The sequence below is a fragment of the Gossypium raimondii genome, chromosome 3, assembly GCF_025698545.1.
Source record: "Gossypium raimondii isolate GPD5lz chromosome 3, ASM2569854v1, whole genome shotgun sequence".
NCBI lineage: Eukaryota > Viridiplantae > Streptophyta > Magnoliopsida > Malvales > Malvaceae > Gossypium > Gossypium raimondii.
The window spans coordinates 55,268,422-55,412,600 of NC_068567.1; the positions used below are offsets into that span (position 1 = coordinate 55,268,422).

General features: G+C 32.2%; 5 protein-coding genes and 1 long non-coding RNA gene across 11 annotated transcripts; all 6 read right to left on the minus strand.

Moving 5' to 3' along the window:
- Window positions 1-23,117: 23,117 nt before the first annotated feature.
- On the minus strand, window positions 23,118-60,995 carry LOC105794785 (protein DETOXIFICATION 12). Of its 3 annotated transcripts, XM_052628550.1 has the most exons (8): window positions 59,773-60,995; window positions 27,639-28,183; window positions 27,466-27,552; window positions 27,268-27,324; window positions 26,915-27,153; window positions 26,617-26,822; window positions 26,298-26,352; window positions 23,118-23,399 (listed from the first exon to the last, which is right to left on the minus strand). In XM_052628550.1, exons 1-7 carry the CDS (start codon window positions 60,043-60,045, stop codon window positions 26,311-26,313), a joined length of 1,449 nt encoding a protein of 482 aa, XP_052484510.1. In that variant the 5' UTR covers window positions 60,046-60,995; the 3' UTR covers window positions 23,118-23,399; window positions 26,298-26,310. The 3 variants fall into 3 exon arrangements, with proteins under 3 accessions (XP_052484510.1, XP_012479555.1, XP_012479559.1); XM_012624101.2 differs by lacking the exons at window positions 23,118-23,399; window positions 26,298-26,352; window positions 26,617-26,822; ... (2 more) ...; window positions 27,466-27,552; window positions 27,639-28,183 and adding exons at window positions 56,771-56,943; window positions 57,195-57,400; window positions 57,497-57,735; ... (1 more) ...; window positions 58,045-58,131; window positions 58,218-58,762 and having other exon boundaries at window positions 59,773-60,952; XM_012624105.2 differs by lacking the exons at window positions 23,118-23,399; window positions 26,298-26,352; window positions 26,617-26,822; ... (3 more) ...; window positions 27,639-28,183; window positions 59,773-60,995 and adding exons at window positions 56,771-56,943; window positions 57,195-57,400; window positions 57,497-57,735; ... (2 more) ...; window positions 58,218-58,762; window positions 59,183-59,612.
- Window positions 35,998-39,490, minus strand: LOC105794784 (protein DETOXIFICATION 12). The gene is made up of 7 exons (XM_012624098.2): window positions 38,886-39,490; window positions 37,348-37,892; window positions 37,175-37,261; window positions 36,981-37,037; window positions 36,628-36,866; window positions 36,326-36,531; window positions 35,998-36,168 (listed from the first exon to the last, which is right to left on the minus strand). Exons 1-7 carry the CDS (start codon window positions 39,156-39,158, stop codon window positions 36,106-36,108), a joined length of 1,470 nt encoding a protein of 489 aa, XP_012479552.1. The 5' UTR covers window positions 39,159-39,490; the 3' UTR covers window positions 35,998-36,105.
- A 2,936-nt stretch (window positions 60,996-63,931) lies between the features above and the next one.
- LOC105794788 (DExH-box ATP-dependent RNA helicase DExH5, mitochondrial) lies at window positions 63,932-82,576 on the minus strand. Of its 3 annotated transcripts, XR_001134124.2 has the most exons (20): window positions 82,104-82,576; window positions 78,575-78,729; window positions 78,402-78,489; window positions 76,424-76,669; window positions 75,395-75,490; window positions 74,848-75,036; window positions 74,573-74,732; window positions 74,369-74,499; window positions 73,379-73,546; window positions 72,342-72,614; window positions 72,025-72,219; window positions 69,401-69,604; window positions 69,132-69,201; window positions 68,881-69,029; window positions 66,331-66,636; window positions 66,022-66,081; window positions 65,749-65,901; window positions 65,501-65,611; window positions 64,396-65,289; window positions 63,932-64,234 (listed from the first exon to the last, which is right to left on the minus strand). XR_001134124.2 is itself a non-coding variant. In XM_012624108.2 (19 exons), the coding sequence occupies exons 1-19, from the start codon at window positions 82,542-82,544 to the stop codon at window positions 64,831-64,833; spliced, it is 3,654 nt and encodes a 1,217-aa protein (XP_012479562.1). In that variant the 5' UTR covers window positions 82,545-82,576; the 3' UTR covers window positions 64,268-64,830. The 3 variants fall into 3 exon arrangements, 2 of the variants coding, with proteins under 2 accessions (XP_012479562.1, XP_012479563.1); XM_012624108.2 differs by lacking the exon at window positions 63,932-64,234 and having other exon boundaries at window positions 64,268-65,289; XM_012624109.2 differs by lacking the exons at window positions 63,932-64,234; window positions 65,501-65,611 and having other exon boundaries at window positions 64,268-65,289.
- A 12,280-nt stretch (window positions 82,577-94,856) lies between these two features.
- LOC105794791 (uncharacterized) lies at window positions 94,857-102,311 on the minus strand. 2 transcript variants are annotated; one of them, XR_008194554.1, is made up of 6 exons: window positions 102,113-102,311; window positions 100,913-101,004; window positions 100,197-100,260; window positions 99,995-100,076; window positions 95,898-95,978; window positions 94,857-95,178 (listed from the first exon to the last, which is right to left on the minus strand). It is a non-coding gene; the product is annotated as an uncharacterized LOC105794791 (long non-coding RNA). The 2 variants fall into 2 exon arrangements; XR_008194555.1 differs by lacking the exon at window positions 95,898-95,978.
- A 5,523-nt stretch (window positions 102,312-107,834) lies between these two features.
- Window positions 107,835-109,288, minus strand: LOC105794789 (BAG family molecular chaperone regulator 6). The gene has a single exon (XM_012624111.2). It carries the CDS (start codon window positions 108,980-108,982, stop codon window positions 107,990-107,992), a length of 993 nt encoding a protein of 330 aa, XP_012479565.1. The 5' UTR covers window positions 108,983-109,288; the 3' UTR covers window positions 107,835-107,989.
- A 21,132-nt stretch (window positions 109,289-130,420) lies between these two features.
- LOC105794790 (BAG family molecular chaperone regulator 6) lies at window positions 130,421-131,905 on the minus strand. The gene has a single exon (XM_012624112.2). The coding sequence runs from the start codon at window positions 131,529-131,531 to the stop codon at window positions 130,566-130,568; it is 966 nt and encodes a 321-aa protein (XP_012479566.1). The 5' UTR covers window positions 131,532-131,905; the 3' UTR covers window positions 130,421-130,565.
- Between the last annotated feature and the right edge of the window lie 12,274 nt (window positions 131,906-144,179).

Sequence of the window (144,179 nt, forward strand, 5' to 3'; positions counted from 1 at the left end):
AAAACAACTTTCATTTTCGAATGTAACCCAAATGTGGTGCCCCAAACCTGACTAAGATGGTGTAACACCTCTAACCCGTCTCTATTGCCAGAATAGGATTATAGAGCATTATCGGAGTTTACAAATTAATTTATAGACATTTCATTTCATCAAGCATTCATATTTAAAATCAATCAAAATCAAAACATTAATGAGCTAACGTTGGCTAATTTAACTTATACATGCCATTCAATGCATTATTCCCCTAACATGCACAGACTCAACATTCAAGTCAGTTCAATAATTTTCATGTATCAATAATATATATACCATGATTGATGAGCTCATCAATACCATGATTTCCATTCCCTTGTTATTTTTCCATATTTATCCTGTTGAATTTCTTGGAATTTCGATGGATTTTCAGGGGTACACCTAAGTGTACAAATCCGGGTCCGTCAATTCATATTCATGTGCGCACATTTCCATTTCAGAGACTACACTCCATAAACCTCATCCTTACAGTGGATTACCAGTCGAGCTAAATCCTCATAATATAAACTCATAGAGTATTGTTGGGATTACCGGTCCAGGCTAAATCCTCGCAATGACAATTACTCTAATGAGTTTGGATCTGAATTACCATCGAGCTAAATTGAGACCCTAATTCGGATTACCCGTCCTGGCTAAATCCATTTTTCACATATTCTTCGGGAGGACTATATCAGGATAGGATCACCCGTCCGGCATAGATCCTTTTTACTGTCAATTTCTTTTCAAAGATCCATCGAATTTTCCTTCCATTCAACCGGGATTTTTCCCCTTTTTATTAAATATATCAACGTTTCATCAATTTTCATACAATGAGTATTTAAATCATATTCACAACAATAACATACATTTTAAACATTTAAGAATATAATTCAAGTTACACGAACTTATCAGGCTAAACTGCAAAAATACCAGAATTCAGGGACATTTTGATAATTTTTTATTTTCCTTGAATTTCCACCCAATCTTGATCTAAATTAATATTTCATTCAATTTATTAATTTAAATAATAAAAATTCATTTCATGCAATTTGGTCACTTTTGACATTTTACAAATTTACCCTTAAAATATTACTTTCATTCAATTTAGTCCCTGAACTTAAAACATGCAAATTAGCCATTTTTAATGAAAACCCATGCTAGTTGAATAATCATATATTTTCCTCCTCCTCCTCTCCATTCCACGTCCTTAATGTATATAACATGCTTATATGTAACATTATCTATAATTTCACTATTTATTTATTTGTTCATTCAAAGCTGTCCACTTGAGTCATTGTCACAAAATTATTTATATCTTAAGCTACATAACTCCAAATTGAGATCCGTTAATTTTCTCTGAAACTAAACTCACATATCTTATTACTATAAAATTTTCAGAATTTTTGGTTTAACCAATAAGTACAGTTTATTCTTTAAAGTTTCCCCTATTTCATTATTTGACAGTTCCAACCCCTCTTCACTAAAAAATAATTATCTCTTTGTACAGAATTCAGATGATGTCCTCGTTTGTTTCTATTGAAAATATGCTCATTAAGGATTTTAAAATATAAATTATAACTCATAATTATTATTTTTACAATTTTTAATGATTTTTCCAATTCAGAACAGAGGAACCTGAATTCATTTTGACACTGTCTCACAAAATTTATTATATCTCATGATTTACAGTTTCATTACTTACACCGTTTCTTCCATGAGAAACTAGACTAAATAATATTTAATTTGATATTTTATTCATACTCTAATTCAATTTTCACGATTTATGGTGATTTTTAAAGTTAACCTACTGCTTCTGTCCAAAACTGTTTTAGTACAAAATGTTGATTACTAACTTATTCGCTTTCTCTATAATATTTCGCATCACTTTCTCTTATTTTTCTTCACTAAATTATCAAAAACATAAGACCTTATATAAGAGAACTCTACTATAACATCATTTCCATACTTTTCAATAATATCACACTTAAAAATATGTTGAAATCTTGATATTCTTACTTTGTCATATTGTTTTCAACCTTTAACTTGATTTTCTCTCTTCTCCAACATCTATTACTTGAATCTAACTTGATATTCTAGCTCCCCATAGTCTTCTTGTTATCTTTCTCTCTTGATGGCTATGGAAATTATTTTGATTTCTAGGTGAAAATGGTAAATTTTTGGTGGAATGGCCAAATTGTAAAGAAAGCAAAACTTTCTTTCTTCTCTTCTCTTCTAACGTGAAATGCATGAGAAAGATGATGATTTCTCTTCATCTTTCCTCCCTTTTATATTAAACATTTAATAATAAAATGATACTAAAAATCTTAATAAAATATTAACTAAATAACATTTATCTAATTAATTAATTAAAAATATCACCAACATCATCATTACCTTCTAGAATTCTCTCTCTCTAATTGACCATTTTGCCATTTATAATCTTTTAAAATTCCATCTTTGAGTCATCACTTAGTTTGGTAAAATTGTAATTTAGTCCCTCAAAATTCTTCACACTTTCAATTTGGTCCTAATTCATCCATTTTCCTTAGTTTCTAGATTATTCCACCCTTAAAATATTTACACTATTGGTCCTTTAACTTTTTTATATTTACACTTTATCCCCTCAAATTTTAAGTATTTACTCTTGGGCAACAAAACTTTTCTCACTTTTGTGATTTAATCCTTTCTTAAATTAACATGTCATAATATACTTCCCAATGTTGACATAACTCAAAATTACCCTTTTTATCACTTTATTTCCTTATTTAACTATATTAGGAATATTATCTTACTTTCTTACTGTAGTAATTTTCGGGGTATTACAGATGGTCTGACCCGAATCTAAAACGCCACATTAGCCACTTACGTGACTCTCCACATCGACCATCAAAACACACCACAAAATCCACCATTCACACCATATAGATACATGTTTAATCATCAACCAACAATTGAAATTAAACAATCAAGCCCTAGAATCATGCTCTTCTAGCAAAATCATCAAAATAACATTTAAGGGTAAAAATGTCATTTTACATACGATACTCGAAACATTAAAAAAAACAAATCTAAACATGCATACATGCTATGACATACTATTTAAAACATTAATTGGAAGAAAATACTAAAACCGATAAGTAAAACTCATTTAATTTTAAAAATGAAGGTTAAGGACTAAATCGTAATTTTGGAAAAATATATTTTTATAAAATTGACAGTAAAATTATGAAATTAATCTTATAAAACTTGGCCATGCAAATTTTCAAAATATTTTATGATTTTTAAGGCTTCAATTACATAGTATAAAAGTCAGGACTAAGTCGTCATGACCACAAAACGTGCCAAATTTCCTTAATCTAACATATTGTATAACATACATATAACACACAAAACATGCTTACAATCATTAAAACATAAAACAACATGATTCAACACTTCATTCAATTATCTATACTAGCATGCATTTACAAGTCCACAATCGATTTACCTAGCATACCATCCATTAACATGCATACTCGTTCAAGCATTTTAAGCGAGATTCTAAAACAACCCAAAGTCCCAAAAACTAAATAAACAATCCATGATGTCCAATTACAATCCAAACAAAACAAAGTCTAATTCCCTCTATGGATGAGTCCCAAATTGCCTCTATTATTTGCAAAATCAAACCAAGTCACCTACTCAAAAGATTGCTTTGCCTTGGATCACCACTTGCACACATTCCCCTCCTTACACAAGGGAGTGTTAGCTTTGTCAAGCTCAGTGGGTGCACAAGGAATTGCCACAATTAAGCATAAAATCTGTAGTTGAAAGAAAACATACTAAATCATGCAACCATGGCATAACATCAAACATATCATAAGGCAAACACAATGATATATTGGTACAATGTGACATGGAAACATAAATATAATCAGCAATGCACTGGATAAGCGGATATTCAAACACTCCAAATGACTCAAAGAGTCCTGCGCTATCTCCGTATAAGTGTAGCACGAATGTTAACACTCTCCAAACACTCCAAGCTATCTTCAATGAATGGAGTTATGCTCTACATTCCTTTATTCCTCCATCGCTATCTTCGAGCCAAAACACCCCATCATAAACAATAAAGGTGAGTACTCACTATCCTATGGTATGCCAATGATATCCAATGGTTCCAAGCATTCACAATGCCAACATATCCACTCAAACACACATTTACATATTGTTTTATGCACATATTCACTTGTTAAAAACACTTTTACAACTCATTATATACACTTTCAAGTGCTGACACGCTTGTTTAAAAGAACCATAATCACTCTAAAACATGATAGTGCATAAATTTAGCAGTTCACTTAACAAACACTGTCATATTCACATATCACTCACTTAAACATTTCACATGATTTTTCACAACCTCACACACAAGCATCATATGTAATAAGATATAGTTATAATTACTTACTCTCGGACTTAGATTAGGTGTTTAGACCAACCTAAACCCTCATTCAACCTTAGGTCATGCTTAAGAGCTATAATTCCAACCACTCACCTAGCTGACGCCTTTCGTACAACGATTTCAAACAAGCTTTTCTTTCTCTTTTGCTTTGCTCGTAAAAGTTTTCATACACATTAAATAAAATGTAACATCATTACTAATAGCTTTAAAGTCAAACAAACATTAACAAAATCACCACTCTAAGCTCACTTTTCTCATACTGAAAATCAACTTATTTTGCCAAAAGATGAGGTTTCCACACTCGATTTTTGTCCCTAAACCTTAATTAAGTTTCTAAACATCCTATTTAACCTATTATTACAAATATAAACATTTAATTTTACCTAATCTCACGAATTTAAAATTTTCAAAAATTAAGCTTGTATGAACATAAAAATGGGGAAACTCAAAATTCATTAAAATTGGATAACGATCTATCAAATTGAGTTCAAATACCTTCTATTTAGTTCAAAATAGGTTGGAAATCAATAAAACAATAGAATTACTCATTATTTCAAATTTCAACATTGGAACCAAAATTTGATTAAAAGCTTTAAAGCTTAAAAGCTTTCAACATTCTCGATTAAATTTCAATTAGAAAAACAACAACCTTAATCTAACCATAATAAGTTAAGATATTATCTCAATTTGAAGAAAACAACAAGTTTTGAAGCTAATTCAAAGATGAACGTGACAAGGTATTTGACAAATTTGATAAAGAAATCATATTCTTTCTTTGAAATTGAAGTTTATTTTGGTGTTTAAGAGGTTAATAAATGTAGAAGGATGAGTTAATTTTGAGAGTATTTATCAGATTTGGGTTTGGGAAGTTTTTGAATGTGAAGTTAAAATGAGAGGGAAGGGGACGGTTGGGGGTTTAAATAGCCAACCATATTTTAAAAATTGGGCTATTGCCCCTTTGACCCCTTCCTATTTCTTCCCTTTTCCAAATCAACCTTAATTCAATTTAAAACCCATTATTTTCAAATTTGACCTCGTATTTAAATTTCATTTTAAATTAATTAATAACCAAACGTTAAATTTTAATTTCCATACTTAATATATATTTAAAAAATCCCCATCATTATTATTTTAATATTTTAATTAATTATTTACAACCCTAACTTCTCTATTTGATTCAAATTATCAGCTTGTTAACTTGATTCCCCTAACCTGATTTTTGGGATGTTATAATTCTCTCCCTCTATCATGTAATGTTAGTGAGAGGATATCATTTATCCATGTCTTGAGCCATGAATTCCAATATTTTGAATAGTGTTAGATATTGCAGAAGTCGTATACCCAACATACTAAATTTCGCTTCCTTATCTATTCGAATTAAGGCTTTTACTTACATCAAAGTATACAAGTCACACATATATAGTCCACCCTCCACTCTGGATAAAGGTATACGACACTATAAACGTCACAAGTGAATAAATTCATAAACAGATTCAGGATTTATTTTGCTTAGGTCTAGTCGATGTATTGTCAGTCCAATCAGTCACATCTATGTATTTATCTTCTGAGAGTCATTTGTTCCGATGCCCAAGACAAAACATCTCCCCAATTGGACTTCATAGATGGTATATTAATCTTTCGATCGATTTGTTCATTTCTGATTAGACTAAGGACATATTTAGGTTCGTCTACTAATATAAGTTGCCTTTTCATATTACGATTCGATAACGTAATACTACTTAGTATTAGCTAAACATTAGACAACTAGTGAGCTAATATTTGCTTCTAGTTTACTTTACATGCAAAACCCACATAATAACATTATACAAAGGATATTAATATAATTCATGAATACTTTTATTAACCAAATTGTTCGAAAAAATTATAAGTGTACAAATGAATATACTACACTTAGGACACGAGATCCAACAACTTTACCATACTAGAATTTGAGTAAAAATTTAATTATATTGTTCAATAAAACTACAAAATGAATAATTAATTTAATTTCTAATTCAAAATTCAATTATTTAATTACAATCAATTAAATAATAATCCAAAGAAATTAATTTTATCTTTAAGTCATCTATTGCTCATAACTAGAAAACGTATTCATTGCGAATAATGACACATGTGATCTATTTCCCTAATTCATTGCTTTCATGTATTTACTTCATCGATTCAAATGCAAAGCATCAAGGTTGTATTAAGCTAGCGGAGAAACTGATTAGACATATATAATTAGATTTCAAATAATTTTTAATTAAGATCCGACGTTTCGTCTATTAATTGCAACATTATTTAGTCATGCAATCATTTCAATAAAGTACCATAACTGAGCTCTCCCTATTATATACCATTAAGAAAGCTACTTATCAAGTGTTCGTCCAATGACATTATCATAAGTCTGTTACCCTCATAGGATATTATGAATCTTTCTGGGCTAAATCTGTTCACCCAACATGACCCTATTTTATCTCATGGAAACTATTACATCTTCCTTCATGAAAATGTCAATTACTAATACATAGTAATTAAATTATTCATCCCATGCAAATAGCTCGTGGCCACGTTACTTTTCCATCTATCATGTAATACCAAAGAGAGGATATCATTTACCTTTTATCGGGATATAAATTCCATTATTATAAGTGAAACTATGTCATGCAGAAGTTGTATACCCAACTTCCAACTTTATTACCAATTGAGCTCAGACTTTCAATACATCAAAGTATGCGAGTCATGCACATGTAGTCTTTCACTTAATCAAGATTAAGGTAAATCACACTATGAACGTCACAAGAGAATAAATCCGTAAACAGATCTAGGATTTATTCTACTTGGGTCATTTCTGATATATTATCAGTCCATACAATCAAATCTGTCTTTATCTTTTGGAAGTCATCTGCTCCGATACTCAAGATAAGGTATCTCCTTAATTAAACTTGATCAACGACGTACTAGTCCTTTAACCGATTTGCCCAATTCCAATTAAATTATGGACCATTTAAATTACCTACTAATATAAGTTATCTTCTTGCATTATGATCCGACCACATAATGCAACTTAATATTAGTTAAACATTAGGTAATTAGTGAGCCAATATTTTCTTGTTCATTTTGCTTTATGTGCAAAAATCGTTGAGGAAAAATGCAAACGATATTAATGTTTATGATGGAATTTTATTAAACCAAATTGTTTGAAAATTTACAACTATGTATGATAGAAAACTACACTAAAGGCACTAGATCCCAACGGCCTCCCATTTTTCTAGTGAAGTAGATGAGTCATATTTCGTATACCCATCCCCTCTACATGTTTCTAAAAACTCCTAGCCACCAAAGTTTTGGTAAACGAATCTGTAAGGTTGTCCTAAAACTAAATTCTTAAGAATAAAAGGTTGAATTCCAATTTTTTGAAGAGTATAATGACTTATAACATATTTTGACCTAATTTTAAAAACTAACTTGACAGAGTTTGTAATCCCTGTAAAAAATATTGGTTGAAATGATAAGTGAATGATTACGATGGGGAGTTACAAGGATGTTGTAACTTTCTTCTCACGTAAAGTTTACTATGATCAATTTAAGGAGCTTATCAAGAAAGTTATCAAAAATTAATTATTTTATATATGTCAACTCATACTTTTAACGGATTGATTGTTTAAAGATGTTTGAAAATTAACAACCCAAAATTATAACAATTCGATGCTAAGGAAAATCTAAATCAACATGTTTGCATAATTCATATGAACCTATAACATTGTTTGTACAAATTTGGATCCATGGTAAATTAGTTTTATTCGATCACTAAAAAGTATTACTTTGATTGGTAAGTCAATCTTGAGATTAAGGAAATTCACAATTGGGAACAACTTAAGAGCGGATTCTTCAATAGATTCTACAACATGTGTCGCATTGTGACACCCCATACATGATCCGATCTCCGAGTCCGATTATGAGACACCACATTCTTTGCCAGAGCAACTTGAACTAACTTCCAATTTAATTTCATTAAGAACAACCAAGCATTAACAATTCATATTAACACCTTCACATTGATTAAGAGAATTTTATGTCATTTAAAACAATTTAGAAACATTTTAAAAGGAGTTCTAAGTGTTCAGGGGTGGTAAGGACCAAATGGGTACTTAATGTCGATTGTACCAATGCATTTGGCTAGTATTGTTTATTTTTAGCTATTAACCTACTTGTATCGATATGTTTGACCCCTTATATTGAAAGAAGTTTGTCAAGACCCAATAACCCCTAAAGTTACCTAGTTTGGCTTGAAACATTACCTTTTCATTTCTAAACATCACCGGGCATTAAAAACATGTTCTAAACATCATTCAAGCATATTTAAACACATCCATATGTCACGGGGCTAGAACTTTAGTCTCGCAATCCGTGCGACCTTAGATGATTTCTTTGTTTCAAATCCACCTAAGTCAACCTAGCTCTTACAAAGTGAGAATTCTTGATAGAAATTCTCTAAGTCACCAAAAATAAAGCGGAAGCAACTCAAAGACAAAGAAGCAACGAGAGTGTAACAACCTAATTTTCAGTGGTGTCAGAAACAGTGATTCGAGATCACTAAATCTGACAAGTGAGTCTTAAAATTTAATAAATTAATAATTATGGGTCAAGTGTGAATTTAGAAGAATTTTGAATTAGTGAATTTTGTGATTTAAAAAGAATTTAATAGGTAAATTGGGTCTAAAATGCGGTGTCGAGACATCGGGTTCATTAATCGAGCCATAAATATTTTTATAAATATTTATGGAATGTCATTGAGTTAGTATAAAAGTTTCGTTAGAAAATTTTAACGTTTGGTTAGTCAATTAACTAAAAAGAACTAAATTGAGAATAGTGTAAAATTTGTTAAATTATGATTAAATAGCTTAAGTGACTAATGAGGAGGGATTTAAAAGGAAATTAGGCCCAAAATTTTATGGGCTGGACGGTTGGGCAAGAAAAATCAGCAGGAAAGTAAGGAGAAATAAGGGGAAAATTGGAAATTTTACAAATTAAATATATAAAACAAAGATAAAAGTGAAAAATCTAGAGATATCATCATTTTCTTCACCAAAACGTAATAGGAGAGAGTTTTCAAGTGGTTTTCATATTTTCATCATGTAAGTTCAATTCTTGCTTTTCTTTGTAATTTTATGTTTATGACTTTTACAACTAGGTCCAACTATTGAATTCATTAGTTTTTGAATTTATGAGTGATTTTGCAAGTTACCATGAATAAGTCCTGGAGTTTTATGATGAATTATTATAGATTTTAAGTCATAATTTCATTATATTATGATCTTATTAAAGTGATTTTAGTAGAAAATGATTTTTAGGGCCTAATTGTGAAAAAGTTAGGAATTGGGGTTTCCTACTGAAATCATGAATATCTGTAACAACCCAATTTTGACCCTAATCGGACAGAGTGGTTTCGGGACCACAAATCTGAGTCAAAAAAAATATTTGAATAGTATTTAGAGAGTTTATTATGTGTGAATTTGATTGTGTGAAATTTCCATGTTTAAATTTTATCGTTTGAATGACCGATTAAAGAAAATGACTTAATCGTGTAAAATTAAAAATTTAAGGGGTCAATTTTAAAAGCACCTAATTGTTGTTGTCTTTTAAAAATGGGGGGTTTAAATGACAATTGGGCCATTTAGATGATAGTGGGTGGCAATGGTCAACATTGCCCTTGTATTATATGTTTTATAATTAAATTAAATAAGGTTAAAATAGTAAACCAAAAATATATGTTATTATATGTTAAATAAAACAAAAGAAAATAAATTCATCATCATCTTCCTCTTGCGAATTTGAAACAAGAGGAAAAAAAATCTAGCTAGGTTCGGCCATTAATGAGCTCAAATTAAGGTTAGTTCTTTGTTCGGTTTTTGATAATTTTTACGTTTTTGAGATCGTTGCTTTGAATACTACCCGACCCATGCTTGAATTTCTGATTTTGATGAATATTTTAAGTTATGCCATTGATGAATATTTGTGTTTTGTGATGTTTGATGATGAATAATGAAGGATATGTTTTAGATTAACACGTTTTGTCTTGGAATTTTTGATGAATTTGAGTATTTAAGGCTAAATTGTGAAAATAAATTTTTGAGGGACTAAAATACGAAATAAATGAAATGCATGGACTTGTATGAGTATAATAAAGATTAGGCCTAAGCATGGTATAGTCAAATTTTGAATGTTTTGTGTAATTTGTGTTTTATCCAATAGGGATTAAATTGTAAAAAGTGTAAATGTTAGGGACAAAATGGTAATTTACCCATTTATGTGTTTTTGGATTAAATTGAATATAATTATATTTAAACTACCTTATTTTGAATATAATTAGATCAAGAACTGAAGAAATCGAGTTGGATTGGGGAAAACTAAAGTTGTCGAGTAATCGTTTGGTTTCGACTTTTCACCGTCATTTAGGTAAGTCTAATAGCAATTTAAATGTTATTAAATTGGAATTTATATAAATATATCTATCATACATTTAGTAAGCTGGAACTAAAAGTATATAAATTGAATAAAACTTGGTGATTTTTCTATGTGATAGCCGAACATAGAAATTGATTTTGGGAGGTTGATATTAATGGTATAAATTACATGTATATTAGCTAAAGTATGCTTTAAGTTCAATGATATGAAACTAATAGTAGAATTTATATGGATATGTAGTTCAATGTAAGATTTAATTTCTTGAGTTGAATTTAAAGTTATGAATTATATATATAAAGTTTGAATGTATGATACAAGTTCTTTGATTCTTTGAGTTGAACTTAATATTATGAATTATATATATATATGCACATATGGTTCGAATATATATATTTAAAGTTCTTGAGCTGTATTTAATGTATGAATTTTATATACATATGTGGTTCAAATATAGGTTACAAAGTTCTTGAGCTGTATTTAATGTATGAATTTTATATACATATGTGGTTTAAATATAGGTTACAAAGTTCTTGAGCTGAATTTAATGTATGAATTTTACTTACATATGTGGTCCGAATATAGGTTACAAATTCTTTGAGCTGAATTTTAATGTTGTAAATTATACATATGTGGTTCGAATGTTTGTTCGCTATGAAGAATTGAATATAATTCAATTTTTACGGAGATACTGGTTATTGAGTAAGACTTATGTAAACATAAAGAATTATACTGAAAGATCATCTTTGTATATGAGATTTTCGGGCTTAATGCCTAGCGTGCTTGATGCTTGGTGAATTATTTTAGACTTTATGTCTAGCGTGCTTGATGCTTGGTGAATTAATTCGACTTTATGTCTAGCGTGCTTTGTGCCGTGAAATGAATCGGGCTTTGTGCCTAGCAGGCTTTATGCCGGTGTTTTATACAAGGCTCTATGTTTTATAAATTTTATATGAGCAATAGTAAAAGCAAATAAATGTGTTAAGAAAGCTAGATTATTCAGGTATGTGTTAGCCATTTGCTTAATTGTTGATAAGGTAAGTTGATTATTTTAATTTGATAATAGTTTCAAATGAAATATAGAGTATGAGTTAACCATTTGAGTATAAGCATGTTTTAGCATAATGATTTATTGAATATTCGCTTTGCTAAATATTTATGTGTATTTGGCCATATGGTTTGTTTATATGAAAATACAATGTGATTTTTATTAAAGTGTTATATGGTACAAAATATTATGGTATTTGGTTTATTTTAACTTAATGATGGAATAAGTATTAATATATATATATATGAATTTTTGCTTATGACTTACTAAGCTTTAAATAGCTTACTGTGTGTATGTTGTTCTTCGTTTTATAGATTTTAGAAGTTGGTTACGAGCTCGGGGATCGTCAGAGAAGATTATCACACTATCGACTCCTCTCGGTATTTTGTAAATTTTGAATTTGATCTTATGGCATGTATAGCGTAGCTGAAATACTTGAATTTAGATTATGTAATATTAAGCCATGCAAAAATGGCTTAATTTTCTTGTTTGTGTTCGGTTTTGGGCTGAATTATGGTTTAAGCATACTTTAATCATGGATTAGTATTTTATGGTTAGTATTTATATGGTAATATATATATATATATATATATATATATATGTGCATGGTGATTTCATTCAAGTGTTTCGTAATTATGTGGTTGAAGTAAGTAAGTTTGTTATATTCATTAAGATAAATAATGTTAAGTTAAGTGTCTAGGTTATGTATTATATATGAAATATATATGATTTGGTTGGATTTAGTAGTTAAGTGAATATAGAAGATGATTTATAAATTGAAGTATGCTTGTAAATGTTGGTGATTAATTACGTTTGGCTTATTGATAGAGTAAACGAATGTATATATATTCAAATGTGTATTGATTAGGATTTATGGCTTAGTATATATATAATGGATTAATTTATTTATAAAAAATTGAGTCGGGTTTTGATCGGTAATGCCTCGTAACACTAATCCGGCGACGGACACGAGTTGGGGTGTTACAATATCAAAGGCTGTTTAGTAGTCTAAAATGGTTATATAAGGTGTTAATTGAGAAAAATTAGATCAATTGAAGGGTTAATTGAGTAGGGACCAAATTGTAAAAATTGTGAATTTTGAGGTAAAAGTGTAATTTCGAAAATTGAAAGGCATAAATTGTGAAGTAAATTAGTATTGAATTAGATGCTAATGAATGGAAAAATTTATATCATAGATCGGGAATCCGAAGATAAACGTGGAAAAGAGAAAGTATCAAGCTAGTTTTTGAACTTTTACAACTTCTACGAATTGGCCCAGGTAAGTTCATATGGCTGAATTTTTATGATTAATTGTTAATGTGGAAATGATATATTATATAAATTCGTATATTGTTACTGAATTATAATTATGGTAAAAATGGGAAGAAGATGAGATTGTTAGTTCAAATTAAGGGATACGCAGGATTGAGTACACATGTTTGGCAACCAACGATTTAATTGATTGGATAAGTCCATGGTGGATCCATGGCAAAGTGTGAAAAGTAGGTATGGTGTTTCGGTGAAGAAAACCATACTGAGTTATGAAAAGTAGGTATGGTGTTTCAGTGAAGAAAACCATATTGAGTTGTTAAAAGTAGGTATGGTATTTCCGTGAAGAAAGCCATACTGAGTTATAGCAATGTGAAATATCCAAGCAAATTGTGGCACCGGGCAAACGATGTACTCAATTCCGTAAGACTATCCTTAATTTGACAGGTATTTGTAAGTGCAATTGAAGCTAAATGTCGAAATAGAAGTTGACTTCTGATATTGAGCTTGATTGGATATATTTATTATTTGAGATTGTGGTTGGCAGGAAATGTTGAATTTTTATTTGTTTGTTAATGTTGTTAGTGAAATTCTGGTAAGATTTTATTATGAGCCTGTGAACTTACTAAGCTTTCTGTAAGCTTACTGGTGTGTGTTTACTGTTTCTTTTAGATTGACGTATATATATATTTCGGAGGATCGGATCTAGAACAACGATCACACTATCCAGATTTACTCCGGTAGATTTTGTTAAACAACTTTTGGATTTATATGGCATGTATAGGAATTGAAGTAAAAGTATTAGTATGAATGACTAAGTATGCAAAATAAATTTGAATGTTATGGTTGTGTTAGATATCGAAATATATACATGTTTTAGTTTGAAATGGTTGATTGGTTGAACTTCATTAGTATTTAAATGAAGTAGTTGAAATCTGGAATTGGTTGTGATTTAAATTTACAGGAAGGTTAGATAATTATAAAGAGGTTATATTGATTTTTTTAAAAATTTGCAATGGAACAGTTTTTTGATATATGCATTGAGGTAACTTTGAAAAATCATAAAAATGGTGGAAATTGAATTAGAATCTGAGTGAGATCCTAAATTAAAGATGAATGAGTCTTCTTTCACATGAAAGAAATAGAGTAAGAAAAGAGTTGTATATTTTATATATTTTAATTTTAGTGAGACATGGTCAGAATGATTTTGAGGTCCCCTATTCTGATTTTAGAAATTCATTAAAAATTTCACAGAAGGAATTATGAGTTATAATCTATATGTATAGATTCCTTGATGAGTTTATTTTCAGGAGAAATAAGTGGAAGCACCATATTAAGTCTTTACAAATAGATAATTGAATTTTAGTGACAAGAGGTCAGGATGGTCGGTCACTGAAATAGGGGAGACTTTAACTAATAAACTGTACTAATTGGCTAAACCAAAAATTCTGAAAAATTTATGGTGAAAATATATATGAGTTTAGTTTCAGGAAAAAATTACAGATCTAAATTTTGAGTTTTGTAACTCGAGTTATAATTAAATAAGTGTCTACTGCACAGGTGGATAGATTTGCTATAAATAGTGAAATAAATTTCCAAACTAAGTTTTTATGCTCCGAATTAGTAAGATAAGCTAAGTAATGCCTCGTGCTTGACTCCGAATACGGTCACGGGTAAGAGGTGTTACATTTTATTGGTATCAGAGCTTCGGTTTAGTCGATTCTCGGAATGAATGTAATGAGTAAAGTGTTGAGAAATACATGCCATATAAATTTGTGATAGTGTGATTTGTATGATCCGATCTGATTCTTGTTTTCTTTTATAGATTTTAAAGATGTCAGATAGTCCTGAACGTGATGAACAGGAAGAAGCTAATAGTAGAGTACAGACCTCTGAACAAGGAACAAGCAGTAATGTTCCAATCTTTCTGGCTCAAGAACAAGATCTTAAAAATATGATATATGGAGTGATGAATCAGTGGTTTACTGATCTAATGCAAGGAAGAACTCAAACTCAACAACCTCCTCCCCCTACTGCACCATCTGTGGCTCCCCCAGTTGCTCCTCCACCTCCTTCAACAACTGAATCTAGTAAACGTTCACCGATTGAAAAGCTTAGGAAGTTTGGAGCTGAAGAATTTCGTGGTAGATCAGATGATGACCTTGCAAAAGCTGAGTATTGGCTACAAAGTTTGGTAAGAGTTTTTAAACAGATGGCTTGTTCTCCGGATGATTATCTAAGATGTGCTGTCTCTTTACTAAAAGAAGAAGCATATAATTGGTGGGAAACTGTGGAAGCAGTAGTATCTGAAGAGAAGCTTACTCGGGAATTTTTCCAAGGTGAGTTCAAAAAGAAATATGTCGGTAAGAGATATCTGTATAAAAAGAAGAGGGAATTTCTTGATTTGCGACAAGGAAATCGAACGGTGGCTGAATATGAAAGAGAATTTGTATACCTCAGTAAATATGCTCGAGATATTGTGTCGACTGAAGAAGAAATGTGTATTAGATTTGAGGAAGGGTTAAATGATGAAATTAGAATGATGATTGGAGGCACAAAAATTTGAGAATTCGTTACTCTGTCAGATCGAGCCCAGAAGATGGAAGAAGTATATAACAGAAAGAAGCAAAGAGAGAGTCGGAACAAAGAATCTTTCAAGAGGGGTTATTCTAGATCAATATCGACAGTTCCAGCTAAAAAGTTCAGAGATGATTCAAGCCGACCTACTTCAACTTCGGAAAGATTGAATAAAAGTAAGACAATTCAGGGGAATGTTGGAGTAACTATTAAACCTGCAGCTAGTGTTAGCAGTGTAGAAAATTTTCCCAAGCCTAGATGTAAAAATTGTGGGAGGTTTCATATTGGTGAATGTTGGGGCAGAATAGGAGCTTGTTATAGGTGTGGGGGTACCGATCATTTTATTGAAACTGCCCCAAACTGTCGAAGGAAGAAGAAGAACAAAAAGAAAAACAAACAGTTACCTCTCAGAAAGGCAAACGTTCGGGTCAAAGTAGTGCAGAGGGAGCTAGTCACTCGGGAATAAGAGATTCTACTGTTCGATCAAAACCTCGAGCACCTGCACGTACATATGTCATTTGAGCAAGGGAAGAGGCTGCAGCTCCAGATGTGATAGCTGGTATTTCCTATCTTTTTGATGATTCTGTGTATGCATTAATTGATCCTGGATCTACACATTCTTATGTTTGCACTGCATTAGCATCAGAAAAGAAATTATCTGTTGAATCTACTGATTATAATGTGCAAGTTACAAATCCATTAGGACAAAGTGTACTAGTCAATTTAATATGCCGAAATTGTCCACTGAAAATACAAGGCTGTGAATTCCCTGCTGATTTGATGTTGTTACCTTTTCGGGAATTTGATATTATTTTGGGAATGGATTGGTTAACAAAACATGATGCTATAGTGAACTGTCGAGAGAAACAAATTGATTTGAAAAACCAGGCAGGAGATGTAATTTCAACCGAGTTTGGAAATATAAAATATGATACCAGAATTATTTCAGCCTTTTCAGCTCAGAAAATGATACGGAAAGGTAATGAAGCATATTTAACTTATATTCTTGATACCCGGGGTTCTGGATTAAAGCTAGAACAGTTGTCAGTTGTTAATGAATTCGCTGACGTGTTTCCTGAGGAATTGCCAGGTTTACCGCCAGATCGTGAAGTTGAGTTTGTGATTGATGTGGTCCCAGGAACAGCTCCGATATCCATAACACCGTATAGAATGGCACCAGCAGAATTAAAAGAGTCGAAAACTCAGTTGTAAGAGTTATTAGACAAAGGGTTCATTAGACCGAGTATGTCGCCCTGGGGTGCACCTGTCTTGTTTGTGAAAAAGAAAGACGGTTCTTTAAGACTGTGTATAGATTATAGGCAGTTGAACAAGGTAATGGTAAAGAATAAATATCCTTTGCCTAGTATTGATGATCTGTTTGATCAGTTGAAAGGTGCTGTAGTATTTTCCAAAATAGACCTTCGATCCGGGTATTATCAGTTGAAAGTTAAAGAGTGTGATGTGCCGAAAACTGCTTTCCGAACCTGATATGGTCACTATGAATTTTTGGTGATGCCATTTGGTTTAACCAATGCTCCGGCTGCCTTTATGGATTTGATGAATCGAATTTTTCAGTCATATTTGGATAGATTCGTGGTTGTGTTCATTGACGATATATTGATTTATTCAAAGACAGAACCCGAACTTGCACAACATCTGAGGATTGTATTACAGACTTTGCGGGAGAAACAGTTGTATGCAAAATTCAGCAAATGTGAATTTTGGCTTCATGAAGTTGCATTTTTGGGTCATATTGTATCAGCTAATGGAATCAGAGTGGATCCAAGTAAAGTAGCAGCAGTGGTAAATTGGAAAGTTCCGAAGAATGTTACTGAAGTGCGGAGTTTTCTAGGATTGGCAGGTTATTATCGCCGATTTGTCAAAGATTTTTCAATGATTGCCTTACCATTGACTCGATTATTACAAAAGAGTGTTGAATTTACATGGTCAGATGAATGTCAGTAGAGTTTCGATCAGTTGAAAAAAATGTTGACAGAGGCTTCAGTGTTGACTCAACCAGAGTCGGGTGTAGCGTTTGTAGAATATAGTGACGCGTCTCTGAATGGTTTGGGCTATGTACTTATGCAATCAGGCAAGGTGGTGGCATATGCTTCTCGACAACTGAAACCGCACGAGAAAAATTATCCTACACATGATTTGGAATTGGCGGCAATCATGTTTGCTTTGAAGATATGGAGACACTACTTATATGGTGAGAAATGTTACGTGTATACTGATCATAAAAGTTTGAAGTATTTAATGACTCAGAAAGAGTTAAATCTAAGATAGAGACGATGGTTGGAGTTGTTGAAAGATTATGATCTTGTCATTGACTATCACCCAGGGAAAGCAAATGTAGTGGCAGATGCACTCAGTAGAAAGTCGTCTTTGTTTGCACTTCGAGCTATGAATACTCATTTATCTATTAATGAAGATGGTTCTGTGTTAGCAGAGTTGAAAGTGAAACCTGTATTCTTTCAGCGGATTCAAGAGTTGCAAAAAGATGATCCAAAATTAGTACTGAAGAAACAGATGGTTCGGGACAAGTTGAGTTCAGATTTTAATATTGATGATGGAGGTATGTTTTCGCAATAGAATTTGTGTTCCGAATAATTCAGACTTGAAGAATGATATTCTTTCTGAAGCCCATAACAACATGTATTCTATTCACCCGGGCAGTACGAAAATGTATCGTGATTTGAGAGGAACTTATTGGTGGTCTGGTATGAAACGGGAAATATGTGAATTCGTTGCAAAGTGTTTAATTTGTCAGTAGGTAAAAGCAGAACACCAAGTGCCCACAGGTTTGTTACAACCCGTGATGATTCCTGAGTGGAAATGGGAGAATGTCACGATGGATTTTGTATCTGGATTACCTGTCACTCCGAAAAAGAAAGATTCAATTTGGGTGATTGTTGATAGGTTGACTAAGTCAGCACATTTCATTCCAGTCAAAACAGATTTTTCGCTTGAAAAGTTAGCAGATTTATATGTGTCAGAAATTGTGAAATTACATGGAGTGTCGACGTCCATTATTTCTAATCGAGATCCGAGATTTATCTCGAGATTTTGGAGTAAATTACAGGAAGCTTTAGGTACTAAGTTAAAATTTAGTACAGCTTTCCATCCTCAAACAGACGGGCAATCTGAGCGAGTGATTCAGATTTTAGAAGATATGTTGAGGTGTTGCATACTCGAGTTCGGTGGTAGCTGAGAAAGGTATTTACCTTTAGCTGATTTTGCTTATAATAATAGCTATCAAACTAGTATTAAAATGGCACCGTTTGAAGCTCTGTATGGAAGGAAATGTAGAACCCCATTGTATTGGACTGAATTAAGTGAATCAAAGTTAGTAGGAGTGGAATTGATTCGGGAAACTGAAGAAAAAGTCAAGATTATTCGAGATAGTTTGAAAGCTGCTTCCGATCGTCAGAAGTCGTACGCAGATTTGAAGAGAAGAGATATAGAATTCAATGTGGGTGATCGTGTGTTCTTGAAAGTTTCTCCATGGAAGAAAGTTTTACGGTTTGGTAAAAAGGGAAAACTTAGTCCACGATTTATTGGGTCGTATAAAGTCATAAAAAGAATTGGTCCAGTAGCTTATAGATTGACTTTGCCTCTTGAACTTGAGAAGATCCATAATGTGTTTCATGTATCTATGTTGAGACGGTATAGATCAGACCCTTCGCATGTGATTCCTCATACCGAAATAGAAATACAATCAGACATGACTTATTCGGAAGAACCAGTAAAGATTTTGGCTCGAGAAGTTAAAGAATTGCGGAACAAACGAGTACCATTGGTAAAAGTGCTATGGCATCGACATGGTATGGAGGAAGCAACCTAGGAAACAGAAGAATCAATGAAATCACAGTATCCGGACCTATTTTCAGGTAACAAATTTCGAGGACGAAATTTTCTAAGGGGGGAGAGTTGTAACAGCCTAATTTTCAGTGGTGTCAGAAACAGTGATTCGAGATCACTAAATCTGACAAGTGAGTCTTAAAATTTAATAAATTAATAATTATGGGTCAAGTGTGAATTTAGAAGAATTTTGAATTAGTGAATTTTGTGATTTAAAAAGAATTTAATAGGTAAATTGGGTCTAAAATACGGTGTCGAGACATCGGGTTCATAAAATGAGCCATAAATATTTTTATAAATATTTATGGAATGTCATTGAGTTATTATAAAAGTTTCGTTAGAAAATTTTAACGTTTGGTTAGTCAATTAACTAAAAAGGACTAAATTGAGAATAATGTAAAATTTGTTAAATTATGATTAAATAGCTTAAGTGACTAATGAGGAGGGATTTAAAAGGAAATTAGGCCCAAAATTTTATGGGCTGGACGGTTGGGCAAGAAAAATCAGCAGGAAAGTAAGGAGAAATAAGGGGAAAATTGGAAATTTTACAAATTAAATATATAAAACAAAGATAAAAGTGAAAAATCTAGAGATATCATCATTTTTCTTCAGCCAAAACGTAATAGGAGAGATTTTTCAAGCTGGTTTTTCATATTTTTCATCATGTAAGTTCAATTCTTGCTTTTTCTTTGTAATTTTTATGTTTTATGACTTTTACAACTAGGTCCAACTATTGAATTCATTAGTTTTTGAATTTATGAGTGATTTTGAAAGTTACCATGAATAAGTCCTGGAATTTTATGATGAATTATTATAGATTTTAAGTCTTAATTTCATTATATTATGATCTTATTAAAGTGATTTTAGTAGAAAATGATTTTAGGGCCTAATTGTGAAAAAGTTAGGAATTGGGGTTTCGTACTGAAATTATGAATATCAAAGGCTGTTTAGTAGTCTAAAATGGTTATATAAGGTGTTAATTGAGAAAAATTAGATCAATTGAAGGGTTAATTGAGTAGGGACCAAATTGTAAAAATTGTGAATTTTGAGGTAAAAGTGTAATTTTGAAAATTGAAAGGCATAAATTGTGAAGTAAATTAGTATTGAATTAGATGCTAATGAATGGAAAAATTTATATTATAGATCGGGAATCCGAAGATAAACGTGAAAAAGAGAAAGTATCGAGCTAGTTTCTGAACTTTTACAACTTCTACGAATTGGCCCAGGTAAGTTCATATGGCTGAATTTTTATGATTAATTGTTAATGTGGAAATGATATATTGTATAAATTCATATATTGTTACTGAATTATGATTATGGTAAAAATGGGAAGAAGATGAGATTGTTAGTTCAAATTAAGGGATACGCAGGATTGAGTACATATGTTTGGCAACCAACGATTTAATTGATTGGATAAGTCCATGGTGGATCCATGGCAAAGTGTGAAAAGTAGGTATGGTGTTTCGTGAAGAAAACCATCTTGAGTTATGAAAAGTAGGTATGGTGTTTCAGTGAAGAAAACCATACTGAGTTGTGAAAAGTAGGTATGGTATTTCCGTGAAGAAAGCCATACTGAGTTATAGCAATGTGAAATATTCAAGCAAATTGTGGTACCGGGCAAACGATGTACTCAATTCCGTAAGACTATCCTTAATTTGACAGGTATTTGTAAGTGCAATTGAAGCTAAATGTCGGAATAGAAGTTGACTTCTGATATTGAGCTCGATTGGATATATTTATTATTTGAGATTGTGGTTGGTAGGAAATGTTGAATTTTTATTTGTTTGTTAATGTTGTTAGTGAAATTTTGGTAAGATTTTATTATGAGCCTGTGAACTTACTAAGCTTTCTGTAAGCTTACTGGTGTGTGTTTACTGTTTCTTGTAGATTGACGTATATATATATTTCGGAGGATCGGATCTAGAACAACGATCACACTATCCAGATTTACTCCGGTAAATTTTGTTAAACAACTTTTTGGATTTATATGGCATGTATAGGGAATTGAAGTAAAAAGTATTAGTATGAATGACTAAGTATGCAAAATAAATTTGAATGTTATGGTTGTGTTAGATATCGAAATATATACATGTTTTTTGTTTGAAATGGTTGATTGGTTGAACTTCATTAGTATTTAAATGAAGTAGTTGAAATACTGGAATTGGTTGTGATTTAAATTTGCAGGGAAGGTTAGATAGTTATAAAGGGGTTATATTGAATTTTTTTTAAAAATTTGCAATGGAACAGTTTTTTTTGATATATGCATTGAGGTAGCTTTGAATAATCATGAAAAATGGTGGAAATTGAATTAGAAGCTGAGTGAGATACTAAATTAAATCTGAATGAGTCTACTTTCACATGAAAGAAATAGAGTAAGAGAAAAAGTTGTATATTTTTAGATATTTTAGTTTTAGTGAGTCAGGGTCAGAATGATTTTGAGGTCCCCTGTTCTGATTTTAGAAATTCATTAAAAATTTCACAGAAGGAATTATGAGTTATAATCTATATGTATAGATTCCTTGATGAGTCTATTTTCAGGAGAAATAAGTGGAAGCACCATATTAAGTCTGTACAAATAGATAATTGAATTTTAGTGACAAGAGGTCAGGATGGTCGGTCACTGAAACAGGGGAGACTTTAACTAATAAACTCTACTAATTGGCTAAACCAAAAATTCTGAAAAATTTATGATGAAAATATATATGACTGTAGTTTCATGAAAAATTTACGGATCTAAATTTCAAGTTTTGTAACTCGATTTATAATTAAATAAGTGACTACTATGCAGGTGGACAGATTTGCTGTAAATAGTGAAATAAATTTCCAAACTAAGTTTTTATGCTCCGAATTTGTAAGATAAGCTAAGTAATGCCTCGTGCTCGACTCCGGCTACGGTCTCGGGTAAGAGGTGTTACAGAGAGTACATAAAAAACCACAAGAAAATAATGCTCACAAGATGTTTGAGTAAATGCTTTCAATAGTATTCAATTACTATAGAATGAGGTGATTACAAATGAGGGGGAATGCCTCCATTTATAGTTGAGCTCCCTAAGATCCAACGGTACAATTTAATTTGCACCAACGGTCGAGATTGAAGCCAATTTACAATTGAGATTCTTAAGGGATTTACACAATTCTCTAAGAATACAAAATCAAATCTTCTAAGATTAGCTTCCATATTTACCAAAATAACCCTAATTTCTCTTAAGTGCTTCACTAGACCTTCAAGGCTTCAAGTAGATGGGCTTCTTCACATGTTCCTCAAATTGGGCCAATTCAAGTTGGTCGAATAAGCCTCATTTAATCAATGGACCTCCATGGGACATTCTGTGCGTATTCTTCACAGGCTTTGATTCCCGGCCCATGACATACACATGGTTATTAATATGATCACAATATTTCCAATTTCCAACATCAAGTTCACTAACTTGGCATGCAAGCATCACTTGAATCATAGAATAAACATTGCTTAAAGTTCATGCATACCAGCATATCCATAGAATAACATATTTACACACCAGTATACATATATAACCACACTTCAATTTCAAGTCTCTAGTAGCATAGTAGATACCAAAACATCAAAATTGACTCCCAAAACTAAGTTATGACACTAGGTACATGCCAACTTGCTAAAAAGTGCATATAAGCTATACAAACTCTATTGAGCCAAAAATTAAGTCTCAGATGTTGTTGACCATCTCAAAACCTAAACGTCACCTGCGCAAGAAAACAAATAAATTTGCACGCTGAGTAAAAGAGCTCAGTGGTGCTAACATAAATTGAAAGCAATGCAAAAAAAAAAACACATTAATTAGTCATCCAAATCATTTATAAAAATGCTCATATTATTTATTATATGTCTATTTATCATTTCATCATCCAATTTAGGTTCCAAATGCTAACTTATCAATGTGCCTTCAAGGATTTACATTTGGTATTTAGTATCTATACATGAAATCAAATCACAATATCAATGTTATCTTAATATCTTTTATAAACATATGACATTCTCATATCACTATCCATATCTTAATTTCACCAATCGAGTAGTTCAACTCATTTTTGAAGCATCATCTACCATCAGGGCTCGTATTACAAATTTCACATAATCTTTCAAATGCTATCTTTCAATATCGTATGCAATTACTCAAATCAACATGAAATATTCAATATCCAATATCGATTAACATATCTAATCATATACTACATAGTTTACAATCCTTTAAATCGAACACGGGCTCAAGACGAATACATAAATTTAAACCCTTAACACTCTATAATAATCACCAAAGTGCTTATCAGACCTATATAAACTAATTCCCCTAACACTATACATATCAATCGCACCGAAGTGTCAGTATCAATCATACCGAAGTGCCAATATGCTCCCATCAACAAACTACACGAATCATATAGCATGCTAACTATACCCAACTCTATCCGATATCGTTTAACAAGGTATTCATCATTTCAATGGATACAAGATTTACTTATCAATTACAATTTACATGTCATTTTCATATTATTTGTAATACATTAACAAGCCTTTGTATATCATTCATATATTATATCACACTTCCATTTAACATACTTTACATTTAACCAATTCTCAAATAAATTACATCAAACATTCTTTTCATACAATTATTCAATCATATTATCAAATAACATTTATTTGATTCATGTAATTATCATAGTTTTTTCATTATTACATAGCATGTACTCAGTCACATGCATGATCATAACAATTCATCAAGTCTCAATTTCATCAAATATTAAGTCATAGGTGAAACTTACCTTTTATGAGACAAAGCACCAACTATTACCTTACTCAATTTAATACTTACTTAAGCTATGAATTGAGGTCAAGTCATGAAAGCACAAAACAAAAAGAAGCTACTCGTCTACAACCTTCACCTTTCATTTATCCTTCGACGTCCTAACATCGTCGTTAACTATGTACGATGAATCCATTTATGCAAATGACATTAGTTTCACTTATAACACATAGAAACACAGTAATAAATCATGTAATGCAATTTATTCATTTTAGTCCTTCTAAGCCCAAATATCTGAAAACTCCGTATCTTTCAATATTCTCTATCGAACCAAAATTCAACTTCTTATTTATTCGCTAGAGACCTCAAGCTTTCAATTCATAGCATAATTTTACAAAAAAAAAACTTTTATTCTATTAAATTTTGTCCCTAATGTCATAAAATTAACTATAAGGCTTAACTTAAATTTAAGCTTAATTCATTATTTCTTACTATGTACTAACATGCTATTAACATAATCTAAAGTTAGCATTTCTAATTTATCACTTCCAAGCTTCAATTTCTTCAAATATCAATAATGACAACTAGAATTTAATACAACAATTTGAAAATTCTAAAACATAGGTTTGTCATTCTAAGCTTGAGAGATCATAAATCTATAAAAATCATCAAAGAAATCCTTATTACCTTGGTAGATTTAAGGACCACAATGGCTAAAAATTTACAAAGTTTTCTGTCTCTTTTTTCTCTGGCATGGATGACACACTTGAAGAAGAAGAAAGAAATTTCATTCTATTTCCACCCACTTAGTATATATACAAGTAATTACTATTTGATTAAGCTTAACTAAACTTAATTAACCTTTAACAAGATGACCATGATCTAATATTAATTGAATAATTGGAAGTGGATGGATGAGATCATTCTTTCCCACTAGTTCATGAACTAAATATGGCTAAATAGCTTTTTAGTCATTGGTCCAATTACATTATTGGGCCTCATGCATTTCTTTAATCAATTCTCACTTAAGTCAACACTTTGCAATTTAGCCCCTGTACTACAATTAACTACTTTTTTATTTAATTACTCGATAATTCAATATTATAATTTCATAATAAAAATGAAAATCCTTTAATTAATAAACCTACTGACTCAATTTACGAAATTCGACTTCGAAACTACATTTTTCAACATTGATAAAAAAATCGAGTTGTTACACCCATGGCCAGCATTATTTGAATACTCTGTCATTGACACGTGCATAGAATGCATAAATTATAGTTTATGTAACATTTGTCAAGGCATTATTCTAAAAACCTTTGAAGAATTAGCTACTCATTATCATGACTTGAAGTCTAATATGACAACCATTGGAAATCATAAACCTCATTGCAAGAACTAAAGAAAAAAAAAAGGAAACTTTTTTTTGCCTATAATGAAGAAATGAATCAATCCATGTTTTTGAATATTAAACTTCCTAAGATATTTTCAAAGCCGAAACAATCTCAAGAGGCGAGAAAAAAGCAATGATGGATCTTGGAATTAAGTTTTTTCTATCGGGTGGTAAAATTTTTAAAAATTTTAAGAGTTTAATGAGGATTTGTTTAAAGAAAAATTGGGGGTCTAATTAAATTTTTTGAGAGATTAATGAGAATTTTCAAAAATTTTAAGAGAGCTTAATTAATTTCTTTTAAATGTATAATGAGAATATTCAAAAATTTAAGGGGCCTAACTGAAATTTTCTAAAACTTCAAAGGAAAAAAATATTGAGGGAACTAATTAAATTTTTTTTAAATTCAAGGGAAAAATCAAATTTCTCGAAATTGTGTTTTCTTACATGTTTCTATACTCTATTGAAGTCCTTGGAATAGCCTTTCCCTTGCTTTACTTGCCTGCAGTTTTGGAACAATCCAGGGGAAAAAAATATAAGAGAGAAGAAGACTAAACCAAGCAAGTGAAATTGGAGAGTCTCTCAAGGTAGTTTAGTGTTAACAATTTATTAGAAGGTAAAATTACCATTATACAAATGAAGATTAGTTGAAATTTTTAAGATTAATCCAACCAATGTTGTTTTTCTTGTCAAACCTTTGGCAAGAGCATAAACAACCACAGCTAAGTTGCAATATTATACAAGATTTTGAGAATGGATGACAAACCTGTTTCTCCCAATTTATGCAACTTGTAACAATGGCGAGCAGAATTGTTTGGGTGAAAGCACCGAACTGTATACCAATCCATAAGCCAATCCCTCTCAAGTGTAACCAGAAGGCAAGGGTGGCTGCGACAGGGATTCCAACAAGATAAAACGCTGCCAAGTTGACATACGCTCCTATATGCTGCCATCCACACCCTCTTGCAATACCTATTTTATGCATCTAACCATTTGTAAGACTACTATAACATTCATCTCTTAGAAAAATATTAATTGCTCACCAAAAGGATAATGAGTTTAACCTGAAAGAACCCCCTGTAAGCTGTCAAGAATAACAGACACACAAACCAAGGGAGCCATGGTTGTCACATAATCCACCACTTCCTTCTCGTTGCTATAAACATAACCGAAAACATGTCGACTTGTGAATAGGGTTCCAGTAACTATAAGGGTCTCCAAAACTGCAAGAGCCATAGCAGCATACACCGCTACATGTGCTGCTTGGGGTTTCCCTGCCCCTAGTTCATTCGAAACTCTAGTACTATATATACAAATTGAAAATGGTTCTTAGCTAAATTAATCTGGTTTGAAAAAGTTGTAACTTCAATTAGTAAAAAATTACAAAATAAGTATATGCATGCATATCAGGGCAGACCTTGCTGCAGCACCAATTCCATGTGGTATGGCATAAAGTGTTGTAATGGTGTTGAGACTGATTGGGAAAGTTGAAAAACTTGTTAATACAATAATTACAATATGATGCACTTGGAAAAAAATCACAAAATTACAATATCCAATTAAGATTTTTATGATACAAGATGCATCGACCCAAAACAATAACAAATGAACATACCACACAGATAGGACGGATGTTTCTAGCTTTGGATTTGGTAAAAACCCAGACAGCATGATAAGTAGCTCAAATGACCACCATTCAAGGCTGTATTGTTTAAATAAAGAAGACATTAAGGATCTTCAACAGCTTAGATATATATATTCAGGTGGGGAGAAGAGGAGAAAACATACCAAACCATAACAGCAGAAGGGATAGCAAAATGAAAAAACTCTCCAAATCCTTGGAATAATTCCATTGTAATAGGGACACGAGTTTTTGTACAGGTGGGAGAGTACCACATGTAAAGTGAAAGGAATATAGCATTTAACCAGTTTGAGATACTAATTGCTAATGCTCCTCCTATACTTTCCAACCCAGACTTGAATACCAGAACCCAACATAGAGGTATATGTACTATAAGACTGGCACAAGAGCATATGAGCATGGGAGTGATCAAACTTTGTGTTTGAAAGTAGCGAATAAGTGGTTGAAATGTAGCATAACCAAAGAGTGCTGGGATAAGCCACGAAATGAAATTACCAGCTTCATGTGAAATTAAGGGATCTTGACCAATGAACACAAGTAGCCTCCCCATGTTTAACCATAGGACCGACAGAGGGATGCATACTAAGATCAAACAAAATATAGCAGTGTAGGTATGGATTCCAAATTTTCGGTATTGTTGAGCTCCATAAGCTTGTCCACATAGTGTTTCCAATGCACATGCCATTCCTAGCTGTAATCACATGCAAATTACAAAATTTAGGAAATTATCTAAGTTTATATAGTGGTGACATTTACTGTAACCCAAACACAGTTCATCAATTGATCTAGTCTCAGCAGCAAACCAAACTTTCAATTATCGGATTTCTTTCTTTTATTTGTTAAATTAATAGTGATTGAATAGCTATGTTATTGAACTACTTAAGAATCAACTAGTTTTTTGACGACATGTTGCTCATCTTGCTGGATGTTCTCCATATATTATACAAACTAGAAATTCATTAGCTTGTCCAAGTCTTGCTATTGTAGATTTAGTCGTATGTTCATTGCACAATGCTAAAAGTTCAATTGTGCCATGTTACTTTTTAAGTTAAAATGTATTTCCTTTTAGATCTATCCAAAGGTCGAGTAGCTCGCCCGATCCAGTAGACTCGAGCTAGACTGGACCGATCTTGAGTAAGAATTTTTATTACGGCCCAACCCAAATTCAATTTAAATTTAATTATAAAAATATATAAAATATCGACTAGAAATATATTTTTAATATTTTGTTAATTTTTAAATAGTGAAACAGGTTTTTTGAGCGGGTCTAAGCTTAAAATTATTTTTAAATTTGGACCTCAATCCAACCCAACTTATGAACACCTTTACTAAACAGTAAGCATCACTGCAAATTAAGTTTTCCATACCAGCATTATCGATAGCCTAACACACTAAATATAACTCAAAAGCACAAAGCAAGTTATTTCTGCCCAAGGAATTAACTGAACAATAAAGAATTCTCAAGTCAACACAAACAATTAACAAATAATAAGGCTGATTTGATCATATAGACGCTTGTTTTTGTTAGAAGCTGAACAATAAAAAAGGACTTCTTTAAAATAATTTCTTTTTCGTTCAATCCTCTTAACACTTTTGTTGTCCACTAGTTCCTTAACGAGCCCAAAAGATCCAAAAGCATTAAGTGAATGCTTATAAATATAAAAGAGATGGAGGGAGAGCAAGTGGTTGGGAGTCAAAAGATCCAACACAAAGATGTAATTTGATGGCAATTGTTATGAAATTAATTTCCAGGACTAAAATCATTGGTACAATTCACATAGAGCATGTTTAAGTCTATATGGCCGGATATAATCATCTGGGAACTTAATTTTTTAGTAAAATTCCTCTACTGTACTTTCTTAAACTTAATTTTTGCGTTGACCAGCCACCCAAAACAGTAGGAAATGTGGAAAATTTTGAACAACTTTAGTCGGTAGGTGATTAGAACTCTTGTTACACCAATTTGAAAATTGGTGCGCATGATTCTACTCAGGGAATTGTAGCAGTTTAGTTTAACAATCCAATTAGCATATATTTTATTCCGTGTACATGTCTCACTCATTGTGCCTAATGTTATTTAGCACACTTATGTTACCTTGTCAGATCATAAACCTCATTCATGTATAGTGTGCTTATGGAACATCTCTTATTAGCATCGTTAAGTCTCCTCTATGCATGAACAATTCATGAGAGTTCATCTGGTTCACTCAAGTCTAATTGATACATGGTCACTAAACCCATCAATCTAATTGCCATCTGGTTTATCGAGACATGACCCTTACAAACACGTGTTAATGCTTGAGGATATGTAGCTAGCGACCAACCATGCCTTATAAACGCCCTCCTCCACCATCGGAACCAAGACCCTTTTTGGATGCTAAAACTCTGTCCAATTGTCTCCTACAAGTTCGATTCTCTGCACAGCCACTTTCTCTCTATTGTGTGAAATATTATTATAAAATTATTGAGCAAAATAAACTATTCACAAACTTTAGAATTTATTTACTGAGAGTTAGGTATTTATATAAATGCAAAATATATATGTTTAAGTTTTAAAAAAAAAATTCATTCCCATGAAGAAAATTGCTTATGTAAAATGATGTGTCAAACAATTCGAGATTTATGTTTCCAGTATCGAAACAATCCACGTTGGATGTAATAGTAGTTTAGAAGCAATTCTAGAATAAGATAAGATACAATAAGAGACAACACCATGGCGTATATAATATTAATATTAGTGTTCTAATAAGTTTATTTAAGAAGAAGAAAAATGCAAATTGGCTTACAAGAAGACTGAAACCGGTGACTGTAGCGAGAGATATGGCAATGGCAGAGCTAGCGAGAGGAAGCACACCCAGATGACCCACCATCATCGTTGATATAACTTGCAATAGGTACTGTGATAAGGTGACAACAACCATAGGCCCCGCAAGGTAACCCACCCTTTTTGTTTCTTCAACGAAAGCGGCCCAAGTTAGCCACCGATTGTCTAATTTGGGTATCAAACTCTCTTCCATGCTGTTCTTGTGTGTGACTAGTTTTAATAGCTTCTCTCACTTACTGAAATGGGAGGCAAAATAGAAAGATGAAAGACTTTCGTATTTGTCTGGATTTATAAGTTAAAGACAAACATATTGGCGTACGAAAGCAAAACATGCAAGGGTGAATGCCACATACATTTATTATTGTAAACGATAGATCTAAGGACCCATACGACATGACAAACAAACTGGGCAGGTAGAGAGTCGTCGGACACGCCTAATTTTCTTTAAAGTAAACTAGTAACAAACCCCGCGGTTACGCCGGGCTCCATATTAACTTCACCACTGAAATAATAGAGAATTCAAAATTAGATTATACTAAACTTATCAAATCATGCATTGAGTTATATTCTTTTTCCAAAACCAAAATAAGTTATTTCTTTATTTTATATGTTAATTTTTCCAAAACCAAAATAATGCATGTCAGCTTTATTCTTACAATGAAAGGAAATTAAAATTTAAAATTGAGAATCAAAAGAAAATATTTTTTTTTGAAAGATTGAGAGTGAAGGAAAGGGAAGTGGGGGAGGAAAAGGGAAGAGAGATGAAAGATTATATTGAGTGTGGGAAAACTATTTATTTGGTTTTATTTTCTAATCTCGTAGTCTTTTAGTTGTAATCTGAAAAGGTATTTATATGTTTAAAAAATAACTTATGATATATGGTTCAATTAGTTGAATCGATCTAATTGTAAATTGGTGATCTGATCTATTTAATTATGGGTTTGGTCTTCAAAAAATTAATTGTAAGTTTTGAAAATATGACTAGAGAAGCATGGTTGTTCAGAGTTAGATGCAGTAGTGAAGTGACTTCCACACACTAGTTTGGTAGGTTTGATCCCTCTAAACTTCCTCTTTATTTGGTAATGGCAACAATCACTTCCTTTTTGCCTACTATTGTCCTGTCTTCTGCCATCAAGATGGTAGGTGTTTGGTGTTGCATTTGTGACTATGACTATTTCAGACTTAGATTTATTTCACTATGCATTTTAATTGCAATATTTAAAAATTTGAAAACAATAAGAAATGTCATTTATTGATGTACATCGTGTTAAAATACTTGATGAAGAATATCTTGTCTACTTTATGAAAAGAAGATTGGACATTGTTGAGTTCTTACAAAGATCAATAAGTGTAATAGTCCAATTTTCAGTAGTGTCGGAAACAGTGGTTCGAGACCACTAAATCCAACAAGTGAGCTCGTAAATTTTATTATATAGTATTTATGAGTTGATTGTGAATTGAGGAATGCTTATGAATTACTGAGTTATGCTTTAGAAATATTTGTTTGATTAATTGATTTTGAAAACGAGGTATCAAGACCTCGATTTTATAAACCGAGCTGCAAATATTTTTATAAATGTTTACGGAGTGTCATTAAGGTAGTATTAAAGTTTCGTTAGAAAATTTTAACGTTTCGATAGTTAATTTACTAAAAAGAACTAAATTGAAAATTGTGCAAAACTTGCTAATTAAAGAAATAGTGATTAAATGGCTTAATTAATGAACAAAGGAGGACTTAAGGAGGAATTATGCCTAAAATAAAGACATGAGGCGACATAAGCAGAAAAAAAAAACAAAAATCATGTGATTAGAGGGCAAAATTGTAAATTCTTTGAAATTAACTTAAATAAAATGAATTCTAAACTTTTCTAGGCTATTCTTCTTCAATTTATCAGCCAAAAACGCCATAGGAGAAGGTTTTAAGCTGGTTTTTATTTATTTTACTTCATGTAAGTTCAATTCTTGCTTTTTCCTTGAATTTTTTTGTTTTTAAGACTTTTACAATAAGGTCCAGCTACTTATTTCATTAGTTTTTGATTTCATGGATAATTTTGAAAGTTACCATTGATCAGTGCTGAATTTTTATGATGAATTCACATGGAATTGAAGCTCTAATTTTTTATATGATGATTTTATCAAGTAATTTCAATAGAAATTGATTTTAGGACTAAATTGTAAAAAGATTAAATCTTAGGGTTTTGTATTAAATTATATTTATAAAAGGTTGTGTAATAGCTTAGAATGTTTATTTAAAATGTTAATTGAGAAAATTTAGCTTATTTGATGGGCTAATTGGCGAGGGACTAAATTGCAAAAACTATAAAAGTTGGGGTAATTGTGCAATTTTGAAAATTGAGGGGTAGAAATTGTGAAGTGAATTAGGATTGAAATATATACTGATGAATGAATAATTTTATATTTTAGATCAAGAGCTCGTAGATCAACGAGAAAAAAAGAAATTAGCAGAGTAGTCATTAACTACTACAAACTTACAGTTTAGCCCAAGTAAGTTCGTATGGTTAAATTTTAATGTCATTTGTTAAATAATAAATGGTATTTTGTATTTATTTGTAACATTTTTTAAAAATAAAATTATTATTAAATTTATGAAATTGAATCAAATGTTCGAAGTGAATGGAACGCAGGATTGAGTGCAGCTATTCAGTGTAAAGAGGAATTGACGGTAAATTTCCCAAGTAAACTGGAGTTTAGCAATTGTTGCGAACTCTCGTGTTTGCTTTCTGTTTAGCTCTCATGAGCTTCAGTTAACTCATATGAGTTTCAGATTAACCCTTCTGGGTTTCAGTTCAGCTCTTTTGAGCTTCAGTTTAGCTCTTCTGAGCTTCATATTAACCCTTATGGGGTTTCCATTCAGCTCCTATGAGCTTCCGTTCAACCCTTATGGATTTTTGTTTAGCACGTATGTGCTTTTGTGCAGCCTTCGGGCTTCTGTTTACGATGTACTCAAATCCGTAAGACGTTATTTGGTTTGATAAGGATTGGTAAGTGCTACATGCAATAAATGTGGAAGAATTTAAGTTATTATTGATATTGAGCTCAAATAAATGAATTCATCAATTGAGTTGTGATTGGCAGGAAATGTTTATGAAATGAATTACCTAAATGAATTATTATAGTATGTTCGGTAATATTTATGTTAAAGCCAACTAACTTACTAAGCTTCATTAAGCTTACTTGTGCCGTTTAATGTTCTTTGTAGATTTTCAAGAAGTTCAGAGGATCGGATCAACACGTCGGGTCACACTATCCAGCTGCTCTGGTAGATTTTGTTATACGCTTTATGGTTTACATGGCATGTCTAGGGCTGGATTGGAAAAGAGCTAAATTTGAAGTATGGTTGTGAATTTTATATATATGTTTGTATGCATGTGTTTAGTATTAGGTTTTGGTAAATCAATTAATAGAGTTATTTTGGTAGATTTAGGTAATTGAGTTTTGTGTTGATATATTATTTAAAAGATGATTTTTGGTTTGTGTTGAATGTTTGATTGGGGGTATTTGATGTATTAAAATGTTGTGTATAGGTTGGTATCAAAAAGGGTGAGAAAAATGGCCTTAAAATGGCCTATTTTTGTCCACACGGGCATGTGCCTTAGCCATGTGTGACACACGGCCTGGCACATGGGCGTGTAGTCTGGCTGTGTGTCCCCTACACCTTACACACGACCTAGCACATGGGCATGTGGTTGGCCGTGTGATTCAAGTCAGAGAGTTACACGGGTATGGACATGGGCTGGGACACGGCCGTGTGCCCCACATCGAATGCCCACACAGCCTAAGACACGGGCGTGCCTCTTGGCCGTGTGAGCCACATGGCCGGCCACATGGGCATGTGCCCCCTACTCTTAGGAAAATTTTTAAAATTTTGGGAAAAATTCTCTGAGTTTTCGGTTTGGTCCAGATTTATTTCTAACACTTATTTTGGGCCTCGAATATAAGGGACAATATGAGTGTTTATGATTGGTTCTTGATATGTATGTTAAATGTCATGAAATGTTCGCGTTTAATCCATAAAGTCTGGTAATGCTTCGTAACCCTGCTCCGGCGACGAATAAGAGTTAAGGGTGTTACAATAAGAATACCTATAAGATTGAATTAGCCCCCTAATCCTCGTATTCATTCAACATTCAATGTCTACGAATTTCACGAGGATTTATTTAGTAGTAGTGTCTTTAATTATTGCTTATTATTATTTCTACATTTATCTATTGTTTTAGTTCTTGACTAATTTATTTTGCATTTGAAGGCAATTTAGATCAGTACTTAGTGATAATCCCTAACTGGTCTTTTTTACGGAGACAAAACTAGATGGTAGACGAATGGAAATAATGAGGAGGAGATGCAATTTCTCAAATGGGATAGAGATATCAACTAATGGATCACAAGGGGGCTTGTCTCTAGCCTAGAAGAAGGCTCTTACTATAATTTTGCTTAGTTTCTCCACAAACCATATTGATGTGTTGGTTAAAGGGAGTGTGGAGGAGAAGGATTGGAGGTTTACTGTTTTTTATGGAACCCCATTTGCGAGAAATAGAAGTGATTCGTGGAATGTTTTAAGGAATCTGGGGATTACTTAGGAATTCCCGTGGCTGGCTGGTGTTAATTATCAAGTTATTATTGCAACTGATTTTCAATCTAAGGAAAGATTAATTGTTTGAAGTTGTTTTTCAATTGCTATAATTGACTTGTCATTGAATAGAAAAAATATATAATTAATTATTAATCTCGATACTAAAATGACCTTGCTCTTGAAGCTAGAGTTTTATTATCTTGGTTCCTTTTATTTTGAATTTTTATTATTTTACATTCAATTTTCTCTTATTATATTTATTTCATTATATTTAGAAGCTCGCATATTTATATTTATATTCATATTTATTATTCTTAGAATAATTAAAACTCTCTTTATTTGTTTTTCTCTAACTTTTTAATTATCTGCATCACATATATAATAAGAATAATTATGTATTATTATTTATTATCATAATCATAAAAGTTAGTCCAAATTAAATTAAAAGTAATTTAATTTAGTTAAGACTTACTCTAATAACTAATTTCTAATTGATGATGGGTTGATTAGAAATTAAAGTTAATGTGAAAAGTTATATATTAATGTTATAATCTCCAAATTAGACATACCTTTTACTCTTTTTTTTTTGATATCCTATCTTCAAGAAAGAGAGACATATTTTCTAAATACTTGTATGTTAATTAAGAAATCGAAATCACAAGATTTAAAGATTTCAAGATGTCGATGGATTTAAATATTCTTACGTATATAATTTGATAATTTGACATGATAAATCTTGATATATCAAGTTTTATATAAAATCTAACATAGTAAATTTTAATTCTTTTTTTCATCTCATTTTTGTGGAATTCGACGCTAATACCTAAGTTTATTTTACTTTAAAAAGTGAGAAACTAAATTTTGTAGATTCGACATGTTGGACATGAGATTTTTGGAGTTGGAATTCCAAAATAGCGGGACTTAAACCATACGTTTGTTTTACACTTGCATGCAGCTCCATCCCTTTAATCATCAGTGAAACTTGCAGAATGGGTTAACGTTAGATAACTGGTATCCCAATCCTCTATTCTAATGACAAAATGAAGTCATGGTTCAGTTTCCATTCTTACTTTCAAGGAGAGCGTGAGGATGGTGGAAAACCAATTTTATTCAATCCCTATTTTCTATTACTGCATTAATACACACATTGTAATAAAATTTCTCTATTTCAAAACTATATCTCATTAGTTTTGTTTTCTTACATCGTTCCATACTCTATTGAAGAGCTTCCTTGGAATACCCTTTCTCTCGCTTTAATTGCCTGCAGTTGTGTCACAGCCCAAAAATAAACTAGAAGAGATGAAGAAGAATAAACCAAGCAAGCAAAATTGAAGTGTTCCAGTGTTGACAATCTATTAAAAGGTGCAACTACAACTAAGTTGTAGTATTATAGAAGATTTTGAGAATGGACGACAAACCTGTTTTTCCCAATTTATGCAACTTGTAACAATGGCGAGCAGAATTGTTTGTGTGAAAGCCCCAGACTGTATACCGATCCACAGGCCAACCCCTCTCAACTGTAACCAGAAGGCAAGGGTGGCAGCGACAGGGATTCCAACAAGATAAAAAGCTCCCAGGTTCACATAAGCTCCTATATGCTGCCATCCGCATCCCCTTGCAATACCTGATCCAAGCATGTAAACCATTTGTATGACTACTACTCCAACATTCATCTCATGGAAATATATTAATTATTCACCATAACGATAACGAGTTTAACCTGAAAGAACCCCCTGTAAGCTATCAAGAACAACAGACACACAAACCAAGGGAGCCATTGTTGTCACATAATCCACCACTTCCTTCTCATTGCTATAAATATAACCAAAAACACGTCGGCTTGCAAACAGGGCTCCAGTAACTATAAGGGTCTCTAAAACTGCAATAGCCATAGCAGCATACACCGCCACATGTGCTGCTTGGGGTTTCCCTGCGCCTAGTTCATTTGAAACTCTAGTACTATATTTACAAATCGAAAATGATTCTTAGTTAAATTCATATAGTTTGAAAAACTTGAAACATTAATCAGTAAAGAAATAAAAAATAAGTGTGTGCACGCATATCAGGGCAGACCTTGCTGCAGCACCAAGTCCATATGGTATGGCATAAAGTGTTGAAATGGTGTTGAGACTGCTTGGGAAAGTTGAAAAATTATTAGTAGAATAATTACAATATGATGTAATCGAAAAATCATAAATTTATAACATCCAATTAAGCTTTGGATGATACAAGATGCATTGATCCAAAACAATAGCAGATGAACATACCACACAGACAATACAGATGTTTCCAGCTCTGGATTTGGTAAAAGCCCAGACAGCAGGATGAGTAGCTCATATGACCACCATTCAAGGCTGCAATTGTTTGAATAAAGAAACACCAAGGATCTTTAACAGCTCACACATACATATTTGAGTGAGGAAAAGAGGAGATAACATACCAGATCATAACAGCAGAAGGAATAGCAAAGCGGAAAAACTCTCTAATTCCTTGGAATAATTCCATTGTAATGGGGGCACGAGTTTTTGTACAGGTGGGAGAGTACCGCATGTAAAGTGCAAGGAAAATCACATTTAACCAGTTTGAGATACTAATTGCTATTGCTCCTCCTATACTTTCTAATCCAGACTTGAATACCAGAGCCCAACATAGAGGTATATGTACCACAAGACTAGCACAAGAGCATATGAGCATGGGAGTGATCAAACTTTGTGTTTGAAAGTAGCGAACAAGTGGTTGAAAAGTAGCATAGGCAAAGAGTGATGGGATAAGCCACAGAATGAATTTACCGGCTTCTTGTGAAATTAAGGGATCTTGACCAATGAATACAAGTAGCCTTCCCATGTATAACCATAGGACCGACAGAGGGATGCATACTAAGATCAAACAAAATATAGCAGTGTAGGTATGGATTCCCAGTTTTCGGTATTGTTGAGCTCCATAGGCTTGTCCACACAGTGTTTCCAATGCACAAGCCATTCCTAGCTGATAATCGCATGCAAATTACAAATTTTAGGAAATTATATAAGTTGACATTTACTGTATCCCAAACACAGGTCATCAGCTGATCTAGACTCACTCAGCAGCAAACCAATCATTCAATTATTGGATTTCTTTTTCTTATTATTCGTTAAACTAATAGTGATTGAATAACTATGTTATTGAACTGCAAGAATTAACTATTTTTTGTCAACGTGTAGCTCACCTTGATGGATGTTTTCCAAATATTATACAAACCAGAAATTCATTAGCTTGTCCAACTCATCCTATGGCAGATTTAGTCATATGTTAATTGCACAAAGCTAAAAGTGTAACCGGGTCATGTTACTTTTAAGTTAAATGTTAGATGGTTTCCTTCCTAAACAGTAAGCCCAACTGCAAAGCTTTTCCATACCAACATTATCGATCACCTAGAACACACTAAATATAACACAAAAGCATAAAGCAAGTACTTGCTGCCCAAGTCAACTTAAGCAACAGATAGTAAAGCTCATCTTGATCACAGAGAGTTGCTCTGCAAGAAGCCTACAACAAAAAAACAAGAGTTTACTGTTTTTCTTAAATATTTCTTTTTGTTCATTCCTCGTAACATAATTTGCTGTCCACTAGTTAATTAATGTAAGCCCGAAAAGTCCAAAACCATTAAATAAAGGCTTATAAATATAAAAAGAGAAGACAGAAAGCATGTGGTTAGGAGTCAACAGATCCAATCACAAAGAGACAATCTGATTAGGTTAGCATCACTTTCCGATGACTAAACACTATTGGAAGTATTGGAATTTGTCAAGAAATTCAGTTGATGTTCAGACTCAGTTTCAGAATAAGAGAAGATACAAACAAAGAGACGTAAATTTTGAGAATAAGATTAGTTAGAACGTCACTATCAACAAAATAAGGGACAACATCGTGTTAATATAATATCAATATCATGGTTCCAATAAGTTTATTTAAGTAGAAGACAAATGAAAATTGACTTACAAGAAAACTGAAGCCGGTGACCCCTGCGAGAGATATGGCAATGGCAGAACTAGAGAGAGCGAGCTCACCCAGATGACCCACCATCATCGTTGATATAACTTGCAATAGGTACTGTGATAAGGTGACAGCTACCATAGGCCCCGCAAGGTAACCCGCCCTTTTTATTTCTTCAACAAAAGCAGCCCAACTTAGCCACCGAGTGCTTTTCTCCACGTTCTCTAACTTGGGAATCAAACTCTCTTCCATGATGTTCTTCTTCAGCGAGTCTACCATGATGCCCTTCTCTCCTTAACCTTGAACAGCGTCGTTCACTTACGAAAATGCGGGAGACAATAGAAAGATGAAAGAGTTGAGTGTGTGATTGTTTGGATTTATTATTGCAAACAAACAAATTAGGCACATAGACTCACTGCAAACTTCAACCCAGCGTTTCGCTACAACTGAGTTGGACGGCCCTAACTTGCTTTAAACTAAACTAGTAGTAATAATCCCGGCGGTCACGCCGAGGTTTGTAATCTTTTTTATGATTAAATCAAATTGAATTCTGAAGTTGATAACTTTCTGATATGAAGTAAGAAAATTTGGATCTAACCCCACTTGGCTGAATACCAAAAAAGTATTTTATCAAAATAGATAATGATTGTAATAATATGTTATTAACTCATCATTGTTCTTAAAAATACCCCAAAATGCTATTTTTAATTAATATTAGATAATCATTGATAATATACTTAGGCTAAGTGTACACCAAAAGTAAAATATCACCTTAGTTTGTAGTTCATTAACGATGGACAAAAGAGCAAACTTTATATGAGCACAACAGATAATTTTAAAAATCAAATAAATATTTTATATTTTTAATAAGTGTTGTAGTATTAATAATGATTAGTGTGCAAATGATTTTCTCATACATTTTAACTATTTTTTAGAATTTTATGCTTTTGTGATATTTTGCAAATTTTATTATTTTATTAATATTTTTTGTTATTTTAAATGTTTTTCATCATTTTTACAATTTTTATTCTTCATAATTTGTATATTTTAAATATTTTGTTATTTTAACATTTTTCAATTTTAAAATAATTTTATAATTTTAAATATAAAATATTAATTTTCATCAACTCAATTCAGAAAAAATTATAAAAACTTTTTTTTAGAAAAGTACATATGCTTTAAAAACTCTTTAATAATAATCGAATTTGACATAATTCTCATACATTATGTTTATTTGTGCATCTAATACGCGTTGCGAAATTCTAATGGTACGTTTGGTTCACTGTAATGGAATAGAGCTGTAAATGAATAGAGCTGTAATGGAATAAAGTTGTAATCAGTAATTCAATTGTTTGGTTGAATGGAATGGCATAGAACTATAATAGTATTATTGTGTTTGGTTGAATGGAATGATGTTGTAATAACATAAGAAAAAAAACTAAAATGACTAGAATACCTTTAGCAAAATTTCTTTTAGGTAGATGATTATTGTTATTATTATTGAATTTTAATAAGATTATTATTAAAAATAATTTAATAATATTTTAACATAATTATTTTTTATTTTTGTAAAATATTAAAAAACCAAAATATATCCTTTAATTTAGTGATCATTTTGTAATTTTTAAAAATTAAATGACCAAAATATAAACTTACTAATAATTTAATTACTTGAGTACAATTTACCCATAAAACCCACCAAATACCAAAGCCCACTCGCCAAAATCCCAAACTGCACCCGCCATCATCACTTTCTTCCCCCCATTATTTTTTCCCTTTCACCCAAATTTTCCATCAACAAGAACAAACTAAAGCCCAGCAACCCAATCCAAAAGAAAGATCTAGAAGCCACCGATGCTTCAACCAATGAAACAAAAGAAGTAAACTCTCCTATAAAGCAACAATCAGTAATTAATTTCTTTCGGTTACCTAAATAGTCCCCTTCTCAACCTTCTTCAACCTTTCATTTCCTGCAAAAAAGCCCTTTCCAGATCCTACATCCACCCAAGACTCCCCTCCCTTGAATCATAAAACATATGTTCAAAGCAGTAAACATATGCCCTTCTCTGGCAAAATCAGGAACTCCATCTCGCAGGCATTGATGTATCCATCGTTTTAATCCTTCAACAGCCAACAGATGGGCAACAACATTCCAACATTTTTATTTTATCTAAAATGATAAAATATTTATCCTTCCATTCTTATCTACTTATTATGCTTAAAAATTTTGGATCCCAAAATTAACAAAGTGCAACCAGTCGGGGCTTTCTTTTCTGCCTTAAAGACCAAACAGTAACAAAGATGAATTAACATGTAAGCTATTTACTTAAAAAATTTAAGTAGATTCGGTTCTTTTAGGTGTTCCTGTAGATGGGTTGTTGTTCTTTTCTTTGTAATTTGTTTGAGTGTTTGAGATTGAGATGATTGAGTCTCTTTTTTTAAAGATAAATGTTATAAAAAAAATTTTGCCATGGTTTACTTTACTGCAATGTTCAGATTTAAGTGTTGCTATTTTTTTATCGATTTTATTTGTTTAATTTTTTAGTATTAAATTATTTTCTGCATGGGTAAATTGGGTAAAACAAAAAGAAATATATTTCTGGAATCGCCGAATAACCCATTCAAAGGTAGGCGTGCATAATGGTGATTACGAGACTTTGCCGCTTAGTCCCGGAATGGCCATTTAGTTGAATGGTCATTCAGCTAACCAAACACCTGCTTCACTGTGGCAAGGTGAATACACCCAAAATGACTTAGCCATTCAGGTGAACCAGTTTTACGGTGTCATAACTTATTAAAAGGTTATGTAAGAAAAAAAAAGGGAACAAAGGAGAACACAACACACCACTGTTTATCTAACATGCAAAAGAGAACATAATTAACGATTATATAGCATTGTTTATCTAATTAATTTTTTTAATAATTTTATTATAAGCTTTAATCCTATCTGATTTTTTTAATACAATGTTTAGAACTACCTATAGTTCTTCTCCAACCCATAGATAGGAGGATAATATATTTCAACGCACTTAAACCTACGCCCTCCTATATTGACAATAATATTCATGTTAATCAATTAAAACTCAAACGGCATGTTTATTTAACATTTGAATGCATGTGATATAATATTAATGCTATGTTTATATGAGTATTATTTATTCATTATATTTTAGTATATGAGTCAAGAATAAATTAATTTTAATTGATAATTTTCTGTTATTTACATAATTTCTTTTTGGAAAAAGAAGGAAATTATTTTTGCTTATTTTAAAGAGATCTTATTTTTTCTAGAGTTTACTCATCTTTTTAGTTTTAAGTTTAAATTTGTATTATTATTCTTTATTTTTATCTAACTATTGTATTTCATATATAATAAATAAGTTTTTTCCTCATGTAATTACACTAGCAACCAAATGTGACATAATATATTTGTTTTTACTAGATTATGATGATGTTGGTGAAAAAGAAATTATGTGACAAATATATTTGTAAAAAGTTTATATAAATAATAAATGAAGTTTTAGTAGAATGGTAAAGTACAAATGTGAAAATTTTGTGAGGTATGACTTCAAATCCTAGTATATGTTTATATTTTCCTATTTATATAATAAATATAAAAAGGTAAAAACACCTCTAAAATAATAAAATTTACTTTGAAAAGTAAAAAAAATCATCTTTTTTCAACTGAATTAATACTCGGTTAACTTATGATATCAACTTACTCAATAATTTTATAATAATGTTAGATTTAAATTAATTAAAAGAGTCAAAAGTATAGCAAACTATAAGGACTAAACAATTGACTACAAGTGGCCAAAAAATGTATTTAAAGTTAATTGAGTTCCTATAAAGCATGAGCACGAACACGTAGTACAAATATAGCATTATACGAACACAACAACATATCCATTTTTGGCAATTTCATACTGTCTTGTGAATTACAGGATTTGGGGTTCATATGTTCATCCTTTACTTGGTAAAGATGTGGTACTTTTGAGAGACTGGACTGAACATTAGCTAATGATGAATGGATTTCAGCTTTCCCGCAGTGCTCAGTTTCTCATCCTCCCCGTATCAAGTCTGATCATAGACCTATTCTATTGAGAACGAAATCGGACCTCAATTTGGCAAGAGGAAGACTTTTTTGATTCCTTGCTAGATGGACAAGTGACCAAAAATTGTATTTAAAGTTAATTTAGTGCCTATAAAGCATGAGCACAAACACGTAGTACAGATATAACATTATACAGACACAACAACATATCCATTTAAAAAAAAATCAAAATATGGTATGTAATTAAATTTCACATTCTTTAATAATAAATAAATTTAATTAAAAAATGTATACTTATAATAACATTTGTTAATTGTTATTGTTCTGATGTGACCGTTAATTGTTGTTGAGTTAATTGTTATGATGTTAACATGGTAATCTGTATAAGGAATTGTTGATGATGTGGCAAAAATTATTAAATAATTAAGTCTAGAATGAACTTGAGAAAGAAACATCAAGTTCATTTGAATCTTGACATTGTAGGTGTGTGGGTATATAATAAACTTATGAGAAATTAATAATGACTTCAAAGTGTGTATCAATGTCACTTTCTTTGAGGTACTATATTATGGTGTGCAAAAGAGTTACTGCCAAATAAACCTTGAGGATATAATGTAGCCCAATGATTGTCTACGTTTTGCATTGATGGAAACAATTCACTGAGTATTGAGCGGAGCATAGTAAGGATATCAATTTCTATAAAGAATTTTTACAGTAATTCTTTATAAAACAATCTACGAATATAAAATATGGTGGGAGAATAGAAAGAAATTTTGTTTTTATGTTTTTTGGTTTGTCATACAAACGGAATTCCATTCCCACTTATAGGAGGTATTATGTCTTTTCATAGAAACATAACTATCAAAATGGATATTCATATATTTTGCAATAAACATAATTATTGTATAGATATATACTTAAATAATTATAGCCTCTTCCATGCCAGCACCGCCACGGTCATGTCGTCGCCCTCCACTTGCACCTGCTCTACCTGCAAAAGGAAAGGAAACACGCAAGTAGAAACAGGAAAGAAAAACAAAAATAAACTATGTAATATGGCTATAAAAGCCAGAATCAATTTGTAAAAATGGGGGGTTCTTTGGGAAAAAAAATCTATTCAAAAAAAGGAAGAACAAAGATTAAAAAGCAATAAAAGGTCACTCTTTTTTTTATTTTTGTTTCGTTTTTATTGTTTTTTTTTATTTTTTTATTTTGAAATACAAAATAAAAACAAAGGGAAGGTCTTTTCGTACCTTTTCGTCATTGTCGGAGTGCTCGGAGTCAGAGGGCTACGTCGGAGGGAAAAAAGGTAGACTTTTGGTCTCCTCGCCGCCGTGCACGGCGACACCAGCGCCGGCGACCGGCGGACGGCGCGACGGGAGATGACCAGGCCCTTGGCCGGATTTTTGGAAGGGGAGAGGCTTTTGAGAGAGTTTTTTGGTTTTTTTTCAGAGGAAAAGAGAAAATGAAAATTTTAAAAAAATATATTGGATTTTATAGCCAAACAAAACGATGCAGTTTTGGCCGGCGTCCTTAAGCCCCAAAACGACGTCGTTTTGACCCTGGATCGGGCCGACCCGACCCTCTCTGCCAAGGATCCGTGTGTTTTCTAAGAAAGGGATATTTCCGTGCGCGGTCCTTCCGCTTTTGCAACATTTTGCAATTTGGTCCTTTTTCTTTCTTTTCTTTTATTTTAATTTAGCCGTATAATTTTATTTTTGTTACATTTTAGTCCTGCGCAAAGTGATGAGTTTTGGAGGCGGGGTATTTACTGTTTTGGGTCCCTTCCCTTTTGGCTCGTGTTGCAATTTAATCTTTTTTATTTTGAATTCGCCCAGTATTTTCATTTTTATTTCGATTTAGTCCTTTTTTAGCAATTTTATTGTTTAGTTAATTATTTGAATGTTATTATCATTACATTTATTATTATTATTGTTATTATTATTACTATTATTACTATTTATTATTATTAGTTTTATTTTCCTCTTATATATTCGTTACTATTGCATTAATATATTTATTATTTTAGCTTTATTATTATATATACATATATATATATATATATACTTACATACTCTTGTATTTTATAAACTTAAAGTATATATACATACATACATATCTTTGATTCATATATATATACTTATTTTTATATATTATAATTTATATATATTCATATATTCATATCTATATACATATTTTCTAAATTTTTATAAGTATATATATATATATATATATATTTATATGTACATACTTATATGTATTTTTATATTTTCTAATTTGTATATACATATTTACATCCATATTATAATATATTTTAAACCTATTATAAATTATCATTATTTACTTGTACATATATTTTTTTTCAAATTTTGATGTATGCTTACATATATATTCTTTTTAAATAATTTTATTTATTTATTTATTTATTTATTTCATTTTCATCATTGATTTGAAGGAATGCTTTAATTTTATTTGCTTGTATACATTGCTATTTCAGTATGTTATTGATTTGTACTTTTTATTTATCTTATTTTCGTTGCTATTACTCGTATTATTTTTACATCATTGTATTCATCTTTGTTTAGTTATGCATATTAGCATCGTATCTTATTTCTACTATTTCGTGTTAAATTATTTCATTCAATGTATGAATCATGACTTCTGAATAAACAAAATTTCGTGTTTAGATCTGAGAAAGTCGTACCTTAACTTACCGGGTTTCGATTTTCACAATAAATCTAAATACGTGAATCTTTTCAAACTCAAATTTTCAACGATCTCGGGAATTAAAAAGAGATCGTGTCCTAACTTACTGGGCATGATTTTTTTTCCTCAAGTTTTAAATGATCTCGGGATTTATAAAAGATCGTGTCCTAACTTACTGGTCGTGATCCTTTTTTAAAATCCGAGATAGCTAAAAATCTTTTAAATAAGTAAATTTTTTACATTTATTCGTGTATCGGGAATTCGAGACATTGTGTCCTAACTTACTGGATATGATGCTTTTTTTCGATTAACATGAAATATGCTTCTTTTTCCAAAAATTTTCAACATTTTAATACAAGAATCGTATTTTTTAAAATTCTTCAAAGTTATCAATTTTCGACATTAAGACATTAACTAATCAACTAGGTACCAATTTTGGGCGTTATGAGGGTGCTAATCCTTCCTCATACGTAACCGACTCCCGAACCCGTTTTCTGAATTTCGTGGACCAAAATCGTTGTTTTAATAAAATCAAACCGTTTATTAAAAATAACCAGTTTTCTAGGTGATCCAATCACACCTCATTAAAAAGGATTGGTGGCGACTCCCGTTTTTTTCATTTTCGTCAAAACCCAAGTCGACCCCGTTTTCATCAAAACAAATGGTGTCAACAGTCACTATTTATAATGATGAATTATGTCTCTTAAATTCAAAAGTTATGTTACTTGATTATTAACAAATAGTCAGGACGGCGGTGGCAGAAGAAGGCGCACCTAGGGTTTGAAATTTTTTTGTTTTTTTTTTCTGTTACGGGTTTTGGGCTAGGGTTTTTTAGGTTTTGGGCTGATTGGGTTTGTTGGTTATTTGGGTTTGTAATGGGTTTGGGTATTTGTTTTTGGATATTGGGTATGTTTTGGGTCTAGGCCAGGTTTGATTTTGGTGCGGGCCCTTTGTAATTTTTTTTTGGTTTGCCTGGGCAAAATTGGGCTGTACAGTGACAACTTTTGATTAATAACCAAGTGACATGACTTTTTGTTATTTATAATTTTTTATTTGCAACTATTGGAATAATTTATATATTTTGAAAATATTTCAACATGTATCCACCTGTTCAAGTTTAGTTTATAATTATAAAAATTTAAAAGAGAGATAAATTGTGGACCTTACTTTTCTTGGTATCTTAGGGGAGGTAAAAAATTATTTTTCTTTAAGATTCTAAAGTTATTGTTGTTTGTTCTTTTTTTTTATCTAATTTGCTAATTGTGGTATTGGTGTCGAAACCATTTTTATTTTGAAAAACGGGGTCGACTTTTAAAACAAAAATAGAGTTACCACAAATCTTTTTTCGAGGTGTGATCGGGTCACCTTGAGATTAATAGAACATTTTGATTTATTAAAATAATGATTTTGGTCTACAAAATTTGAGAAAACGGGCTTGGGAGTCGGTTACGCACGAGAAAGGATTAGCACTCTCATAACGCCCAAAAATTGGTACCTAATTGATTAATTAACGTCCTAATGTCGAACATTTGAAAAGATTTTAAAATACGATCCTCTTTAAAAATCTGAATAAATCGAATTTGATGTTAAGACCTCCTTGTCCCGAAGTAATAAGATGTCACATCCAATAAGTTAGGATATTACATTTTAACCCTCGAAACTAAGCTTGTCTCATGCATTAAAGTTTAAAAAGGATATTCGGTTATTTGGATAAAAAAATCGAAACCCAGTAAGTTAGGGCACGATTTTTTCAAAACTCCAAAGTACCGAATATTGCCTTATTTTTAAAAGTTTTCTTTTTTTAAAATTGGGAAAAATTGAAGCAATATTAAAACGATGCGTAAAAACTTTGATAAAAAAATGGCAATATGAAAATACAAATAAACAATTTATAAAACATGAATTTGAAAATGAATTTAAAAAATATAAAATGTAAACAAAGAGTATAAAATAAAAAAAATATAAGGCAAAATAAAATGTAAACAAATTTAAAAATAATGAATTTGAAAATGAAAAATAAGGAAAATGAAATTTGAAATCAACAAAATACAAATCAATGAATAAATTATATATATAAAAAGTAGGTAATATATGTATAAGTTTGGAATAAATAATATATAAAAATGAAAATAGGTAATATATAAAGTAATAATATATAACGAGTTTAAAAATAAATATTGTGTAATAAGTAATTTAGAACAAGTTATACACAAAACATCTTAAAAATAAATGGTATATAAAATAAATAGTATAAAAAATTTGCAATTGATAATATATGGAAAAAATTTAAAGCAAATAATCAAACAATTTAAAATAAATGATTTATAACACGAGTTTTAAAAATAAACAACATGTGTGACATAATATTAAAAACAAATAAAGTATATAATTACTGGAAGAAAATAAAAGAATGATAAGAATGGTTAAATGAATGAACAATATGTAAATAATAAAGTTGATGGATAAATTAGCGAATAAAAGTAAAAGAATAATTAATGATTAAACAATTAAATGGATAAATAAAAAATGTTTAAAAAAAACGCTTAAGTCAGCCTAACTCGCACAATATGAAGATTTAACGAAATTCCTCCACCAAAATCTAACTCAAATGAAAGCAACTTAAAAAGAAACGAAGATGAACGAAGAACAATATAAGAATAAGCCACAGAAAATAAAAATGCAAGAGAGGGAGAAATTTGAGTGAATGCTCTTAAGAATTATTATTGCTCCAAACTCCAGTCTTTTACAATGAAGGGAGAGGCCTCTATTTATAGTTGAGTCTCCCCAAATTTAACGGTACATATCAATTACATCAACGGCTAAGATTAAACGGTATCTATAAATTAAATATCTAAGATTACAAAATCATATCTTCTAAGATTGCATATCATATCTAAGATTGCATATCCTTGAAAATTATATCTCCATATGCATTAAGCTTGTAGATGGACCTTCAACCTTTTCAAGTAATGGGTCATTCCGGTTGAGCCAAATAATATAATTTTGGACTGGACTTGGACTTTATTTTATTATTTTGGGTTTTTTTTATGAGCCCGGGCTAAATTGGCCTATTACAATTGGTGTTTCATATATTTTAAGGTTATTTTCTTGTTCAACCTTTAACTTCAATGCAATATGAAATGTTGAAAATACACTTACTATTATGTTTAAACATGTGCATGAAATAAATAAAAACAAGATTTGTAATAATAAATTTGTTTAGCAAATTTGTTTAGCATAGATGTCATGATAGAGTCTTCAACCTTTGTTATCGCATTCTAAATTTTATTAGCTTTTATGAAAATCCAATTTATTTCGGTTTGCAACCGCACAATCTAAGAACCATCATTATTTCTTCTTTCTTTTATATATATATTTTTTATTTTTTAATTTTTTTTTGTAATTCAAAAATTGCATCCAAAATTAACCTTAACAAATGGGTTTTAAAATTTAGATGAATTAGGACGATGGTTTGTCCAAGATCATTATAGACTTGAATTTTAACATTTTTATAGTTTTTATTTTTATTTTTTTGTTGATATGACATTACCACGTTAGCATCGGGATAGCTAATATAGCAGCCATTAACACTCATATCAATATAGTAATTGTCAAGAATGAAAATCTTTAGTCAATAAATTTAATTGATATATTTTAAAATTTAAATATTTAATTGAATGGGTTAAACAATAAAAAATTTGAAGGTTTTTAACCCTTAAAAACTTTTTTTTTCAACGCTTAATGTTTCCAATAGCAATTGTCAATGTCTCGCGTTTCTTGATAACCATTTCCACATTTCCTTATTTCACATACTCATTTCCCTACATCTTTCCTTCTTTTTTCCCCATCATCTTTACTTCTTTTTCCCATTCTAATTTTTCAGCCTTTTCGTTTTTGAAGAGTAATTTCAGGTAAAAAAATCATTTTTCTTATGTTCAACCATGTCTTTTTTGTGACGCACTTATTTTAACCGTGTCCAGACTATGTCTGGTTCGAAAGAAAGAAAAAATTAATGTATTGAGATATGTGCATTGCATATCCAACAATGTCAATAGTGTGTCCCTGTCAAACACCAATATGACACAGGTAAGAGGAAATTTTTCCGTGTCGGTGCTTCATGATCGGAGGTGCTATAAGAACTAACATGGAATAGACACCATATCATGCTTACCACGTCTCCAAAACTTTTTGGTGTGAGGACAGAAATACACAATTAAAGCTATTCACTTGAAGGTTTCGTAGAAATCACATTGACTCTAGCATATTGGGTGGTCAAGATGTATGGCTAGGAATCTTATTGGTCGGGCACTATGTTAAGTTAAATTTAGTTTCAATTAAGGAATAGCTAAGAAATGAAATGGACTTGATGAAATCTATTACAATGATGCCTAAAAATGAAAAAGAAGATATGCTTATCTAGACAAGACAATGTTTGACTAGGAGGACATGTTAGACATGACAATGCTTAATTAGGACATGTTTTAAGGTAAAGATTGTCTTGACATAAAATGCAATAAAGAATAGTTTTATGTCACAGATCGCCTGTACGTGCTGAAAGTGGTCTTTTGGGTGTGCAATAGTGAGGGCAACTTGGCAGGCAAGCCACTAGAGGGATTTTCAAGAGAACACGGGTTCGAGCCTCCTAGAGATCGAGGAAGACTCTATAAGTACGGAGGAATGGTGAAGGTTGGCATCTTTTGAAAAAAAAAAAGTTACCATTTCACTTAAATTTGTTAGATAACTGGTATCCCAATTTCACTTACAACGCGTTTGGTTGGGGGGATTGCATGCGTATTCCCCCCCTATGCAGCGGGCCCATAGGTAAACAGGCGTTTGGTTCGCTGTTACCCCAATCCGTGTGTAATCGGTTACCCCCCTAAAGCCTTTATTGCGCGTATTAGGTAATACGGCCCCTCATCCCCGATTGCCTAATTGGTGCTTTCCCATTTTCCTATTCCATTTTTTGCCCTCGTCCTCAACCTTCTGATTCTCCGACGCCTCCTTGCACAGGTAATATTTTTTGCCCTTCCCAGCAGTCCGTCATTGATTTAAGTTTAGGGTTTCTTTGATTTTCTTCATTTTATCAAGAAGGAGGAACCGATTTACTGTTTTATTTTCACTGTTCACTAACCCAAATCGATTTCCCTTTTCTCGCTTCGACACCTTCTTCATCGCACTCTTCCCGATTTGTCATCACCGTAAGTTTTCCAGAGGTTTGCATTCACTCTTTTCACTCTTCACCGATTTGCATTCACCCGATTTCCCTTTTCTCATTACAGGTTGTTGTTCATCGTTTTGAGTTCCCCGATTTCCCTGGTTACAGGTTAGTTTTCCTTTTTTTTCAAATTCTTTGTTTTTTGTTGCGTCTTGGTCTGTTTGGAACTCAAAACTATATTTACGCCCCCCATTACTACTTCTAATCCCCAAACAATTGAAGATATCCTCCCCAAGTAAAACTCCTCTACGATTTGTGAGGAGAAACTTGAGGGGACGAATCTGCTCTCCCTTGCTATTCCTTCTTAACTGCTTTCGATCTTTTGTTTTTGTTCTTTGGCATGCTAATGAGCTTTATGATTGTTTAGTTGTTGTTTGGCAATCTTAATCTGCTCAAATTCCAAACAAATATTATTTGCGTAATTTTAGTTGTTCTTGTGTCTTGGTCTGTTTGGTCTGTTTATATTTTGTTGTTAGTAATGCTCTGGTGTTTTGGCTAGATTTGGTTCCAGTTTGCTTAGCTTAGGTGGAATGGTGTTGGGTTTGATATATATTTTACATCTGATACATGAAAGAGATGTTGTTTCTTTTCCTTTTTTATGTAATCCAAATAGTTTTAAGGCATGCAAGTATGTTATATTAATTATTAAAGCTATGTTTATTATTTCATAGGTAGTAGTACAGAACCATTAGGTTCATTTTGGTTGCAATCAAAGTTAATAAGCTTAACTGCAGACTTGAGGCAGTGAGGAATTACGGCTTTGTTTTCTAAGTTAGCTTAATGATTGATCCAGACTTGTAAATTGCCATTTAAATTCAGACAGTTTTGTGATACTCTGCTGTTGTTTGAAAGAGTTGTGATATGTTCTGGTTCCTGCTTGTTTTGGGGATAATTAATTGCAAGTATGGTAGGATATAGCTCTGTTATTTAGATTTTGAAATGAAATGCTGTAAATGGGTTACTTGATGTAGAGGTAGATATTCGATTAAGGGTTAATTATGTATAAACAATCAAGTTTCAATTTCGATTTCGATGGTTATATAATGTCCAAATTTAAAATGAAATGAAATGTCAGAATGTCAGAAATTATGTATAAACAATCAAGTTTCAATTTTGATGGTTATAATTTGTCCAAAGTTAAGATTAAATCTTCATATGTTAATTTCTAATAAGATTTGGTACATCAATATTTGTATTGTTACTTTAACCGATTAAAATGCTAACGCAAATTTTTATACTTGATAATAATATTCAAATTTCTTATTTAATTGAATTGATTATAATATGGTTTTCAAAGAAATTATCAAATTATAAAATGACACTAAAATAGACATAATTATTCATAAAGAGTTTATTCCTTTTCAAATGCATATAATGTTAATTACTCATGTTTTTGTTGCATCAACGGAGAAAATGTTCTTAAAATTAAAATTGATAAAATCTTCTTGAACATTAACAATATCTCAACAAAATTGAAAGAATTAGCTATTTTATTAATTGAAAAGATATCTTATACGAGATTTATTTTAATAATTTTGCATCTCTAAAGTTTAAAAATAAATTTTAAAGTGTTATTTATAATGTTTATTTAATAGTTAGTTAACTAATTTGAAGGTCTAATTTTACGCTTTCTCTTTTAAGTTTTTAGAAATGTTGAGAGACATTAGGTAAATATATTAACAATTTAATTACCCTAGGAGCAATTTTCCTTAAATTTGATAAAAAATTTTATCTATAATTATTAAGCCTAGTATAGTATTACTTCTTAAATTTATATTATAATTTTTGAACTCAAAAGCAAAAGCTACAAATTTGAACATGCTTTATAATTTATTAAATCATAATGAGTTTAGTTATAATCTAACAAATACCAACAACTTATTTTAGTTCAATTATACATATACCTACAAATTTTAATTCAAGACGAAAAATTTATGCAAATTGCTATAGCCGAAAAAATTTTATAATTTATAAATATATCGATAAAGATTCTACTTTTTGATAATGTGTAATTGCAACTTGGGGATTGATACTTGAGTTTCAATTTTAATATGTTGCGCTTATGGCTCGTCGCCTTTAATTGCACAAAGTGTGAGGCGAAAAGAATTGGTATTGCTGTGACAATATGGTTGGAAATCTGTAGAATTGCGATTTGGTTCTTATTTAGAATGGGTGCCAGCCTTAGCCTACATACTTATAGACCAATGATTATGTCCTATACCTTAGATTTTTATGCAAAACGAGATTATGTGAAAAGGCTTGTATATGCTAGTGACGAGACCTGTATTGAACAAGTTAGGATGAATAGATCTGCCTTTTTCAAACTATGTGAGATGTTAGAATCGATAGGGGGATTGAAGTCGTCAAGAAACATGCTTGTTGATGAGCAAGTAGCAATGTTTTTACATATCATCACCCATCACCTGAAAAATCGAGTTATCAAGCATCACTTTAGAAGGTCCGGGGAAACTGTAAGCAAAGCATTTCATAGTGTTTTAAATGCCATCATACGCTTACAAGATGTCTTATTTAAAAAGCCGGAGCCAATTACAGCCGATTCTTCTGACACAAGGTGGAAATGGTTTAAGGTATTAGACTAAGTTTTATATATAACTTGTACAACATTTAGTTGACTTAGATTTAAATTAGTATTCTAACTCAAGGTTTTATATCATGTGATATAGAATTGCTTAGGTGCTCTTGATGGAACCCACATCAAGATTAGGGTGCCAACAGTTGATAAACCTAGATATCGAACCCGAAAAGGTGACATAGAAACAAATATGCTAGGTGTTTGTACACCTGAGATGCAATTTGTTTATGTTCTTCCTGGTTGGGAAGGTTCAGTTGCCGATGGACGGGTGCTTCGAGATGCCATTAGTAGAAGACATGGACTAAAAGTTCCTCATGGTACAGTGTATAGTTAGAGGAATTTGAATTATTCATTAAGATCAAACTTTGTTTGCTGAATTAATCATTTTTAAAAAAATTTATTTTATAGGTTGTTATTATCTAGTTGATGCTGGATAACAAATTGCGAGGGATTTCTTGCACCATTTAGAGGACAGCGATATCATCTAAACGAGTGGCGTCAGGGTTATCAGCCAAGTTCTCCGCAAGAGTTTTTTAATATGAAACATGCCTTAGCACGTAATGTCATTGAAAGATGCTTTGGCTTATTAAAACTTAGATGGGGAATACTTAGGAGTCCATCGTTTTATCCTGTAAGGGTGCACAATAGAATTATTATTGCATGTTGTTTGCTCCATAATTTTATTCGAACCCATATGAGTATTGATCCCATTGAAGCGGAGGTGGGAGACGGATTACCTACTAATGTGGTGGATGCCGATGAACCGAATATCACAAATATTCATCCATCGGATGCTTGGGCTACTTGGAGGGTGGACCTAGCCAACCAAATGTTCGATGATTGGCAAGCATCTAGAAATTAGTTAGGTTTAGGGACAAATTTAGTTTGAATTGATTTGTTGATGTTATTTTATGTATCTAGTTTATTAAACTTTGGTGGTCTTTGATTAAAATTCTGTATTGTACTAAACTTTGTTGAATTATAATTTAATTATCTTTTCATTCAAAGATGTGTTATAAATTTAAATTTAGTTTTGAACTACCGATATAATATTATAAATTGTTCACCTTTTGATTCATGATATTCAAAATAGTAAATAATGTTAATTTGTTTTTTTTTCTTAAGAACAATATGTCAGGTGTTCCACCAACGGGTGCTTCTTCTCAAGCTTCTCGAGGAAGCAAAAGAAAATGGGTTCCAGAAGAGGATGCAGCCTTGGTTTCTTGCATGGTGGATTTGCACAATGTAGGAGCATTTAATGCTGATACCGGGTTCAAAGCCGGTTATTTGAACGAGCTAGAGAAAATGCTAGAAAAGGCTTTACCAAGGGCAATGTTGAAGGCGAGACCAAATATCGAATCTCGGATTAGGTGCCTAAAAAGGGAATGGTCAGTCGTCTACGACATGCTTAATGGTCAAAACAACAATGTTTTGGTTGGGACGAGCATAAGCGACTCGTTGTTCTTTGAATATGCGCTTTAGAATCCTATGTTAAGGTAAAATGTATTTCAAGTATTTATTTGTTTTTTACAAAACTTATAACTAATATGATTTCCTCGTTTTTTAGAGTCACAAAGAAGCCTCTCGATTCAGACATCGTTCTTTCCCTTACTACAACCAAACTTCTTCGCCATATACGCAAGAGATCGGAGATCGGAAAGACGCTCAAACAATTCTGATGTTCTTGAAGAAATAAATGCTTGAGGATGAACGTACTACGATATGAATGAAGAGAGAAACACATTCTATGATCAAGTCGACGTCTCTTTAGACGACATGGATGTTTCGCACGGATCCGCGAGGAGATAGAGACCAAGGGGTTCCTCATCTTCAAACAAGAGAAAGAAGAAATCGATGCTCGTGATAATGTGTATTCTTCATTTGATGAGGCGCCACTTTGTTGGGGAAAAATCCAGGCCGTTGGCGATCAAATCAGTAGGAGTATTGCCTCCGAGGTGGTTGTTCAGTAGAAGTCAGAAGAACATCAAAAGATGGAAGAGAAAGCTTCCCATTTATATTCAGCCTTATGGTCAATTGAAAGTTTAACCGACGATCAGCGGTATGATGCTTTGAGTAAAATTCCCGATCATCCAAATCAAATGATCGCTTTCTATAGTTTACCTTCATTTGCGATTGGAATGGGTCAAAAGATTTCTTTCTCACCATTAAATATCAATGTTCAAACTTTTGATGTTGTAAAACTATATAAAATATGGATTATGATGTACAATTTCATTTTCATCTAACCTTTTCTTAATATAAGTTAATTATGTTTATGCGAATATAATTCTCAAGTTATATATTGATTTTAGTAAATTCATATAAAACATTTTATTATTAAGAATTTTATGAAATTATATATCACTATTAAATTATATTTAATATTAATTATTTTAAATTGTATAAATTCATATAAGAAAATTTATTATCAAGAATTTTATGAAATTTAATATTAATTATTAAATTATATGTAATAATAATTATTTTAAATTATACAAATTCATAAAATATAATTTATTAGTTATAATTATTTTAAATTATTTTAAATCATATATTTTAATTAAAATATATTTAATATTAATTATTTCAAATTTTCATTTACAAGATATCATATATTATGATTTGAGTAAATTCATATAAGAATATTAATTATTAAGAATTTTATTAAATTATATATTTTAATTATAATATATTTAATAATAATTATGTTAATTTATATTTTACAAGATATCATATATTATGATTTGAGTAAATTCATATAAGAATATTAATTATTAAGAATTTTATTAATATATTTTAATTATAATATATTTAATAATAATTATGTTTAAATATGATTAAATTATTTATTATTGATATTAATAATCTTATTAAAATTTAAATAACAATATCAATAATAATTTACCACAACAAATTTCGCTAATTATAAGAATTTTATTAAATTATATATTTTAATTAAAATATATTTAATAATAATTATGTTTAAATATGATTAAAAAATTATTACTGATAATAATAATCTTATTAAAATTTAAATAATAATAATAATAATCATTTACCAAAACAAATTTCTGCTAAGGGTATTCTAGTCATTTTAGTTTTTTCCATTATGCTATTACACCTCTATTCCATTCAACCAAACACAAAATTACTATTACGCCTCTATTCCATTACATTCAACCAAACAGTTGATTTGCTATTACACCTCTAATCCAATACACCTCTAATCCAATACAGCGAACCAAACGCACTCTTAAAGTTTACTAATAATAAAATGAATCATGGTTCAGTTTGCCTTCAAGCATTTCAGGAGAGCACGAGTATGATCAAAACCCAATTTTATTCAATCAGCATTCCCTATTACTGCAGTAATACACATTTAGTAATAAAATTTATCTGTTTCAAAACTCTCTCATTAATTTTGCTTGCTTGCTTACATAGTCCCGTACTCTATTGAAGAGCTTCCTTGGAATAGCCTTTCCCTTGCTTTAATTGCCTGCAGTTGTCGTAAAAAATTAGAGATTGAGACTAAACCAAGCAAAGTCAATTCAGTGTTAACAATCTATTAGAAGGCACAGTTACTAGTGTAAAAATGCTGAACAAATAATAGTAGTTGAACTTCTTAATATTAGTCCAATCAAAATTTGTTTTTCCAGTCTAACCTTTGGCATGAAAATAAATAATCAAGCTATAAAAGATTTTGTTTTCGGTTATGTTTACAAAAGATTTTGAGAATGGATGACAAACCTGATTTTCCCAATTTATGCAACTTGTAACAATAGCAAGCAGAATTGTTTGGGTGAAAGCCCCAGATTGTACACCGATCCACAAGCCAACCCCTTTCAACTGTAACCAGAAGGCAAGGATGGCAGCGACTGGGATTCCAACAAGATAAAATGCTCCCAGGTTGACATAAGCTCCTATATGCTGCCATCCACATCCCCTTGCAATACCTGATCCAAGCATGTAACCATTTGTATGACTACTACTATAATTCTTCATCTCATGGAAATATACCAATTGTTCACCATAAGGATAAGGAGTTTAACCTGAAAGAACCCCCTGCAAGCTGTCAAGAATAACAGACACACAAACCAAGGGAGCCATGGTTGTCACATAATCCACCACTTCCTTCTCGTTGCTATAAACATAACCAAAGACACGTCGGCTTGCAAATAGGCTTCCACTAACTATAAGGGTCTCTAAAACTGTAATCGTTAGAGCAGCATACACAGCTACACGTGCTGCTTGGGGTTTCCCTGCACCTAGTTCATTCGAAACTCTAGTACTGTATACACAAATTGAAAATTATTCTTAGTTAAATTATTTTGGTTTGAGAAAGTTGTAATTGTAATCAGTAAACAATTACAAAATAGGTCTGTGCAAGCATATCAGGGCAGACCTTGCTGCAGCACCAAGTCCATATGGTATGGCATAAAGTGTTGCAATGGTGTTGAGACTGCTTGGGAAAGTTGAAAAACTTATTAGTAGAATAATTATAAGTCAATGGAATTGAAAATTCATAAAATTACAATATCCAATTAAGCTTCGGCTGGTACAAGATGCATCAATCCAAAACAATAGCAACTGAACATACCAGACAGACAAGACGGATGTTTCCAGCTCTGGATTTGGTAAAAGCCCAGATAGCAGGATAAGTAGCTCAAATGACCACCATTCAAGGCTGCAATTGTTCAAATAAGAAGACATTAAGGATCTTCAACAGCTTAGGCATATATATTCAGGTGACGAAAAGAGGAGATAACAGACCAGATCATAACAGCTGAAGGGATAGCAAATCGGAAAAACTCTCTAATTCCTTGGAATAATTCCATTGTTACGGGGGCACGAGTTTTTGTACAGGTGGGAGAGTACCACATGTAAAGTGCAAGGAAAATCGCATTTAACCAATTTGAGATACTAATTGCTAATGCTCCTCCTATATTTTCTAATCCAGACTTGAATACCAGAGCCCAACATAGAGGTATATGTACTACAAGACTAGCACAAGAGCATATGAGCATGGGAGTTATCAAACTTTGTGTTTGAAAGTAGCGAACAAGCGGTTGAAAAGTAGCATAGGCAAAGAGTGCTGGGATAAGCCACATAATGAATTTACCGGCTTCTTGTGAAATTAAGGGATCTTGACCAAGGAATACAAGTAGCCTTCCCATGTATAACCATAGGACCGACAGAGGGATGCATACTAAGATCAAACAAAATATAGCAGTGTAGGTATGGATTCCCAGTTTTCGGTATTGTTGTGCTCCATAAGCTTGTCCACACAGCGTTTCCAATGCACATGCCATTCCTAGCTGATAATCACATTCAATTACAAATTTTAGGAAATTATATAAGTTCAGGTAGTGGTGATATTTACTGTATCAACTGATCTAGACTCAGCAGCAAACCAATCATTCAATTATTGGATTTCTTTCTTTTATTTGTTAAACTAATTGAGTAACTACGTGATTGAACTGCAAGAATCAACTATTTTCTGTGAACATGTTATACAAGCCAGAAGTTCATTAGATTGTCCGACTCATGCTATGGCAGATTTAGTCATATGTTCATTGCACAAAGCTAAAAGTTTAATACGGTCATGTTACTTTTTAAGCTAAAATGTTAGATGGTTTCTTTCCTAAACAGTAAGCACAACTGCAAAGCTTTTCCATACCAATATTATCAATCACCTATAACACACTAAATATTACTGAAAAGCATAAAGCAAGTACTTGTTGCCCAAGGGATTAACTGAACAATAAAGAATTCTCAAGTCAACATATGCAATCAACAAATAATAAAGCTTATTCGATCATATGGAGAGCCACTTCGAATAAGCCGAACAGCAAAAAACAAGAGATGACTCTTTTGCTTAAATAATTTGTTTTGGAAACCATGTATGACTGCATCCATTCCTCGGCAGTTTTACTGTCCACTAGTTAATTAATGTAATCCCGAAAGGTCCAGAACCATTAAATAAAGGCTTATAAATATAAAAATATGGACGGAAAGCATGTGGTTGGGAGTCAACAGATCCAACAACTCTATATGAACCATGGTTAGGTTGACAGAATCCTACTTTGAATTGGATACAACCATCTTAAACGAGGAAATATCTAATTGTGGTGTTGAACAGCCACCCAAAACAGTAGGAAGTATTGAAAATTGTGAAGAAATTCGGTGGATGTTCAGAACCAATTAGAATAAGAGAAGATAAAAACAAAGACACGTATAATTTGAGAATAAGATTATTTAAAACGTCACTATCAATACGACAATATTAAGTTTATTTAAGTAGAAAGAAAAATGCAAATTGACTTACAAGAAGACTAAAACCGGTGACTCCGGCGAGAGATATGGCAATGGCAGAGCTAGAGAGAGCAAGCTCACCCAGATGACCCACCATCATCGTTGATATAACTTGCAATAGGTACTGTGATAAAGTCACGGCTACCATAGGCCCTGCAAGGTAACCCACCCTTTTTATTTCTTCAACGAGAGCAGCCCAACTTAGCCGCCGATTACTTTTCTCCTCGTTCTCCAATTTGGGAATCAAATTCTCTTCCATGCTGTTCTTCTTCAGCGACTCTACCATGATGCCCTTCTCTCTTTAAGCTTGAACAGCGTCGCTCACTTACGAAAATGCGGGAGACAATAGAAAGATGAAAGAGGTTGGCTTTTGTTGGGAAAAGTTATATATGCCAACGAAAGCAAAACTTGAGAGGACGCATCCCCTCACGTGAGTACGACATGCATTTGCTATTGCAAACAAACAAACAAACAACAAATTGGAACAGTGTGCACGTAGACTGACTGCAAACTACAACCCTGACTTCTGCTACTGCCTTAACTTGCTTTAGACTAAATTAGTAATAATCCCTGCGGGGTTTATAAATTTTCTTTATATTATCTACATTCTCTTTAGTATCTACATGATATCAACTTAATTAAAAAAAATCAGAATTTCATTACAATAAACTGATCAAAAAATGCAGGTAATAAATAGATTTGTTTATGAATGTGTTTAAACTTTCTTCTTTTTCATCCGAATATGAAGTTGAAATTTTTTTTTAGACTAACCTAACCCCAGTCGGCTGAATTAACTCATTGGTTTTTATTTTTAAAAAAACTCAAAGCTGTTCTTTAAAGCCCAAAAAGCTGAACCTTTTTTTATTTTTAATTGATATAGATAATGATTGAAAATACAATTGGCCTAAAAAGTGAAAAACAAGATTTGGGGGAGAAATAATAATAGAGCAACACAATGAATTTCAGTTCAGGAGGAGTCAAATGGGAAGCGGAGTTGAATCAATACAGACCAGAGACTGAAGCTTCAAAAATTAGATGAGAGAAACTTCACTTTAGAATGGAGGATGAAGGTGGGGGGATAGGGATGACGATTCGTTACCTTTGGAGTTTGGAGGACTCACTTGCTTGCAGAGATGCGTGGGATTGATTTGAAAATTGGAATAGAAATTAGATTCTACTCTAAATTTGGGTTTTGGTGTCGGTAACATCTTCAAATTTTATAAATATTAGTTTTAAACTCAGAAGAATGTTTTCCTTTGAATTTAGTGTATATATTTTTATTTTTAAGAATTTAATTTTTTTATTGAGTTTTAATATTAAATTTTTAGTTACATAGGGTATTTTTATTTTAAAATATTACACCAATTAATTTTGAAATTAAAAATAAAAACACTAGTTTTTTGAAATACAAGACCCTATTTTAACTTATTTGAAATATATGATTTAGGAAGATATAGGTTCGAGAATCTTTGAATCAGTATTGTCTTTCTATTTATAGGTTGAAAAGAGACTATGAATAGTTTTAAGCATTATAATGTAATTTTAATAAGAATTAAGAATAATTTCCTTTAAGTGTTTTTTTTTTTTCAATTGTGCTACTTAATCTTATTTCATTATCTTTTGCTTGGTTAAAAGTTGGTTGGAATCAATTAATTAAGCATGATATTGACTCATATATAAAAAATTTTAAAATTATTTAATTAAATAAATTAAAAATAAAACCTTTAAATCAATTAAAACTCCTGACATTTTTAATTCTTCTTCTTCCTCTTCTCTCCTTGTCTCCATGATTCAATCTTCTTTTAATGAAAAAAGATTAGATGATATATATATTTTTAATTTAGTGATTGTGAATGTATTTTATATAGGTAAATTTGAATTGCTTGGGTAAATTACATTATAGGTCATTGAACCTAACATCAGTTTTATATAAGTCAAAAACTTTTAATTTCATTAAATTATATCATCGATTTTCTATTATTAACAAAATCAGTTATAACAATATAATTTTATAAAAATTGTGACTTATGTGATCAAATTTAAGATTTCATGTCACGTATGTTTTCTAGCTAATTATTTTATGAAATTACTTGATTTATTTTGTTAATAAAAAATTGGATGATGTAATTTGATTAAAATTAAATATTAATTATTTATAAGAAAATTGATGCTAAATTAAGTGACACGAAATGTAATTACATTTCATTAAGTGAAATGTTTACTTCTTGTAGTTTAAACTAAACCATCTAAGCTTGTTTCCTTCTTTGCTCTAAAACCTTACTTTAATATAGGAATAATGTCTGTATTTCATTAAATGTTTAATGTGGCACATATATTTTGAAAATATTTGATGTAATACTTGTACTTTCATAAAATGTCTAATGTGGTATCAGTACATTGAAATGTCCAATGTGTTACCAAAACTATCAATATGTGTTTTATTATAGTACTTGGTGTTAATATTGTTTAAGCCATTCTCTATTTAAGTAAATGGCTTTATTCTCCAAAGAAATTTCCATTAAAAATAATAAGACACATTGGACATTTTCAAGGTATAGACATTACATTGGATTTTTTTAAAGTACAGGTATCAAATATGAAATTATCCCTTTAATATATATGATTGGAGGTTAAATGAAAAGAAAATGAAAACCATTGATTTAGACTATGTTTAAATGGACAATAAAATAAATAAGTTTTATAACTTAATATATTTTTATACAAAATTTCAAATTTCAAATAATTAATATTTTTATATAATTCAATAAATTAGGGTAAAAAGTTGTTGTTTTTTGTTGAATTAAAAAATGGATACCAACAATGATAAATGAAATTTGCAAAAACATTAAACTCAATTGTGAAATTATTAGAAATATATTATTTTTACAAAATAAATAAATATTATTTTGACGGTATTTTCCTATTTTATATAAAAATTTTAAAAATATGCATTCGATAGGATATGAACTCAAAACACTATAACAGCTTACTCCTTTTATTTTTATGTTATTTTTTTTATAAATGTGTTATATAATTATTTTCACACACATAATGTGTTATAACTTTTTTCGTTGTCAAAATTATTCCAACCTTGATATTCCAACCTTGATTAGGATGAAACTTACATGTAATATCACAAACATGTGTTTTTATGATAGGTTAATATATAACCATAAAGAACCAAGTGCCAAGGGATATTGCATTCCCTGTGAGAGAATTCAGGCTTAAACTTTAGAAATGATATCATTAAGAAGGACAACCGCAAACCTTGAAAAAATCAGTTCTATGGGTTGTAAAATAGACATGAAGGATACCCTTGAATTTTTATCCAAACCCTATTTTGAATCTCATATTTCTGTTCAAATCCTCTTATATTTCAAGCAAACTTTTAAACCTAGGCAAATAACCTAACGCTTACAAGGATTTAGTGATAAGTGAATTAAATTATTTTTCAAAACCATAAGGTTTTAAAAAATCATTTAATCCCAATAAAAAGTTTTTCAAGAAATTTAGAGGTGTTTTGATAAATTAAAATTTTAAGTGTTGATAAATTAAGTATTAAATTTTTACCATTAAATTTTATAATTGCTAAATTTATATTAAAAAATATTTGGTGAATTAATAGATATAATTACTAAATATAACTATGTTGTTTTATAAAAGTAAATTTTAATTTTAATTTTTTAATTTTAATCTTATTGATATAATATTTTATATTATTTTGGATTGATTTGAATAAAAAATACATATAGTAATTTGAATCTCTTTTTTTTTAAAAAAGATAATTTATTTTAATATTTAATAAAATATAATCAGTTTAATATTTTCTACATTAAGTATACTACATTTATATTTTAAAAAACATATGTAGTATTTATATTTCAAAATAAAATGGTAAAACCATTTTCTTTTACACTTTCACCCAAGTCAAGGTTTAGTTTTGTGCAATGTTTTTATTATGTTTCCCAACATTCGTTTTAATTCTAAAATTAAAAGAAAATTGAAAACAAGAAATAACAATCATCTATCCATGCTCATCTTTGATGGAGAGGATCTAGCGTAGTTTTATCCGAAGAAAGAGCATTTCAATGTTGACTCCTAAACTCTGAAAAGAAGATTGGACATTGCCTAGTTCTCACAAAGATGAGTGAGAATGATGCAACCACCAAACATTAACATAAGTCAAGCAGCTTGCCTTCAAATAGAATTAACTCCATCTTGAAATAACTCATCCGTTAATTATCAAAGAAAAAAAAACACCCTGAGCAAAGTTATTTCTGGTGTTTCCTTGTTGGTAGCCATTTTATTCAATATGTATTCTTTTTAGATTCATCTAAGTTCAAAACATATATTATATAATATTTACGTGCATATATAAAAACTTTATCCAGGTTTTGTTGCTCAATGGGACAATGTTCAAACCTGAGAGAGGGTAAATGACCGCCCCAGGGCGAACAATCTGAAGAGGCACCAATCTAGCACAAAAAGGAAAAAAATAAATATAAGTATGGATCTCAAAAATGAAATGAATTGATAACGTATTTCTCACGGGTAAATACCTAGCAACGGCATTTTATCAAATTATATACAGATAAGAATTGTAACTCAAAAATAGATGAACTCTAGCATAAAGTACCGTAGAACAATCAGCCAACTTTCCTACTTGTTTATGTACATTTTCTGACCCCGAGTAGTATTTGAATTTAGTGTTGCCCCACAAATAAACTAATGGAATTGATTGCTCCAATCTAAGATCAGCACCATGAAGCATGCAATATAGGTCAATCCTAATCCACTCAGCCTTGGTCAGTAACTGGCTACAGGTCGCAATCAAAGATTAAAGCTCCACCATGGGCCTGCTTTTGTTAGTAAATGCATCAGTATGATGGCAGCCGGAAATTTCAAATTTGTGGTTAAAGTCTTGGCTTTCCATGCCGCAATGCAATTACTTTGTTTTCCACAGAAAAAAGGGGCAATATAACCATGCCAAAAGAACAAATAAGGTTTGAACACATCTGCTGGGATCACTGTTCCACACAAAACCCTCAATGGGAGATCGAGCCATTGTAGATCAGTTATCCCTCTTGCTTTTCTTCAGAAACATCGACATATAATTGATATACTCATGGCCTGTCCGGGTACCACTCATCAGCCACTGCAAAGCCTCAGCTGCAGCATCCTTTTCTGCACTCTTCTTGTTGTTGCAAGGCTGCCCTATGATTTGCATACCATTGAACTCAACAGTAGCTTGGAACTGATTGTTTTCCAATTGACTTGTCTTGTAGATTGGTGCAGCATATCCTGCCCTGGTGACCAGTGTTTGGAGCTGACTTTTAGAATTATCACCCCCGGGACCACTCTCTGTCCTTGAAATCAAAGAACGTTGTGGTGGAACAACAGGCATATTTGATGGTTTAAGATCTGGACGGCCAAATACAAATCTTCCATCACACTGATCCTCAGAAACCAGCAACCGTATTGCAGAAATGAGCTCATGATGAAGATGTAGGACTATTTGGGGATTCAGTAACTGCCCAAATTCACCAAGGTTGATTAGTAGGAATGAATTTATTAAAATTTAAGATCTAAAAATTAACTAGAACGGAAGATGTTTATCAAGCAGGAGCTTAAAGATTTTTTCCACATGGGAAAGTTATAGGAAATAAAGGAAACGGCAGAAACAAAATAGGCAGAATAGAACCAGCTAAGGGAAATTTGGTTTGTCTGAGCTCTCAACTTACTTTATTTTGAATCAGCTCATCAAATTCTCTCCTTAAACTTAGATATTTTTCAGCTATAGCAGGTTGCATGAAAAATTCTAAATACCCTCCCAACATCTTCAAGTGTCCATCCTATTAGAGCAAGAATAGAATTTCACTAAACCACCAGTTATCGAAAATAATTGCAGAAAATTACAAACAAAAAAAGACATGTTACTTGAAGAAACAAAACATCTAGTAATAATTTTAGACAGAAGAGAAAATCTTACAACATCTCCTCTTGAGATGCTACCACCAAACAGGAGAAGCACTGAATCAGAGACAGCTGTTGAATCCCGCAGGAAAACAGAGTTCACTTTTATCTTCTCATTGAAAACCAGCCAAGGATACGGAATTCTAGATTCCCGAGCATTAACAGAGTTCTATAAAATATGAATGTACATTATCACATGAATGCTAATACGGAAGAGAACTAAGTATATCAACTAACTTAGTGATACAGTAATTAGCAGCAAAGAGTCAACAACTAGAAGCAGACTTACCGAGTAAAGAAGTACAGGTCCATCCTCCATAGTTTTCAGTGAAAATGATTTCTCGTTATGCTGCACATTAGTCCATGTGAACACTCAAGGAAATTATTAGAGGGAAAAACATACAAACTGCAAATTAGAGGAAACAGGTCACAATTTAGCCTCTTAAGTTCAAAGCAGAGGACTCTCCTTATAATGTTGTATGTGCACGGTAAGTAGCCATAATATTTAATCAGCAAGCCAAGTATACTTTTAATATAAGGTCCCCAGTTTGATGAGGTTTGGTATACAAAAGTAGAAATAAAGAAACTAAAACCTCACCACGACAGAGCAAATTCCAGGATAAAGCCCATAACAAATAATTGCTCGGATGAGATGCTGATCATAGCTCCAGCCATTACAGCTAGTTGCATAGCCGTCAATAAGACCGGTATCCTTGAGCAATGAAAGAAACTCCTCCCTAAGAGAATCAATTGCCTTCATTGATTGTGCAGAAAGAAAATTTTTCCAGCAATAATCATATCCAGCAAGGTCTTTCTCGGCTTCTTTCCAGCCCTCGTAAGCCCGGACAAGTGCAAGGTGGTCACTATGATCATGGGAAAATTGCAACTTTGCAGCCTCTGCAAGCTGCAAGGAGGACAAAAGATCTGTCATATGTGATATAATATTTGGACCTTTATAGGCAAGTTCCTTTCACAAGAAGTCAATGTGATTCAGTCTCCAGCTCTTTTGGTTATTTTAATTTGTAGATGATATTTGAAAATTATGATTTTACTAATTTAAAATTGTCCCTAATTGTCTTGCGGAATGACTTGCAACCATGCCAGTGGATTAAGCCCGGGAACAAGTGGCAAGGTTTTGGTTAATTCTGCACCAAGGCATGTCATAGAGACTTTGCCCAGGTGGCTCAGACATGGAGTTTGTAAAGGTATCCCTCAACCATCCTCTGGAGTATAAGAGTACCTCTAGTGTGCTATTCCATAGATGGTTTTCCTCCCTGTTCATTAACTGTTGCGAAAGAATCAGTTCTTAACCATCAATTTAGAATTCATTATTCATCACTTTAATGAAAATGACCTGGCATATTTCTATAGGCTGTACTAGTTACACCTCAAGTCTACATTATCAGGCTTTCGAGGCTCATTTTAGAAGCAAGCAAGTTCCATACAATCTCCATTTACTCACTAGTACTTGGTTACCCTTCACAAGCAACACTCGAACCACCCCAACGTTCTATTTCCTAATTCCCACAAGTCACTCTAGGTAATTGTTTCCGTGCTATTCCAAGTTCTCACTTTAAGCTTCCTATCTTTCTGCCAGCCACGACACTCCATGATCTAGAGTCTGCACCAGTCCTCTTTGCAAATCCTACACCACCCTATTTTATTTGTTTTGGCACAAACTCACTGCAAACCAAAAGGACCCCATACAAATTTTAAACTCATTTAATCATTATGCTTCTAAGGATTCTATTATTAATACTTAATACACCGTTCCCAATAAACTTCTAATAAAAATATTAAAGACCAAAGAACAGTCAAAAGCCAAGCCATACAGTCTGATGGTCAATCCACACAAGATATGCAAGTTCTTAGGATGTATTTAACACCTTTAAATAACTAACGACCCAGTATCAACCTAGCAATTGTTATGCGTGTTTAAGAAGATTAAGGTATAAGGTTAGAATCTCATATCAGACTTCATCACATGTACCAAAGACAAAAAGGGATTAATCAAGAGCAAGGTAGCCTAGTGAATATGTAACTTTGAATGCATAGCCATCATAAGATACCTTAAAAATACCTCTTTGTTATTCAAAATTTGAAGCTTAAACAGTTCCAAATGATTAAAAGTAGGTTCTTAGCATATAAGTAAAGTAAGGATTAAAAAATCCATACTAGTCTGATTTTGACAGAACATTTGCAGTTCAAATATTAATAATCACTATAATTACTGCACTTTAAGAGAACAAAATCTCTTAGATACAACAGATAAATTGAGCTTCCGACCATTCTACATGATATGAAGTACAAGTGGTCCGCATAAGATTCTCCTTAACTTTCATTTCAAGGGAAATAAGGCAGCGCCTTGAGAATAATAAGGTTACAATCTTATTATAGCATGTGTTTCTCTAGTTAGTCTCATGGTATTATTTTTGTTTCTCAAGGTAAAGTCTGTTTTTTTGTGTGTGTTTTCCTAGGGTCTATTTGGTTCACTAACGTGTCGTTAATTAGAGTAGCTTTTGGTTGGAAGATAAACAGTTATTTGTTCAGGCTGCTCTTATAACATAGCACCACAAGCTAAGACCTTTAGAAGTGAAATTTCCAGCTTTTATCAGTTGATCAATTAAGTAATGATGACATAAATACCAAAAAGAGAAGGCAATGAAGCTGGCAGTACAGTGACAGAGTTTAATCATTCTTTGTTATGTAATTTTAACAATTCATAATATTTGACCAAAACCATACAACCTTGAAGTAATCATTCTTTTTACTTTTTATTTTCCATTTGCACCCAGAAAATAGTTTCTTGTTTTCATGCACCTTAACTGCCATTAGGAACTCTATTGGATCAAGCACTCTTATGGCTATAAAAGGAAAACTGTTTATGCCACTAAGCATTAAACTTCAGTTTCAGAAAGTTAAGCCAACAACAAGCCTTTAATGAAAGATACAATACAAAAACCCAATCCAGAACTACTACACCATTGTTCAAACAACAAATAACCAACATCTCCAAAATTTACCAGCAGATATGCAATCAATCGAAATAAATAGACTCAACCAAAAAGAAAGAGTAAAGAATAGAAGGCTCATGCTCAGGCTACAATCCCACAAAAAGATGCAAATGATAAAAGCAAAGCTGACTTACATCTTTCTTGTCTAATGGTGTCAAAAAAGGATCTCTAACACTAAGACCAGCAACAATAGTCAACACAGGATCCAGGCAATTAAGAATAGCACCAAGGATGAGTATCTTCCCAAGTTTTGGCTCCACTGGAAGCATAGTCAAATAACGCCCTGTCAGTCATGTAAGTTGAACTAAATGAGGGTACAGTTACAAATAAATTACCAAAACTAAAGACCATTAATATGGAAAAGCAAAAATATGTGTTCACAAACCCAGCACAGTCAGATTTTCATTCTCATCCAAGGCCCCGATGACTTTTAAATATTCAATGGCATTTTGAACCTACGGTCAAAGTTTAATAAATAAAAACATTATTGGGAGGAACATAAGAGTACAGAACAGTCTACATTCATGCAAAGGTGGCAAATAAGACCTTCAATACTGACATAATCTGAAATTTATAAGGTGCAAAATGAAAGATTTTTGGTAAGGCATTGATATTACAATAAAAGTAAATCCAAGATATCAAATCGAGTACTACCGCCAGTAACTTTGGTGACTGCAATGCCCTTGATAGGAATTCAGATATACTTCCGAGTTTCAAACTTTTGATTTGCAGACAAAGAGACTGCAAAGGTGTTCTCAAAATTTCAGGTAATTGATATTCAGTGAAGGCATCATATACACATCGAGGATAGAGATGATAACACTCTCCAGGCTGCACTCGGCCAGCTCTTCCTCTTCTCTATATAGACATGCATGTACAAAACAATACATTAATCAACATAAAGGTAAATAATTGGCAAGCAGCAAGAGTGGCTTGTTTCATTTACGAGTTTCTTTCCAGTGAACATATAAAAAAAGGAGAGAAGAAGGAGAAATCAATGGAAACTGGCTGTCAAATGCATAAACCAAACCAACAAGCCTTGTCCCACATATTTGAGGCTGGTTACAAAAGGACGAGACATAGAAATATTTATATTGGTACACAAAACCGCCTTCAATCATTTACATTAACCATCATCCTCTCTTCAAGTCCTAATAGTTTCATATCATTATTTATCACATCGAACGATGTCCATTTTAGTGTCCCTCCAACCTTTTACCCTATGCAGTGTCGATTTGCTCTAAACTTCTAATAGGTGCATCCCTCAATCTTCATCTAATGACCAAACTATCACAAATGATTTTCTCAACGTATCCTCAATAAAAGCTATCCCAACTTGAAGACAAATATCATCATTTTCAACTTCATTCTTTCTATTCTTACAACACATCCATCTTAGTATCAGCATCTTAGCTACACTCATCTTTTATATATGTTCATATTAATCCAACATTTTGTAGAATATAGCTAAGCCGAAGAACTTCCACTTCAAACTCAAAAGAATATTGCAATCAAGCAAAACTCCAATCTCACTTCTTCAAATAAGCTACCCAAGCTTTATTCTACGGTAAACATCTCCACCAATCTGCTTGTCTTTTTGAATTATCACCTCTTTGTACCTAAAGCACACTGCTAATGGTATCACTTGATCATCGAGCGTGATCACCCTCTTGATCATTATTCCTCCTTTTACTAAATGTTCACTCCACATACTCAATCTAAGTCCCTAAGTTTCTCATGTTTGTTCCACAACTCTAACATGGTATTAACCTCTTTTTTAGTCTTATTAACCAATACAATGTCACCAATAAATAAAACAGACCAAGGCGTTTCATCTTGAATGCCTCAGGTTATCTCATCCCTCCATATCTAATCTTTTCCTCACTCATCCAAACAACCCTACAGATATCTTTCTCTCCATCTTTTAACTCCAACCTATCAAAAAATACTTTTATACTCTCGCTCTAGCCTAACTTACAACTTTCTCAGCATATTTTTCTAGCTTGCATTACTCAATATTCTTTGTATCTCTACTTTTCAGTAAATTCTTATAGCAAACTCACTTGTTTTTAACAACTGCCAAATGCATGAGCAATAGAAATTATACAATTAGATCATCTATCTAATGAGCAGTTCTTCTGTAAGCAAAAGGTATAGAAATACCGTATATTCATACATATCTTAGTCTCATGTTACCAATAAAACTTGCATTAGATGCTTAGCATTCAAATTCAACACAGATAAGAAACAAAAGACTAAAACCCACAACGACAAGTCATTTCAAGAGTCAAGAAAGATGAACATGTTTGGCTAGAGGCAAACAACTCATTTTCTAGAAGATTCTTGAAACGATCATACAATCAAAGAGGAATCTTGTTAAGGTGATGAAAATGAAAAAATAAAATAGCTGAACTTGAATCAATAGCAACAAACACTAAAGAAAAAGTTCGCTATGGGCAAAAAGGCAATCAATGTTATTAATGCGAGCACCTAGGTGCTGCCTAGGCACTATGTCTTAGTGCTAGACAAAACAAGCACCTCAATGCCTTTCGGGTGAGGCATACTACGCCTATGCACACTTTTGTAAGGTGACGAGTGCAAAAAATAAAACTAACAGAAGCTCTCTTTAGTTTCTTGTAGCTTTTATTTTTTTCATTAATCACACCTTTAATAGTGAAAAAGGGACAATAACAAACTCCTTGGTTTCTCAATGTTTGAATATTCAACAACAAATACGGGAACATAAGAACATCATGCGTATTGAACAACAAATGAAAAAAAAAAATGCATCTTTTGTTGGATAAACTGGACCACACTAAACCCTGCCTCTTGAAGATTGAAGATTCGTGAGAGTTTAGAAGTCATACAAAAGACACATACAAGCCAACCAGAAACTCAATATTTAACTATTTCTCTCGTTCCACATGTTTCACATTTGACACAAAGATGCAGTATACAAAGCCAATCTTGTGCAACCTATTCGCATTCATGTCCTCTAAGAAATTGATTTATTTGACAAAATTTATTTCAATTACTCCTAGAAGAAAAAGATTCATCCCCTAAAAAGCACCTAGTGCAAATTATTAATAGCCCAGTAAAAGCATTCTCAACAAAAATTAAGAAACAAACCTTCATATTAAAGGTCATAAAATGAACATTCAACAAGAATTAAATTATATTAGACAACTTTTATGAAAGAGGGAAGACAAATTATTAACAGTCAGTTTTAACCTCAACAAAGATTAGAGATCATACATGCAATCAGATGGTAGCCTTACTTGTTGAGTAGAAACCTTGGAAACCCATGATGGTAGCAAACAAGGAGTGTTATTCAATGCGTCGTACGATGTCTCCTTGGCCTTTCCACAATCAAGAACAAAAACAACATCATTAATTGTTATGCTTGTCTCAGCAATATTAGTAGTTAATACTATTTTCCTCACTCCATCTTCAGGCTCTTCAAAAATTAACTTCTGCAAGAATCCAGAAAAAAAACTTATTTAGAAATAAATTATGGATGGGAAGGAAGAATGGCAAAAAATGCTAGCCAGACACACCGTCTTAGAATATATGCTAAACAAAGAATGAAGATTACCTGCTCAGAACTCGCCATAGAACCATGGCAAGTAAGTAGCAAAACTCGACTAGGATCTCCAAGGACTGGATGAGCTTGCAGCTTATCCTTCAGAGAACTTATGTCATCCCACCCAGTCATAAAGACTAGAACTGCACCGGGCCTCTCATTCTCACAGATATAGGATAAAAGATATTCTATGAGATTAAAACCAATACAATCAGGATTCCAACATGACAAAGACTCCTGAATCTGAGGGCTGAAATCCTTAAAATCAGCTGCCCGGAGCGCATCCTATTATATATTTTCAAAATAAAGAAAAAAAGAAAGGAATCATAGAGTGCAGTATTCCAAAAGCAGCAAAACGCAATGAATAAAAAACCAAACTGGATGTATCGGTGAGACCTACAGGTCACATGTCGAACCATTAAATATATGATTTTAAGTAATTAATATATATGGCCTTAATATGGCATTTAATACATACTAGATTTTGTCACACCCACATCATGGGTGAAAGAAAAACTTAAATATTAAATTATATTTATAAAAGATTTATTCAACAATTAAATCATAGATAAAGTGGTAAGATACTTGTAAATAAATTCTTTTAAGCTCAAGTTCGATCTTTTGATATTTTATTTTAGATGTTTTATTTAAACATTTAATATAAATTACTAAAAGACAAAAACACCATCATATTAATATTTATTACTTCTATTTAATTGTTTTTAAGTAATTTTGCTGACTGAGTTTGTTTCGAATTGACTCGTAACACCAATTCAGACAGACACATTATATATAAGCACATTATATAAAATCAATAAAACAACCAGTTTTTAGTCCCAAAGAAAATAATGAATCAGGTTTCTACCAGTTTAATCGAGTCCTTTACCAGTTAAACTGGTTTTTTATGGGTTGAACCAGTTTTCTATCAGTTCTCAACTCTTGGGTATTTTTATATGCACCAAATCGAACAGACCACCAGTTCCCAATTGAACCAATCAGACGAACCGGTACAGTTCGGTTTTTACAACATTAAAAAGAAGTTTGCATACCTCAACAGAAGAGACAATTTGGCTCTTCCTCTTTCTCGGGGCTTGCTTACTCATTTTCCACATTCTTTCTTGTCCATAATCATCAATTTGATTAGATGGAGTCAACCTATAACCTGTCATTTCCAAAATATTCTCCAAAAAATGTGTTCGAACTGGGTACGTAAAACCCTAAATAGAACAAGAAAAAAAAAATCAGCAATACATTTCAAATTCTGGATAACTCCACCAGAAAGCAAGTCAAATCTTGAAGAACTTAAGCAAGTGACATATATTCTGAATGCATGCTTTGAAAATTGACAAAAAAGAATATCAAAAGTCTAATTTAAACACGACAGAAAACTATGGAAAGCAAAAATCTCTCTTATCAGAAGAAACTAAAGGCCAAAAGAAAGATCAATTAGGAAAAGGCCGAAAAAGAAAAACATGACAACAACCTGCAAAATGGAGATGTGGGAGACAGGTGAAACATAGAAGATTTATGCCATCACTGTGAAAGTTTAGAATCAGAATATAAGGGAGAATTAAGGCCTTAATATACATTAAATTAGTTTAAACATAACAAGGAACTAATCAAAAGCAGACAAAACATAAAAATGGCATAAGGCCCAGCAGCTAATCAAACTAGCTAAAGATATCACGAGTAATTACCCATCTGTAGCAAAGGACGAAAGACAATAACCAATTATCTGAGTCAAAAGTGTTCCATTAATATCTTAAAGCACAAATGTAATGAAATTAAAAATTTATAGATACTTACAAAGAAAGTTCTTCCACATTTCGATAAAAGTAGGAAGGTTAAAAAAGAAGAAAAAAATATATGACAACAATCTTATGTATACAAATTTCAACGTCGTTTAAATATCTTTCGTCATATCTCAACTAGCTCATTCATAAAAGCACTTCAATAAAAAGCCAGTAGACGGGCAAATGGATCCAAATAAATCTGCCGCTCGAAATGAAACTATAGGTGGAACTGAGTTTGCAACTTACTGGAATGTGGATTAAAGGTGCCCCATCAAAATACGAGGAGAAAAGCTCAGCATCCAAAGTTGCACTCATCAAAATCAGCTTTAATTCTGGGCGGCGAGGAAGGAGATCTTTAAGGACAATGAGTAGGAAATCTGACATTTTAAATATTATATTAGAAACATTTTTCACTGACTATAAAACTAAGACACCAATTTCACATATTACCTTCATTCATCCCTCGTTCATGAATCTCATCCACAATGACATGAGTTACACCTTTTAAATTTCTATCAACTAGTAGCCTTCTCAACAAAATGCCTGTTGTGCAAAAGAGAAGACGGGTATCCCTCCCTTTAATACCCTCAAGCCGTACTTTATATCCAACCTTCAAATAAAGCCAATAATGAGAAACATTACCCAATTTTCTTTAAAAAAATGTTTTAACAAAGAATGTAACAGATTAGGCAAATGTCCTAGGCAGCTATTTCTTAGAAACTAACAGATTCACCCAATTTCTCTCCTCTTTCTGAAGCAACTCTTTCTGAAACAGATATAGCAGATATTCGCCTGGGTTGCGTACATATAATGCTACAAAAAGCTCCGCGCGCAGAATCTATCTCAGATTCTAAAATAAATTGGGGAATTTGTGTGGTCTTGCCACATCCTGTTTCACCTGAGATAATAACAACCTGCAAAACACATTTCTTTTTGTTACTACAAAACATATAAGAAAAATAGAACATGTCTACATAACTGAAGTGGTGTTTCTTAACAAGTTGAGCCTGTATGAGTAGTGTTTCTTAATGAGTTGAGCCTGTATGAGTGACCCAGCTCATTTAACTAACAAAAGATAATATAGCCTCAAGGTCAATTCATTAGTTAAATAACAATCCAAGTAGTGTTTCTTAACGAGTTGAGCATGCATGAGTAGCCCAGCTCATTTCTGCTCCAATGGAACCCAATATGTTCATGAATACAACAATCTTTTACCACTAATTCCTGCAGAAGCAAGCAACTAAACTCAAAGAACTTCTAAAATTAACACACCTGATTCTGTAAAATGGCAGTCAATATGGTATCTTTCTCTTTATAAGCAGGAAGACTTTGACGGAATTCTAGCATTTCTCTTCCTTCAAGAGACTCCTACAAACATGAATGAAGTGGAAAACACAATCAAAATAGTTCAAACCAGCCAAGGCTATTCTAACCTTAGAAGGCCAAATCCAGCCAATTTCTTGTTAAGGCCTTAAATACCTTGTACAATTGTGGCAGATGACAATGAGGTATTGTTGACATAAAGAATAGAAAGAAATTCAGACGACAAAAGAGAAAAGATAAGGAAACAGAGGAGAGAAACAAGTAAAAAGATATTAGTGGACATTCGAATGTTACCTAGTTAGCTAAATTGCACCCATCATCAAAATTGAGGTTTTCACTGTACTGAAATAGAATAGTATATCAAGGAAAGATGGGGAACTTATTCCAATTTTGGGTAAACTTAATGAGTATATTTAGGTATTATGCCCAAAGAAGTACTTAATCAAAAAGGTGGTAATTGATTAAATCTATCACTCCAACTCTCCTTTTATCATATGATTATTTGAGCCCCTTAACTATTATTTACACCCAATCAAGCCTTCTTAGAATGAGAAACTGCCACATGACCCACATGACCATAAAGAAACAATTATAAAGCAGATACCCGTCCTTGAATAAAAAATTAAATAGTAAAGAAACAATTTCCTCCCAACCAGTATATTGCAATTATTTTTTCTCCACCTCATCTGGCATGTGGCAGATTATATCACATAGTGGATTCATGTAACATAGCAGTTTTATATTTCAAGCAAGCTTAATTGGACATAAATAACAGATAAGGACTTAAATTGATTACAAAGGATAACGTCTCATGTGATAGATTCAATTTAAGTTCAAGTCTTTTTTATGTTTTAGCCAATAATAAAATAGCAGTGCAGCAGAACAATCATCAATATTCTAATATAATGGGCAGATATGAGATGCTATATCTAGGCAATAGCAAATATCTATATGCACAATCATCAAGGTAAAATGAACCTGCCACGCTTGTTGCTGATCACGCAGCAGCGAACTTCTCCGCAGAAGAATTTTCTCCATAACAGCTGTGCCAGATGCTAATGGCTCTGGCTGCTCGAAAAGTCCTTCTTCAGTAACTATACTGCTATTACTGCTTGATCTTGAAAAACAATTATCCGAAAAGCTTTCCTTATTCCTAGACTTTTTAGAAAGGTACTCTCCAAGATAGGCATTGACTCTCTTCAACAAACCAAAATTTAAGCTCACCTGTCATCAAATACAAAAGGCCTCAATATTATACATATAAGAGAACTGCGCTATCAAAGTCAACAAAAGGTACCCTAACAAGCACCACCAGAGAACATAATGGGTAGAAGGTATCGAAATACAAACACAACAATATGGTAACTTCCAAAAGCTAGGACAGCCTAAAGCTGGGATAAGTAACAAACCCAAAGATATACATACATAGCTAGGGTTTAAAATTGTGATCACAAATGTGAACGCATTTTCAGTCACGTCACATTTATCATGATTGCATACATAAAAAATGCTATCACAACCATTTTAGCAATAGCGATAGTGAATTTTTTCCACTATGCACAACTTACTGTATAACATAATAATTATAATTATAATCATATACTTTTCTTTTGAATGTTTTTAAAGTGATTTATGATACTCTGAGATTTTATTTAAATAATTATTCATAATTCTTTCTATTATAGTAAAATATTCATATTGAGAAAAGGAAATTCTTATTTTATTTTAATTCAAAAAATTCTTATATGTATGAATTTCTAGGAATATTAATTCAGCAAACCAAACATGTTGATTGTCAAGTGTTCATGTTTAATAATATTTCAAACATAATATTATGATGTCCATTAAGAATAGTATCTCCAAAACTATAAAAGTACATCTAAGTAACATTTCAGCATGGCGCACCATTTCTAGTTTTATGAGAAATATGCTCATTGAAGAATGTAATTCCCCTTCTACAACTTCGCTATGAAGTTCGAATGAAATATTTCCCAATTTGTCAGAACAAATATTGCGGCACTGCAGCTGCAGCTCCCTTGAGCAGCACCACAGCAGCCATGTGATAAAGAACCCACAGATTTCTTATGTTGGCCTCACAAGGAAAGGTCACGCTGTGAAGCCTTCGGACCTTTACTTCAGGACATTTTAGGGTATTTTTGGAGACTACAAGATTTCAATGAGATTTAAAGTGAAGGCATGATCCTGTGTTCTTTATTTCATAAGAAACTCAAAACCTTGTTACAGTTTGATTTAGTATTAGTTTGCTAACTTTGTTATGTGCCAATTGCAAGGTATGGGACTTGGAACTCACTAGGGGAGTATGGGATTTCCTGCTGAGGTTTATATCAAGCTAGGCTCTCCAACCTCAATATCTAGCTTTTGGGGTGTGGTTCTACAAAGGTCCGTATCAAAATTAGTTTCAGATTTTAGAATTAATTGATTTTTTGAATAAAAACTTAATTATGAATTTCAGTACTTAGTAAGATTTAGGTACTAATCCTCGTGGGTCAATACTTGTCACCTTATTACTAGTTAACAGTATATGTGCTAGTGTGGTAAATCCAACAAAACTACATGTTTAAAATCCATGAAAAATAACACTATTAAAAGAAGAATAACATGTGGTCTCAGTATAATTTTAAGATTTCTCTATTAATTGGTTCCCTTAAATTTGTTGATTAACAACTATTTGCTAAATTACAACTTTAGAGATATAAATATTAAACAGGACAAGAGTTGTGTTCATTTTCTGCATGTATCAGTCAACATATAGTCCCACTTAAAGCATAAGAATGGAACAAAAACAACTTTTTATGTTTTAGGTAATGAGTACATTATGGGTATATATCCAATACGTTGAAGGCCTGATAAGGATACAAAACCAGTATTAGAAGATAGCATCATAGTATTGGTGTTTCATAAAGGAGAGCATAGATGAAAGAAATTGCAGGAGTACCTCCCTCTGTGGACGCTTATCATCCAGGTCAAATCTGTAGTTAGGCAGGGGCAACTTACTGAAGACAGCAACTTTGGAATAAAGATGGCTGTCAAACATAATTTACGATGAGAATCCCCACATAACTAAGAGCATTTATGTGCAAAAACATCTATTTTGGTCAACAGAGATACCTATACAAACCCATTCTGCTTGCCAAAGCTGCTATTTGCTCAAAGTCTCGCCTGTCCTTCTTCTCCCTTGATACGAACTCCTGTTTCCCATCATCATGTAGAAGCATGGCTAGCTTTCGCTTCCACTCTTCAATGTTAGCTTCATCAAAGGTACCCTGGAAAACGAAGCATGCAGAAATGAAATTATAACAGCCTTCATGCAACAAAGCCCAAGTTAACAACAAAATTTGAACAGAAAAGTTAAGATACAAATTAATAACTTAAAAAAAAAAAAACCACTATAGGAACATTCTCCCAATGATCTCATCTCACCCTTGATAAACACATCTTAATGCATCTTCTATTTTTTCCTTAATTTTTTTTTTTCTTTTATGAAGGTTTAAGGGAATTACTAATCATTAGTACTGATGAATGAGCTCATTTATTAGCCAAATCCTAGAAGTATCAGGGACATATATATCTTAACACATAATCTGAAGCTTTACATACAATAATGAAGAAATTAGTCAATGCTCTTTGCTTCAGCTAAAGTGGGCTTATTTAATCGTGCAATGCAGAAGTAGAAACGATAAACAATGCAGTAGCCAAAAAAAATAGTACAATAATAAAACATAAACAGAACAAAGGCAAAAAATTGAAGTTGGAACAAGAACAAAAGGGTTTGTTGAGGCATTAATAAATAATATCCCACTACAGTTGCCTAGTGTTTGTAGAAGACTATCTATGGTCTATTTGGTCTTGCTGCTATTTCTGTAAGAAGTGTTGTTTGAGTCAAGCAACTCCAAAAGTTCTGTAAAAAGAAGTTAAAAATGCATTTAGCAACATTAATGCAGAAGTGCTATACAAAATTAAATATTAAGATCTAATTTTCTTTTTATATATTTTTAACAGGTAAAAAGTAAAATATTCAACTTATTCTAATAAATTACACGTTTTTAGATGAAGAAAAAATAAAGAAAGAGATAATTGTCACTTTAAACAAAAAATAAAAGTAAATTCAATAGAAAAAACGAGATCAAATAACAACAATGAATGTCAAATAATATGATGTCTCTATAATTTTATGAAAAAAATATAGAAATATAAGAAAGAGTGTAAGAAGATTTCTTTAAATATTTGCCATTAAACAATTTAGCACTTTTTGGAGAAGCCCTGATTTATAGCTTCCTCTAGAAGACCAAATGGGTGCTCAGCATAAGCTAGAAATCTCAAATTTTGAGAACCAGAGACCTGGCTTTTACTTTTGCAGTAGAAAAGCTATTCCATAAGTAGGACAAACACCAACTTATGCTACGTTCACAGCAGCTTTTACTGCTAGCCCTTGGATACACAAAAACTGATCCAATCAAACTCATTAAAACCTAAGATACTAGTCACATGACCGCTTACTGTGAAAAGGAAAAGACATAACTACAAACTGTAAATTGAAGACAGGAAATATAAAGAAATCATATCATGATAACCAATTTAACTAAGTTCTAGAATGCTGCAGCATCATTCAATCAGCATCAGGAGTTTGTTCTGTTGTTACAATAAAATGACACCCCATTACCAGCAAGGTTCAACTTCATCTATTTTAAATGTATATGAAAATTTTTGTGCAGTCCATACATTGCAACTAAACATTGTTTATAGAGAAAAGAGGACAGACATAAAAATAGAAAGAATCTTAGCAATCAATTGACTGTGGGTTAGGGAATCTCCTATTGTCACAAATTCCAAAACCAACAAAAGTGGTCAAGCTACAATCTTCACTCTTCATTGAATTGGGAATTAAAACAAAAGCACAAAAGTTTTAAAGAGAAAAACCCATTATTTTATCATTAATGATAAAATTTTAAAATGTTGTTAAAGCCAAACAGCAAAGAGATGTACACATACTTGTATTTATCATCAAATTATATGTATGCATATATTACGTAGTTAGTTCTCACAACACAATATATACTTAACCTCAAAGGATTAATAGAGTAAAAGCCTCCATAATGAATCCTAAAATTTAAATCCCATGAAGAAAAATATTACTAATCTACACCCTTATTTTGCAAGTAGCTAACTGCAACAACATCATATATAGGCAACAACATGGGCATCCCTAACACTATTTGGATATAAGTCAGTAAAGGAAAGGAAAAGAAAGCAAATGAAATTATACATGCTTCCCTTGTTGGTACAACTAAAATGAGTGAGGGGAGGGGATGTTCACATCCATTGTTCTGTTAAATAGTGGAAAGAAAAGAGTGCATTATACAAGTTTTACGCCAAATTAGAGAAAAGAAGAAAGATTACAAGTCAAATGAGAATAAAAGAATTACCATGATTTAAATTTTCACATGGTAACTTTTCTTAATGGAGAAACAAGTAGTCTACGAGAAAAGAGTTGGTCACATTCATATATATGACTACTTCCATAAAAGAAAAATGAAAAATGAGTACTAAGAATTGGTTAATAAGTTTTAGATGCGTTCTATACTTCACATGTGACATTGCCACTTTGTTTGGATTGCCAAACAACTAGATGAAGAAACTTCAACACAAGGAAATATGATTACATACAGCTGTGCAGGAATTCAGAGAGTTTAGGATGAATATAGAAAGGGTAATATGCACGTACCAAACTTTAAAATGTCTTTTGGCTTTCCTTTCCCTCTTTTCCGACCAATTTGGGGAATTGAAACATCACATTTGTTAGGGAAAAGGATGATATAGGTAATTCCTGGCTTAAGCTTACTGCCTTACTCTACTCTAAAAGTTATCCAAACAAGAGGGAAACAAAGAGTCCCCTTTTTCCCCACTTCCCTTTCATGCCTATCTTCTCAATCCAAACATAATATTAATGTGACCAAACCACACACGATGGGCTTTAGCATTGTATTAGTCTTGAGTTTATTAGGAGTGATATTTAGAGTGAAATTCACTTGGTTACAATCTTAAATTTTATCCTCATGCATGGTTGCGCATAGGTCAAAGCCATAATCTGAGGACATTTCAGTCCAAAAAGGTATCCAGATAAGCTATTCAGAACAAGCAAATTAGTAATCCTCAGCAACAATATTTTCAATTAATCATATAAAACTCCAAACTGAAAGTGCTCGCCACTCATTTTACTTTTTTTAGCTCCATCAAATGTTCACCATTTGAAATATTAAGAGGACGGCTTAAATGGTTACCTTTTCTTCTTGATCCAAATCAAAGGCCCAGAAGCAATGCAATGCCTCAAGAACTTTCAGAAAGGCATGCAGTTCTGACCCACGGAAATCATATCCCAATTCCACTTACTTTACTTCTAAAGCCGGAAAATATTTTCAACTTGTTTTCTCATTACCAGAAATCGGAAACCTTCATTGCTATGAATATGAGAAACGAACCAAATAAAGTGTGATATCTTTTAAAACAAAGAATTAAATTAGCCTAACCCGACGCCAATCAACAAGAATTTAATTTCCGCCAATAAACAATCAAACACAAGAACTTCATTTTACAGGAAAAATTGCCGAATGGAAATATGTTAAGTATGAAGTGAACTGACCGATTGCAAAGACAAATCCAGCTGGCGATCAGAGACATTCTCGGAAATCCCCAGACAGTAAGCCGAATTATACTGTGCATTTTGATTATTACTGTTTTTACTACCGTTATTGTTATTATAAGTCCCTTGCTGTTGCTGTCGCTGCTGCTGTTGCTGTTGCAAGTGTGGCAAAGAAGGAGGAGAAGCAGTGCCCTTAGCGTTCAAAATGGGTGTGTTTTGGTGGTCGCGAAGCTTGGAGTGAATCGCGGGGGCGGAGGAGTTCTTGGTAGCATCTTGGTTGTTGGGAGAGGAGATGAGACGGTGGTGGGGAGGGACGTAGACGGCGCCGTACGAGGACGGAGGCCGATCCTTCATCGTCGGAGAAAAGAGTGAGGGTTTTATGGTGTGGGTGAGAAATTGTGAAGAGAAAGGAAGGAAATGCGGAGAGTAAGAGGGGGGCATTCACGGTAAGCTCCAAAGATTTTAGATTCTTTCCTTGGTTGGTATAATTGCGTTTGCTTTTTGTTTTATACTAGAATTAACTCTATGCTGACTCACGCTCGGGCTTCTTAGATTTCTTTCAGATCAAAATATACTGTTAGTTTCTTACTCAAAATATAGGTTAAATTCTGTGCACATTTAGTTTTGGATTTAATTTTTATATTTTAATTTAGTTATTTTAATTTTTATATTTTTAAATTTAAAATTTTCACTAATAAACTCATTAAGTTATATTTTATTATTTTAAAATTGATGATAAACAGGGTAAAATAAAAATATCTTTTAGGGGCTAAAATTAAATTGTAATTTTACGATAGTAAAAATTTAATTTCACAATTTTAATAGCCTATATTTTTATAATTTTAAAGAATTAAATCAAATTTGTATCATTTTTAGAGAAGTCAAAATGTAATTTTACATTTACTATTTTAAAATTTTAAAAATTTTAAATGGCCTAAATGGAAAATTTTCCATTTCAGGAGGGTGAGGGGCCCTATTAGCCTCCCTAGTTACACCATTGGCGACAAACATATTACAATATGTATAATCTCATGTCAGCTAATTATTTTCACATATTATTCAATAAAATCCAATTAATAGATTAACAGTTGTCATTTTCATAAAAACTGAAATTTCAAATTTTGAAAAGTATAGGGACTTAGAATGATCCAATTGGAGAATATGGACCAAATCTACAGTTGTAAGCATACTACAAAATTAGTAATTTAATTTAACCAAACGAATTTTGATGTTATTGTTTGAGTCAGATTAAAAATCAAAATTCAAAAAGTATAGGAATTATTGATAAGGGGTTGCTAAGTGCAGATTGTCCGAGGGGTTGCTAAGTGCTGATTCCCCAAATTATTGATTCTAAAGGTGGTTGCTAAGTGCTGATTCCACCGTATCCTTAATTGTGAAAGGGGTTGCTATGTGCTGATTCCCCGTATCATTGAATATAAGTTGGTTGCTAAGTGTTGATTCCACCGAGTAACGATTAATATTCTGAAGTGTTCATCGGGGAAATTGGACAAGTGAAAGTACATGTAAAATGAATAAGATTACGTGATGAATATTGGGTTCGATATTTCATCGACCCTTGAGTAAGATGATATGAAGTAATGAAACTATTAAAGAGTAAATTTAGAAATAAAACAGTTTTGAACAACAGCAGTTGTGTGACTTTGAAAAATCACCAAAAATGGTGGAAATTGAATTAGAGGGTGAATAATATATGAAATTAAAGCTTAATAAGTCTATTTTCACATAAAATAGACAGAGCAAGCAAAAGAGTTTTATATTATGAGATATTTGAATTTTAGTGAAACAAAGGAAACTGTAAAGAATAAGCTGTACTTATTGGCTAAGCCAAAAATTCTGAAAATTTCATGGTAAAAAGATATATGAGTCTAGTTTTGGGGAAAATTAACGGATCTTAATTTGAAGCTCTGTAGCTCGAGATATAAATAAATTAGTGACTCAAACTCAGACAGACAGCTTGAATTTACATACAAGAAAATAGTGAAAGTATGGATAATGCGTTTAAGTGTGTTATATACATTAAGGATGTGGAATGTAGAGGAGGAAGAGAAAATTGGAAAATATATGAATTATTTGTGTATAATTAGTCATATGTTTGATTATAATTGATAAACGATGAAATAGAAATGATGCTTATATTTGTGCATTATTGGTCATGGTTTAAGCTCATGTGGGAAAATAAAGTTTCATAGTATGTGTGTATGGTATATTGGGTATATGATTTGGCATGAAGTAATGTCATGAATGGTTTATGAATTAACTCATGTTGGTAAGTTTGATACATTAACAAATGTTGTGCTCATCCATGCTTATAATGCTTATGCTATATGTTTATTTGGCTAACATATTTGGTGTCTATGTTTAGGCTTTGGCCAAGTTGTGGTTGGATTATGCCATGTTAAACTTATAAGTTATGCATTGAAATGGTTAGTGCCTAAATGGAAATATGTGTGTGATCAAGAAAGGGGTGATAAGATTTAAATTATGTAATCTCTAGTGAAATGGTTTATCATATGGTTAGTTTCAAAAAGAATTATGTTTAAATGCACTAGCTTGCGACTATGGTTGAATGATATGTTTATATCTTGTGTGATATGAATAGGAAACGGGTATAGAAAGGTAATGAAATAGTAAGTTCATACTTGAAATGTAAAATGACGAAAAAAGGGGATAATGAGTTGAATTGATGTTGTTATTTAAGCTAAAGTGATATTTTCATTGCAAAATTGAGAATTTCATAGATGTGTTAATAAATGGTATAATCGATAAACACTGAGTTAAATGGTAAATACATATTAGTATTGATCTTAATGATATTGAATTGTAAGCTAATTAAAAGGAAATTGCTAGTGATATGAATTGAATTGTAAGCATGAGAAATTGTGAAATGAATGAAAATGAAATGAAGGATTGAATTGCATGAGTATGTATCGGGTCTAGTAGGCCCTATTTATTATGAATATAATATTTTGAGGATATATATTGAAGAATTATAAAAGTATTTTAATAATTTAAAATTTTTAATTTAGCTGAAATTTTATAACTCGGTTCAATACGTTTACAAGTGTATGTGTTCTGGTAATGCCTCGTACCCTATTCCGGTGTCGAATACGGGTAAGGGGTGTTACAATGGTATTTCAATACCATTGACAGACTCAAAATAGAAAAGATTTGGGTCCAAGCTATAGGGGTATCATGAGATCCTCTTAGGGTATCGCGATACCCACCTTGTGACAACTCCCCCTGTGTATTCTAAGTAGGGTATCGCAATATCCTTACTTGGGTATCGCGATATCCCTGTCGTGTAGGGACAAAAAATGACATCAGAGGCAGAGTTTGTCCACCCGAAGCACCAATCAAAAGCCAACGTTTAAGGGCACTTTAGGTAATATTTTTGGGTCAAAAATCAACTATTAAAAGCCACTCTTGGCTGAGGAGAAAAGGAGGATGTGGTTTTAGGTTAGAAAGCTCTTTAGTTTTAAGGTTTCTTTCATGTTTTAGTTTTAAGGTTCCTTTCATCTTTTAGTTAGGAGTAGGGTAGTTTTTTCTCTATAATTTTAGGGTTTTAGTTTATGTTTCTTTCTAGTTTTACTTATTTTGATAGTCGTTAGTTTAGTTAGTTTTTGTTATAGATTAGTTCTATGTACATGTTAAAGACTTGAAACTTAGTTATAATCCCTCTTTAATCTTTGCGTTAATGTTATTTAAGTTTTCTTTCTTTTCATCTGTTAAAGCTTTAATCTTTAGTGTTCTTGTTTCTTTATTTTTGTGTTAGTTGCTTCTCATTTAAGTTTACTCAGTTAAAAATCAAAGCTTTCATCTTTTTGCTCAAGTTTATATTAATGGCTTTCATAGTTGTTTCTTTCATGTTTGTTAGCTTTAATATTGTAATGGATGATGGAAATGTTTTCGGGGTTAATTTTTTAGTTCAGGGACTAAATTGCAAAACTGGACTAAATCAGATAAACCTAAAAATTTAAGATTGACGGCCCTAATGGAATATCAAGATAAGTGAGACTAAGAGAAGATATTATTGGGCACCAATTCATTAGTCCCGAGTTGGCCGGTGAGATCGAGAGATAAACCAAACTAATTTGTATAAGTCAGTAAAGATAAGACCAAGAGGTAAAATGGAGTCAATTTGGAAGTGTGTGTGATTTAGATCTCTAATTCGAGGGTTAATTAACAACATTGAAATCAACCAATCCCTATCTGTTATTGTATTTAGTAGTTTTGTAATTTGTGTTATTTACAATTTAGTTTTTTTTTGTCTTAGATAAGTAATTATTTTTAATGAACTTCATTATTGGTTTGTCGTATTATAGCAATTAGTAAGTAGCTAGTTAGACTCCTTTCTTGCATGCATTTTTTAATAGAAATCGCTAAATTGTTAACTTCTTTGGGTTTGATCATTGGAATACTCCGATGTTTCATTGTAACACTATAAATATTACAACTAACATGTAGCTTGCAGTAAAATCACACTTTAAATTTGCTTTATAAAATCGTTTGTTTTATGCACACGCAGTCACTTGTTGTGACTTCAAACATCCAACGTTGCGACCTCTATCTTGCAACCTCAAAACCTACACATTTTTACTCCTTAACACCTAAAACTACTTCATACATAACCAAAATTTAAAGTTCACAATGAAGATCAATATCCAGCAATTTCATCCTTTAGATAATATATATAACATTCTCAATGAAACTCTATGTACATGCCAAATCTAATGCCCAAAATTTAAATTCATACTTCCACCAAGGCTTGAGATGTGATGAGACGAGTTCGAGATGATCTTCACCTTTTAGCTTCAAAACTGTCTTTACCTATGTGTTTGAAAAGAAACGCATTAAGCTCACGAGAGCTTAGTAAACATATCAAGAATTATAATATGCAATTGAAATTAACTTTTTACACAACACATATATATAAATATAAATATGTATACTACTATCATTACTTTCAACCTCCCTACACTAATTTTGTTCCCATGATAGTTATATTAAAATACCAATTCGACAAGTTACAAATTACTTATCTATGTCACATTACATTCACTTACCTTATAATTATATTTCCCAAATGGAGACTTAATAAAACACAATAGGATATATGGAATTTTCGATAAGATGCACCAAAGTGTCGCTATTCTTTGCACGGATGTGCGAATATCGCTTTGCACCGAAGTGCCATTACACTTACATCATAGTGCCGCTTTCACTTGCACTGTAGTGCCACTATCACTTGCGCGCTTAATCACTTTCCTAATGACATGCCATTTATATCCTACTAGTTCTCCTTTTGTCTACTTAGGCACTTAAATTATACAATTTATTTACATTTCTTCATTAAAAAAATCAATTCAAATTTCATTATTTTTACAATTTAGTCCTTATCCAAATAGAATCAATCAATCATCAATTTCACTTGACATCTATTATGCCAACTTTCAACATTTTCACTAAATTATTCCATGTCAATATCTAATTCATCTATCCAATTTTTACACATTTTGCAATTTAGTCATTTTCTCAATTTCACTACACATACACTTTACGTTAATTATCTTAATACCATCTTACTTTCAAATAATTTCCAAAATACACTTCATCATTTTCAACTACAAACATATTTCATGAATATTACTAGACCAATTTATCATACTCTTATTTAGGGTTTAAAGTAGGTAAAATAAAATTCTTGATATACTTACAACAAAACTTACTTGAAATAATCCCTTTTCCTTCCTTCACTCTTTTGTTATCTTTTACTTTTATCACCAATTGGATGTTCACTCATCTTCTCATTCTCTTCATTACACAACACATATACAATGTTCAATATCAAAATAAAAAATCATATGCTATTTCCATGTATTATGATGAAATAAACATGATATCCTTTCAAAGAAACTTATCATTCTTACCTAAACTTTTCCAAAATCCCTAAATTTTCTTCATTTTTTCTTTCTCCTCCAAAAATAGATATTAGCTAGGTTTGCAAGATGATATGCTCACTATGAATTTGTCCTCTTAATTTTGCTAACATTATATGAAGAATTTTTTGAGTTTAAGTTTGGTGAAAAGGTTAAAAATGGAAAAAAGGACTAAAATGAAATAAAAACAAAATTTGGCAAGGTTAGCGAGAAAGAGACGTGGAAGAGAAGCTTGTGAGAAGAAAATGATGATGACAAAGTGTTGACTTTGTCTTTTTTTCTTTTTTAATATTAAATTAATAAATTTCCAATCATCTCCATGCCACATGTATAATGCCCATCTACTTCCAATATCATACACTCCTTTTGTATTTTAATGGACAAATCACATTCCAAGTCCTTGCTCTTTTTTCGTATTCATTTAATCTAGTTTTTTCCCTATTTCCTAACTTTACACTCTGACCCAACACTTCTCACTCTTTTACAGTCTAATCCATTCTTTAAATTAATCCCCTAAATTCAAAAGTCTTTTTTAATTACTTATAATATCCAATTACCTTCCCCACTAATATTAATAATTCTATTCTATCCACTCTAAAAGTTTTGAACACGTGTCAACCCAAATTGACATTGTTCACTTCTTGGGGAATGTTAGGGATGTTACATTATCCCCCTTAAAATAAAATTTCGTCCTCGAAATTTACCCGACACCAAATAATTGCAGATATTGTTGCCTTATTATCTCCTCAATTTCACATGTTTCCTTCTCAATGCTGTGATGTTTCTATAGCACTTTTATTAAAGGAACTCGTTTATTTTTAAGCTCTTTAACTTCTCCAACAAGAATCTTAATCGATTCCTCTTCACATGTCAAATCCAGCTGAAACTTCAATATTTTCTGGTGTAACCACATGTGAAGGATCGAATTGATATCATCGCAACATTGACACACGAAAAACATTATGAATCCTATCCAATTCAGATGGTAAGGCCAACCGGTAAGCTACTGGACCAATACGCTCCAAAATTTCATATGGTCCTATAAATCTCGGGCTCAACTTTTATTTCCTCCAAAATCGATGAACTTTCTTCCATGAGGAGACTTTCAAAAATACTTTTTCTCCCACATTATATTCAATATCCATTCTCTTTAAATCGTCATACAATTTCTGTCTATCGAAGCTGCCTTTAGCCGATCTCTAATCAACTTCACTTTCTCTTAGGTTGCCCTAATCAAGTTCGACCTGACTACTTATTCTCGCTCAACTCAGTCCAACAAATAGGAGTTCTACACTTTCGTCCATATAATGCTTCGTATGGTAACTATTATTATAACTGAACTTCACTAATGGCAAATATCTCTCCCAACTTCCTTCAAATTCAATAATGCAACTTTTCAACATACTTGTAACACCCTAAAATTTTTATTTTTAAAAGCAATTATAAATCGAGATAGTGTACAATTAATTTCTCGATAAAATAAAATAAGAAAATGAAAGTGATAAAAGAGAATGTTGATGAGTATCAAAGAAAGTTAAATTGAAAAGTATGTTGCGATAAACTAAATTAAAGTAAGGATTAAATCGTAAATATGTAAAGGGTTTTGAGGTTCAAGATCAATTATTCAAAATTGAAGGGTTAAGGTATAAAAATAAAAAGTTGAAGGACTAAAATTGAAAATAACCTAATTTCTTATGACATGAAATTGCTATGCATGAACCAAATTGAATAAATGAAAAAATATGAGGGACTAAATTTCAATTTTACCAAAAGAGAGTAGTGAATCAAGGATGAAATTTTAAAGAAATATGAAGGGTAAAATGTCATTTCTTAAATTAGATAATTATCAGAAAATATCATGATTTTTGGCAAAATATGGACCATAGGATCAAATTGAAAATTGAGAAGAAATTTTGGCCATTAGATTGAAATTATGACATGAAACGGGATTTTCATTACAATACAATTTGGTCTTTTAGCATGAAATCCCACTTTTTCTCCCAAATGCTTTGAAAATTTCCAAAGTCATCCAAAGGAGAAGTGAAGTAAAGACACTAGAAAGTTAGAATATCATCTTGGAAGAAAGAAATTGGAAGTGAAAATGGAGAAAGTGGTGGAAAAGTGAGGAAATTAAATAGACAAGATAAGTACTTCAAGATTTTTTTTATTTAATTTTAATCAAGTATAGAGTATGCTAAATTAGTTGAATTAATTGTGAATGTGCAAATATTATGTATGGAAATTAAATTGGTATATTGAAGTAGTAGAAAAATGGACTAAATTATAAATTAAAAAATAGGTTATGTGAAATTGAATGTTGAAAAGAGAATACAAATGAAGTGCAATGAAATTGTGGTGATATAAAAAGTGAATGTGTGGGAAAATTTCAAGTTACTTTAATATTTTTATAATAAGGACTAAATTGTAAAGTGTAGAAAAGTTTATGTATGAAATAAAGTGTTGTGTTAGGAAGGTTAAATGGAATGTTGAGTGTTAGTGAATTGATTATAAATTGATGTTAAGGTAGATAATGAATTTTTATGATGTTAGGGATTAAATTGCAAACTTGTAAAATTTATAATTGAAATAAGAAAAATTATGATAAAACTATATGCTAATGATAAGTGAGTTTTAATGATTAAATTGGACAATAATTAAAAGTATAATGATTATGTATGTCTAAATAAAAGTTAATACAAAGAACCATGAAAGAGTAAAATTAGCATTAAAACAATTTACGAACGACAACGGTGGTCCAAATTTGAAATTTCACCAAAATTGTGAATATCTATTTAGAGGTTCAATAAAACATAAAATTAAATTTTATTGACTCTAGTTTTCATAGAAAAATAGTGTAAGAAATAGAATTTTAGATTATGAGATATACTATATTTTATGGGAAAAGGTCGAATGATTTGGTTCCTTGTTCTAACTTTGAAAAATCATTATAAATTTTAAAAATGTTTAGGAGATGAAATTTATATGCCTAAAATATTAATGAGTCTATTTTAAAGGAAACAAACGAAACATAATATGATATTTGTCTTGAAAGATATTTATTTTTAGTAAAGAATGGTTAGAGTGTCTAGCGACAAAATAGAGGAAGATTTGAAGAAAAACTATATTAATTGACTTAAGTAAAAATTCTTAAATTTTTATGGTATAAATCTCATTGAGTCTAGTTTCAAACGCAACAAGTGGATCTTTATTTCAAATTTTATAGACCGAGATATAAAAAAATTAGTGTCTGTCACTTAAATGTATAACCTTGATAAGAGTATGTGTGTAACTAGAGAAACATTAATTAATGTTACATATAAGCATGATATGTTAAGAGCCAAAGATTCATACACACACACACACATATAAACATTTAGGAAGTGGAATGGAGAGGAGGAGGGAAAAATGATAGAAGAGTGATATTGCTAAGAAGTTGTTGCAAATAATGGATTTGCTAATACATAAGAGAAGGTCAAATATATTGTTAAGGTACTAAATGAGTGATGATTAAAAAATTAATTAAGGTAGTCCTAATTAATAAATTGATTGGTATATGGTGGCAATAGTTATGGTATGTAGAAAGAGTAAATTGTATTTGCAAGTGTAAGTCTTCTAATGGACTTATTTGTAAAACTTTGATAATTGTGTTAATTTTTATAGCTTTGTTGTCTTTGATTGAGTATCATGGTTATTATGCGGACTTGATATTAAAAATGGGTAAATGTGAATGATATGTGAAATGAGTTGAATTGATTGAAATTTGATCTTTGAAAAAGGACTTGGATGTTAAAAATTTGAAATATGGTAAAACATGGGAAATAGGATTCTCATTGCGATGACGAAGGAACTACATCACGACAACGTAAGTTAGTTTGTGACGTTGTGACGAGGAACCCCGATGTCGCGACGTCACTTCTAAATTTTGAGAACCTTCACTTTAGTCCCTATTCCTCTTAATTTATACTATTTTAAAGGCTATAATAAAATCGTATAAGACTCAGAAATAATACTAAGGCATATCAAAAGCTTAAATTGATCAAATTGATTAAATAAGTATTCATAACCAAAAGAATTTGACTGTCGTTGCTTCGGAAAAAAATATAGAATCCCAATATCTTGACCTGGCAATATGGTTTGGTATAGGGGTGTTACAATATCCTCCAAAATCTGGATTACCTGCTCGGACAATACTAAAATTCAATTGGGTACCCAACGCTTCATGTAATTTCTCCTAAAATCTTAAAGTAAATTGTGGATCCTTATCAGAGATGATAGATGACGACACTCCATGAAGTATCACTATTTCATTAATATACAATTTGACATATTTATCCATCGAATAAATTGTCTAGACTAGTAGAAAATGAGTTGATTTTGTCAATCTATCAACAATCTAATTCAAGTGGAGAAATATCACAAATAAATTGACAAATTACGCACTTATCAAATTCTCCCACACTTGAACCATGCTTGTCCTCATAAATAAATGTAACCTAAATAAATACTTAACTTTAACCGACAATTGAAATATCGTATATACCAATGGAACAAGTAAACATGTTTTCATGGATACAATCGAAATTTTATATGCTAAACAAAACATAGTAATAACAACAATTTATACAATTAGGAAGAATTAGAAATAATAGATCTTTGTGCTCATGTGTGGTTGTCTTTCCTAACAATATGCAATGTATAAAAGATGTTAAAAAATCAAGAGGATGTTTTCAAACTTCATCACGCTTCCAAAAGTCACTAGGTCTCCAAAATCCAAAATTTCAATTGAGCATGAAGTATTGAACTTCTTTTCTTTCAATTTCACCATAAAATTTTATTAAAAAACATGAGATTGAAACACGATTCGAGTAATAATGCAATTAAGCTTACTTTTCTCTTATATTAATAAGCATGAGATCGAAATACAATTAAAGTAATAGTACAATTAATTCGAAGTATATATATAATTTTTTTTCTTTTTGAATTTAGGAGGATTACCTTTCAACGCGAGTGTAGATCACAACCCAAGCACCTACCCCAAATTACTCGGTTAATCAAACCTAAATAGTCTTTGACTTTACTTACATGTACATCAATGGCTAGGAAACACTAAACCTTTTAACACGAAGATAATGACAACTAAGCACCTTTCCTCTGTTACTTAGTTGGGTCACTAGTTTTTTTCAAAGCTCATGAAGTAGATAGCGAGTAATCGATTATCATGTTTATTATCAAGACTATTCAATTAAGCACATCCATAAATATATAGTTAAATACTCAAGCTCGAAAGAATTCAAAATTTCACCTTAATCATTCTTTATAGGCATGCTTCAAGCAAAATTATTCTCTCGAAAATTCTAAAACTCATTATAAAGGGCATATCAATAGAGAAGAGTGGTGAATTAATATCATATGGAGCATCTATAGTTCTAGCAAACATCCTAACAACATAAATTTCTGTTACAAATTTTATATAAAGTCAACATACAAGTTTCAAAAACATTCATCACAACATATTAACACTTCTCAAAGACATATAAAAATATTTCAACATCTCATCGAGTTAAGATTTCATGCAAACTACATGCCTCATACAAATATTGTAAAATAAAAAAAATAAAAAAAACATGAAAAAAATTAAAAATTCATGCTGTAACACCCTTAACCCGTATCCATCTCTGGGTTAGGGTTACAAGGCATTACCGGACATAACACAGTTCCGCACAGTCATTTATCATATTATTATTATTATTTGGACATATGAAAAACATGACCGAATATAATTATTCATACTTAATTACCTATAATTCATGAACAACTGTGCTTTACAATTCAATCACATCAATATCCTTGTCTCATCCAAATATTTTGAACCAATTTGCATAAATCAAAGCTATGTTCGCACGCTATATAATTTCAATATTCGAAAACATAATCAAGCATATATCATTCAATTCATATAACGAATATATATATCAAGTGAATATCTAATATATCATTTCCTAGCTTTTGTACTAATGCATAATTAAAACATTCGAACATATTATACTAATTAATAAGCAATCACATGCGCAACCTTAATAATAATACTACATGATCGAACCTAATATTTTATGAACTTTATACATGCTCCTGACACGGTAAAACAAAACCATTTATGAATACCATTACCAACATATGACTAAGCAAATTCATTAACAAATTTGCATGTTATCAACTTGCGGAAATTAGCTCAATTTATTCGTTTTCATACAGCATAATAGACAAAATTTTAAACACAAACAAGTATTACCAAAAGACCAAATTTCATTAATAATCAATCTAATCGCTTCTCATTTGATAAAAAAAATAGTCATATCACAAATAGAAATGCCGAATCAAGACATGCCAATTTCACAAAATATACCACATACCAAAAAAATGTCACACACACAAGACCAATTTGTTTCTTATCAATTCGGGTAGCAAAATTAACCACAAGAATCATACTAATTTCATATGCTTTGTATTATGCCAAAACGTCACTTATAAAGTCAATTTGTTTTCATCCATTTAGCAAACAAAACCTACTAATTAAAAGATCATTATTTACCAATTGAAACCATACCTAACTAATCAATTCACATTCAATACAGACTCATCATTTCACTTCAAACCAAGCCAAGTTATAAAAATCATATTTAGCGTTTCTCATTGCCGAAACATATGATCAAACACCACAAACATATATGCTATGTATTAAGCTTATCAACTTGAACTAATTTATAAGACATTCATATCATTACTCAACTAAGTCATATAACCAAAACACCATTCTTACTAACATATCCATAATTACACCTCATTTATGTCAAAATACCATTTATCAAATTCACCGCAAAATGAACATAACACATAATGCTTCCATAGCAAACCAAACATTTCCAACTCAAGCCATATCTCATAGCCTGATCAAACCCAAAATTCATACCACATTCACTAACATAAGTGACCATATAATTCAACTTATAAACTAGCTTATACATGCCATATTTACATAAGTTCCAAAAGTACCCAATATCGTCTGGATAGTGTGATAGCAAGTCTCCGACCTCGTCCGAAATCGAGCTAGCTTCTGAAATCTATAAGACATATGAAAAATGAACGGAATAAGCATTAAACTTAGTAAGCCCGTATAATATAACATTAAACTTACCAATTTAACATTTAAGCATTAAAGCAATTAAAACCAACTCATTTGTCCACAAAGCCTATTCACATCACCATTCACAAATTAGTCATTTTACATCTATATATTTATCCTTTCATAAGAATGAAACCAAACATATAACATTCTTTTGACATCCAAATTCATTCCTCAATTCATATAAATCATATAACTCTTATATTATATAATCTTTACAAAACATATCGGTATAACACCCGTTGAACCTACGAAAATATCAAGGGATACTCGGGTGATACACACTAAGTGTATAGATCAGAAATCCATCAATTCATCATCACTTACGCTCTTTCGAGCCATGATCGGTATGCTTTTCCTAAGCTGGTAAACGGTAAGCTCTATCGAGCTGAACGGTAAGCTCTGTAGAGCTGAAACGGTAAGCTCATACAAGCTGTGGTGAGTCCGCAACAAATGCCGGAGCTCGACCAAATGATAACCCTAGTGACATGTCACTTGTATCCTACGACTTTCTACTATTCAAACGGGACTCGGTACTTATTCGGAGTAATTAACTAATAGGAAATTCAATTTAATATTTCAATACACATTCATACAAATATTCAATTCAACCATTTAAAATATATAACAAGTTCGATTCTAATTATACGAACTTACCTCGTATTTGCTCGGATACTTTTGTCTACCCGTCTAACTTTTGTTTCCCCCGATCAAGTTTCGGTATTTGTTTATCTTGATCTATATAAATTCAAATTTAACCCATTTATTCACCAAATCATTCAATTCAATCCATATACATATATTTTGGCCTTTTTACAAAATAACCCTCATATTTTCACATTTTGACACTTTAGTCCCTAATTCACAAAATCACAAAATATACAAAATTTCTTTATACTTATACTTAGTTCAATACTCATGTATTCCATACAAACCCATATCTTTCATTTATTCACTTTTTTAACCACAAAATTTCTATCTTTTGCAATTTAATCCTTAATGCTCATTTTTGTCAAAATTCTCTTTATAAAACTTGTATATCTATTAACAACCATCAATAATCTAGCAAGAAACTTCAAAATACACATGTATTCAACAATAGAATATTTCAAAATCATCAATAATTTCAGAAATTAAGGCACGAGCTAGCTAGATTAAGCTGTAACGAGCTCAAAAACGTAGAAATCATTAAAAACGGGACGAAAACCGTGCCTTAATTGATAATCTATGCTTGAATGAATGCAAAAGCCCTAAAATTACTTCTTTCTCTTGTTAAAAACAGCATGAATAAGATGAATGAACCATTATGCCATTTTTGTTTTAATTAATTTTAACTTAAATACCATTTTACAAAATTAACCTTATAAAGTCAACATGGAAATCACATTTTATAGCCCATAACCTTCCATCCATATCACTCATGGTATATTTACCATGCAAGGACTCCTACTATTAATTCTATAGTCATTTAAATCATTTAACTAATAGAACTCATATTTTACGCGTTATGCGATTTAGTCCTTTTTACCGAATTAACCATTTAATCGGTAAAATTTCTTTACGAAATTTTCACACAGTAATTCTTTCATGCTGTAAAACTTATTAAAATAATAAAATAAATATTTTGACTCGGTTAAGTGGTCCCAAAACCATTGTTCCGATCAGACTCAAAAACGGGATATTACAACTCTCCACCCTATAGGGATTTTCGTCCCCAAAATTCTTACCGGTAAACAGATTAGGGTACTATTTTCGCATAGCTTCCTCGGGTTCCCACGTAGCTTCCTTTATCCCGTGTTTATGCCAAAGAACCTTCACAAGTGCTATACATTTATTTCTCAATTCTTTGATTTCTCGGTCCAAAATTTTGACCAGTTCTTCGTTATACGATAAAGCTGACTGTATTTCCACATCAACGGGAGAGATCATTTGTAATGGATCAGATCGATATCGATGTAGCATCGAAACATGAAAAATATTATGTATCTTTTCAAGTTCAGACGGTAATGATAGTCGATATGCTACAGACCCTATTCTTACAACAATTTCTTACGGCCCGATGAATTGCGGACTTAACTTTCTTTTACGGCCGAAACGGAAAATTTTCTTCCACAATGACACTTTCAAGAATACTCGATCTCTGATCTAAAACTCTACTTCTTTACGTTTCAAATCTGCGTATGATTTCTGTCTATCCGAAGCTGCTTTGAACTGTCTCGAATCACTTTCACTTTTTCTTCGGTTTCTCTGACCAATTCAGCCCCGTGAATCTTTTTCTCACTCAATTCTATCCAGTATAATGGTGTCTGACATTTAAGACCATATAAAGCTTCGTATAGAGCCATTTTCAAACTCGTTTGGAAGCTATTGTTATATGCAAATTCAATCAGAGGCAAGTGTTTCTCCCAGTTACCTTCAAATTCAAGTATGCAACAACGCAACATATCCTCAAGTATCTGTATAACTCTTTCGGGCTGACCGTCAGTCTGAGGATGAAAAGCTATACTGAAATTCAACTTCGTTCCCAGAACTTCTTGTAATTTCTTCCAGAATTTTGATGTGAATCTCGGATCTTTATCAGAGATAATAGACAACGGTACACCGTGTAATCGTACAATCTCAGATAAGTACAATTCAGTAATCTATCCAGAGAGTAATCTGTACATACCGGTATGAAACTGACTCGACTCCCTTACAGTTAAATCGAACATCGCCTTCAATGTTCCAAAATTAAATGAAGAATTACGAAACTTCCCTATTTAAGTGTGGAAAAAAATGTACATTGAAGTTGACCCATTCTTTGCTCTTTTTGAAGCATCAACAACTCGTTCTATTAAAGTGTGGTACTTACGACACAAAAAAGAAGAAAAATAAAAGCAAAAAAAAAAACAAGGAAAAATTTAACTAAGTATAGTCCAAGAATTAATTTTGCAGTCACATCTATCCCTCTTGTCCTTATGTTTTTACAAATAAGTCCAAGAACAACAAGAATTCAATGAGAAAAAAAATTCAAATAACAAATTAAAATGATCTCACCAAATTTCCTTGAGTGCCTATGAAAATTGTTGACAATGTGGTCATGCTTTTTCTTAGTTCTTGTAAGGGATAATATAATTTTGGCCATTGAATTTGACAACTAAGTCCACTTTGATACGTATACTTTTTTTTTTGTTCACTTGTTCACTTTGGTAACTAAACTTGGCAACTAGATCCATTTTGATTCCTGAACTTAGATTCTGTCAAGATTTGATGATGCGACCAGTGTTCTTGGAACATGACTGAATTGGTTGGTAGGACTGATAAAATCAAGAACCGATCGATATACTATCCAAACAAAGTGGTTGAACAGACTAACTCGAAAATTGCTCGAAATCGATAAAAACAAAAAACTGGGACAAAAATAATAATTAAACATGTTGAACCAATTTAATAGATTTTTTAAAAAAATTTAATTAATTATTTAGTTATTATCAATCTAGCAGTTGAACAATCAAAACGATTGCATCGAAAACCAATGGGCTGATCGATTTAACTGTTGGTTTGGTTATTTGAGTATTGTATGTAACACTATAAGATTATACCATGTCATCACTTGAAATTATATATATTTTTTAATTTTTAAGTGATGATGTGATACAATATTAGGGCTCCTTTGGATGCCAACGCAGTATAGTGCGTTGAATTTTTTCCCCTTTATTATCAATCTCACTACACTGGACTGGACTTTGGACAGCCTTTGGATGTGTTGCCTTGCAGCACAGTGAGGAGTTCTCACGCACTAGACAACCTTAAAGTCGACCGGTGGTAAAAGCTCGATTAGGTGTAGTCAAGCGAGACATTTTAGAAGACAATAATACACTTACTTTAATTTATTAATTTACCATTTTATCCTTAGATGTTAAACTAATTTCTTTCCCAATCTTATTTATTTTCAGATTTGGGAACAAAACAACAGTTTCTCCCTTTTTCTTACTGGTTTGTCCCTCATTTTTGCTGGTTTCTCCCCTCTTTTTTGCTTTGTTCTCATTTGTGGGAGCTTAGGATTTTTTTTTCTTCAATCAAACTAACAAGTTAGAGATATCTTGTGTTTTTTCCCTCTATTTTCTCATGCTCAACATTTACCCTTTTTCTCAATTAACAGGGGAAGTCTACATTAATTAGTGCAATCACGGATAGTAATCAGATAGTGATGCAAGGTATATTTATTCTTTAAAACAGTTTTTCCTCGAAGCTAAATTCTTTATTAAAAGTAAAAGGATGGATGTTTTTACCTAATTGGAGGCAATGGCTTTGTGCAGATTGTTTGCAACATTGGATGGTTGGTTAAAAAGTGTTGTTCTTCCTTCAGGGTGAGATGGTTTGCTGTCACTCACTGTTATTATTGTTGTTATTGTTATTGTTTTTCTTTTGAGTAGTCTGGTTCTAAATGATATACTGACCTTATCCCATAGGCAGCAACATTTTATCTTTTGATCTTTGGACCTATAATTTAGCATGCTTTACACACTATTTAGTAATATTCTTACTAACTATAATTTTAAGTCATACACAATGAAATTACCTAAACATCTAAACTCAAAAACATTATAACTTAAAGCTTGTAGGGCACAAACCAAATTTTCAAGGCTTTTAACACTTGCTTAAGCAAAGAAAAAACACAAACAAATACATGTAATTATTCCCGATAACGATCAAATTATACAATAGATTCAAAGTTAGAATAGAAAAAAGTGAAAGGAACTCGAAAATAGTACCTCAAAGGAACTAGGATAGGAGTCAAATGGAGTCTCCCCTACTTCAATAGCATCAGTCTCCATTCAATATATATATCCTTGACTATATATAAACAAAGAACACTAGTCAAGTAATTAAACAGATCAAAAACTGCAAACAAGCTATAAATGATAAAAATTGCAAACCAATTAATCTAGGAAGAAGGAGATTTAATTCATTGACCTGAAATCCAACTGTCTTCTCAAAGGTAGTAATCTTATGCACAAATCCAAAAGCTGAAAAATACCTGCATTATTAAGTCCTTTAGAAAGATGAATGGAAAATAAATCAAGTAAAAGAACTACAAAAAGTCATTACAACCTATAATTTCCACTAACAAATCTGCCAGAAAATAAGGAATGGAGATAACTTCAACATACCAGGTCTTAAGCAACGAGACAGAAATAATAGAACATATTAACAGAATACACCTTAACAATTGCAGTGATGCATTTCAGTTTTTCTAATGATGTTAACAAAAATTATAGAACATGTAAAATCTATGAGTTTGCCGAAGTACTTGAATGAAGTAAAGCATAAAAAGAAAAAGGATGAAAAAATTGACCTATATGTGCTGAGAATCCTCAAATCTTAAAAAAAAAAACAAAAGCTAACAAAGGTATAAAAGATTTTACCCGAGCATAGAAGTAAACCACCATGGCACAAGTAATTCTAAAAAATTCAAGAAATAAATTATACCATACCAAGTAGCAAAATGAGCCAACATAGCATCTTAATCCATGAAATTTTTAATATGACATAAGAAAAGAAATGTTGAAGAAACAAAGTGGCTGACAAATGATACTAAGGAACATAAAGTCATGGTAAAATAGTATGAGAAAAGAATTGAGGAAATTATTTTAAAAGAAAGAGGGAAAAAAACAAGAAAAAAACCGAACCTTGGTATGAGGCCAAAGTTGATCAGGAGACACATGCATTGTGCAACCTTCTTTACCCGATTCCCACTCCACAACAAAGCGAGCTAAGACACCTGATCCAAAGCAAAACCACAAACTCAACAATCCTACTGCCTCGATTCCGAAAGACCTCATCATATGTTCTGATAACTTATCGACAATTTTGATCAAACTATTTGCTGTAATACCTCATATTGCTCCATGTTAAAAATGTGTTTGACTTCCAAGTAATAAAGTCAGGGAAATCAATATTCATGAATCATTCTCAAAAGGTAGAGATGCAAAAGAATATACAGTAATGTCTAACAAACGGAAAATGTACTATCTGTCTAGATGTTAAAATTCTGAGCAAAGAATCTCGGTAAATTATAAGACAAAAGCATCATTGAAAGAACCAAACTTCACCGTACCACAATTTATGATTAAAATGTAAATCAAAATTGAACATATTATAACACTGAAAAAGTTGGAGTGCCCTTTGCACAAGAATACAGGTAGAAAAGAGAGCTAATCTAAAATATGATAGGAGCAATTGTAAGACAACAACGTTGAAAAAAGCTTAAAATACATAAATTTCATGTTAGCATCTTGTATAAAAGCCTTGTTTTAGGCACCATCAAGCTAAATTATTTACTCCAATCCTGAATAGCAGCTCAGCACAGAAGCCATTTTCATTTGCATTAAGGTTAATTGGCTGATGTGAGCTTTCTAAGAAAACATCAAAAGCAGTTGAACAGGAAAAAAAGATGAAGAGAACAGTGGGAAAAAAAGAAAGAAAGGAAGTATTTGAGTGAAGTAGAAGTGATAATTTATGCACCACAAAGTTATCAGCTTAAAATCAAGATTTTATTCACATAGAAAAAACAAAACAAAATAAAAATAAAAACTGCAATAATAGCCTAAGAAAGAACCAAAAATCAGTAACCAAGTCAGAGATAATGCACATTATAAGTAATCTTCCTCCCAACTTAACAGCACCCAGGAAAAATAAAATAAAGGAATAAAAATTGCAATCCCTCATCAAGAAGCCAACTTTCTTGATAAAAAAAATCAAGAAAGCACAGAGCTTGGAAAAGGGAAAATGCAACTTTTATGCATGAAGGGGGAAAAACCCAATGAACAGTAAAGAAAGAAGAAAGGAAATCTACAGATTCAGGGAAAAAAGAGGACTGTTCAATGTACCTGAGTGTAGTAGTGATAAAGGGTGTGGAAGTTGTTGATCCAAAGAGATCACAAGGTGAATCTAGATTTACACATTTGAGCAAAAGCTAAAAAAAAAAATGGTTTGGGACTTTGATCGGTGGAAGAGGGGAAATGGGAGGAGGGCACGGTGGAAGAGGGGAATCGATGGAAGAAGGGAGATGGGAATGGAGAAATTGCATTGTATTTGTGTATTTTAAAAATAAAAATATATATGTAGTGTATTTTAAAAATAAAAAATATATGTAGTGTATTTTTAAAATAAAAAATATATGTAGTGTATTTTAAAAATAAAAAAAATATATGTAGTTTATTTTAAAAATAAAAATATATGTAGTGTATTTTAAAATAAAAATATATGTATTGTATTTTAAAAATAAAAAATATATGTAGTGTATTTTAAAAATAATAAAAAATATATGTAGTGTATTTTAAAAATAAAAAATATATGTAGTGTATTTTAAAAAAATATGTAGTTTATTTTAAAATAAAAAATATATATGTAGTGTATTTTAAAATAAAAAATATATGTAGTGTATTTTAAAATAAAAATATATATGTATTGTATTTTAAAATAAAAAAATATATGTAGTGTATTTTAAAATAAAAAATATATGTAGTGTATTTTAAAAATAAAAATATATGTAGTGTATTTTAAAAATAAAAATATATATATGTAGTGTATTTTAAAAATAAAAATATATGTAGTGTATTTTAAAATAAAAAATATATGTAGTGTATTTTAAAATAAAAATATATATATGTAGTGTATTTTAAAAATAAAAATATATGTAGTGTATTTTAAAAATAAAAAATATATGTAGTGTATTTTAAAAATAAAAAAATATATGTAGTGTATTTTAAAATAAAAAATATATGTAGTGTATTTTAAAATAAAAATATATATAGTGTATTTTAAAAATAAAATATATGTAGTGTATTTTAAAAATAAAAATATATGTAGTGTATTTTAAAAATAAAAAATATATGTAGTGTATTCGGTTTATTCGAATTACTTGAAGCATGAAGATCCAATATTTTTCTTGAAAGATACTAATTTTGAACTTAAATCATGATAATAAAAAATTATGGGATTTGTTAAACAAATTAGGGAATTACCTTTCTTGTGAAGATATAGAACAACCCCAAATGTGCAGAGAACTTGAACCAGTTGAATCAAAGACTCTATTTTTAAGCAAAAAATAAAAAATAAACACAACCAAATTTAAACGAAAAAAATTATAAAGAAGAGAATTTCAAGCCAAAAAAAGTAAAATTCATGCAGCTCTACCATAGATGACTAAAGTGAAAAGAAAAAAATAGTTCAAGTAAAGCTTTAAAGATGAATAAAGAAAACAATAGTTCAAGTAAAGCTTTAAAGATGAACAAATCGATTGCATAATCTTCTTGCTTACAAAAAAAAAATAGCTTTTCATATCCTCATTATTGTTTACCATAGATCTTTGAGAATTTTTTCTTTAGTGTTCATCTTATGGCTTTCATCCATTCGCGACGTATTGTTCTTATTTTTTATGAAAGTATATTATTATATCTAATTATATATTTATGGTTTTATGTCGGTTGACATTTAAAATCAAAATAATAATAGATGGTAAAGACACGAAATTTTTTGGAGGGAGATAGTACCTTAGCAACAAAAGTTGTTTGGGGTGATGAGCTGACGTTGATATTTTGTGAGCTTTGTGTGAATGAAGTCAATGCTGGTAATAGACCGACAACTCATCTAAACTCAAAAGGATGGGAAAATGTCATTGCTCTTTTTCAAGCAAAAACACAAAAAAATTATGGAAAACCTCAATTGAAAAATAAGTGGGATACATTAAAAAAGGAATGGAGGTTATGGAGGGAGTTGCTTAAGGAATCTACAGGTATTGGATGGTGTCCATCTAAAAAGACGGTCGATGCTACGGAAGAATGGTGGGCTACAAAAATACAGGTTAGTGTTAACTTTATCATTATTTTAATACATAAAGTTTATTGAAATTAATAATTTACAATTATAAAAATCTTAGTATAACATTTAACATTTAACACGTTACGTAGGAAAATCCTGATTTTAAAAGATTTAAGAAGAAAGGAATTGAACCACGATTGAATGAGTTAATGTGGCAAATGTTTGCTGGTATTGTAGCCACTGGAGAGAACGCATGGGCACCTTCATCTGGTGTTCTTCCAAGTGGGGTTCCTATGGGAGATAATGCACCTAATGAGGGTTTTGGTGATTCAGATGAACATAGTAACGAGAATAAAGGTATTCCTCCTGATGAGGTACCATCAAACCCTTCTCATGAAATTCCTAATCGAAGAAAGCAAACATTTGGGGATGTACACGGTAAAGGAAAAAAAATCAAGTTCAAGTAGAAAATCATCAAGAAATACATTAACTACTCAGATTGAGAAATTGTGTGAGAGTATGGCTAGTCCAAGGAAGTCAGTGAATGAAATTATTTTTCCTCACTCTCAATATACTATTTCAAATGCAATGGATGCTTTGCGTGCTTTGGGAGATGAAATTCCAAAAAAAGATGAATTGTACTATTTTGCCACCAAAATGTTCCAAATACCGGTGAATCGAGAAGTGTTTTTGAACTTAGATCCAGATGATAGGGTTTGGCGGCTTCGATGTGAGTATGCTGAACAAAATCCAATTGCATCATTTTCGTCCTTGGTAGCAACATCCTCATTTCCCTTCCAACCATACCATCAACCACCTCCTCCATAAGCTCCTTAGAATTATTATTGTAATATAACTATACTACTTTTTTTATATGTAAAACTAATGTATGATACTTTTTTTATTTGATATTTTTATGCTATGCTTTTAATCAAGTTTCTGTGTTGTATAGAATGTCAAGAAATATTAATTTATTTTCATTTGATTACTTTTTCAGGTTATGGATGAATTTAACAATATGTATAATAGTTTTGATATGAATTATAATACCTCTGAATTAAGTAAAGAAGCTCAACGAAGAATAGCCACAATTGTTACCCAAGTTGAGCACAACAATTATCACGAAGAGGAAGAATATGTGTTAAGCAGTGTATTGGTACACCATGAAACTTATTTCACTATGCAACTGCGTATGGATTCAAATTATACAGGTCAAATGTGGGTGGACGAAGTATTAAATGGGCACGATGATCGTTGCATAATTAGTTTTAGGATGCCAAAAAATATATTTCACAGCTTGTTGCATGATTTGCAAACAAATTATGGCTTAAAGAATGGGAAAGTATCGGCGATGGAGAAGTTAGCATTATCATTGTACATTCTTGGAAATAGAGAATCAAATTCAAATGCAACAGAGCGATTTCAACGATCTGGGGAAACTGTTAGTAGAATTTTTACTGATATGTTGCATATATTTGCTCGAATGGGAATAGACACGATTAAACCCATTGAAGGTCAATTCGAGGAAGTACCGAACCATATTCGACATGATACAAGATATTGGCCTCACTTTAAGGTAAAATTTACACAATCTTTATATTTTTAAAGCATAAATTATTTCTAACTTTTATCTCATTACTTGTATTTATTTTAAAGGATTGTATTGGGGCCATAGATGGAACACACATAAAAGCATGCATTTCGCCTTCTTGTCAAATACCTTATATCGAACGGAAAGGTGAACCAACTCAAAATATTATGGCAATTTGTGACTTCAACATGTGCTTTATTTTTACAGTTCCTGGTTGGGAAGGAACAGCACATGATAGTAGAATTTTTTTGCAAGCACTTAGAAAGCAAGAGTTAAAGTTTCCACACCTCCACCAAAGTTGAACTTTAATTTTTAATTACTTTTACATAAAAATATTAAAATTTTAATTTATTTTTAAACTTGATATTATGTTTTACTTTTTGTAGGAAAATATTATCTTGTGGATTCAGGATATCCACAAATGACAGGTTTTCTAGGTCCATATAGGGGGAACGATATCATTTACCTGATTTTCGTCGAGGTAATCATCAAGTATCTGTAAAAAAAGAAATCTTTAATCATGCCTATTCTTCGTTACGCTCTGTGATTGAACGAACATTTGGAGTGTGGAAAAAAAATGGACAATATTAAGAGACATTCTAAGTTATTCATTCGACAAGCAAATTTTAATAGTTCTTACATCAATGGTTTTGCATAATTACATTCGAAGACATGCTTGGTCAAATGATGAGGATTTTCAAGAATTTGAGAATATACCCGACATGTCAGTCTCTTCAAGCCAGTTTGACAGAGGTGAATCGAGTTCTTCTAACAGAGAAAGTGACCTTGAAATCACGATGTTAAGGGAAACCATTGCAACTAGTTTAATGAATCCATATTTGTAAAAACATTTTGTATCATAACCTAATTTCTAGTAATAATGAAACTTGTTATGTCTTATGTTACTATATTTTTTTAATTAAAAATCATCCGTTTAGATACTTCAAAATTTGATCCAAGTATAATGTTACTATTTGTGAAAATAATATTTATCATTGTTATAAAAATATTTAACTATAAAAATTAAAATAATTATCATTTTATCTAATAAATAATTTAAATTAATTATATAATTCATTAAAATATTGGAAGATACATTTTAATATTTTATTAAATGAATTTATAAATTCACATATTTTAATAATTTTTAAAAAGTAAAATAATTTTAAAAACTTCTATTATATATCAATTCTAATCTGATGTCCTTAATAGTCATTTTTGATTCTCACCTCACCGCTACAGCTACGTTTGAATCCAAACACACACTCCACCATTGTTTCTAATCTCACCGCTACAGTATCCAATCTCACCGCTACAGTAACTAATCTCACCGCCATTACTGTTTTTAACGTCACCGGAGGTAAACACACCGCTCATCCAAACTAGCTCTTAGAGTGCCACATCATTAAATTTTTATATTTTTTATGTTCAGAGACCAAAATGAATTTAGTTGCTAAATTTAGATGCAAAGTGAATTAAAATGTACAATTATTAAAATATATTTAATTGTCAAGTTTAGGGATAAAAAGTATTCTCCTTTTTATAAAGTTGGATTTAATTTACCCCAAAAAGGATATTCTGCTTGAGATGTTCATGAGTTAAACGGTTTGCTAAAGTCGATCGACTGATTTAATTAGGCCAAATTTAGATTTAGATTTTTAATCTTGATTTGCTTTGACCTATTTTACTAATTAAAATAATAAATAATAAATAATATTTATATTTATAAATAAATTTAAATAAAAATATTTTATTATTATTTTTTAAGTAACTTTTTTATAAAACCAAAACTTGATCCGACAAAACTTGATCCGACTTGTAAACATATCTATGAATGGATGGTGAGAAAAAACCTTATATGAGACTTGACTCGAGGATTGGGTGTGATGCCCTCCGACGAAGTTACCCACTCTTCTCTAACTTGCTCGCTCTTTATGAATGCTAGTAGAATGTTGGAAAATCTTTCATATGAATTTTTACTTTGTTTTTCATTGCGTTAAAGAACTGAAATATTTTTCTCAAAGATGTAAATTTTATCATCATAATTCCTTAGCCATCCCTGATTTCATATCAATTACGATTTTCTGTACGTTGTTTAAATTGCTGCCGAAAAGATTAAGGAGGTTCATAGGTAGCAAAGACAATTAGAAGAGCTTACCCAAAAAGATACGAGATTGTAAGTAATAGGTATTTCTGAATTGCTGCAACGTGAAGAAGCAAAACTCGATTTGCATCTTGTTACTCCATTAAAGAAAATATTTTCTTATCATTTTTAAGATGAAGACATGGAATGAAAGCCTGCATTATATTGAATGATTGCTTACAGGACAGAACCAATTCCTAGGAAAGTTATCTATCTCTTCCCTCCACATTTTTTGATATCCTGTGATTTCTCATCATTTCTCCTTTTCTTTCTCCTCAAGTTGTCACACAAGAATGCTTTCTCTAGCTGCTCCACCCTTTGAGTCAACGCACTCAACATCCGAGTTTGCATTTCGTTCCTCTCAGACAATGTCTCCATCATCCTCACCATCTTCTCATTCTCCTCCGTTATCCTCTCTAACATCTCCTTTCTCCTTTCCTCCACGCCTTCCTTCCCGTTATCAGGCTGCCACGTTCCATTTTCGCCTTCTACCTCGTGATTGGCAAACGAATCACTTTGACTCTCATTGCTACTCTCCTCCTCATTCCCTTGGACCGCAACAGCAACAGTTCCTTCCGCTTCACTCAAATTAAGCACACATTCTACATCTTCTGTTGCTTCCTCATGATTTTCTGACTCTAAAGTTTGATTGCAGTTATCAGAAAAATGGATAATACCTTGATTTTGGTCAATTACTTCCGCATTATTGCCGGAATCCAAGGACTGGTCACCAGAAATAATGGCGTCAACCATCTCTTGTAACGCAATCGCCTTTTTAATAACGGATTTCCTGAAATCCCTAACACACGAATCCACTCCTTCAACAGAATCCAATTTGAAAAGCAAGCTCATTAGATTCTCGTTCACTTTCAATCTCTGCTTTGGATCATTCCGAATCAAATCCGCTGTCTCTGTCTTGGAAACACTACGCTCGATGTCATTCACTTGCTCCCTTATTGCCATGATCTTCTTCACGTTTTTTCTTACCAGAAATCCCCGAAACACCTTCTGGATCTTGATTGCTGAGTCGGACCTGCCCCGCTCCGAACCAACGAAGTGGACGGGGATGGATACCATCTTGGGCTTAAGAGACTGAGGCTGCGACGCCTCGGGCATGACCTTAACCGGGATCCCTCTAAAGCTTCTCCCATAGTGAGGGCGAAACGACGAATCCCATGGATTTTGGGCAAAAGGGAAGTCCATTAGTCGGCTTTTGATGGAATTGACAGAATTTTCTTGTTGCTTGTTTAACACCTGGTGATTAAACGTAAAATTGGGAGAAACTTTTTGAGATGTGTTGATAAGACAATGAGGAGGCAAAGAAATATATAGGAGAACATGGGATATTTAATTCCAGGGATCCAGAAGGAAAAAGGTCGGATCTGGAAGTTGCTGGAACATTCTGGTCAGAGTTTTTCATTGTTCCTTCTATGATAAGCGGGTGAGATTTTTTCTTTTTGGTGGAGGAGCAGCTGAGGTTTTGGGTCCTTCTCGATTCTTCTATTTGACCGCTCCCACATCGGCAGTTGCGCCTGTTTGTTTGAATGAGTTAAATTTTCCATTTTATTTATCCATTTTAAGTTAATATTACTTTAGGTTATTTATTTAAAAATTAAAAAAAATATAAAAAATCTTATCACTCGTGTAAAAATAATATACCGTAAATAATAAAAAATATGATTTCGAACTAATTAATAGTAATACATCAAATATGTATGATATTAAAATTAAATTAAATTAAATTAAATTTTGAGTAAAACGAAATTTAAACATAAAATACATCATATTAAGAATATTAAATTAATATAATTATTTATCATTATTTTGTTTTCAATTCTTAGTTGGTGTTTGAAAGAAACTAGGTAAAAATAGAGAAGATTGTAGAACAAATCTATTTTCAATTTAATTCTTTCTTTACTTAATCCAATCACAAGCCAAATGAATATATTTATAGGAAGAAAATAACCTCCTTGCTTAACTACTTAGCTTTTTTTTTTTTTAGAGCAAATCTATTTTCAATTTAATTCTTTCTGTTTACTTAATCCAATCACAAGCCAAATGAATATATTTATAGGAAGAAAATAACTTCCTTGCTTAATTATAACAGGCAGTTAAGGTCAGCTGAGTTGTTAGCTAAGTAGTTAAGCAAGGAAGTTATTTTCTTCCTATAAATATATTCATTTGGCTTGTGATTGGATTAAGTAAACAAAAAGAATTAAATTGAAAATAGATTTGTTCTACAATCTTCTCTATTTTTACCTAGTTTCTTTCATGGTATCAGTCGCTAGGCGTTCTTAATCATGGCCACGACAAATTCTGTTGCCTCAGACTCTGTTGAATTGAATGGCTCGGTCTTTGCTGCTGATCGAGTGGTGAACTCATTCCCTCGGCATGAGGTTGTGAAACTTGAAGAAGGGATGTTTCTTCAGTGGAAGCAACAGGTTCGATTTATTGTTAACGGATATGATTTGTTTGGTTTTCTTGATGGATCTATATCTGCGCCGTCGAGATTTGTGCAAGCATCGGACGGTGCTCTTGTACTCAATCCGGCGGCATCTGTGTTTCAACAACAGGACAACCTCCTCACTTCGTGGCTTCTCTCCACCATAAGCTCACCTATTTTGTCATCTTTTATGGATGTGCAATCGGCATCTGAGGTATGGACCACGACTTTGGCGATGTTCACAGCCGATACGATCTTCGACAGTCAAGGTTGCGTCATGAACTTCACTCCCTCAAGAAAGGGAGTCTGTCGATCTGTAACAGCCCGATTCTGGGCCTAGTCCGAATAGTGGTTTCGGGACCACAAATCCGACGAGGGAAAATATGGTTATTCTTATATTTTTATGGTCTATAATTTCACGGAAAATTTTCGTAAAAATTTCGTTCGAAAATTTCAATGTTTGGGCACTCAATTTAGTCAAAAGGACTAAATTGTAAAAAGTGCAAAAGTTGAGTTCTACAGGTTAGAAGTGTCTAATTGTTATGAAATTATAAGTTGGGGGTCCTTATGTGGTAATTAGACCATTAGTGGTTGATGGACAAAAATAGACATAAGAAATGGGTGAAATAGATTTTTTTTAAGTGGGGGCATTTTAGTCATTTGGTAATAAAAAGAATAAAATGGGAAAAAGATGACAAAAATCATCATCTTCTTCATTAGGACGAAATCAGCAAGGGGGGAAGCCATAGTTAGGGTTTTCAAGCTTCCAAGCTCGATAGTAAGTGATTCCAAGCCCCGTTTTTAATGTTCTTTACGTTTTTGAGATATCGGTAGCTTAATTTAGCTTATTCTAGCAATAATTCGTGTTAGAGTTTATATTTGGAAAAATACCCATAGGTGAAAAGTGTTTATTTTGCTGTTTTATGGTGGAATATGAAGCTAGAAATTATGTTAAACAACTTTAGCTAAGCGATTTTAAACGAAAACGGGTAAATTGACATAATCGGTAAAAATACCTAATGTTCATAAGTACATGTTAGAGTGAGAATTTGATGTTGCCATAGAAGGGAAAAGTGTTCAGCATGTCATAAAACATAAGAATATGAGATGAAGTTTGATTTCCGAGCCTTGGGGAAAAAATGTAAATATGCAAAAGTTTGGGGGCAAAATTGTAATTTTTCAAAAATTTGGGTGGAGGATTATTTTAATAAATGTGAACATTAAATGAGTTAATTTTGCTATTATAGATCAAGAAAGACGAGAAGATTACCTCAAACGAGGAAAAGAAAAGATAGTGGAGTAAAGTGCAAAATTACGATATTTTGCACCGAGGTAAGTAAACATGTGATTTAATGCATTATTTGGATATCGTTCAATATAAGTTGAGATTTAATTGAACATAGAATAAATGTTTGGCAAAATTCTAAAAATGTTGTTAAATTGGGAAAGGTGGTAAGGTGTGGTAAAACACGGTTTTGGTTGAACACTTAATAGGCGGAGCATATTGCATATAAAGGGTTGTTGTGTGCTGATTCCCGATTCATTGGTGGTTGCTAAGTGCTGATCCCACCGTATTTTAAATGTGAAAGGGGTTGCTAAGTCTGATTCCCAGGGGTTGCTAAGTGCTGATTCCCCTAATTATTGGTGGTTGCTAAGTGCTGATTCCACCGTATTTTAAATGTGAGAGGGGGTTGCTAAGTGCTGATTCCCCCGAGGGGTTGCTAAGTGCTGATTCCCCTATTCATTGGTGGTTGCTAAGTGCTGATTCCCCCAAGGGGTTGCTGTGTGCTGATTCCCCGATTCATTGGTGGTTGCTAAGTGCTGAATCCACCGATAACGGTTAACATTTCGAGTGTTCAACGAGTAAATTGGGAAGGTGAACATATGTATATGGTGGACGAGTTTATGGGAGGAATGTTGGGTTTGATATTTAATCAACCCATGTATGTGATAGGAGGAAATATCAAAAGTACAAAAGAAACAATGTAAACACAAAACTGTTTTGAACAACAGCAGTTGGGCAACTTTGAAAAATCACCATAAATGGTGGAAAATTAATTAGAGGCTGAATGATATATGAAATTGAATCTGAATGTGTCTAATTTTATATGAAAGAAACATAGTAATCAAAAGAGTTGTATATTTGGGGATATTTGAATTTTATTGAAACAGGGCTGGATTGATTTCGAAATCCCCTGTTCCAACTTTGGAAAATCACCAAAAATTTTACAAAAGTAGTTATGGCTTGAAATTTATATGCTTGGATTCCTTATTGAGTCTATTTTTAATAGAAACAAACGAGAACATTGTTTGAAATTTTTACAGAGAGTTATGTGAATTTTAGTAAGGGGAGGTCAGGACTGTCGGGTAGTGAAACAGGGGAAGATTCAATGAATAAACTGTAATAATTGGCCAGACCAAAAATTCTGAAAATTTTATGGTGCAAAGGTATATGAATCTAGTTTTGGGGAAAATTTACGGAATTCAATTTCGATCCCTGTAGCTCCAGATAAAAATAAATTGGTAACCATGATGCAGAAAAACAGTTTGCTGGAAATTGAACAAACAATAGATTTAATTTGTGACTAAAATTGTTTTATGGTGGAATCATGTGAGAAATTTATTTATTTGTCATATGTTTACTTAATAAGCTATATGCTTACTCGTTTTCATTTTCCCCTTGATTATAGTGATATCCATCAACCCGGAACTTGGACGGAGTCAGACAATCATCCACACTATCATCAACGTTTGGGTATTTTGCAACTAGTATTCCGGAAATATGGCATGTATAGACGACTTTATGTAATATGGAGTAACTATGTATATATATATGTTATGATTCGGTTTAAATTGTGGTGTTTATTAATGTTTAAATTGTGTATGATTATACAACTGAATTTGCTTGGGAATATTGAAATTGTGTTTGAGATATTGCAGGAGGTTTTATGTAAAAATAAGCAGAAATGCTGCCGAATTTTTTTTTAAAAAAAATCTAGTAATACCTCATACTCTGTTCCGTTAAGGAATACGGGTAAGGGGTGTTACACGATCCACGATTACGTTGCCAAGTTAAAGAGTATTTGTGCTCACCTAGAAGCGTCTGGATCTTCCATTTCAGTGGCGGAACGGACGGCGGTGATGCTTGCAGGTCTTCCGTCTGAGTTCGAAGGTGTGGTCTTCTCTGCGTCGTTGTCCACGAATCCTCTTCCATTTCAGCGGCTGGTGGATGCTTTGATTGAGTGTGAAAATCGTCATGTTCCGTCGGATCAGGAAGCCGTGTATAGTGCGAATCTGGTGGAAGATTCATCGGTAACGGTCACGGATGGCGTGACGCGCGGGGGCCATTCGGGTGTGCGCGGACGTGGAAGGAACTTCCGACCACGTCTCCAATGTCAGATCTGCTCTAGGTTCGGTCACGTTGCTCAGCGCTGCTACTATCGGTACCACCGTGACGAGGCGTCTCTGATGCAGTTTTCGATGCCGCCCTCTCGTGAATCCGGGGATCGTGGCTGGTCTTCAACACTAAATACACGGCCTAGGTTTTCGAATCTTGGTCAACCTGACTATGGCCCTAGTCAATATAATGCTGAGTCTGGTCAAAATCATTATGGCTATGGTCAAAATAGCTTTCCACTTGGTCAAAATTATTGTGCTGATGGTTTTAATAACTTTTGTGGTCAGTATGCAGGGCCGATTGGTGGTGGGCCTAGGTCAGGAGTTGAGAACCATGCGTATAGGCCACACACGTTTGGGCCGAATGGTGGAGGGGTCAGGCCGAATTTTGAGAATCATGTGTATAGGCCACAAACAAGTGGGCCGAATGGTGGAGGGCCTAATGGTGGAATTACTAGCAAGTTTGGGCCAATTGATGGCTTTGGGCCGAATGATGGTGTTGGGCTTCCTGCTACTAACCCTGTTTCGAATAATGTGCAGCTTAATTCGACTACGCCATATGATGGTTATGAAGTTCCGTGGCGGACCAAGCCGCGAGCTCGTGTTTTCTCCGCGTTAAATCCGTGCTTTGGACTTCCTAGGCTAGGAGATTTACATGCCTCTGACTATTCGGATCCGTCAGTCTCGGGTTCGCATATCAACTCTGCGCAGTGTGGGGTTAGTGGGGATGGATCTGACTCCCCGGCTCCTGGGCCAGCTGGTTCGACATCCTGGTATCCTAATTCGGGTGCCAGTAATCATGTGTGTCAAGATGATTCGGCACTTCGTGATGTTGTTCCATATTCAGGTACGTCGTCTCTGTTAATGGGTGATGGTACACCTGCTATGATATCGTCTGTTGGTCAAGGTGTTTTGTCTACACAATCTAGAGTACTTCGGTTGTCTAATTTTTTGTTTGTTCCGGCTATTAGGAAGAATTTATTGTCCGTATCACAGTTTGCAACTGATAATGATGTTTTCTTTGAGTTTCACCCCACTTATTGTGTGATAAAGGACAGCGTGACGCAGAAGATTTTGCTGACGGGCCATATACATAATGGGCTATATCAGTTTTCCATATCAGATGCGTCTGTTCCTGTTACGTTTCATTCGTCTACTGCTCAGGTTGAAATTCCAACTAGGACTGCTAACAGTGAGTTGTGTTCGTTATGGCATAAATGTCTTGGTCATCCATCGTTGAATGTTGTTAAGAATGTTCTTGATCAATGTCAATTCAAATTAAATAAAATTGCTATGAATAAAGTTGCTATGAGTGATGTTTGTACTGCTTGTAAAAAGGGAATGTTTCATAAATTGCCATTTTCGGATTCCACTACTGTATATGCTGATCCATTTTCGTTGGTTGTTTCGGATGTATGGGGACCTGCCTCAGTTGCTTCTGGTTTAAATTGGTATTATGTCTCATTTGTTGATATGTGTTCTAGGTTCACTTGGGTATATTTAATACAGCAGAAGTCTCAAGCGGTAACTTGCTTCATTCAGTTTCAGAAACTAGTTCAGAATCAGTTTGGCAAGACCATCAAACAATTTCAGAGCGACTGGGGTGGGGAATATCGAGCGTTTGCTTCAGTTTTGGCGTCTCACGGTATCATTCATCAAGTCACATGTCCTCATACGTCTGAACAAAATAGAGTTGCGGAGCGTAAGCATCGACACATTGTGGAAATGGGGCTCACTCTTTTAGCTCAAGCGGTACTTTCAATGGAATTTTGGTCATATGCGTTTGCTTGTGCAGTTCATTTAATAAATCGTCTTCCCACACCAGTGCTGAATGGTAAGACCCCGTATAGAGCTTTGTATGGGCGCGACCCTATCTATGGTCATTTACGTATTTTTGGATGCTGTTGCTACCCGTATTTGCGTCCGTTTCAGCGCCACAAGTTGGATTTTCGATCTCAACCGTGCACATTTTTGGGGTATAGTTCTTGCCACAAGGGTTACAATGCCTTTTACCTGATGGCTGAATCATTGTCTCTCGTCATGTTGAGTTTGATGAGTCACGTTTTCTCTCTCCGATGACTCTATCACGGTCTATTACGAAGGTGAGTACTATTCCTACCTGTTTTCCTGTGCTCAAAAATAATTTGTCTTGTCGTCAAAACTCTGGTACTAGTTCTATGTGCCCGTGCCCAAGTACTTTGAATGAGACTTTGATTCCTCAGAGTGGCGTAGATGTGGTTCCAACAGATGCTAATTCTCCTAATGAAACGTCTTTGAATGGGGTTTTGATTCCTCAGAGTGGTATAGATGTGGTTCCAACAAATGCTAATTCTCCTAGTAATTCCTCTCATAGTAGTTCGTCATATTCTGGTGATCAGTCTCCCACACCAGTTGTTCCAATTCCGTCTGTTCCTACAGGACCAGAGATTTCTATACCTGATGTGAATGTTCATCCCATGACTACTAGGTCAAAGGCTGGTATTTTTAAACCTAGAGTGCTTGCTGTTGAAGTTGTAGAATCGTTAACGATTGAGGAGGCTTTTGCGAGCCCTGAGTGGCAGTCTGCTGCTCAAGCTGAGTATGATGCCCTGATTCGCAATGGTACCTGGGAACTGGTCTCTTTACCATCGGGTCATAAAGTTATTGGTTGCAAATGGTTATTTAAAGTTAAGAAAAACCCAGATGGTACGGTAGAAAGGTATAAAGCACGTCTGGTTGCGAAAGGCTGTTCTCAAGTTCCAGGTTGTGACTTTCAAGAAACATTTAGTCCAGTAGTAAAACCCGCCACTATAAGGGTTATATTGTCGGTTACTAAAGGATGGTTGCTTCGGCAAGTTGATGTCAACAATGCCTTCTTGAATGGGGATGTTGATAGTAAAGTGTTCATGCAACAACCTCCTGGTTATGTTAAGCTTGGGGTTGATGGGAGACCCTTGGTTTGTCGGTTAAAGAAGGCTTTGTATGGTTTACGTCAGGCTCCAAGAGCTTGGTTTGAGAAGTTGAAAGCATTTCTCTTGACGGTTGGATTTACTGGTTCAAAATCGGATGCGTCTTTGTTTGTGCGCGTTCAATCTGACTGCACTATCTATGTTCTTGTGTATGTTGATGACATAATCATAACTGGGGATGTACCGTCATCTATTGACTGGTTTGTGAAGCTGTTGAATGCTGAATTCTCGTTGAAAGATATGGGTGATTTGCATTATTTTTTGGGAATTGAGGTTACTCGGTCCTCTTCCAAGTGTTTTCATTTGTGTCAGAGAAAGTACATTCGGGATTTGTTGAATCGTAGTGGTTTGTCTAATGCTAAAAGTGTTCATACGCCCATGATTAGTTCGTTACATGTTTCTAAGAGTGACGGTGATCCTCTATCCGATCCAACGGAGTACAGGAGTTTGGCTGGTGCACTACAGTATGTCGTCATGACTAGGCCTGATATTGCATATGCAGTGAACAGGATTTGTCAATTCATGCATAATCCGACCACAGTACATATGGCTGCTCTTAAAAGGATATTGCGATATTTGTCTGGTACTCTTGATTTTGGAATTGTTTTTCGTCAATCTGATTCGTTGTCCTTAGTTGGGTTTTCGGATGCAAACTGGGGATTGGATTTTGATGACCGGCGGTCTACTTCGGGATATTGTGTATTTTTTGGGTCCAATCCTGTGTCGTGGTCCTCTAAGAAATAGCAAGTGGTGTCTCGGTCTACGACCGAAGCTGAATATCGAAGTCTGGCTGCTGTCACTAGTGATATTTTGTGGATACTTTCGTTACTTCAAGAGTTACATATTGGGTTGCCTACTCAGCCCAATATTTGGTGTGATAGCTCTAGTGCAGTAGCTGTTGCTGCCAATCCTGTGCTACACTCTAAGTTTAAACATGTGGAGTTAGATTTATTCTTTGTTCGTGAGAAGGTTGCCGATGGCTCTGTTTTGATCGGGGAGGTTCCTGCGTCCGATCAAGTTGCTGATGTTTTAACTAAACCACTGTCTGTTTCGTGTTTTTCTCGGTTTAGACATTTTCTTCGGGTTGTTCCCGTAGAGAAGATGGATGCATGTGAGTGATAGTATCTGTTAGAGAGGCAGTTAAGGTCAGCTGAGTTGTTAGCTAAGTAGTTAAGTAATGAAGTTATTTTCTTCCTATAAATATATTCATTTGGCTTGTGATTGGATTAAGTAAACAGAAAGAATTAAATTGAAAATAGATTTGTTCTACAATCTTCTCTATTTTTACCTAGTTTCTTTCAGTGTTGAATTGATTTGTGATATTAATTTAATCAATAATATTATTAATAAACACATATGTATAAAATGTATATAACAAACATACGTATTAAAGTTTCATTTAAAAAACAAAGTTTTGTTCAAATAGTAAATGAAAAAATTTATACGCATGGTGTCTTTAGTTCAAATCTCATTATAAATATTTTTTATTGATTTATAAAATAGAAAAAACAAAAACAAAAACACTCACGTAATCATATAACTTACTTTGTAAATAAAATATATATTTTTGTAATTGCCTTATTGAGTTGGGACCAAATTGATGACGAACACGAACTCAATAAAAGAATTAATAACTAGTATGAATATGATCAAATATTATTTTCATCAAATTTAAATTATATAAAACTTGAGGAAATTAGGGAAACAAGCCGAACTTTTTTTTGCAAAGTAGGCTTTTATTTTTCATATTTAGAGAAATAAGTCGATTTTGAAGACAACTGAAGTTTCAGAAAACACTCTCTACAAAATGCATTTTTTAATACATTAATTTTTTGGTTAAATGGTGAAATGTTAATAATTTTAACCTTTAGTCTCGAGTTTGATTCCTCTCCTACTCACATTTGTATTTTTTATTTCATGATGTTTTAATTTTTTTAATTTTTAATTAATAAATATATTGTTTTCAAATTTTTAATTCATCTTTTTAATTAATAACTCTTTTATTTATATAAATAAAAATAAATATGTAATTATATAATAAAAATATAACTATATATATTATTATGTTAAAATATTTTTAATTAATAACTCATTTATTTATATAAATAAATTAATAAAAATATAAATGTGAGTATGAGAGGAATCAAACCCGAAACTAAATGATAAAACCACTAATATTTAATCATCTGACTAAAGGAACTGATATGGCAAAAAAAAAACACTTTTTGTAAAAGCGTTTAACGACACACCAGCTGAAAACGTTTCTTGCAGGATGCGTTTTTTGTTTCTCTCTCCAAAATCGACCTATTTCCCTAAATATGGAGAAAATATTATCTACTTTGTAAAAAAATCGCCTTTTTCCCTAATTTTCCCATTAAAACTCTTTATTTAAATGAGTAAATGTTAATATATATATTTAGTTTGATTAAAATAGGTTGATAAAAATATTAAAAGTAGGAATATATATTAAAGAAAATTTTCAATATACCTGAAATATTTTTATATAAAAATTAAAAAATAGTTTTTATTGTCGTGCTCTATCCTATTATCATCTTAATTTCTTAGATATTAACGTTGTGTTGGTATTGTAGCGGTTTAATATGAGAATTTCCATTCCAAAACCATGTAAATTGATATTAATGATCTTGTGGGATTACTTTTTTTCTTTTAAAATTTTCCAACAGTAAAGATTAAAATTTATCCGTTGACCCTAAAGAATTTTACTAGAATGATTTTGGATTCTCGTATAACTTTAATCTTTACTTTAAATCGATCAAAAGTTTTTCATTATTTTCTAACTCATGGATCACATGATGTGTTAGCATTATTCCAGACACAAATATAAGTACTCAATCAGAACTTCATAAAAAAACGATTCCAAACAAACTACTCTTTTTTAGTCGAATAAACAAATTGACAACTAAAGGTTTCTAGTTTTCATCAACTCATAAAGTTCGATCAGTATTCTCTTTTCAGCGAACACAAGATATTTATAAAGAACTTATGAGAGTTTTAATTATTTGAAATTACCAATAAAATAAATATACTTAGGCTAGAAATACCATATGAGCAGCAACAAACTCCTAGAAAAGGACTCCTATTGTCTCACCTTGCTTGCTTGAGTGACAAGGCTTCTTTTCGCACTTGTGAGCTTTCTTTAACCTCTTTTTAGTCACTTTAAGGGTCACATATGTATTTTGGACTCTTAATTAATTTTAGTTAAAATAATTATTCAACCATATAATTTACACAAGTCCTATTTTATTTTATTAATTTTATTTCATTCCAAATAATTAGATAAGATGATCATTTTTGCTTTAGATTCATCATTTAATCCAATTAAATAGATATCCAAAGTGACTAACTTAACCCAAACCAATCATTAAATTAAGAAAACACCTATTGCTCCAATGAGTAAATTCAGCGAAACTTTTCTACTTGTTCAATCGTTTGTTATTTCTTTCAAGAGTTCATGTCATATGCAATCTATTAAAAAGTTGTGTTAAGCTAGTGGAGAGATCGATTTAATATATAATTAACGTTTAAATAACTCGACATTAAAAAAGTGATTGAGCAAATCAAGTCGCCTACTACGTTAGTTGCTTGGAAGCTCTCCGCAATTGTGGATGATATTTGAGAGACTATCTCAACATTCCCTTCTCCCAAGAACCAGTTGGTAGTTAAGTTAGCGAGGGCAAATACAAGAGGGTAGGCAGGGCCTTGAGCCCTCAAAATGGAAATATAACATCCCTAACACCCCCTGAGGTGAGAATAATGTTATTTCGAGATTTGCATGTGTTAGAATTTTGAAAGTATATGATTAGGAATCATTAATGTTAGTACAAAAGGTAGTTGGATATCATAGAGAATAAAAAAGACTCGTGAATTGAGAGAAATTAATTTGAGATACTGACTAAATCGTAATAGTGTGAAAAGTGTTGGGAAAAAGTGTGAAAAATAAAAAAAAAATATACATAATTGAATTGGACTGATGGAAAAAGAGGAATGGCTAGAAGTGGAATTTAACCAAGAGAGTGTTATGAAGTGTGGATGAGAATTGAAATTTATTGTGGGCCACTAGATGAATATGATAATGTTTAGATTTTTAAGTTAAATATTTTAATTATTAAATTTAATAGATTTTTATAATAGAAAACTATAGAATTTTCCATCTATTTCCATCCTTCAATCACCGTTGTTCATGAGAACCAACTTTCATTTCATTCCATCTTAGTCATTTTCACCTTTTTCCCATTATCCCAAGCTTGATTCCTTCAATTTCTCCCGTAGATTCTTAGTGAAATCAATAGAGTAACCTTATAGCAAACTTAGTTTCTTGTTAAGACAACTATTGCACACATTTTAGAACTCACTAAGTTCCTTATGAACTTGCCATGTTTCTTTTCCTCATTTTAGGTAATTCCAAATTGTTGTTCGTGAGAATTTAAGGAACTAAGGTAGAACCTCCAAAGCCTTGTGTGAGCATGACATCTTTTATTATGTAAAATGTGAAGATATCAGGGCATCGTGTGCTTTCAATTTCTATTTTATGCTTGTATATAAACCTTTCAATTCTAATTAAATATGTAAATAGAGTTTCGAAATTTTTGGACATATTATAATTATAAGCGATATATTTTATAGAAAGTTGTTTCATAAATTATGTTTAATTAGTGAAACCCTATGGATTTGTTAATTGATTATTAAATTCTATCGTTTATTCTATTAGTATGAATTCTTGAAGGGTCGATCGTTCGGCCATTTGGGTGCTACAGTTCTAGAGTAAAGTTTAACCTCTACTTAACTCATCACATATAAAAGCTTGGAGGAGAGTATGGTTTTTATATTTTGGTAATAGTTTATGTCATATACATAGGTTAAAAAAAGTTACTAATGAAAATACTTTATGAATCATGAATATTTTGTTACCTCTAAGAACTTAGTTAAGCTTTGAATGAGATATATGTTGAATTAAATGATATTTTGATGGTTCTTTATGTTTCATAATGTTTAGAAGTGTTATGGAATGATTAATGATAGTTTATAATTGGTTTTATATGTTTTACTCATGCTCTTGGAAATTTGTCCCCCATGTTGTGACATCTACTATTCAGTGTTGCAACATTGGGCAATGTCGCGACACTACAAGTTAGTGCCGTGATGTAACTCCCTTCACCCGATCTAGTCGCTAGGTTCTAGCTATAGGATACTACAGTCATTGTTAGAGCAACTACAATTAAATTCACGATAAAATCATCATTTCTACAAGTATTCAAACGTTAATCACATTCATTTTAGGTTTAACAATCAATCCAAAATCTTAATCGAGCTTACGAAAGCTCTTATATTAACCCGAGTACGAATTAGGACTAAATGACAAAGTTTTCAAAATGGTTGGATTGACTTCGCGACTTCATCTATATCTCGTCTCGACATGGCCATTATAGTATATCACATCACAATAACAAGCCCAAGCTCATCACAATGTCACTCATTGTAATGGCAAAGTTGCGACATCCAAAAATTCAATGTCGCAACGTGTCCCCTATTTTTGGTAAAAATAAACCATTTGGTACCTATTTCATACTCTCCAACCATACCTATCAATCTGGGCATCAATTGCCAAATTCATTTGAATCAAAACACACTAAGAACATACCAAACAAGCTCAACATCCAAATTTAACATCTTCCCTAGACAACTACTCTCTATGCATCAAATAAACTTAACATTTCATGCCATGGATCAAACACAAACCAAGTCATTCAATTACCAAAGTTTACCTATGCTAATATTCCTTAAAATATATCAATTCTCTACCATTTCAAACACTTGTGTAGGCATATACACAACCAAGGCTTACAAGCATTACATAACCAACAAATATCAAGATTAAGCCACATTTCTCAAACATGCTTTAACTTACTTATATTCAAGTACATTTCCATTTCATTCATCAATCAACAAGTCACCATTCATACCTCATCTCATCTCATACCATACAATATACCATTTATATATTAAGCATATAAATAAAAATCTACCATTTCAATTAGGCATCACCATAAGCAATAGATCATACCATGTAACACCCCAAAACCCGACCTAGAAGTTTCAGCCGAATTTTGGAGGTCACATTGATCACCGAAGTGATCGTGGGAAATTTTAGTTTAACAAACCAAAAAACATTACAGTAGTTAAGTTCTGTAAAAACACTCAGATATAAAATCCCAGTATTACAAAAATTTCAGTCCAATTAACGGTTATGTGCGTATAACACAAAATTCACACCACAGTATTTAAAACAAAAATAACAGTTTGAAATCGTTTATTAAAAACGCTTCCGAGACCTCTGCATACCAAATCCAAGCTTCAGAAAGTGCGAGTATGAACCTGAAAAGGGAAAACTGAGGGGTGTGAGCTACACAAGCTCAGTGTGAGTCGAAACGTAACTAACATCGGAATTACAGTATAGAAATCCAAATAGCAGTTCAATGGCACAATATACTTATAGAGATACACAGAAGCAGAGGGTAAACTCGGAACCTATGTCCCGACCATACGCAACAGTCAATACACTTGGTATTATACATAGAATCACAACAGACGAACCCATCAACAGGTTGATACCAAAACACTATAATCATAAACACAATGATAAGAAAATAGAGATTACGTTTACACCTCAATACACACAATCAAGTCATGAATGTTAAGACTAACAGATAGAATACAAACAAACTTACACCCAATCACTTAATCAGATGCGTATGAATGCAATCAAGTAGTAAAAACTCACCATCCAGCTAAAACACCTCTCTGTCCCCCAATCACACCCCAAAAGAGCTGTTTAAGGTCATCCAACCAAACACACCATATAGGACCTCGAAAGACCCATCCAACCTTACACACCATATATGTGGACTAAGCCACTCAGATAATAATATGTAGCAAAGCTGGCGTATATACAGTACAGTGCATTGTGGTAAACCGTTGTATAGATATGTTACGGTTTAAATTGCCAGATCAGATAACAATATGCAGCAAAGTTGATGTATATGCGGTATAGTGCGGTAAACCGTTGTACAGATAGGTTGCAGTTTAACTGCCAGATCAGAACAGTCTTCCTTCTCTTCACAACCAACCAATCAAGTAGTAAAAACTCACCCATCCAGCTAAAATACCTCTCCGTCTCCCGATCAGACCCCAAAAGAGCTGTTTAAGATCATCCAACCAAACACACCATATAGGACCTCGAAAGGCCCATCCAACCTTACACACCATATATGTGGACTAAGCCACTCAGATAATAATATGTAGCAAAGCTGGCGTATATACAGTACAGTGCATTGTGGTAAACCGTTGTACAGATATGTTGCGATTTAAGTTGCCAGATCAGATAATAATATGCAGCAAAGTTGATGTATATGCGGTACAGTGTAGTAAATCGTTGTACAGATAGGTTGGAGTTTAACTGCCAGATCAGAACAGTCTTCCTTCTCTTCACAACCAAACCCCAAAAGTTTTATGCAAATGCATGTATGCAGACAGGCGTACAAAATTAAGATACAGAATTTCCAGTTAGTCATTCGAACACAGAAACTCACATTCAGTCAATCAATTACAAAATTCTAGTGCAGTCACACAATGCATACCACACACAAACATTCACACACCAATCACTTAGAATAAAAAAATGCGTACATTCATTTACCCGGATTCAGAATCAATTACATAGTAACTTCAAGTAAAAATCAAACAATCTGCTTAAATAAAGGTGTATCTATACAAACACATCAGTCTAGGCTGAATTAAAGTTCTGATCACCATTATTAAGACTTAGTTAGGAGTCGAAACACACAGAATCAAAATCAAGCTTTAATTTGACACCGAACAAAATTTGGTGAGGTCGGGCCACATGGCAGTGTGCTCTGGTCGTGTGGAAATACCTAGGCCGTGTGGGGGTCAACATGTATATGTGAAGGGGAACACGCCCGTGTGAAAGGAGACACATGAACATGTAAAGTGACACACGCCTGTTTGGAAGGAGGCACACGGCCGTGTGGACAGGCTGTGTAACCCTCTGTCCAATAGTGCTAATTAGGGTACAAAGTTGACACAACTGTGTGAGGGTCTTACACGTCCGTGTGTCCACCAGACACGGCCGTGTGTCAAAAACACACGCCTGTGTGAGATCTTTAAATCCACAAATTAGTCAAACGACCTTGTGGCACCAAATTACCTAAACCCTTAATTTCTAACTGCACACGCTCGTAAACCTGAGGGACACGATCGTGTGAAAATTGACTAAAATCCCCAAATTGGTCACACGGCCGTGTGGCACCAAAATTTACCCGAAAACCCTAGTTTCAAATGCACACGGCTGTGTGGACCACTCGTGTGGGGGCACACGCCCGTGTGGCCACCCTGTGGTCACGAAATCACCCAAAACTAGCCTGAAAATCAAGCTTTCTGATAGCTAAGTCGACCCCCAATCAAAGTGTTTCAGAAACATAACATAATAAACCGAATTTCATGTAATTTAACACTGATTCGAGCCTCAATTACTCAACTACCAAACCACCCTAAAGGTTGCTGAATTCCACAACAATTCAGTACCAAGTAACATAGTTTAGAACACACATATTATGTCAAATTTCACATAATCAACTCAGTATTTCGATAACAAAAAGAAGAGTTCAGAACCCACACCTTAATTCGCGATAAAATTCCTCAACAATCGGTGAACCACAAAGCCTTTACTTGTTGCACAATTATATCTCCCTCAAGAACCCGAAACCAAATCAAAACGATGAAACCGCAATGACGAAAAAGAAAGACTTTTGCGAGAAGAGAGGGAGAGAGAAGAAAAGAGGAACGTATAGAGAAAACATTAGGAAACCCAAAAACGTGAAAGAAAACTCCTGTTTTCTTTTTCCCCATTTTTTTCCTTATCAAAAATAAAAATAAAAATAAGAAAAACAAATAAAAAATAAAAAATAAAATCTAACTTTTTAAAACCAAAACAAAGCTAAATCAAAATAATTCCCTCAAGGGACACCTAAGGACTTGAACCCAAGACCCCCAGGCTAAACTAACACACAACAAACCACCAGACCAGCAGGCCTATTCTGACACTAGAATGCAAAATTATACACAACAGTCCGATCTAGCCACTGCTCCCTTCCCACAACTCTCAAAACTTCCAACCCCAAAAATCGGGGTGTTACATACCAAGATTTTCAATTTACCATAATTTATATACATTAGGATAACATAACAAAACACTTATATACATAAAAAAACACTTATATACACCAAAATAACTTCAAGACACCTTATATATATGCCACAACCCAATACTCAAAATGACTAAATAGCTATTGAATCAGTGATAGGATAGTGTGAGCTTTGAGTCGATCCGGCTTGATGCGTTTTGCAAGGTGATGATCTACAAGGGCAAGGGAAAACAAACTAGGTAAGCATATAAAATGCTTATTAAATTCATGGGCACTAAACAAAAAATTACCTTATCATTCAATCAAATACAATATCCTACCATGATTTGGCATAATTAGCTAGACGTGGCAAAATACAACATCAACAAGGTGAGTTTAACATATGATCAACCATATGATATCTCAAACATATATCAATTCAATACTATGCTCATACTCAATTCAACATTTATCCATTTGAACATCAATCTCATATCATTCATTTCAAATTTTCTATTTTACAATAACCACTTAGCCCGGTGAACTCTAATAAACTGACTTGGATATACAGGTATCTCTGATACACCAATTGCTCGTCCAAGCTGAATATATATTCGTGTTAGGCTACCAGTCCAGACTAAACCTTTATAACAACACATTTGATTGCTTGTCCAAGTTGAAATTATACATGTTAGGTTACTCGTTCTGGCTAACTCTTTAAAACAACATCAGGTTACTAGTCCAGGCTAAACTTGTCACATATATCTTCAAATCTGCAACAAATGTTGGATCTCAGTGACATCTATAACCAAACTCGTACTAGCGCACACAAGCATTATTGACATGTCAATCATATCCTAACCTTTATTAAGTTCACTCGGGCATTTTAACACATATATACATTTCTTTACAATTTAGTCAAACTCTTACCTTTATACCAAGTACATAATGACTTAAACACATTTATATCATATGAACTTACCTGGTCAAAGCAGCAAGCAGATTGAATCCTCAAGGACTATTCGATAATTTTGGCTTTTCCTCGATTATCTCCAATTTGAATCAATTCTTGATCTAAACAATTATTTTAAACAATTCATATACCCAAAATTTTTATATCATTCAATGATATGCATGAACCTATTTAATTAATTTTTTTGAATACCCTTAGATTTTGCATTTTATTAAATTTAATCCATAAAATCGAAATCACAATATCTTTAAATTTTGAGCTTTGGTTTGAAAATCGATCTTAATCACATCTCTTAAGGACCCTTTACTATCTATTATTATAGAAATTTCACATCAATTTCACAATTTATTCACTTTAGTTTTTATGTTCAAAAACTAACAATTAAACATTACAATTTAGTTCTTTTTCACATCTAAGCTTAAAATCTAACAATTTAACATCAATTTCTTCAAGAAATCATCTATGGAAAATTTTAAAAACTTTATGATTTTGTAAATTGGTACATAGGTTATCTAAATCAAGCTCCCATGACCTCAAAAACACAAAAATTACAAGAAAATGACTTAATTGAACTCACCAATTATCAACCAAAAATTTGAAGCTTCAAACTCTATTTCCCCTTGTTTTTCTTATGAAGAATCGGTGGAGAAGAAGAAATAAAGATGACAACATCCACTTTCTTAACCTTTTATACTTAGGTTAAAAAACTTAATTAATCAAATTTTAAATTAATTAAAGCTTAATCACATTTAACCAAAGTTAGTGGAAGAAAACATCATTCTCCACTATTTGATGAAACAAAATGGTTTAATTACCATTTTGAACCTTTTTCTATTTAAAATTTTATAGCGATAAAATTTTTACAATTTAGTCATTGTACCTTAATTAAACAATTAATAGACAAAATTGAAGGACCAAACTTTAATATTCTATTATACCAACTCCATAAATATTTTAATTTAATATTTATGGATAGATTTACGAAAATAGGGTTATGAAACCGCCTTTTCTGACACCACTGAAAATCAGGCTGTTACATGTGACACTGGAGTCATTGGAATATTTTGCCCTCAATGTTGCTACATTGACCCTATTTACCTTTTTTTGACTCGGAAAAGCTTAGAATGGTCCCCGTTTGTAACCAAACTTTAAAGCTAGCCTAGGAATGACTTGAATAGCTTCAAATAAGCTAAAAAATGTTAAAATGAAGTTTTGAAATTAATGTTCAAGTTAAGTAGTTTTAGTGTCCAAATGTGAAATCCTTTGCTTGTGATATATCAGTTTTATTCGGGTGAGGAGTGTTACAAGAAAATTGCAGTTATAATCCCTTATAAATGATTAAATTAGAAATTAATATAAAATAAAATTATGCTTTTGGTCCCGAAAAAATGAAAAAAAATTTAGTCCCTTTAAAAATAATAAAAACATAAATTGATACATGATAAAATCTATATTTTTACCCCTTAAAAAATTTCAGCCTGGGAATCCTATGTTCTTGCTAACAAAATTGCAAAATATACTCATCAAAGGAACTAGCCTATGATTGTTTAATCTATTTTCCTCTTAACTAGGAAAGTCATCTATAATTATCTTGTCCTGAACTTCAACTTTATGTTTTTAATGAATAAAAGAAATATTTTTACAATTTGCTAAAAATTATAAAGGTAAATTACACCAACAGTCACTCAACTTTGGGGTAACTGACAAAATAGTCATTCAGGTTTCAATCAACTTTTGAAAAATAAAAAAATAGTCATCATTAGCCATTTTCCGTTAGAGATGTAACGGAGTTGCAATTTTTCGTTACAGACTTCCATTTTCCATCCCCCTCTCCCTCTTCCCCACCGTCCCTTTGCTAACTTTCTTCCCCTAATTTGATTCTTTCCTTCTCTACTACCATCCTTCCCCATACTCCAATTCTCTTTTTCTCTTCCTCTCGAAAATCATTAAGTTTGCTGCTTTGGCCATCGGTAAGTGATTAAATTTATTAATTCAAATTCTCTTCTTAATTCCAGAGCTGGGGTTTCATAACTCCTTTTGCTGAAAACCCTAGTCTAATTCCACTTTCTAGGAAATTTGGAGTAGTTTCAATGAGGAATCATTGTTTCTATGCTTTAAAAAATCCCAGATTTTGTGGAATTTTCAATGGATTATTTGCTTTGATTCTGATTTTCCTATTCTACACCTGGGTTAATTTCTTAAGAAACCCTCAATTCGCTAATCATCTCTACTTATTAACTATGTGACTCAAGGACCTGGTTTCACTAATGGGTATGATCATTTTAGTGTTATTCGGAGAAAAATTAGTGAACTTGATGCAGATTCATCAAATTTAGCTGATAAGAATGCTGAAGAGAATGATTTGAGCGTAAGCTCGAGCAACCTTGCTTTGTGTTATGGATTGTTTGATCATAAGGGTTTTGCTAATCCATGTGAGTTCTTGAAAGCTCATCCCCAATATTCTTCAGATGGATTCTTTGATTACATTAAGTTTTTCTATTGTGGTTGCGAAGGATTTAGGATAGTAGGGTATGTGGTTTTGGGTGTTTTGCTTGCTGCTTTGTTTTATCTGTTAGGCAACACGATAGTGAATTACTTTTGTTGTTCATTGGAGAAGCTTTCACATCTGCTTAGGTTGCCTCCAACTATTGTTGGGGTTTCACTCCTTCCACTGAGAAATAGGGCACCGGATGTGTTTGCCAATATAGCTGCATTTTTGGGGACAAATACATGTGAAGTGGGTCTTAATAGTGTGTTGGGTGGTGCAATTTTTGTTAGTTGTGTTGTTGCAGGGACTGTCTCCCTCTGTGTAGTAGAGAAGAGGATCCAGATTGATAAACGATGCTTTATTAGAGAACCGGAGTAGGGGGAAGGATGGTAGGGGAGAGGGAAAGAATCAGAGTAGGGGAAGAGGGTTAGTAAAGGGACGATATGAAGGGGGAAGGGAAATCATAAGAGTAGGAGGAGGGATGGTAAGGAAAAGGGAGAGGGATGGGAGAGGGGGATGGAAAATGAAAATCTGTAACGGAAAATGGTAGCTCTGTTACTAACGTAACGGAAAATGGTTAATGGTGACTGTTTTGTTATTTTTTAGAAGTTGAATGACTGAATTGAAATCTGAGTGACTGTTTTATCAGCTACCCTAAAGTTGAGTGATTGTTAGTGTAATGTACCCAAATTATAATGAAGGTTGAAAAACATAATTGGAGCGAATGTAAAGTTATTTATCATACCTATTACAGATTCCAAATGATAATTAATGAATTAAAATAAAACGATTAGGTTCACAATTTAAGTTTAGTATATGAACTAATAACATAATTTAAAATTTATACTTTAGCATAAACATTTTAAGTTTAACCCCTTTATTTTATAATTTTTCATGTTTGCCCTGTATATTTGTGAGTCTCCCGATTTCTAGCACTTGATGTCACTTGTGGGGGATAGAAAAATAATTAATTTTCAGATTTAGATTGATTTTAGGCTTATATCTTAATTGCTCGATCATTTACGAGTTTTGATTTGATAACTTCTATTTTCCAAAAGTTAAATATTATTTCTACTTATAAAAGTAATAAGGGAAATTGTAAACTCTAGATGGATCCCAATAAGCCCAGTTTACTTGAGTTTGAAGATATGATTTTGGATTCAAGACCTGGAATATGTGATGCCAAAAAAATGATGTTGGATATAAGACATGACATTCTAGTGTGTGTATACAATGATTCGTTCTTGATTTTTTGGAACAAAGAGAGCAATCTTTCAGGACAGAACATACATAAATTTTAATTCCAAGAAATGTAAGCCCCTATCTCTTCCCTCCGCACTTTCTGATATCCTGTGATTTCTCATCACTTCTCCGTTTCTTTCTCCTCAATTTGTCACACAAGAATGCTTTCTCCAGCTGCTCCACCCTTTGAGTCAAGGCACTCAGCATCCGAGTTTGCATTTCGTTTCTCTCGGACAATGTCTCCATCATCCTCATCATCTTCTCATTCTCCTCCATTATCCTCTCTAATATCTCCTTCCCATTATTATCAGACTGCCCTCTTCTATTTTCACCTTCTTCATCTCCTAACCAATTGCTTTGACTCTCATTCCCGCTACTTTCCAATATCTTCTCCTCATTCCCTCCGACTGCAACAGTAAAACTTCCTTCCGATTCACTCAAATTAGCCACACATTCAGCATCCTCTGCTGCTTCCCACTCTAAAATTTGATTGCTTTTATCTGAAGAATCGATAATACCTTGATTTTGGTCAATTACTTCCGCATTATTGCTGGAATCCACGGACTGGTTACCAGAAATAATGGCGTCAACCTTCTCTTGTAACGCAATCGCCTTTTTAATAAGGGATTTCCTGAAATCCCTAACACAAGAATCCACTCCTTTAACAGAATCCAATTTGAAAAGCAAGCTCATCAGATTCTCGTTCACTTTCAATCTCTGCTTTGGGTCATTCCGAATCAATTCCACAGTCTCCGTCTTGGAAACACTACGCTCGATGTCATTCACTTGCTCCCTTATTGCCATGACCTTCTTCACGTTTTTTCTTACCAGAAATCCCCGAAACACCTTCTGGATCTTGATTGCCGAGTCGGATCTGCCCCGCTTCGAACCGACGAAGTGGACGGGGATGGATACCATCTTGGGCTTAAGAGACTGAGGCTGCGACGCCTCGGGCAGTACCTGAAGCGGGATCCCTCTAAAGCTTCTCCCATAGCGGGGGCGAAACGACGCATCGAATGGATTTTGGGCAAAAGGGAAGTCCATTATTCGGATTTTGATGGAATAGACAGGAAATTTCTTGATAGATTCTTGTTTAACTCTTTGTGATGGAAATAATACTGGGGGATTTTGCAGTTGATGAGTTGATTACGCAGAGAGGCAGAAGAGAAATATATACGGGTAATTGGGAGATTTTAGGATCCAATTCCAGGGTTCCAGAAAGAAAAAAGTGGGATCTGGAAGTTGCGGGAACATTCTGGTCGGATATTTTCATTTTTCTTTTTATGAGGACATGAGGTTTTCGGTCCTTCCAGATAATTATCGATTCTTCTATTTGACCGCTCCACCACCTGCAGTTGCGCCTGTTTGTTTGAATTGGTTAATTATACGGATCAAATCAAAGTTTGATAATGTAAATTTTACTCCCATCTAGCTTGAATGATTAGTTAATTAATTAAAATTAAATTATTTAAATTTATTGTTTTAAGAAAAGTAATAAAAATATATTTTTTTATTTTGTTCATAATCAAAATATATAATAATTCTGTCAAAGAAGTATGAAATTTGTTTTGCTCTCATGAGTGGAGTTAAAACATTATTTAGTCCAAGAACTTGGAGATTTTTCTCAACTTGATCTTTGAATTTTTTTGGTCCACATTAATCTTGAAACTTGACAACTCTTTTCAATTTGGTCTCTGTATTTGAATTTTGAAAATGTGATATCATGAAACTTTAATATTATGTCATATCATCACTTAATTTTTTAAATTATATAAAATTTTAAAAATACAAACAATATTTAAAACAAAAGTTTATAATTTTTTATATATATTTTTAAATTTTTGGTGATAACATGACATAATCTTAAATGTAGAACCTAAATTTAATGATCAAATTAAATGCGAAAATAAAAAAATTAAAGACTAAGATAAAAAAATCAAATTCAAAAACAAAATGTTTCTTAAATAAATAATAAATTCAAGTGGAGCAGGTAAAATAAAGGGAATGAATAATGACAAATTCGAATCACAACATGATATCAATCCGATCTACTCACACCCGAAGGAGGTATAATAAACCCTAAAATCAACACAAAAATACAACAGATCCAAATTAGAGAAATAAAAATGAAATGAAATAGCTCAAATTCAAAATAATTCATAGTAAAAACCCAGAGTTGAATCAAACTAATCATAAAATGATGAATTTGTAATTAATTATCAGCTTCATTTCAATGAATATACATGATCAAATATTATTTTTTATCAAAATGTGAATCATATAGAAAGTAAAAAAAACATATAACATATAACATGTGACACCCATGATTTATTATTATTTTAACATATATTATTAAAGTTGATAAGAGGTGCGAAATCTCACGGGAAATGTAAACAAAAATAAAAATCAAAAGAGAAAAATTACTAAATTTAGTCTATCCCATCTTTTCTTCACAGACGACCTGATTATTTTTTGTGAAGCAGATCTGAGATAGGTTCGCTTATTGAAAGAAGTTTTACAAGGTTTTTGTGAATTTTCTGGCCATAGAATCAGTGATTGTAAAGAGTAATATCTTCTTTTCTAAGGGGTTAACAGGGACTTATGCTTCCGGATTAGTGAAGTGCTTGGTTTTCAAGAAGTCGTGAATCTCAGAACTTATTTGGGGTGCCTCTTCTTCATGACAGGGCCACTAATGGTACCTTAAATTTTGTAGTGGAAAAGGTGAGACAAAAACTCCACAGTTGGGAAGCAAGAAAGTTGTCCAGAGCTGGCATGATCACGTTAGCTTAGTTTATCCTTCTCTCACTTCCGAACTATTTCATGCAGTCGATGTTGATTCCTAAGGGAGTCTATGATGAGATTGAACGGATGACCCGTCAATTTATTTGGGGCTGTTCAGGAGATCAGAAGAAGATGGCTCTCGTTGGGTGGAACTCTATTTGTCAACCACAATCACATGGTGGTCTTGGGTTTAGTCATTTGCGGGACCAAAATAACTCATTCCTCATGAAGATTGGGTTTAACTTAGTGACTAAGGAGAATGCCTTATGGGTTCGAGTCCTTCGAGCGGAGTATGGCATGAAAGAACAACTTCCTGAATCCATTTCTAGGTGCCATGGCTCACATCTTTGGAAGTCCTTACCTAAGGTTTGACCTTTATTTCGCGAGAATTTAGCATGGTCACCTGGTAATGGGAAAAGTATCCGCTGTTAAAGAGATTCTTGGATTCCGTCGGTATATCGCAAATTCCTTCTCATACTAACCTTGATTTGGATTGCAATATTAGTGATATGGTTATGCCAGATGGTAGTTGGAACCTTGGTCTGTCTCGCGTTTGGCTATCCGAGGAGGTGATTAAGCAGATAGTTTGTATTCCCTCTTCTCATCCCTTTTCAGGTTCGAACAGAAATAGTTGGACACTTACAGCTTTAGGATCTTTTCCGGTAAATAGCACCTTTTGGTCTTAAGGAATACTCTTGGAACACTAAAGATGTCTTCTGGAAGTATCAAGGGCCACAGAGAGTAAAAAATTTCCTTTAGCTAGCTTCTAAGCAAAGGCTCCTAAATAATTTGGAGCATTCTAGGCGAGTAATCGACCATAATAGCTCTTGTCCTGTTTGCAGTTGTGAAATTGAGGATACTCTTCATGCTCTTAGAGATTGCTTGGCTGCGAAGGAAGCTTGCTTACAAGTCATTCCTATCGATAGGCAAAGTCACTTCTTCTCTGAATCCCTATAGGATTGGTTGACTTCTAATCTTCGCTCTCAGGTGCAATTATCTGAATCAGCGGTTTCTTGGTCTTGTTTCTTCGGTCTAATTGCATGGCGTTTTTGAAAAAACATGAACTTGTTAATTTTTCAAGGCATCACTTGGATAGCTCTTGAAACTGTTAAGGTTTCCATTGGTTGGGCACAGCAGTTCGATCTCAGTCACAGAGGCAACCAACATTCCCTTCCAACGATTGCTTCTCAAACACCCATGCCCAATACATGGGTTAATTTGTTCACTGATGGTAGTTACTAGTGGTGATTGAAGTGCTTTTTCTGGGGGTGTTCTATGCGATCAACATGGGAATTGGATCTTGGGGTTTAATCATTGTTTGGGATGATGCTCAATCTTTGAAGCGAAACTTTGGGGAATCTTAGATGGTTTACTGGTGATGCTTAGCAAAGGTTTTAAAAGGGCTACGATTCAGACATATAATCTGGAGGTTGCGAGGTCGTTACAAGAAAATATAATGACAGACTCTGGTATTATTATGCTCAGAAGAGTTCGAAGAATCCTGAGAACTGAAGGGCAATAGTGCATCAGATATGTCCCTAAAGATTTTAACAAAGTTGCTGATTGTTTGGTGAAATTGAGTCTAGTGAGGAATTCAAGACTTCAGGTTTATAATAGGGCCCGAATGAAGTTTTAGAGCTCATTCGACAAGATAAGACTAATGATACTTTTGTTCAATTTATCTTGATGTAATTTTATTTCTATGTTTTTCACCAAAAAAAATTACTAATTTAAGAATTAAATATTATTTTATTCCTTAAATAAATAATGAATTCAAGCTTCCGTATTAAGTTTGAGCAGGCAAACGAAGGGGTAAGAACAAAATTTGAATGACGGCTTAATCTCAATCCATCCCACGAGAGACCTACTCACTCAAAAGAGGTAGAATAAATCCTGAAAATCAACATAAAAAGACCCAAAATAAAACCAATCCATTTTATCCAAAATTACAATTTTGAAAAATAAAATAAAAATAATTTAAATTCGACAAAGTCTAAACTCCGGCTTAATCGAATTACAATATGTTTTTAATCATAAAAAGATTAGTTTGTAATTAAGTGTTTCTTTTGTAAAATAAAATTTTAATTATCAATTTTATTTTAATAGGATTTTAAATTATTTATTTTAAAATTAAAATGAATATATATGATCAAATATTATTTTTATAAAAATGTAAATTATATAAAAATTAAAAATACAACAGAACACGTGAGGCTCATTATTTATTATTTTAACACATATTATTTAAATTAAAAATCCTATTACACGTGTATGCGTGTGAAAACCACAAATTTAGAACACAAATATGTAGTTAAAAATAACATATAATAAATAATAAAATATATGGTTTGAAACTAATTAACCATAACGAAACATAAAATATGTATGATATTAAAATAAAAATTAGATTAAATTGTGAGTAAAATAAACATTAAACACATAAATACATCGATTAACAATTCTATTGCACTATAATTATTTACATAATGGAGATAATAAATTGTGCATATTAAAATAAAGATGTATAAAACATATTAAAATGAAATAATGAGTGAGTGGTAAATTAATGGTTTTACTAATGTAATTGACATGGGTTCAAATCTTATCATATGTATATTTTGTTAGTTTTTTTAAAGTGAAAAGGCTAAAATATCCTCAAATTGTATAACTTATTTTAATCATGGAAAGACATTTCTATAATTTCTTAACCGAGTTGGTGACCCAGTTGAAAGTGACACCAACTCATTAAAAAACTTAATAAATAGTATAAATAAGTAAATGTTAATACAAATTTAATTTAATTAAAATAGAATAACAAAAAATTAATTAATTTACTTATTTGATAAAAATATGAAACATATTGAATGAACAAAAAATATCAATATTATTATTTATATGAATTTTTTTGATAAAAGACCTTTCTATCCTCTTAATTTCAATATTGAGCAAATTAATATTTCCTAAAAAAGGAACAATTTAATTCTTGTTAGTTTCAAACATGAGCAACTAACGACAACTAATCATTATGTTAATATTTTCTGTTAGTTTTACATAATTTTCATTGTTGTGTAAAATTGTTATTATACCAATCAAAATTATGTAAAATTTATGTGTGGAGTACGCCTCGTATTTACGAACCAACGTCTCGACAAGGAAAAGCCGACGCAATGACAAGGTGACCACGACGTCCCGATGAGAAGATTGGCCACATCCTGACGAGGTGCATGCGACGTTGCGACGTGGCGACGTGTTCCCCAATTCAACTGAGTTTTTTTCTCCTAATTAAACTCTTATATTGTTTTTCAGTTAAACTCTGATTAGTTTAGGGTATCCTAGTCATATTTAATCTACGAATTTAACCATTAAAATGAGTTATTGTAGCTTAGAATAATAATAATCATCACTCTTGATATGAGAGAATTTTGTGAGTTTTGGGGAATTTCGGGTTTTAGCCAAAGTCTTTTGTTCTTTCAGGATTTAGGGTTATTCGTTGAGATTATCTTCATATTGCATTATCTTCATATTGTACTCTTTCTGCTTTTACTCATTTAGTAAAGTCTCATTTGCCCGTCGTTTTTTGTCCTTTTTGGAGGAATTTTTTCACGTAAATATTTGTGTGTTTGATCTTTTCTACTTTTACTTTTATTTTCTAGTTTGCATATAGGGGTCAATCCCTAACAAACTAGTATCAGAGAAATGTTAGTTGCAAAGGGCTACAGTCAAGTGGAGGGAGTTGATTTTCATGATGCTTTCTCTCCTGTTGTAAAACATACATCCATTCGGGTGCTTTGACTCTTGTTGCATCGAAAAATCTTGAGTTAGTGTAGGACGTCATAACGAAGAAGTGTTCTTCATCTCGACGAACAGCCTATATCACGACGAGAAGAGAGCTTTTTTCCCGACGACGCGAATGCCACTTCACTATTTGATGACGTGTTTCTCAAGTTTCTTGATTCTCTTATCTCAATTAAATTCTGTTTCAGTTTTTCACTTAAAATCTGATTAACCTAGGGTTATTTTAGTCATATATGCTACTAATTTTAGCCTATAAATAGGCCTTAATTACTCTAGGTTTTACATAACATAAATATTTAAATTGAGAGAAAATTGTACTTTGTTTTGAAGGGTTTTTCTTTCGGGGCTTTAGGTTTTTTTTATTCTCTCCATCTTTTGTACTATTTTTTTATTATAGTGAAATCTCTTTTTGTCCATGATTTTTTATTTTCTTTTCAGGAGTTTTTCCATGTAAATTTGTGTGTTTTGATCTTTTCAATTTCTACTTTATTTACTTGTTTGTTGCATACACAAGTTATTTCCTTACAAATTGGTATAAGAGCCAAGTTCAGCTTCCGTAGATTCGACACGTTTAGAGATAGCAAAGAGGTTTGATATCAAGAGGTTCAATAGCTACACAAATTTTATTTTATGGAAAGTTTGGATAACTACAATTCTAGTTCAGAATAGCCTAAAAAAATTTATTACCGAGAAAAAGCCAAAAAATCTAGATAAATCAGAATGAGATGAGCTTGGTGAAAAGGCCGTACTTGCAATTCATTTGTGCCTCATGTATGATGTGTTGCAAGATGTACTTTCAGAGAAAACAACATCAACATTATAGAAAAAGTTAGGAACCCTATATATGAAAAAGTCTTTAGCTAATCGTTTGGTGTTGATGCAACACCTATATTCATTCTGTATCGGAGAAGATGAACTAATTAGGGCTCACATAAATAAGTTTGCTTCTCTCTTGAATGATTTGAAGATAGTCGAGGTTCCGATTGATTATGAAGACCAGACCATGCTATTATTGTGTTCTTTGCCCTCTTCGTACAAGTCTTTCAGGGAAACCATGATTTGTGGGATAAATAATCTTTCATTCGAGGAAGTGAAGTGAAGCTTGTTGAGCAAAGAGAAACTTGAGAATTAGTTTGGTTCGAATAACAGTTCAAGTTGGAAATATAACACCCCTAACCCGTATCCATGCCGAACAGGGTTACAGATTATTACTGAACAAATAGAACAATAAATCATTCAATTCATACATCTATGAAAACATAACTTAATTTCATTCAAATACATTCATAGCGTCCCTTAATCGAGCCCTCGAGACCATAAGAATACAATAGAATCAATCCGGGACTAAATCGAAAACATTTGGAAAATTTAGGAAAAAGTTTAAAAATTTAGGCTGCAGGGGTCACACGGCCGTGTGACTCACACGGCTGAGACACACGCACGTGTCTTAGGCCGTGTAACAATCAAAATAGGGACACACGGTCATGTCCCAGCCCGTTTCCGTGCCCATGTAACTCTCTGACTTGGTCATACGCTCATGTGCTAGGCCATGTAAGTGCCTGACTTGTAACCATTTAAAATCTACGAGGGACACACGGTTGAGACACATGTTCGTGTCTTGGGCCATGTGGATAAGAAAATGGCCAAAATCAAGCCATTCCTTTAACCCTTCTCAAGCATAAGCCTAAGTTCACTTGCACACATGACCAAGGCTTCAAAACATGTTTAAAACCTGCATAAAATGACCCTTACAAAAAGTTAATAATCCATACAACCAATATTTCATATAGGCACATTAAACATATACATTAAACATACCTAAACATGAGCATTCTTAACCATTCATCAACTAACTTATTTCCAACCATACCATTCTAAATTCAATACCATACCTTAGTTACAGTATAATCAATTCATAGCATACTAATTTAGTCATCTTAGCATGCATCACATAGCCATTTAATACATATTCTTAAGATATCAAAAGTACCAAAAAAGTGTCATCCAAACAACTTACACAACCAAGTTCATACTTAACTTCTTACATATCCAAAACATGAATATCAACATTCAAACCTATTACATGCCAGATAATCTGAAATAAACGTTCTAAAAGCTACTGAATTAAGTTGGATAATGTGACTTGAGTGCTGATCCAATCGTCCAACCTTCCAAGTATCTACAAAATCAAAGATTAAAACTAGTATACTCAATAAAGCTTAGTAAGTTCGACGTATTAAAAGATAAATCTTACCGAAGTAAGTATAACAATTCAAAAGTAATAATAACCATGAAAGTTTCCTGTCATCCACAAACCTAATTGGTAAATCATAAATGATCAATTCAAAGCTCAGATATATATATATATATATATATATATATAGATTTAATCAAAATTACTCAACAAGTTACCTTACCAAGATTTTCAATCCGACAAACGAATTATGAATAAGAGTACATTGTCAGATCAACAAAAATACACTAGATACTCACACGAGGCAATCCCTCCAAAACACACTAATGCTCATAAGAGCTAGTCCAACCGAAACACACCAAACAGAGAGTATAACACGAAAGTTCACAACAAATGTTGAACCTCAGTTTACTCAGATAATATGAAAATATAACCCTCCAATACCATCTCCACTCCAATCCCTCGTAACACACCAAATCACAATTGTACTCTATCTCGCGTTCAATCCAAATCGAAATCAAAATCAATAATATATCTCAAATAGCCATTCATTATCAACAATCAAATATATATATAAGTTGTACCATGTTAACCCACTAAAAAATTCATATAGATGTTAAATTCTAAACCGTACAAACTTACTTGGACTGGATTGTAGTAATTGTAGAAGTTTAGGGACTATTCTACTATTTTTCCTTTTCCATGAGTATTCACGGATCTTGATCTAAAATGTAAAATTCCACAATTATTAGCATACATTTCATATTCCAATCCATTTTCAATTAATACCCTTTTATTTTCTAAATTTACACAATTACCACAAACTTTTACAATTTTGTAATTTAGTCCCTTAATATCAAATTCATCAAATTAACTATTTTTCTTAAGTTAATATTTCATACAAAAACATTAGGCCCTTAAACAGACCCAATGAACCTTAAATTTACTTCCAAACCCTATAATTTTGTCATTTTTACAATTTAATCCTAAAAATCAAAATCTAACAAAAATCACTTTACAAAATCATGAAACAAAACAATCAAAGGTTCAAATACATGGTATTCAACCAAAAAAGTTCAATATTCATCAATGGAAACTTCCAAAATTTTTAACAGAATAAAAAACGAAGGTACGGGCTAGCTGGACCTAGTGGCAACGATATCAAAAACATAAAAATTATAAGAAACTGAATCAAAATGGACTTACATGCAAAGAAATAAGCAAAACAAAGTTTTTCCACCCTTAGCTATGGCTTTCGGCCATTTGAAGAAGAAAATGAAATTGATTTTTGCTTATTCATTCATTAATTTTGTTTAATTTTAATTAAACTTTCATTAATTTACAAATTTGCCATCCATTTCACATTATTTTATTATTTTCCATTAATATGACGTCCAACACTAACCATTAAGGACTAATTATTATATTGGTCCCTCCTCATGTAATTAATAAGCTATTTAGTCATTTAAGTAAACTAGTTACTAACTTTTGCATCTTTTTCAGTTTAGTCCTTTTTCCTAAATTAACTATCTAAACGTTAAAATTTCATAACCAAATTTTAATACGACTCAAATGACTCTATAAATATTATAAAAATAATATTTACGATTCGATATGATAGAAATTTGTGGCCCTAAAACCACTGTTCTGTCACCACTACAAATCGGGCTTTTACAGGAAAGCCTTGGCATTTGTTGCAGGAAGCAAGACTAGTTCAAGGTCAAAGAATCGAGATAAGGTATGTGGCTACTATAAAAAACAAAGATTAAGGTAGATTGTTACAAACTGCAAAATAAGAATAGGAGGGATGCTGAGAGCAACGAGGATGAAGTAGATAATGCTAATATGACCGAAGACAATGGAGATGATTTGTTATTGGTATCTACGACCGAAAGGTTTAAGTTTACATACAAGTGGATCCTGGATTCGAGGTATTCTTTCCACATGTGTCCCAATAGGGACTAGTTCTCCATATATAGTTCAGTTGAAGATGAAGTTATGCGTATAATGAATGGATCACTTTTTAAAATAATCAGTATTGGTACCATTCAGATCAGGATGCACAACAAAATTATAAGGACACTGTCAGATTCAAGCATGTGTCTGACTTCAAGAAAATCCTCAGTTCTTTGAGTATGTTTGTAATACCCCGAAAATTACTACAGTAAGAAAGTAAGATAGTATCCTTGATATAGTAAAATAAGGAAATAAAGTGACAAAAAGAGAAATTTTGAGTTATGTCAACATTGGGAAGTATATTATGACATATTAATTTAAGAAATGATTAAATCGCAAAAGTGAGAAAAGTTTTGTTGCCCAAGAGTAAATATTCAAAATTTAAGGGGTTAGAGTGTAAATATGAAAAATTTGAAGGACCAATAGTGAAAATATTTTAAGGGTGGAATGATCTAGAAACTAAGGAAAATGGATGAATTAGGACTAAATTGAATAGGTGAAGAATTATGAGGGACTAAATCACAATTTGACCAAATTAAGTGATAACTCAAGGATGAAATTTTAAAAGATCATAAAGGGAAAAATGGACAATTAGAATGAGAGAGAACTCTAGAAGGCAATGATGATGTTAGAGATATTTTGATGATATTTTATAATTATTTAATTAGATAAATATTCTTTTATTAATATTTTAATGAGATATTTTTATTATTATTTTATTTAGTATAAAAGGAAAGAAAGATAAAGAATTTTCATCATCTTTCCCTGCACCCAAGTGAGAAGAGAAGAGAAGAAAGAAATTTTCCTTTCTTTACAATTTGGTCCTTTTACAAAAAATTCACCATTTTCACTTAGAAATCAAAAGAAATTCCATAGCTATCAAGAGAGAAAAATAATAAGGAGGCTATGGGGAGCTATAATATCAAGTTAGATTCAAGAAATAAAAGTTGGAGGAGAGAGAAAATCAAGTTAAAGATTGAAATCAATAGGACAAGGTAAGAACATCAAGATTTCAATATATTTTTGAGTTTGATATTATTGAAAAAGTATGAAAATGATGTTAAAGTAGAGTTTTATTATATAAGCTTTTATGTTCTTGATATGTTAGTGAAGGAAATAAGAGGAAGTGATAGGAAATATTGTAGAGAAAGGAAATGAGGGCGTTATAAATTTGGTTATCAACATTCTACACTAAAACAGTTTTGGATAGCAGCAGTAGTTTGACTTTGAAAATTCAGCAAAAATTTTAGAAATTGAATTAGAGGTTAATTAAAGTATTAAATTAAATTCTATTGAGTCTACTTTTACATAGAATAAACGGTGTAAGTAAAACAATTTCATATTATGAGATATAAGAATTTTTGTGAGACAGGGTCAGATTGATTTCGGGTTCCCCTGTTATGACTTTGGAAAATCATAAAAAATTGCAAAAAACATAATTAGGGGTTTAAATTTATATTTTTAAATTCTTAATGAGTCTATTTTCAAGAAAAAACAAACGTAAACATCATCCAAACTCTGTACTAAGAGATAATTAATTTTTAGTAAGGAAAGATCGAAGTTGTCAAGCAGGAGAATAAAGATAAATTTGAAGATTTTACTTGTACTTATTGGCTAAACTATAAATTTTGAAATTTTATGGTAGAAATATATTTGAGTCTAGTTTGAAAAACATCAAGCAGATCTTAATTTAGAATTTTGTAGTTCAAGATATAAATAATTTAGTGACTATGACTCAAGTGGATGACTTTGATAAGAACATATAAGTAAAAAGTGGAATTATAGATAATATTACATATATGCATGTTATATACTTTAAGGATGTGGAATGGACAGGAAGAGGAGGAAAATGTATATGAATATTCAACTAGCATGAGTTTTCATTAAAATGACTAATTTGCATGTTTTAGGCTCAAGGACTAAATTGAATAAAAGTAAAAGTTTGTAAAAATATAAAAAATGACCAAATTGCATGAAATGAATTTTTTATTGTCCAAATTAATTTATTAAAATAAATTATTAATATCAAGTGGGTTTAGAGCATTAATCTTGTTGTATGATGATAATATAAAGTGATTTTGTTAAATATTGATGTTAGTATCAAATTGTGAAAATAGTTAAAATATGAAGGTTTGGTATTAAATTTATGTTTTATTAAGGGTTGTATGATAGCCTACAATATTTGGATAAATTCTTAATCGAGAAAAATTAATTGATTTGATAGATTAACTAGTTGAGGACTAAATTGTAAAAGTTGTAAAAGTTGGGGTAATTGTGTAAATTCAAAAATTGAAGGGTATAAATTGTGAAATAAATTGGAACTGAAATATATGCTAATGAATAAGAAATTTTATATTTTAGAACAAGATTCTAAAGATACTCATGAAAAAAGAAAAATAAGCGGAATAGTCCCTGAACTCTTGCAAATATTTCACTTCAATTCAGGTAAGTTCGTATGGTTAAAATTTAATGTTATTTATTAAATTGATGGATAGTATTATAAATTTATTCATAGTTATTGTTGAAAATAAAATTATTGTTAAATTTATGAAATTGAATTAAATGTTCGAAAAGAATTGAATGCGAGATTGAGTACAGTCGTTCTGTGCAAAGGAGGAATTGACAGCAAATTATCCAAGTAAACCGAGGTTCAACATTTGTTGCGAACTTTAGTGTTTACTTTTCGTTTAGCTCTCATGAGCTTCAATTAACTTATATGAGTTTCTGTTTAACCCTAATGGGTTTCCGTTCAGCTTTTTTGAGCTTCAGTTTAACCCTAATGGGTTTCCGTTCAGCTTTTTTGAGCTTCAATTTAACCCTTATGGGTTTTCGTTCAGCTCTTACGAGCTTCTGTTCAACCCTTATGGGTTTTTGTTTAACACTTATGTGCTTCTGTGCAGCTTTCGGGCTTCTGAATACAATGTACTCATATTTGTAAGCCGTTCCCTGATTCGGTAAGATCTAAT

Excerpts from the sequence above, each read along its gene's own strand:
- LOC105794790 (XM_012624112.2), bottom strand. The coding sequence starts at position 131,531 with ATGGACTTCCCTTTTGCCCAAAATCCATTCGATGCGTCGTTTCGCCCC.
- LOC105794784 (XM_012624098.2), bottom strand. The coding sequence starts at position 39,158 with ATGGTAGACTCGCTGAAGAAGAACATCATGGAAGAGAGTTTGATTCCC. Across the intron at positions 37,893-38,885 it reads TCACCGGCTTCAGTTTTCTT|CTAGGAATGGCTTGTGCATT; the intron begins GTAAGTCAATTT and ends TGCGATTATCAG. Across the intron at positions 36,532-36,627 it reads CTTACAGGGGGTTCTTTCAG|GTATTGCAAGGGGATGCGGA; the intron begins GTTAAACTCGTT and ends TGCTTGGATCAG.
- LOC105794785 (XM_012624101.2), bottom strand. The coding sequence starts at position 60,045 with ATGGTAGAGTCGCTGAAGAAGAACAGCATGGAAGAGAATTTGATTCCC. Across the intron at positions 58,763-59,772 it reads TCACCGGTTTTAGTCTTCTT|CTAGGAATGGCATGTGCATT; the intron begins GTAAGTCAATTT and ends TGTGATTATCAG. Across the intron at positions 57,907-58,044 it reads ACATCCGTCTTGTCTGTCTG|TCTCAACACCATTGCAACAC; the intron begins GTATGTTCAGTT and ends TTTCCCAAGCAG.
- LOC105794788 (XM_012624108.2), bottom strand. The coding sequence starts at position 82,544 with ATGCCCCCCTCTTACTCTCCGCATTTCCTTCCTTTCTCTTCACAATTT. Across the intron at positions 78,730-82,103 it reads TGGATTTGTCTTTGCAATCG|GGTACCTTTGATGAAGCTAA; the intron begins GTCAGTTCACTT and ends TTCGTTTTCCAG. Across the intron at positions 65,290-65,500 it reads ATGAGCTGATTCAAAATAAA|TTACTGAATCCCCAAATAGT; the intron begins GTAAGTTGAGAG and ends GAATTTGGGCAG.
- LOC105794789 (XM_012624111.2), bottom strand. The coding sequence starts at position 108,982 with ATGGACTTCCCTTTTGCCCAAAATCCATGGGATTCGTCGTTTCGCCCT.